General features: G+C 51.8%; 2 protein-coding genes across 4 annotated transcripts; one reads left to right on the top strand and one right to left on the bottom strand.

The window, feature by feature from the left end:
* Positions 1–613: 613 nt before the first annotated feature.
* On the bottom strand, positions 614–63,913 carry NDST1 (N-deacetylase and N-sulfotransferase 1). Of its 2 annotated transcripts, none has more exons than XM_036113565.2 (15): positions 63,728–63,913; positions 34,455–35,351; positions 23,900–24,394; positions 20,940–21,027; positions 19,613–19,767; positions 18,760–18,945; positions 16,898–17,026; positions 15,906–16,088; positions 14,870–14,966; positions 13,519–13,642; positions 11,246–11,420; positions 9,061–9,231; positions 8,289–8,398; positions 6,449–6,551; positions 614–5,685 (listed from the first exon to the last, which is right to left on the bottom strand). In XM_036113565.2, exons 2-15 carry the CDS (start codon positions 35,046–35,048, stop codon positions 5,566–5,568), a joined length of 2,730 nt encoding a protein of 909 aa, XP_035969458.1. In that variant the 5' UTR covers positions 35,049–35,351; positions 63,728–63,913; the 3' UTR covers positions 614–5,565. The 2 variants fall into 2 exon arrangements, with proteins under 2 accessions (XP_035969458.1, XP_035969459.1); XM_036113566.2 differs by lacking the exon at positions 63,728–63,913 and adding an exon at positions 63,268–63,385.
* A 24,281-nt stretch (positions 63,914–88,194) lies between these two features.
* Positions 88,195–94,263, top strand: RPS14 (ribosomal protein S14). 2 transcript variants are annotated; one of them, XM_036113573.2, is made up of 5 exons: positions 88,195–88,350; positions 90,659–90,809; positions 91,439–91,600; positions 93,105–93,181; positions 94,142–94,263. In XM_036113573.2, exons 2-5 carry the CDS (start codon positions 90,661–90,663, stop codon positions 94,207–94,209), a joined length of 456 nt encoding a protein of 151 aa, XP_035969466.1. In that variant the 5' UTR covers positions 88,195–88,350; positions 90,659–90,660; the 3' UTR covers positions 94,210–94,263. The 2 variants fall into 2 exon arrangements, with proteins under 2 accessions (XP_035969466.1, XP_035969467.1); XM_036113574.2 differs by lacking the exon at positions 88,195–88,350 and adding an exon at positions 88,411–88,554.
* The last annotated feature ends 15,043 nt before the right edge of the window (positions 94,264–109,306 follow it).

Here is a 109,306-nt window from a genome sequence, read left to right as displayed (position 1 = left end):
CACTTTGCCGGGTCCCACTCCCACAGGTTCTGAAAGAGTGCATTTCGGAGAGCCCAGGGATGCACATTGTTTTAAAGCTTTGCAGGGGGTCCCGAGGGCGCAGGTCCAAAGGCCTGTGTTGCAGACAGCGGACTGGGCCTCTCTGCTCTGCCCCTCCCAGGCAAATCTCAAGCTCAGCCCTCAATCAGGCTGGGAGGGCTAGAGAGACACGTGTTTTAACCCAAGTTTTGGTTCCTCGGATAGTGGGACTCTCTGAGTTAATGAGAATCCATAGGACTCCTCAATCAAAGCCCAGGTTTCCCAAAGTGCGGTGTCTCAGCGTGAAGAGGTTAAAATGCAGATGGCTGGGCCCTACCTCACACCTGCCAGAGATGACTCTCTGGACGTGCAGCCTGGGGATCTGCATTTTAAGCAAATTCTCCAGGAACGGCCACTGAGTCCAAATTCCTCCATACCCCTCAAAGACGAGGGAAACTGAGGATCCAAGAGTGAGATGACTTATCCCCACCATACACAGGGGTGGCCACACTGGCTGTGGTGAGAACCTCCCTATCCCCACCCTCCCCTGCAGGCCTTTCTTAAAGTTCAGAGACAGACAGACATGACCAGTGCGTACAAATAGAACCCCACTTTATTAGCAGTTAGTTCGAGATTGTACATTAATGGAGGAAGGTTCCCACTTTTAACACAACCCAAAACGGCTGGTTCGAGAGCCCTGATCAGGTGAGCTGGGTAGCACCCCCTCCCCCCCTCTCCCCACCCCCACAAGGGAAGGAAACCTGTCTGCTCCCCTAGCGTGCCCCCCACCCTCTCCAGTCAGCCCTCTCCTCTCCCCAGGAAATGACATGAATTTCATGCACAAATTACAAAAGGAGCCCTCTTGCTGATAATAAAAGCTAGCACAGTCATAGAAAACCCTCTCCTTCTTCATTCTCAAGAGCCAGAGAGAGGAAGGAAAGAGGGAGGGATGAACTTATTAGGATAAAACACAGCCAGAGTCTCCCCAGGCCCTTGACATTGACCCCTCACAAAGCCCATGCCGCCCCCCAAAATCTCTGGCTATCCAAGCTGGCAAGGGCGAGGCCTGGGGGGGGCAGTCGGCCCAGGGTTGCAAACCAGGCACCCAGCACTGCCCTGAGGGCAGGGGTCTGGGCCCTCCATCTGCTCACTTCAACTAGAGCAGACCCGCTTTCTTCTTTGACATTTGAAAACCCCTGCCATTGCCCCATCTGCTCATCCTATAAATGGGGAAGTTGAGGTCCTGGGGGAAAACCGTGGCGTTAGCTACTAAATGTACCCAGTTGGGACGAAATTTCACATCTCCTGCCTCCGGCCCTGGGCTCTTCTCCTCACACCACAGCTTGGGAGGGGGGGCAGTTCCCCAGTTAGGCCCTTCCCTGGTGCATCCCAGGGGCCCGGCTCTGTTCCAGTGCACACACGGGCCTCCAGGAAGTAAAAACCAGGAGGCCACAAAACAGAGAGAGAGAGGGAGGTGGGGGAGAGAGAGAGAGAGACAGAGATGTTATTCGGTGCCCTGTGGTCCATCGCCAGGATCAGAGGGGGCAGCACAGGCTCTTCTGAACCAGGGGCACCTCCTTCCCAGCAGGCCCAGCACTGCCAGGCCCAGCTGCAATGGCCGCCTTCCTTGCCCTTCCCTGAGCTCCTGGAGCGCCACCTAGCCCTTCTGCTGGTTTGGCACTTGGTACAGGGGACGGTAGGGGGGCATCTCAGGCTGGAGTGAAGTTGTCAAGTCAGCACAAAAGGCAGAAATCCATACAGCCTAAATCCCCCTTGACAAGACGGGGGCTAGAGGAACAGATTCCATGACACCATGAAGAAATGATCACACAGATCCAGAATGTGGGACTTCAACAGCACAGCAGGCCTGCTCTCCTCAGAAATAACATCATTTAAAAAACCAAAGCGAGCAGAGAGAGGACTTTTCAGCACTTAAGAGACTGAACAAAAACTGCAGTTACAAGATGTCATGTATGCACCCTGACTGGATCCTGATTCCAAAACCAGGTGTAAGAGTTATCTGGGGGAAAAGCCAACACAGATTGAATAGCAGATGTTTTTAGGAAATGATTGTTGTCTTGGGTGTGATAGAGGCCAATACGGAGATGTCCTAACTCTTAGGGGATGCAGGTGGAGGCATTTTGGTCAAGTCTCACGGTATTTGCAACTTACTTTTAAACTAATTTGGAAAAAATATATACATAAAGAGTGAGAAATCAAATGTGGCAAAATGTTCATTTTAACTCTAGATGGAGGGTAGTAGGTGTCCATCATAAAATAATTGGTACAACGTGTTTTCACTTGCTCTTTCACTAACAAACTGGTGGGGACCGCTCCCTACTGAGCCTGCCAGCGTCTGTGGGTCAGCCGAGTCGTCCTCCATTGGGAACAGATGGCTGCTCCCTCAGCTGGGCCCCAGAGGCGCTGCCTACTTCTCCTCACAGGCCCGCAAGAGGCCCATCTTTAAACTTCGAACTCATCCTCCAAGTGCCGGACGCCTGAGCTACAGGCAGCTCTAGAACCCCGACGGCTGGGCAGCTGCAGGTGACCATCCCGCCTGCGCCCGCCCCAGGCACAGGCTCATGGGAGGGATGAGAGAATGGATGGCGGCGTCCACTACATGATTTAAACTGTTTCTCTTTCTCTGTCTCTCTCTCTCTCTGGCCAAACACAGTGAATCAGTGAACACTTAAGATGCAGAGATGCTGTACCCACTGCCCTCTGGTTTGCTCTCTCATGAGGAGGATCTGTGTGCTCAGGAGCTGAGAGCCCCTAGACGGATTTGTCCAACCCCCTCCCCAATATCTACAGGTCCTGGCAGTGGGTCCACGAGCAAGATTCACCAGTGGGAAGGGAAGAAGTAGTAGTGGCCAGACAGACTCAGAACACGTGGCAGGTCAAGTCCCCAGCCTTCCAGAAGGGCCTGGACAACATTTCCCACTATTTCCTCTGCTCCCACAAGCTCCCATGGGGTCTCCAACCTGCCTGCTCCTTCCTCAGGCCAGAGGCAGAGAGAAATGGAGCTGCCCGCCCACCGGTCATTCTGAGCTCCCAGAGATGGGGGCAGGCGTCCAGACGCAGAGGGTAGATCTCAGCAGAGGGAGCTGTAAAGGGCTGCACACGCCACGGAGCCCGAGCCCCTCGCCACAAGATGGGAGACGAGGCCTGGGGTTTGCCCTATGGAAGTCCGCCCCCTTCTGCGAGTCTGGCCCCACGGCACTGGCAAGTCTTCACGAGCGTACAAGCAGGCACACCACCCGTCCCCACTCTGTTCCTCATCCCCTGCGGGCTTGACACTGGGTTCCCAGGCTCAAGGGCCCGGATGAGAAGCATGATGGGAAGGCTTCTGTCGGAAGCAGTGAACCCACATGCAGTTGTCCCGCTGAGTATCTGCCTTTCTTCTCCACTGCCGGTGAAGAACTTGAGAAAAGGGGTCAGGTTCAGAGGTCAGACAGACCCGCCCCCCCACCCCCACCCGCAGACGGCACGAGGACCTCTCAGGGAGAGCAAGGCAGGACTGCACGTGCAGACCAGGAACGGAGAAGGCTCAAAGGCACCCTGGCTGGGAAGGAGTGGTTTCCCCTATCCTGGAATGACCACGGGTGTGACTGAGGGAGGGACAGGAAGCTGGCACAGAGGAGGGTCCCCAGGATGGGCTCAGAGGCAGTGTGGCATTGGAAGAAGAGCACTGGACTCAGAATCAGGAGCCTCAGGTTTAATTCTCGGCCCTGCTTGCACCCAGTTCTGAGACATCAGCCAAGGAGGCCGCCTCGCCTTTCTGGACCTGTTTCCAAACCCATAGAAAGACCCTTCCAGCCCCAAGATGCTAGAGTCTTCTGAACGAGACAAGGCTCTCCAGAAAGGGTTTTCTGGATGTCGGTTGGAAGCTGAACTGGCAGTGGGAGGGGCTGGGGAGAGGCGCCCAGCCTTAGTCACTTCACATTGTTAAAGAAGGGGGTAGGAGCAGACCCTAACCAGAAAACAGCCCCAAGATCCCGTGGTCTACAGGGGGCCTGGAGACAGTTCTGTGGGTCCCGGCGGGCAGCCCAGCTCCCAGGGCAGCTCCCAACCTAGCACCATGTGAGGGGGGAGGGGACAGGCTGGCCTTCAGCCCCATGGCCTCCCACCCCAGCCTTGCTGTTTCCTTTGGCCAAAATTCCTCCAGGGTCACTGTGCTTCATGAAGCCAGGTGTCCTGGAGAGAGTAGGTCTTCCCTGTGCCTCTCACCACCTCTGTCCAGCTGCAGTAGCCCCAGGGCAGCCGCGACACTTGGGGAGGGAACAGAGACCTCTCCAAGGGGCACCTCCACACAGTCTCCCCGAGGCCCGGACACACGAAGACATGCCCTCCCCTCCCTTCCACCTCATTCTCTAGCACTGAGATAGGACACTAGGGCTTGCCACCATTTTGTACGACTGAATTAAAAACAAACCCAACCAAAAAAAATATAATATATATATATACACATTATATATATATATAACACAGTGCAACCCCAGCACCCAGGGTAAAACTCTGGCACCAAGAAAAAAAACAAAATATTAAAATACTTTAGTTTCTTAGTATTTGGGGGCGGGGGGCTAAGGGGGTCTCTAGGAGCCCTTGGCCACAGGTAGCTGGGGCAAAGCTGTGGATGGCAGTCTTACCCACGCTGCCCAGTGTCTGCCAGGGGCCAAGGTTGGGGCTGGGCGTGGGGACAACATATGTACATTGGGACATGTATACTGGCAGACTCCTGAACCGCCTCAGTCTTTTACCACAGGAAATACCACATGTCATATCCCAGGGTGAGGAGCAGGGGGAGGGAGGCCTGGGTCTCTGGGTCCAAATGGCATGACAGTGCCCCAGGGTCCTGAAGGAGGCCCTGAGTACTGGGTGGATATTGTAGGAATCAGCGATTCTTTCCCCAAAAGGGAAAGTGAGATGCGAAGGTATTAACCAGAATGTGTGTAGAGATTCAGAGTTCTCTTGAGGTGGCCACCCCCACATCCAGCCCAGTGACTCTGGGTACCCAGCTAACCCCTCCGAAGTGCCTGGCTCAAATCAGTGAGGGAAGCATCCAGTCTCTCTCCCCTGTTTGGCAAAAGGCCCTGCTGGGCTCTTCTCCCTATTGTCTGGAGGACAGGGAAAATATGGCAGCTAATACTGAGGGGAGACCCTGCCGTCGCAGGGAGTGACGGGATGAAGGGGAGGGCATGGTTGGTAGAACACAGTGAGGGACAGAAAAGGAAGTCTCACGGACTCCCTCTCACCAGGAAGTGGCCTTCCACCAACAGGGAGTGGCCTCCCCACGGAAGGCCGTGAACGGAATGGACCTCTGGTGGCTAGGGAGGTCCTGGAGGCCACAGACCCAGCACTGGACGCTCCGAGGCGCTTGCGGACCTGCCTGGGCTCTTCTCCCGGTCCTGCCTGGGCCTCAGCTGAGTATTGCTCAGAAGTGCCTGGCCAGCCCAGGCCCAGCTCCCCACTCTGCAGGTCAGTCTGGCTCAGCATGCGGCAGGCCGTCCAGGCCATCACATACGTTCAGTCTGGCTGTGGTGGCCGTGGCTACCTGGTGTTCTGGAGGTCCTCTCGGAGCCAGGTGGGCAGTGTCTGGCCCATCTTGTACAGCAGTTTGGAGAGCTCGATGTTGTGGTCCCGATAATAGTCCTTTAGGAAGGCGCGGGACTGGAACAGGAAGGAGAGTTCAGAGCTCAGGGATGTGCTGATTCCAGAGGGACCCCTCCCCTCTGTAAACCCACCACTCGGTCAGTGTCAACCCACACACCTATCATTTATTCACCATCTTCCTTGGTAGCCTCCAAAAGAAAGCTAGATGGCAGGACACCAAAACATAGTACACAAGGTCAAAATTCTTGTGATTGGGAGAAAAAAAGGAATTAATTAAAATCAGGACGACTGAAAGTCACGGCGTGTGACCTTTGCCCTTCGTCCTTTGGACATGCCATTCTCTGCCACAAGAACGCCTGTCCGTCCATGCCTCGGGCCAAATGCTGCCTGGTCCCCACAGGCCCAGCCCCAGAGGCCCTCCCCTCCGGGGTCCCTTTCAGTAGCATCTCTGGTTCCGAAATCCCCTAGCACTTGTGTGCAGCTCTCTTACTGCATGAAGCGCGTCCTGCCTCGTATTCTTACTGGTGTGTGTGTGACTTATTTCCCTCCCAGACTAGAAGTCCCTTGAAGGCAAAGAACACATCTCATCCATCCTCAAAGCCCACAGCGCTCAGCCCTAGGCAGAAGGTAATAAATTCTCGCTGGACTAAATCTATTCTAACCCACCATGTCCCAGCTTCGACTTCCTCCTTGTAAGAACACCACCCAAGAAAGGCCAAGGCCGTTAAGGTGCTGAGTGCAGGGTAAAGGGGAGAGGGGACCCCCGCCAGTCAGGGACCCCCGCAGTGATCCAGCCGCCACAGGCAGTGTGTCCACTTACATCCAGGTCCATCTCTGGGTATTTCCGGCCCTTGCTTTTGCCCAGACACTTGGTTTTTCCTCCTTCGAGCAGTTGGCACCAAAATCCTTTCTTTGGATCAAACCTGTGGAGGTGGGGAAAGCCTATGGATGGGAGCTGGCCCAGCCCATCCCCTTCCCACCTTAAGGCAATGGTCACAGACCCCAGGAGAGGCAGAGCCTAGGCCATGAAACCCACTCCCCTAAGCACGCTCTGGAACCCACAGATAGACAGATGTGTGGGGCTGGGGTTTGCTTCTGCCGGCCCTGGGCTACACTGAACACGCCTGCCCCCTTCTTCCCAGCAGAAAGCAGCTCACGTGCTCTGAGTCGCTCTTGTCCAGGCGGGGCGGCCCAAGTCCCTCCAGCAAGCAACCAGAGCAGGATCACGTGCCGTCCTTCAGGACGTGGGGAAACCTTTCCTAAGCACTCTCCTACTCAGGGCTGAGCAACTTTTTTTACCCAAGAACCCAACAGGGAAGAAAAAGTTTAGTGGGGGTTTTTGGGTGTGTGTCTTTATAAACTGTCTATTTTTCAAGAAATGCAGTATCCGCAGTTGTGCTTAAGCATGTCCATCACTGGAAAGTTTTGGCTTTTGGAGTAAACTTCAGGAATGACAGAGCACAACTGCCTTCAGGATTTGAAGTCATGCTGGGCCTTCAAAGCTTTTTGGTCGGGGAGGGGGACGAGATCTGAAGCTGCCAAGGGGAGGGGAGGCATACTGGCATCAGAACTCAACCCCAGATCTGGAACCACTAGGAGCTGCTTCGGCATGAGGACAGCCGGAAAACAGAATTCACATTTGGCAGGTGTGGGAGGCAGGGACTTCTGAAGGGTAGGCATAAGGGAAGAAGAAGAAGAAGATGATGATGATGAAGACGATCTTTGAGCATCAGTACGTGCCAGGTGCTGAGCTAAGAGCTCCACATGCATGCTTCATACAATACAGTGACCCTCGGGAGGTCTAGGAGTCAAAACCTTTATTCCCAATTTACAGATGAGGAAAGTGAGGTTTGAAGGCGCTAAGACTCTTGTCCAAGGTCACACAGCTAAAGAAGTAACGGGTCTCCTAACCCGGGCATCCCTGATGCCAACAGCCCAACCTCCTTAGGTGCTGCTCCTGTCTGCCTCAAGGTAAAGGACCGCTTCTCTTCTTCACATTCAACCTCCAAGACAGTGAGAAGGGAACATTCTTGCTGCCTGACTTTCCCAAGTAGGTAACCAGGGAAGGTGACTTTATTCCTCCCTCTCTTGAGACCCACCCCCACCCCATACAGGTGCGTGAGTCACTTGTCTGTAACATGGTTAACACGCAACCACTCCCCAGCCCTGAGCGCCGGCCACACAGGCCGGCCTCTACCCGTCTTGGGAGGCCATTCTCAGTGCACTTGTACCAGGCTCTGAGTGAGTGGGATTATAAGCCATCGGCAATATCTGAAGTTTCCTTTTCCTGAAATTATATTCAAATCGTGATCTAATGCTAAGAAACCTTTGTGGGAACTAGGGCTGCTTAATGTTGGTCTAACTTACTTTAATAAAAGGTTCCGAAAATGTTCAGCACAGACTGAAAAGAAAAGCCCAGGGCTGGGACTGACCACAGTAGGACATATTCACCACCTCCTTTTTTCTTGAGTTGATAACCTTTATTAATATGATTCCAATCATATTAATATCAGCTTTTCTGCTAAACGGCCATCAGGAATATGCACACTTTCTAACTCTAATGTATCTGTGTCTCTTCCATAATCATTCAAGCCTTTGGCTTTTTGGTCCAGGTGCCTGCTCAGAAAATCACCCTGCTGAAAAGCCAAGGCAACACTCACGCCAAGGTTTTGTGGTAGTCAATAGTGCTGGTCACCCCAAGGAACTTCTGCACCGTGTCCATCACTTTGGCAGGTTCTGTTCGCAGCAGTTTGCCATCCAAGACCAGAATCTGGAGGAAAGAGAAAAGGGAGAAGGATGATCTGAACCTGTGTTTCCTCCAGGGGCAAACAGGTTCCCAGTCTCCTGGTCACCAGCCATGGTTACAAACTGGGCACTCTTCACGGTATAGTCTCCACCTCCTCTTCCACTTCCGAGCGGCAGGTGTCCCTGTGCCTCAGGCTTCTGCAGTCCAACTCCCTGCCCTCTACCAGCTTCCCTCTCCTAGAGATGAAGCTATCGCTCCACTCCTGCCTGCCCCTCACAACCCTACCATATCCCTCTCTGCCTCCCTCTAAGCCTCTGGCCCAACATCACTCTCCTGCCTCAACCCTCCAAGGGTTTCCCTAAATGCCTCATGTGATCTGGCCCTGCTTACCTCTCTGACCAGGCTCTCCCTACATCACCACACCCCTCCCAGGAAGATAGCCTACCCCAGGGCTTTTGGGATCCCCTTAGGGACACAGAGCCTGATGACAGGACAAGGGCTTAGGGAATTTTCACACATCAGCCTTGGGATAAACAAGAATGAAACTTTCGAAGCCCCCAAAGGTCTGGCTCGCCAATGAGGACCTTTCGGGCCCCACGGCTGACGAAAGAGATTCAAGGCTCTCTGCTAGCTGCCCCAAGCCAGAACTGTGAGTGCCCTCCCAAGGGCCAGGGACCAGCAGCTACCTGGTTGGCGTGAAAGGCGCTGAGCCAGCGCTCAATGTGGGTGGCATACCAGCCGGGGACCAGGCAGCGGTTCTGAAGGGCCCGCAGCTTCAAGGACGCGTCGGGCCCAGCCGTGATCACCTCGTGGAAGGTGTACTTCAGGGCCACTGGGTCATCATGGGCTCGCTGGTGCTGCAGGCAAGGGGAGAGGGTCAGTGCGCCCCATGGGGGGCACAAAGGAAGAGGCTCTCTTCAGCAGCTGTGAAGTGGCCCGAAGACCCTGGCTGCGACCAGCAGCCCTGGGTTCAAGTCCTGGCTCTGCCTCCCACTGCTCTTTGACTTTGGGGAGTCATGGCCTCTCAGAGCCCCAGTTTTTCCATCTTTGCAAGACAGGAGTGAGACTAGATCAGAGTTTCCAAATGTTGGTCATCTGCCTGTCATCTCTCCGATGTCTCCCATATCCACAAGCCACCTGTATGTGCCGAGGTCCACACACTTTGATTTACACTGACTCGTCTTTCTTATTCACATAAAACTATTTCAAAATAAAACTCACTATTGCCTCTGTAAGCAGAAGACCCGAATCAGTTGTCACATACAGAAGGTAATCATTCATAAATGCAATAAAAATAAAGCAATGTTCTCAAATGCCAGCCAGATACAATGTCTGCTATAGGCCCTGAGCCCAAAGCTTGCACTCTCTTTGTTGAAAACAGAGCTTAGCAATGTTAGAAAGGACTTAAGAGCCATTTACACTAAACTGAGAATTTGTCCTTTATAGAAATCAGAAGGTGTTATGGACTGAGTGTTTGTGTCCCCTCCCCAAAATTCCTATGTTGAAGTCCTAACCCACAATATGATGGTATTTGGAGGTGGGGCCTTGGGGAGGTAATTGTGGGTAGATGAGGTCAGGAGGGTGGGGCCACCATGATGAGGTTAGTGCCCTTATAAGAAGTGACACCAGAGAGAGTGGGTGCTCCCGCTCTCGCTCGCTCTCTCTTCCTCTCTGCTTTGTGAGGACACAGTGAGTAGGTGACTGTTTAAAAGCCAGGAAGAGTGATCTCATCAGGAACCAAATCTGCTGGCATCTTGATCCTGTACTTCTAGCCTCCAGCACTATAAGAAATAAACTCCTGTTGTTTAAGCCCCAGTCCATGAATACTGTGTTACAGCTCCTCGAGCAGACTAAGACAGGATAGGAAAAGAATCAGAAAGGGGGAAATGCCATGCTTGAACCACCTACAATAATGCCATGGGCCATCAGCATCCAGAGACCAGGAGCCTGCCCACCAGGGGTCACACTCTCTTGAGCCTCCACATCCGCACTGAGGCTCACACGCAGCTCAGGGTGGGCAGGGAGGGAAGGGGCAGTCTGTGCGGACCAGAGAGCAAGTAGGGTCTGTACCCAGCAACCCCCCCGGCACTGCAGAGGCAGTGAGGCCCCAGAGAGGAAGTGACAGGCTCAGAGGGTGGCAGGGAGCTGCTGAAAGTGGCCAGACCCGAGAAGGTCTTCCTAGACCAGCTAGTGGACGAGCTACCCCCCACACCCTGGCACTGGATCAGAATCCCAGGAAGATTGGCAGGCAGGGGAGGAAACCTCCCAAAAGGCCTGAGTCTAGGCTGTTCTGTAAGCCTAGTGCTCAGAAGAAATTAAGTCAGGTCACTGAAGTTAAAGAAAGTTCTAGTTCTTACATAGTCGAGTGGGGATTAGGAGTCATACCTTCTCTACCATAGACAACAGTCAGGTAACTTCTTTACCTGATCAGGTGTTTGCATCCTCTACTATGAATGTGGAGTCTTATATCTTATCCTTCTCTGAATCCCCACCCCCACCCCACCCAGTGTCCAGTGAGGAGACCAGTTAGTATGATCACTGTTCACCAAATCTCCCTTTCATCCAGGTGGAACCACCTTCCACCTCTTGTTGGTGTCAGAATCAGAGGCGGGACCCCCAGTGAAGCTAGCAGGGTGGGCAGGTAATTGTTGGCTGGGATGCAATGTCGATTTCTGCCTGTCTCCTCCAATAAGCTAGAAGCCCTGTGGAGCTGAGACTCTATTCTTACCCACCACCGCATTCCAGAAGCCTAGCTTAGGGCCGGCACATAGTAGGTGCTTAGTAAATATCTGTCGAATGAACGTATGAGTAGCTGAGCGACAGACAGAGCCCCATGCCCCTACCCAGGGCTCCACTCCAGCCGCGGCTCACCTGGTACCAGGAATAGGCCCGGTCCGCTGGGTTGATGAGGATGGTCAGGACCTTGGCCTTGGGTAACAGAGCAGCTGCCCGCCGGGGCGCCACTTCCGAATCAAAGTAGTTGGCGCTTTTCTCAAAGTAAAAGTCGGAGGTGGTGTTGGAGGGGATAGGGAAGAACTCCATGTACCTGCAGGAAGCCCAGAGAGAAGAGCTCACAGGCAAGACTCATGAGAAGGGGTCCTGAGGAATGCAGCATGGGAGGGTGAGGGTCGCTGGGGGTAGAACTTCAGAAAGCAAGCAGGCACACTGATCCCAAGGACCTGCTTCTGGCAGGGATTCTAGATGGATGGATGGCCACCAGGCAGTCTCCCTTTGTTGAATCATTCCTTTTCAGGGGGGACCTTGGAGTCAGGAGGATAGGAAGACTTATGGAAGTGATATGGGTTATAAGGCATGGGATGGGGGTGTGTGTCTTTGAACCCTGAATAAGATGTTCCCAGTTAAAGTGACAGGGCCTTAACTCACTGCCTCTAGGAGGAGAACTGGGACACCTTCGACCCGGGAAGAAACAGCATGGACCCGAGGGACGCCCTCTGCTGCCTCCCGAGTACAGGGTTTCTTTCCTGGCCGAGGATGGCACTTTCTAGGATGTCACCACGGACCAGGAGACAGAGAGAGGGGGAGCCAGCCACACCCCTCCCAGGCTTCACGTGGGTCAGCTGATGGCTTTCCAGAGGAACCTCCCATGTCCCACCCAGAGGGACGTCCATGCCAGCCCTCTGGGACCAGCTCTGGATGGAGGACACCTCAGGAAGCTAAATGAACGCTCCAGAGCCTCCCACAGGCACCTACTCATACAAAATAGAGGTACAACCTCAGGGGCTCATGGGAATCAAAGCCCATAGGCCCACCTTAGGTGAGGGTGTAGGATCCCTACTATATCCTGGGAGACAGGGTTACTCCAGGGAGGTGGGGCTTCTGAGATTCCTCGCCCCACCCTACACCTACCTACAAAATCAAAATCTTGGGAATGGGGCTGAGGAATTGCTAGCTCTCTCCTATTTCTGAATTTTATTCACTTTTTTCTTATTTATTATATTTTAAATTCTAGTTAGTCAACATACAGTGTTGTATTAGTTTCAAGTGTATTTCTGAATTTTCTTTATGAACTGGCATCTGTACACCCACAGGCCACTGTTTGTAACACCTAAATGGAGAAAGCTCTGAAAATAGAAGCTTTTCCCCTCAAGTTTATAGCAAAGCCATTTGGCAGCAAAACCCGACTTATTAATCTTAGTGTAAATATTCACAGACTTTGCTATAGACATATTAACGCATGTATTTGCTACTGGGGTACTTGCTGATGGGGTGCTGCCCCAGACCCTGCTGGAAGTATTGTTAAATGTATGGTGTCGCACCATATTACCTCCCTAAAACCTGAGAGAAGGTGACTTCCGGTGACACATCTGGCTACAGTGGGTTTTAGACAAGAGATAGTACACATATTAGAGATAGAGACAGGTGGGCAGCGAGGGGTAGGCAGACAATAGACAGACAAAAGAGAAAGAAAAAAAAGTACGGAAAGAAAACAAATAAACAGAAGAATGGCCATAATCTCTCCACCCAGGTAAACCACTGACATGAAAATAATAAACAAGAGTAATACATGTATAGGGAAAGAAAAGGCAAATAGTAGAGAAAGATGCCAATTGACATAATTGGAGCATAAAACTATCCCCACGAAGGCCACCCCACCCCCCGCCGCCGCCTTAACGTCTGGTGACAGGTTCTGGAGGGAAGCTGCAATTTCCACCACCTGCCCAGGCAAGTCCCCAAAGGCCAGCAAGCCGCCTCTGAAGGGCTCGCAAGAACACCTCCTGCTCCGCAATCAGGCAAGCAAAGTTCAGCAGCTCTCGGGGTCAGAACACTTGGAGTTTAGCCACTGCTCTGTCCCCAATTCTTGGGACCTTGGGCAAGTCCCTGTGCTCCTCTGGGACTCAGGTGGTTTTCCTGCAAGCAAGGGAGGTGCTGGCTCCCACTTCTAGCAGTCTCTGACCGCAGGTGGTGACGAAAGGGGCAAAGGGCTTCCTCTTCAAGTGTCCTGCCTGTGATAAGGCTCCAACATCATGACGCAAGGGTCACTGAGCTTTGTCCCTGTTTACAGGAACTTCAGCTGTGTGTGAGCAAGGGCCAGCTGCTTCCTACTGTGAGCAGAGCAGACCTCCTCTGGGGCAGACTCCATGAGAGCAAGCTCCCATCCAGCTCGGACAGAAAGGGCCACTCACCAGTCGATGCCTTTGTGATAGTTGTGGCCATTAAAGAACTGGATCTCCTCAAAGGTCTCTGAGCTGGGGTAGTTGCTGCTGAGGTCCGGGTGCATGCCCAGGAACAGGTAGAGGGCCGTGGTGCCTGCAGGGATGGAAGGCAGCTGAGACCAGGGCCCGGCCCCGAACACAAACATGGAGTCTGGGATCCTGGCTTCTGACTCCAGCTCTCCATGACTCACTGGGAGATCCTGGGCAAGTCCCTTGCCTTCTCTGGGGCTTAGTTTCTGTATCTGTGCAATCCAAAGAATTTTATGAAAGCCAGGACAGCAAATACAGAGCATGCGTGTGGGCACCCCAACTCCCGCATCCACTGTAGACATCACTAACCTATCATGGCATCCTGAACACGAAACAAGAACTTGGCCTCGGAATCCTTCCCACCCATGTACTGTACTCTAGCAGCCATGCCCAGTTCACTGGTGTCTTCTCATAATCCCAGAACTAGATGGTTTCCAGGTCTGGGCCTCTGTCCTCTGACACGTGGGAGGAGCTCAAAGAAAAGGGAGCTCCAGACCCTGCAGTCTATTGATGTGAAATTCGTGAAGGGCTAAGAGATTTGGCTCAAATGCCTTCTCCTTCTGGGCACCCTTCCCCACTCACACTGTCCTACTTGACAGGACAGGACCCAGCCCCTCCTTTAGAGAGTTCATTCCTCTCCTGTGTGTGAGTCTATGGTTTGTATACTATAATGAGACGTCTTGGAAGAGAAGGAGACTATAGAGTTTAGTTTCCTGAAGAGTATAATATAAGCTTTGGGGGTCAGAGAGATAAGGGTTCAAGACCTAGACCTGTCATTTCCTAACTGAATGTGTCAGGGGAGGTCACTTCACTTCTCTGAGCCTCAAGTTTTTTATCTGTAAAATGGGCATAGCCATTCATGGTTCACAGTGTGTGTGGATGGCAAATACTTAGCAAGCATATCACCGCTCCTCCCTCTTGTACCCCTGGCAAACATGACTCATTGATTGCAGTCCCCTCTGCACTGAACCAGTTTTTCCTGGCACTGCTCAAATGTGCAGAATAGCTGATCTGGGCTTCTCTGCCTTAGACTCAGAGGCCCCCAGAAACAGAGCTCCCTGAGGTGTGGTTCAGGACAGATAGGAAAATTCTACACCCACCCTCCACCCCCTCCCCATTTCCATACTGATAGGCAGTTCATGTTCATCCCAACTTCACTCTCACTTCCTGGGAAAGAGGGGGGCAGATTACTGGGGAGTGGAGCCAGGGCAAGGTGGTCCCCAGAATTCCGTGGCTGAGACACCGAATTCCGTGGCAGTGGGGGACGCTGGTCAAGAGCGGAAAGACCTGCCTGTTTTCTGGGGGCCAATGATGAGGAGCTTTGGGAAGCGGTCACACGTCTTCTCCTTGGACCAGATGTCTTTGTGGCGTTTGTCCTCACACGGGTCCTAAAACAACAGTGGAAGGAATGTTAGGGGGTGGCCCAAAACCCAATGAACAGACTCTCATTGCACATGGATATGCAGCTCTTACAGCACTGCCAGGTACAGTAACTACGTGTGTCCTTGTCACATCCCCACCTCAGGACACTGAGCCGCTAGCAGGCAGCGACCAGTTCCAATCAGTCCTAGCAAAACGCTCAGCCCGGGGCTTGGCACTCAAGAGCAGCTCACGAGCACTTGCTGAATTAACTGGATGAGCTGTGTCGGAACCAGGGGTCAGCAAGCTTTCTCTGGAGAGGTTAGTAAATCTTTGGTAAGTGCTTAGTGACTATTTTAGGCTGGACTACTACCTGGTCTCTGCCACAACTACTCAACTCTGTTGTCGTAGCATGAAAGCAGCCCTAAACAGTACATACAAGAATGAGTGTGGATGCGTTTCAATAAAACTTTATTTACAAAAACAGACTGCAGGCCAGATTTGGCCCATGAGCTGGGGCTTGTGGACCCCTGGTCTGAACTATGAGACTGCTTCCATTCCAGCTTAGCTTCTGTTTCCAGATTTTGACAGCCCCCAGGGGAAGACTTCCCCAAGAACTGCCCCCCAAGACCTCCCATCAGTCCCCTCTCCGGTGGTACAGAGCCTTCTAGCGTGAGAAGGGGTATAAAGGACTAAGAGTCCAACCAGGCCAGGCAGTTGCATGGATCTGCACTTGATCTACACCCTGCTCACTTACAGTCTTGTAATGCTTTTTCGGAAGGTGTGTGTGAGTGTGCACGCGTGCACATCTGCGTGGGCAGTGTGTACATACATGCGCGTGTGACAACAAGCGAGTGTGCCCGTGCTGGTTTGCACTCAAGAGGGACTATGAGGGTGTGAGGGCCAAGCCCACATCCGCCGTGTGTCTGGGACATCCCATGTCTGCACCACGGCACCCACCCACCCACCTGCCAGAGCGGGTCCTTCTCCTCGGAGAAGATCTGGAAGTACTTCTGGGCCAGCTGCACGGGGGGCAGCGTCTGCAGCCGCAGGTTGGTCCAGGAACGCAGGAAGCGCACCAGGTGCTTGAAGGTGTACAGGCCCAGGCGGTCGTTCCCATAGTTGGACAGGTGCGTCATGAAGATGCTAATCTGCTCCAGGGGAGGGAGGCGGGGGGTGGGGCCGGTCAGCATCTGAGCCCTCACCCTCCACCCCACTTGGGACTCTTCTGGTCTTGCCGCAGCCTTGCAGAGTCACTCTATGACCAGTCCAAGGTTCACTGGGGCCGTCAGCAAACTTGCTGTGTGACTTGGCCTAGGCACAGTCAGGTGAAGCCACGTCTGACTGACCACCAACTATCACAACCCTGAAATGGGAGGCTGACCGACTGCGCAGTCGTTTGGGTGTTCTTCTGTATTTTCTTGGTGGGGTGTTCATGGAAGACAAGGAGGGCTCGGTTATCCCGTAAAGCTGAATACCACCACCACCGGATATCTACTTAATGGTATTAAAGCATGGGTGATAATTGCCATTTTACAGATAAGGAAAGAGAGGGCCAGAAAGCTCAGATGAATAGTTTAAAATATATGTATTTCAAAATATATGTATATATACATATATAGCTTATAGATTAATGATTTACTATGTATGTTAGTACATAACATCCATATATTTACACACACACACAAAGACTGGAAAGAGAACACAGACCAAAATGCTCACACCATTGCACTGAAGTACAAGATTCTGAAAGGAAAAAGGAAAGACAACTCGGATTCTCTTCCCAAGGTCACAGAGCAGAGCAGGGCCAGAGCCAGGGGGGCACAGTGGGTTGCCCCGCTCCCGGCCCTCATACCGGCGGCCGCCCCCTCCTCCCCAGGCCCAGGAAAGCCAGCCCTGGCCGCAGACAGGCTGTCCAGCAGCGGCCCCTCACCCCCAGCCCAGGGCTATGAGCACTCACAGGATTGAGGAGCACAGTGAGGAAGAGCTCGCCGCCATTGATGATCTTGTCCAGCTCGCTGGAGCCACCAGGGTACTCATTGTAGAAGATGGTGTGTGTGAAGAGGCCGCACGTCTGCCGCGGGAGGACCTGGGGATGGGGCAGGGGAGAGCTATGGCATCTCCAGGCATGGACGGCGGTAGAAGACCCTCCCTCAGGAGAACAGCCAGGGTGTCTCCTCAGAAGGGCAGCCTCTTGTGTGACTACACAGCCCCCACTCTTGGGGGTCTTCTCCCCTTGTGACCTTCTGCAGCCTGCGACATTCCCTCAAGTGAGCCCACGGGCCCTTGCCATTTCACAAACTTTGCTGCTATTCCCTGTAACGAAATGAGCAGGCCCCAAAGTAACAGAGATAGGCAAGTGAGAATGTTTGCCCAGCAAAGGTCCCTGACCTTCTGCAAAGCAGTCCTCCAAGTCACCCTCGCAACCCCCTCACAGCGTTAGAACCTGCCTGGGAGTTCTCCCAGTCACATGCTGGCTTAACTGTTGATTCTCTGTCTCCTTTCATAAAACTGCACTCCAAGAGAGCAGGGAACTTGCTTTTCTGGTTACCACCTCATCCCCAGAGAGAATATGAATGCCTGGTATAGAGGAGGCCAGTGGAGGGAGGGAGGGAAGGAGAAAGGAGGGAAGGATGGATGGATGGATGGATGGATGGATGGTTGGATGGACAGATGGATGGACAGATGAAAGCATAAATCTGGCCTTCCCACACATGCCCCATCTGGACTGTCAACAATTTATCCTTCCAGTGGCTCAGGCCAAAAACCCAGGAGTCATCCTGACTCATCTCTCTCCCCCACACCCTACCCTCCAATCACTAGTTGATCCTGTTGGCTTGACCTTCTAAGTCCAGAATCTGATCATATCCCAAAAATTGCACCCTGATGGAACCACCACTCTCTCATCTGGAATATTAAAGTGGCCTCCCAACTGGTCTCCCTGCCTCCCCCTTTGTTCCCTGCAGTCTCTGCAACTCACAGCAGCCAGAACAAGAGAAATCTTTTTAAAAATATGAGTCTGATCCTAATAGCACTCCATGCAAAAACTTCCCATTTCAGAGAAAAGCTAACATCCATCCAATGGCTTTCTGTGGCCCTACATGATCTGGCCCATCACCCCCTGACCTCATGTCCCCCTCACTTACTCCCCTCCAGCCAGACTGGCCTCCTAGTTGGTCCTCAAACACACCTAGCACAAAGTCTGCCTACCACAGGGCCTTTGCACTTGCTTTCTCTGCTGCTTTAAAGCTTTTCCTCATATAGCAGCATGGCTCATTCCTAGGAAGGCCCTTCTTAATCACCTTATTTAAAATAGCTTCTCCTCTCCTCTGGCACTCCCAATCTCCTTTCCCTGCTTGACTCTTCTCCATGGCCCCATCACCACACCATCTGGCCATATGTTACATATGTCACACATTTGTGAGCACACTGTCTCCTGCCACTAGAATGTCAGGTCTACAAGGGCAGGGACCCTCGTTGGTTCTGTATACTTCTGTCCCCAGTGCCTAGAACAGGGGCAGACACACTGTAGAAGCTCATTAAAAATGTTTCAATAAGCAAATGAATGAGACAGAGGCCTCACCCTCCCAGTCCTCACCAGAGGCCCCTTTAAAAAAATGTTCAGCCCCTGATCCCATCACGAACGCTAAAAAGGAGCTCAGGAAAGGGCCGGACCAGCAGCCTACCTTTCCTGGGATGGAAAGGCTGGATGCCAGAGGGGGGCAGCAGAGCCTGGCCTGCAGCCCCTAGCCCGAGCACGCAAGCCACGCTTCCCCAGACGGTGTGTGCACATCCACCTCACAGGCTGTGGGGCCCACTCACCATGATGCCGTTGTGGATAAAGCCGCGGCGGTAGCGGGCTGGCTTCAGGTGGGGGTACTCCTCCGTGCTGGTCACGCGGATGCTCCACACCTGCTTCCAGGCCTCGTACAGCTGCACATGCACGGGATACACACCCGAGTGGTGGGGGGCCACCGCATAGCCCATGTCTGTGGGGATGCCGTGCTCCTGGGGAGAAGAGGACCAGGCCTGGGTGAGCACGGGGTTCCTTCCCCACAGGGTCTCATTTCCCCTTCGTAGAACGGGAGAGAGGAATCAAGAGGCTAGAATGGCAGGGCAGTGGGTCCATGCCCTCATGGTACAAATGGGAAAGCTGAGGCCCAGGGAGGGAAAGGGATGGGCCCCAAGTCTCGAGACTGACCAAGCTGGGGGACTCCTAACTCTCAGCCCAGAGTTCATGCCCTCCTGCACCCTGGAGTGAGGAGCAAGGACAGGGGCTCTTCCTGCCTGTCTCGGCCTCTGATTGGCTGGTGGGCCCAGGCTGAGCCCATACCTGGGCCTCATCCCCTCTTCCCCAAGTACCAGCTCCAGCTTTCCTGAGCCTCCCACTCCGACCTGAAGATAGAGCTTGGGCTCAGGAAATAAACTGGTCTGGATTTAAGTCCTGGCTGGACCTCCTCCTAGCTGCTGTGGGCTCCCTGCGCTTCGGTGTCTTATCTAAAAGGGAGAGTATCAATAACCACCTCCTGGGGTCTTTGCGAGGCTTCAGAGAGACAGTGGCTGTAAAGATACTAATAAAATGCTGTCAGAACTACAAAACAGCAGTGAGAGGCCAGCAGGCCGGACCCCCCAGCCCCCGGCCCCCCAGCTCCGCCCTGTAGGGAATCTTACTCACGACAGCGAACTTCTTGTTCAGAGCCATCTGCTCGGCCAACACTGACTGGTTGTGGAAAAGGTGGGGCTGCATGTGGCTCCACATGTGGGGGAACCACCAGAACTCCTTCACGTACGACAGCAGCAGATCATCCCCAGCGTCCTCAGCATCAGTACCTGCAGCCAGAGTGCGGGCCCGCTCAGCCCGGCCACCATGAGGCTCTCCAACGGGGGCTGGTGGCCGGGGGTGGGAGCGCGCAGCCGCAGCCCACCCAGGAGCTGCTCGGAGAGTTCCAGAGCCACCGGGTGGGAGCAGACAGCGCCCCGGGCCAGCGCCCTGCCTTCCAGTCCAGAGTGGGGCCTTCACTCAAGCGGTGACTTTGGCCAAGTCCTTCTCCTCTCTGGGCCCTTGGGCCCCATGTGTGCAATCCGCGGTCCCAAGGGTTTCTCCCAGCTCTGACAGGCCTGCTCTGATCTGTTTCCTGTTTGCATATTGGACCATTTGTCATTTGTCTTTTACTTAATGATCTGAGAAGCTCTTGGTATATATACAGGATGTCTACTCCTGTCTCACGCTATGACTCAAACTACCCCTGAAATGCTGAGGGCCGAGAATATGAAAAATGCATTCAGACGGCCCAGTATTGCTCCTATTTGGCTTTGGGACCATGCTGCAGACTTTCCCCCCAGAATTGCAGAGTGTTAGGGTTTTTCCTAGAATTCAAGAGAGGCTCTCCACACTGTAGCCCAAGCAGAAGGCACCTACAGGGAACCTTGACTACGGATGATGGCTCAGGGGTCTTTCCCTCTTGCTTGGCCCAGAAGGACAGCATTTGAGGAACTTGGGAGAGCCCAAAAGAGGAGGGAAGGCATGAACCATGCAACCTACACCCTCAACCTCGACCCTTAAGACTTGAAAATGAAATGGCAATGGCCATCTCTGGGGCAGGAACAATTGGAGGGCATTCTCACTTTCTATGCTATATATTTCTATGATGTTCTTAAGATTCAACCAATTACTTTTTTAAGCAGACATAGGACAAATAATTTTAAAAGATAGAGGAGAGGGGGAGACAAGAGGGAGAAGATGTCCCCAAAGACAGCACAGCCTGAAGGACAGGGAGGGATGAGTGAGGGATGTTGTCGTCTTATTGCTGCCCCCAAATGCCCTCCGCCTGGGGCTGACTGCTCTGTGGGCTGCTGGATCAGCGGGGAGGCCACCAGGGTGAAATGTGGCCCTACTGTGGGCCCATCAGCCCACCTGCTGCCCCCGTGGCACAGCTCTCCACGGATCCAGATGCCGAGGGCCCCTGGAAGTTGCTCGTGGGGGCAGAGCCAGGCCCACTTACCTGTGTGGAAGAATTTCCCTGAGTAGCCCAGGTTGAAGGTGAAGTTTGGGATGTGTGTGCGTAGTTCATTTTGCGTATCAAACAGGGCCTAGGATAGGCAGAGGAGGAAGAAGTGGGTGAGGGGGAAGCTGGGAACTCCCTGTTCTTCCCACTGAGGGCCCAGAAAGATCATACTGTTGCAGGACCAGCTGCAAAGCTTGTAGGGCCCAGCAAAAAATGAAAATGTGGGACCCTTGCTCCAAAATTATTTAAAATATCAAGAAGGCCACGGCAGAGCACTAACCTTGTACAGGCCCCTTCTGAACACAGGGTCCCACACCCACGAAGCCAGCCCTGAGCTGCCACCTGCCCCGGGCCTCTGGCCAGAGAAGACCTGATGTCAGCCCGGCTCTGCTATGTGCCCTCGAGAAAGCTTTGTGACTGCCCTAGGCCTCAGGGTCCCCAAGTGTGAGATGGAGATAATAATTTCTCCTGGGATGACTGAATGAGACCCTGCATGTCAAAGTGCCCGACATTTTGGTAAGTAATGTAAAATGGTGGCAGGGCTGTGTCCGTGGTCACTGCCACTGTGAGCCTCGGATCTTCGTCTGTCAAATGTGGAGGGCCTCTCCCGCTGAGCGCAAGGCTGATGTCACAGGATCATGACTTTTCCAAAGACGTACTGCGTCCCCAGCCATGCGATGTCCCCGTGCACGGCACACCCCATGCTGGGCAAGCCAACAAAGGGAGGCTAACGCTTGCAGAACAAACACACGCTTGTGCTCTGGAGTCGGGATCCCAAAAGGTCCCCCTGCCCCACACCCCGCCCGCACTCAGCACACAGGGCTGCTAAGACACCTGCGGGAGCCTGCTGTCAGACCACTTTGCAAACAGACAGTCCTGGCCCTCCTGGGGCCACCCCCAGCATCTCACCAGGCCAGGCACTACCTGACAGACACGCTTGCTCTATAGCTGTGTGGCCTTGGGCAAGTCACGTCACCTCTCTGAGCCTCAGTGGCCTTCTCTGTGAAATGGGACTTACGATACAGCCGCCTCATGGGGCTGCTACGAGGATCCGCCGAGGCCATACACAGAAAGGGCTAAGCGCAGAGGCTGGATTTGCCATGCCCTGAATAAGCAGCTGCCGTCCGTGCGATTTAAGCTGTACAAGCTGGCACCGTCCGAGTGAACGAGGCGACATTCGTGTCTCAGAAAGGCTTAGCTGTAGCCTGTGCTTGGGATGAAGGGACGGGGAGGGAGAAAACCTCTGCCCCTTCAGACTCGCAAGGATGTTTAAGGCCAGTGGGACCCTGCCCGGCGAAGCACTGGGCAGTGTGCACGGAGCTGAGCGCGCGGAAGAGGGTGTCGCTATTACTATTCTTCGACAGAAACAGCCCCAAACTGCTCTCATCCCTCTCGCTGTAGAAGTGGGGAAAATAAGAAGCAAGCAGGGCAACCTCAGGGCTCATGAGGGGACACAGTGAGCCTGGTAGCCTGGTCTCCCTGTGGGATCAACCCTGAACCAGTCTCAGGGACTCACCTGGACAGGCAGCCAACACTAAGGTTAGAGCAGGAGAGAGCGGAGGAGCGCCCTCAGTAGAAAACAGAGCGATCTGCTTTGTCAGAAGTAGGTTATGGCCTCAGAGCTGGAAAGCCTCAACAGCAATCATCTTAACACTTGCTTTCAACAGGACAGCCCTTGAGGAGGTGAAATCTCAGGAGCAAACACAATGTGTAAAGCAGATCCAAGCAACACAGCCCTGCCCCACGAGATGGGAGCTGGGAGGGCTCAAAGCCTGGCCCATCTGCACAGGCCCCTCTGTAATCCACCCCCCGGGGGATGGGGGCACCTGTAAACTTCCCATCCGCCCCTCTTGTCGGTTCACCCCTGAGGCTCAGACGTGGGAAGGGACTTGCCCACGGGTTCCAGTCAATTTAGGGTCAAATGGGTCTTGACTCCCCACACGGTGCCTGCCCCCCAGCACCATCTGCTGTGCTCTTCTCCTCTGGCGGTGTAAGGAAGAGTAGAGTGTTCACTCCTGCCCCACGGCCTCCCTCCCAGGCCCCAGGGCCAACCCCAACAGTGACTTCAGGAGGACAGGGAACACAGCGCCCACAACTGGACTCACTTGGGAGGAAAGCACTCCTCTTAGAAGTCTCTTTTGCCATCTGAACATCAAAGCGAAGTCTGGATTTGGTGCTAATATGTTCTAACGCTTGCTAATCTCCTAAGGGAGAACGGGGTCATCAGGCAGCACGATCTCTGTAGAATTTAATCCCCTGGTTTTGTTTTCCTTGGATCCACTGTTGTGCCTGCCCTCTATTTATGGCAACCAGCACTGATTTCCCCACTTACACTAGTGATGTCGTTTGCTTTGCAAAGAACTTTGAGTAAAATAGAGACTAGATGAAAAGCGCATTTTAAAGCTTGCTTAATGGTCTTCTCTTTAGTAGTGATGCATGTGTGTAAAATTTCATGGTCTGCAAAATGCTTTTATATACAGTTGAGTTTGGTAAACACTTTTTGAAATAAACACATGCATTCCACTATTTATACAGACCTCAGTGAAAATATGCCTGTGTATGATTCAAGCTCTAATTCTTGCTTTAAAAGTTTTGCGGGAGCTCTAGTACTGACATAAACATTTCCGAGAGTGAAAAATCACGTCTGGATTAAAAGGCAGATATGTAACCCTGCAGAGCTCCCATCCCTGGGCTTCAGTGACGGAGTCTCTCCCTCCACAGATATATTTCTGAGTTCCACACGCCAAAATTCTTCTATATCCAATGCTTCAATATAATCTCCAGTGACACTTTTGTCTAGTAAAACAATCACTAAAGCCACCTGGCCGAGGTAGGGGGACATGCACAGCACCGGGGAGAGGCACGAAGAGAGAGCGAAGTCATGAAGGGGCACCCCAAAGTTCGAAGGTGGCGAGGCCTCGCCCAACCTGTCTGGCACCGCCCTCCCCCGGCCATACCTTCACGTCCTCCACCTTCATGCGTGTGCCCTCCTTGCCCACAAAGATGTCATCGATGTCCACCAGGATGTAGCGGTCCAGAGGCAGCGAGAGGCGCTTGCCCGTGAGGAAGGCCACGGCGTCGACGAAGACGAGCTTGTGCAGCCAGAAGTTGAGGTTGTTGCCAAACAGCACGCGCTGGATGCCGTCGTGAAGGCCCAGGTCCTGGACCACGGTGGCGTGCAGCGCAGCGTGCAGGCCGGCGTCCGCACCCAGGTGCGGGATGGACTCGGAGGAGCGCGTCTTGGCCAGCAGCACCGGCTCGTAGGTGGAGTGGTTTGACTGGAACACCGTCCAGTCCTCGCCGGGTAGCACGCCCTTCTCCACCTCGCTGGGCCGGGTCACGTAGAGCAGCGGGGACTTGGGGTTGATGCTGCAGTCCTTCAGGCCCAGGTTTGAGTGCAGGAACAGGGGGAAGCCTTTGAGCTGCGCACTCAGCAGGCTGTTCTCGTTGGCCTGTAGGCGGGGCGGGGAGAGGGCAGCAGAGCCGTCAGATCCAGAAGCCCCAAGGGAACGCTCAATCGCAGGCGGGGACTGATAACAGTAGTGTCAACAGTATTCTCTAACGTTCGCAGAGGCCTTATCACATCCCTGGCCCTGTGCTAACCTAGCTGCGCAGACCCGATCCGCCCGTCCCAACAATATACCAGCAAACGCGCACCATGCGCTTACCAAAGCCAGGAGCCCAGGTCACGCACTTGGCACGCAGGGATGCTGTTAATCCTCATAATGACCCCACGACGGAGGCATCACTATCATTCACATCTTACAGATGAGGAAACTAAGGCCCAGAGAGGTTATGTAACTTGTCCAAAATCACACAGAGAAAAGTCTAGCAGCTGCGAGCCCAGACTCTGTCATCAGACTGCCTGGCCTTGGGCAAGTTATGTAACCTCTCTGTGCCTCCATTTCCTCTCCTGTAAAATGTTCCTCACCGGGTGGTAGAGGATGATGAGTATTCATCCCGGTAAAGTGCTCGGGACGGGGCAGCGGCATCACAGTTGCTCATTCAGTCCCCATACCAGCGTCAGGACGGAGTTCCTGTGTTATCCCACTTCATGGGGTGGGGGGAAGCTGAGGCTGCCCTTGGCCACACAGGGTCAGGAGGAGCCACAGTGACCAGCCAGACCATCTGCCCCTGGGGCCCACACACCTGGCCACCAGGCTCCTCTGCCTGGCTTTCCCAACTGGCTCTTGCCACACCATCCTTTCCTTGGGAGAAATCTTAGGTGGATGCCAATGCAGAAGAGATCAGAGAGGGGGTGTCTGCTGGGCATCCCCAACCCCCCAAATGCACCTAGCACCCCGAGGCCACCCCCTCACAGGAGCCCAGCTCCCTGGGATCGGCAGACAGTACCCACAGCACCCCTTCTCCTCTTCCCTAGACGCATAGCCCCTGCTCCTTCGTACCATCCCTCCCCTTCCCAGCCACCTGATTCTGGATATGGTACAACTGGCCTTTGTCCTTGTGCCAGTTCCATTCTGTTTTCTTTGCCTGACAAACTCTTGTTCATCCTTCAAAACCCAATGCAAATACCCTCTTCTTTGCACTGGCCTCCCTGGAATCAGGTTAGAGGCTCATCTACGGCACTTTTCACCTTGGCCTCTGCATTATCAGCTCAGGGTCTCTCTCCCACCAGTCAGCCCTCTTGAAGGCAAGAGCTATATCATTTCCACCTTTGGGTCCCCAGTGCCCTAAACAGGCTTGATACCCAGGGAGAAAACACATGTTTGATGAGCTAACTGGATTTTTATTTATTTTTATTATTTTTTTAAATTTTATTATTTTAGTCACCTTACATCATTAGTTTTTGATATGGTGATCCATGATCCATTGTTTTCGTATAATACCCTGTGCTCCATGCAGTACGTGCCCTCCTTAATACCCATCACCGGGCTAACCAATCCCCCCTCCCCCCTCCCCTCTAAAACCCTGTTTGTGTCTCAGAGTCCATAGTCTCTCACGGTTCATCTCTCCCTCCAATTCCCCCTCCCCATTTTTCCCTTCCTTCTCCTAATGTCCTCCATGCTATTCCTTATGTTCCACAAATAAGTGAAACCATATGATAATTCACTTTCTCTACTTGACTTATTTCACTTAGCATAATCTCCTCCAGTCCCATCCATGTTGATGTAAAAGTTGGGTATTCATCCTTTCTGATGGCTGAGTAATATTCCATTGTATATATGGACCACATCTTCTTTATCCATTCATCTGTTGAAGGGCATCTCGGCTCTTTCCACAGTTTGGCTATTGCGGACATTGCTGCTATGAACATTGGGGTGCATATGGCCCTTCTTTTCACTACATCTGTGTCTTTGGGGTAAATACCCAGGAGTGCAATTGCTGGGTCATAGGGTAGCTCTATTTTTAAATTTTTGAGGAACCTCCACACTGTTTTCCAAAGTGGCTGCACTAACTTGCATTCCCACCAACAGTGCAAGAGGGTTCCCCTTTCTCCACAACCTCTCCAACATTTGTTGTTTCTTTCCCTGTCCATTTTTGCCATTCTAACTGGTGTAAGGTAGTATCTCAATGTGGTTTTGATTTGAATTTCCCTGATGGCTAATGATGATGAACATTTTTTCATGTGTCTGTTAGCCATTTGTATGTCTTCTTCAGAGAAGTGTCTTTTCATATCTTCTGCCCATTTTTTGACTTATTTGTTTTTTGGGTGTTGAGTTTGAGAAGTTCTTTATAGATCTTGGATACCAGCCTTTTATCTATAGTGTCATTTGCAAATATCTTCTCCCATTCTGTGGGTTGCCTCTTTGTTGACTGTTTCCTTTGCTGTGCAGAAGCTTTTTATCTTGATGAAGTCCCAAAAGTTCATTTTTGCTTTTGTTTCACTAGCTTTTGGAGATGTATCTTGAAATAAGTTGCTGTGGTCAATGTCAAAGAGGTTACTTCCTATGTTCTCCTCTAGGATTTTGATGGATTCCTGTCTCAATTGAGGTCTTTCATCCATTTTGAGTTTATCTTTGTGTATGGTGTTAGAGAATGGTCGAGCTTCATTCTTCTGCATGTGGCTGTCCAATTTTCCCAGCACCATTTATTGAAGAGACTGGCTTTGTTCCATTGCATGTTTTTTCCTGCTTTGTCGAAGATTATTTGACCAAAGAGTTGAGGGTCCATATCTGGGTTCTCTATTCTGTTCCATTGGTCTGTATGTCTGTTTTTGTGCCAGTACCATGATGTCTTGGTGATCACAGCTTTGTAATATAGCTTGAAATCGGGCAACGTGATGCCCCCAGCTTTCTCTTTTTCAACATTTCCTTGGTGATTCGGGGTCTTTTCTGATTCCATACAAATTTTAGGATTGTTTGTTCCAGCACTTTGAAAAATGTCATTGGAATTTTGATCGGGATGGCATTGAAGGTATAGATTGCTCTGGGTAACATAGACTATTTTAACATGTTTATTCTTCCGATCCATGAGCATGGAATATTTTTCCATCTTTTTGTGTCTTCTTCAATTTCTTTCATGAGTGTTCTGTAGTTCCTAGAGTATAGATCCTTTACCTCTTTGGTCAGGTTTATTCCGAGGTATCTTATGGTTTTTGGTGCTATTGTAAATGGAATCATTTCTCTAATTTCTCTTTCTACAGTTGTGTTGTTAGTGTATAAGAAAGCAACTGATTTCTGTGCATTGATTTTGTATCCTGCCACAATCCTGAATTGCTGTATGAGTTCTAGTAATTTGGGGGTGGAGTCTTTTGGGTTTTCCACATAAAGTATCATGTCATCTGCGAAAAGAGAGAGTCTGACTTCTTCTTTGCCAATTTGAATACCTTTTATTTCTTTTTGTTGTCTGACTGCTGTTGCTAGGACTTCTAGTACTATGTTGAACACTAGTGGCAAGAGTGGGCATCCTTGATGTGTTCCTGATCTTAAGGGAAAGGCTCTCAGCTTTTCCCCATTGAGGATGATATTCGCTGTGGGTTTTTCATAGATGGATTTTATGAACTTGAGGAATGTTCCCTCTATCCCTATACTCTGAAGAGTTTTAATCAGGAAAGGATGTTGTATTTTGTCAAATGCTTTTTCTGCATCAATTGAGAGGACCATATGGTTCTTCTCCCTCCTCTTATTAATGTGTTCTATCACACCGATTGATTTTTGAATGTTGAACCACCCTTGCATCCCAGGGATAAATCCCACTTGGTCGTGGTGGATGATCCTTTTAATGTATTATTGGATCCTATTAGCTAGGATTTTGTTGAGGATTTTGGAATCCATATTCATCAGGGATATCGGTCTGAAATTCTCCTTTTTGATGGGGTCTTTGCCTGGTTTGGGGATTAAGGTAATGCTGGCCTCATAGAATGAGTTGGAAGTTTTCCTTCTGTTTCTATTTTTTGAAACAGCTTCAGTAGAATATGTATTATTTCTTCTTTGAATGTTTGGTAGAATTCCCCAGGGAATCCATCAGGCCCTGGACTCTTGTTTTTTGGGAGGTTTTTGATCACTGCTTCAATCTCGTTACTGGTTATTGGCCTATTCGGGTTGTCAATTTCTTCCTGTTTCAGTCTTGGCAGCTGATAGGTTTCCAGGAAGGCCTCCATTTCATCCAGATTGCTCAGTTTATTGGCATATAGTTGTTGATAATAATTTCTAATAATTGTTTCTATTTCCTTGGTGTTAGTTGTGATCTCTCCCCTTTCATTCATAATTTTATTAATTTGGGTCCTTTCTCTTTTCTTTTGGATAAGTCTGGCCAGTGGTTTATCGATCTTATTAATTCTTTCAAAGAACCAACTTCTGGTTTCACTGATCTGATCTACTGTGTTTCTGGTTTATAATTCATTGATCTCTGCTCTAATCTTAATTATTTCTCTTCTAATGCGTGACTTAGGCATCGCTTGTTGCTTTTTCTCTAGTTCTTTATTTTTATTTTTTATTTTTAAAGATTTCTTTTATTTATTTATTTGACAGAGAGAGACACAGCGAGAGAGGGAACACAAGCAGGGGGAGTGGGAGAGGGAGAAGCAGGCTTCCCGCTGAGCAGGGAGTCTGATGCGGGGCTCAATCCCAGGACCCTGGGATCATGACCTGAGCTGAAGGCAGTCACCTAACGGCTGAGCCACCCAGGCGCCCCTCTCTAGTTCTTTAAAGTATAGAGTTAGTTGGTGAATTCGGGATTTTTCTATTTTTTTGAGTGAGGCTTGGATGGCTATGTATTTCCCCCTTAGGACCGCCTTTGCAGTATCCCATAGGTTTTGGACCGATGTGTTTTTGTTCTCATTGATTTCCATGAATTGTTTAAGTTCTTCTTTGATTTCCTGGTTGACCCAAACATTCCTGAACAGAGTGGTCTTTAGCTTCCAAGTGTTTGAATTTCTGCCAAATTTTTTCTTGTGATTGAGTTCCAGTTTTAAAGCATTGTGGTCTGAGAATATGCAGGGAATAATCTCAATCTTTTGGTATCAGTTGAGGCCTGATTTGTGACCCAGTATGTGGTCTATTCTGGAGAAAGTTCCATGTGCGCTTGAGAAGAATGAGTATTCTGTTGTTTTAGGGTGGAATGTTCTGTATATATCTATGAGGTCCATCTGGTCCATTGTATCATTCAAAGCTCTTGTTTGCTTGTTGATTTTCTGCTTAGATGATCTGTCTATTGCTGAGGGTAGAGTGTGGAGGTCTCCTACAATTAACATATTGTTATCAATATGACTCTTTATTTTGGTTAACAGTTGGCTTATGTAGATGGCTGCTCCCATGTTGGGGGCACAGATATTTACAATTGTTAGATCTGGATTTTTATTTTTATTTCTTTTTGAGAGGTGGCGGGAGAGGGGCAGAGGGAGAGGGAGAGAGGCGGGGCTCGATCTCATGACCCTGAGATCATGACCTGAGTGGAAATCAAGAGTCAGATGCCTAACGGACTGAGCCACGAGTTAACTGGATTTTTAAAAAGAATAAAAAGGAACAGACAGATCCCTAGTACCTGGTACCTGACAGGTACTCAATACGGGTTTCATTTGTTCATTCCACAACTATTCATTATGTTAAGTGCCAGGGATGCAGCGAGGAGAAACAGAGATGGCTCCTGCCTCCATGAACCTTAAAGTCAAGCAGGGAAGAGAGACAGCAATCAAAATTACAGAGATAAATATAAAACTTCAATGGGGTGCATGCCACACAGAGCAAGTTCATCGTTCTAGAAGAGTCAATAACCGGCCACAGACAGCTGGCTCAAGGAAGACGTCCCAGAGAAGGGACTTTTGAAGTAAGATTTAAAGAATGCCTAAGTATCAACTGGAGAAAAGTAGGGGCCACATTCAAAGAAAATAGCAAGTGCAAAAGCCCTAAGGAAGGAGAGGGCTCAAGGAATAGCAAGAGGCCAGCAGAGTGATCAAGAGGCAGAGGAGGAGATGAGGCATAAAGGTCAGCTGGGGCCAGACCTGGGACCCTGGAGGCTTGAAGTGGCAGGGGAAGCCATCAAAGACTCTATCAAAGGGTTTCAAACAGAGGGATGACAGGTTCCAATTTGCATTTTAAAAAAGATCCATCTGGCTGCCCAGTGGAGAATGAGTGGGGTGGGGCAAAGCAAAGGGCACCAAATGAGGGCACCCAATGAGTCTGGAGAGGAAGATAGGGGGTTACACAGGGCCACCCAGGAGAGCTGGCCAGGTGAGCACTGCACAAGGACACTCAGCTGAGGACGTCGAGCCATGTGCCCCAAGTGGAGCTGCCTCTGCCCAGAGGGTGTCTTTTGCTAATAGCCGCCAGGCAGGAATGCTTGTTGCTAATTCCCACAAAGGCTCTGCAGGGCTCTGGCCCAGTAAAATGCAATAAGGGACCTGCATTCACTTGTCCACACACCAGTACCTGCCAATGCCCCACCCTGTCCTGAGCCAGCCTCCAGTGTTGAGACCCAAGGCAGAGCCCCGGCCTGAGAGGCCACCCTGCCCAGCACTGGCCAAGATGGGAACTGCTTGGGCTACGTGGGGGCAAAGGCAATGGGGCCCGGTGACATTTCAGGCCCTGTCCATCACCTGCTGTGGCCTGGGAGGCCACACTGGACCGCAGGCACTGGGGGATCCCATTTCAAAGCCCTGTTCCTGAGCTGACTGCCAGGTGCTGGCAGCTCAGCCAGCTGCCCAGCTGGGGGACATGGAGGAAGAGGGAAAGCCAGTCGGCAATGAAAAGGAGCCAGCTGGGGAAGGGAATGGAGAGCAAGCCTCAGCATTGCACAGACTGACTCCTACTGTAGGCCTCAGCCCACCAGAGGGGAACCCCTCCTGTTCCTCAGCACTGAGGACCCACTTAGGAGACACCAAATGTCCCAACAGAGTCATGCAGGTAGAGGGAGGAAGGGCCCTGATCCGAGAATCAGGAGGCCTAACACAGACTCTGATAGTAACTAGCTGGATGACTTTGGGACCCCCAAGGTTCCCAAGGTATCCTTTCTGCGGGTCTCAGGCCCCCCATCTGTCCGTCTGTTTGTGCTGACATGCTCACGTGTGGCTGGGCTGGAAGGCACGAGGGTGGTTGTCCATCCTCGGCCCCAACTTACGGGCCATGTTACTCCAGACAGCCATTCCACTTTGGAGCCTCAGTTTCTTCCCTGAAAATAAAGTGCCCACTTCACAGGGTGGTTGTGAGAATTACACATGATAAGGCCTACAAAGTAATGAGTTCGGTGTCTGGCACATAGTGTGTAATAAAAGTAGTTGGGTAGCCCTTGTCAATCCCCCGCCAGGATGTGGTCAGCCCCAGAGCCCCTGGAGTCATGAGGCTGAGACACAACAACGGCAGGAACCAGGGCTACCGATGAAGATCCGCCCCCCTCATGGGGCGCATATTGGTCAGAGCCACAAGACAGACAAAGGTGACCACCAGCTGTGTTTGCTGAACCCGGAGATGACAAAGCAAGATAGCTGCCATTTGTTGGGTGGCTCAGGGTGCCACCCACTGTCATCTTCAACATGGTGCCAGATGGGTTGAAGATCCTGCCGAAGGTCACTCTGCTTATAAATAATGGAAAGATGTGAACCAGGGCCTGGATTTTTCAGCCCCTGCTCTTACACTGATCTGGGAATCCAGCACCCGTGGGAATTGGAAAGTGAGTGTCTCCAGACCTCTGGAGTCCATAAACCCTCTGGGTTTGAGAAACCCAATGCACAGCACTGACGCAGGCCTTGTGGAAAGAGCCAAAAGATGGAGTTTGACCACCAGAGGGCTCTGTTTGAGCAGAAAGTCACAGGGCCCTGCTCAAGACCAAGGAGGGTCTTATCTTAAGCAATATGGTAGGAAGAGCACGAAGACTAGAATTTCCACTGACCCCGCAGTGAGATGGTGAGCCTGTCCCTGCTCCCCGGGGCCTCATGTCCACCCTCTGTAGAGCCAAGAATTGCGGCCAGACAGGATCCAAGCTCTGGTGTGCCCACTGTGCCTGCTGCCTGGTCCGCACAGACTACGGGAGTTCTGTGCGCTGATGTAAATGCTACTACGTAAGCGGCAGCTGAGGCCCTGGACGCGCCACACAGTGCTTACGACTAAAGCCTCTGCAGCTACACTGCCTGGGTTCCAATCCTGCATCTGTGCTTATTAGAGAGATGAGTGGAGGCACATTTCTTCACGTTTCTTTGCCTCAGTTTCCTTTTCTCTTAAATCAGGATGATCTCCACCTGCCTTAGAGGATGGCTGGTGGGTGTTAGGTGAGTTCATTCTTCACACAAAGCACAGGGACAGTGCACAGTGCTGGGCGAGCACTCAGTAAATGTCAGCCATTGCGATGTTCTTCAGGACAGAGGCTCGGAATCAAACTTAATGTAGTTCATGGCAGGGAATGGAAGAGTCCAGAAGAAAAGAAAAAACAGACAACGGAGGCAGTCTGAAGTTATGCCACTGAAAAGCCATAAACCAGGCCAGCGTTTCCCAGAGGGTGCTCTGTGAAGTAAAGGGCTTTGTGATCAAGCCAGCTGGGGAACAAATCTCACCAGGTTGTTCTACTGCGGGACTTCTAAGGGCCTTCAATTTCTTGGCCCATAAAACCTTTTAGTGGCAGAGCATCCTGCTGCATTAATGCGTGAAAGCACACACACTGGGAACCCCTCATCTGGACCAGGCTCCTCCCTACACCGAGCACAGGGCCCAGGGCACCAGAGGGCCCACGAATGCCTGGGGACACATGGGCCCCCGCCAGCGGACATGGGCCCCTTCTGACCCACTCCTGCTCCTCTCCCAGCTCATGCCAAAAAAGAACCTGCTTTAGGATCTGTGCACTGTCACCTCTGCCTGGAAGGCCCTTTGCACGGAGAGCTATGTGTCTCCTTGTCTCCCTTCCTCCTAGTCACTCTGTCAAAGTGGCCATTGTATCAAAAACGGCGTCAACTGCCCAGACCCATCACTCCCCGTGCCCTTTCCCGGCTTCATTCCTTCTTGTACTTATCACCACTTGGCACATGGTGTGTCTACTTGCTCGTTGCCTGTCACCCACCCCACCCCACTGCACTGAAATGTCAGCTCCGTGACAGCAGTGACTGCACACTCCCATTACCACCGTGTCCCCAGTGCCTAGCAGAGGACCTGGAACACAGTCAGCACGCAGTAAATATCTGCTGAACGAAGAAGCAAATGGCCCCAAGCACCTACCTAGTCCCTACCGCCCATCTTGAAGCCAGAGCCTCTAGAGCCCCCCATCCAGCTGTTCCCCACAGACAGCTTCCCCACGACACTTTCAGCAAAGACTCTGACCCCAGCAGTAGTTCTGGGTGCCCCGTGGAGCCCAGAGCAGCTCACCTGCCCGTTGGGATTTCTTTCTCCTCTTTCCTCCAATGCACAATGGCTCTGCTCAGGAGGTGCATAAATGCCGCAGCCCACCAGAGCCAAGAGGAAAGAGCACAGGATCCAGAGCCCAGACTGCCTCAGTCTGAGTTCAAATCCCGGCTCTCCCACTTCCAGGCTACCTAGCCTCAGATACATAACCCTCCTAAGGCCTTGGTTTGCCCATCTGCAAAATGAGGGCACACCCCGTCCCTTAGGGAAGACTGCCACGACGTTCGAGGGGCCGAGCCTCTCCTACCTCACACCTGTCCCCGGGGCTTCCCTTAGGCAAGCGCCTGCAGTGTGCCAGGCAATGCCCCTGCCATGTGCTCCTAAGAACAACTAATAGTTATTTCTTTAAAGATTTTATTTATTTATTTGAGAGCGCGTGAGAGCACAAGTGGGGGGGAGGGGCAGAGGAAGAAGCAGGCTCCCCGCTGAGGGGCTCCATCTCAGGACTCCGGGATCATGACCTGAGCTGAAGGCAGACACTTAACCCACAGAGCCACCCGGGTGCCCCTCACAGCTAATACTTAAAAAGCACTTATTAGACACCAGGCGCTGTGTGCTCCAAGTGCTTTGCATATACTCGCTCACTTCTCCTTCACGACACTCCTAGGAGGTAGGTGCTACCACTCTACCCATTTTACAGATGAGGAAAGTCAGACACTCAGCTATGGAGTGTAGAAATGGGACTGAAACTCAGCCAGAGTATGCACTGCTTGGGGACCCCAGCTCCGCGTACCTTGAAGAAGCCGATGATGCCCACGCCGTAGGCCACACAGTACTTGTCCAACAGCTCCCGGTTCCAGGCGTCCAGGTTGACATACTTGAGGATGTTCTCATAAATGATGAGGGCGAAGCGGCCACGGCCCTTGTCGGTGAGCGTGGGCATGTCCCCCTTGCCCGGTGCGATCTCCGTGCGGTACTTGAAGCGGCTGGACTCCAGGATGGCCACGACCTCCTGGCCCAGTTGGGAGTAGAGGCTCTCCACAAACACCAGCACCAGTGGGTCCGTGCGGGAGGGCGCGGCCGCCTGCATGGGCTTGAGCGGCAGCAGGCGGCTGGGGGCCACGGGGGGCGGGTCCCCACAGTCAGGCTCAGGGGCGTCCGCCGAGGGCTCCAGGCCCCGCTTCCAGCCATACAGGTAGTAGGCCGAGACAAAAACGCTGAACAGGCAGAAGACGAACAGCAGGAAAAGGACCGCCTGCGGGGACACGTGCCGACACAGCCTCCGGAGGCGCGCCAGGGCGGGCATCCTGGCCCCCGAGACCTCGGCCGCCGGAGGCCCGTGTGCCCTGGCCGCCCCCAGGCCCCACGCAGGAGACACCAGAGTCATCCACTGACCAACAATTTCACAGACGCTTAGCAAGCGCGGCCCTCGGTGGGCAGCAGGAGTGGAGGATCCGGGCCCCCGGCCCTTCCTCCCAGCCAGGGGCACAGTCTGCAGGCCGGTCGCGCTCCTTCCTTCCTCTGCGCCCCTTTATGTCACCATGGCAAACCCCCACGTGGTCCTGTGCACAGCAGAAGTGCCCCCAGGGCGTCAGGGTCTCCTGGGGGGGCTGGGCAGCGGGCCGAAGGACACTGGGCAGGCCTGGGGGCGCCACATGCCGCTCGCTCGGTGGGGCCCCCGGGGCCAAGGCTGTGGAGAGAAGAGGAGAGCCAGAGGTGAAAAGCCAGAGCGTGCGCTTTCGGGGGGGTCCGCTGACTGTGGACACACAGGACCTGACCTCGGTGGGCCCAAGCTCAAGTACTGCTGCCCACCCTGGCTGCATGATTTCACACAAGCTTTGTAATCTCTCCGAGCCTCAGTTTCCCTATTTGTGAAACAGGGCTGACAAGAGTACCTGCCTCACAAGAGGCTCAGGGCGTAAGTCCCTAATCCTAATGTGTATAATGTGTATAACATGGTGTCTGCGACAGCGGTTGCTATTTTTTTTTTTTTTTTTTTTAATTTTATTTATTTATTTGAGACAGAGAGAATGAGAGAGAGAGAGCACATGAGAGGGGTGAGGGTCATAGGGAGAAGCAGGCTCCCTGCCGAGCAGGGAGCCCGATGCGGGACTCGATCCAGGGACTCCAGGATCATGACCTGAGCCGAAGGCAGTCGCTTAACCAACTGAGCCACCCAGGCGCCCCAGCGGTTGCTATTTTTTTATAATTATCAGAGTCCAAGACCAGACCAAGCGAACTCCAGGTGCAGGAAGGACAAAGTGAAAAAAATATTTGCAAGGCCTGGGAGCTAGACATGGAAATCTAAATCACAGCTGAACACCCCAACCTCACCGTCTCCTCCTCACCCACAGTGCCTCCCCCCACCATTTCTCTCTCTCTGAATGGGCTGAGCAGCCTCATCAGGCAGCCAGAACTTAGGGTTCCTGGGTCCCCTTCAGCCCCACCATCCCCGCCCAGAGCAGGTCACCTGTATTGGTCTCCCTGGAAAGTAAATGAAGACCACACACCCACCCCCACTGAACCAAGGCCCCAATTTCCTCACCCCAAATAGCAGCCCCCAGTCCCCCATACACATGAGTGGAAGCAGCCGCTGAAAGCTAGCAGGAGAGAGATGGGGATGGGGACAGGGACAGAAGGTGTGAGGGTCTGGGCGGGCACAGCCAGGGGGTGAATAGAAGCCTCAGACCCAGACTTGGGGGTGAAGATCTTGAAAATCCCTCCCAGGCCGCAGCGTACCAGAGACCCAACAACTGCAGTTCTAGGAACTTATTATCCTAGGGGTTGTAATTGTAGAAGTGTGTACTGATTTCCCCAAAAGAATCCTAATCCCAAGGCTGTTTGTAATAGCAAATGCCCAACAATAGGGGATTGTCCTTAGCAATTATGATGCAAGCATCAGAGAGAATGCCAGGCAGCCACTTACAACTTGTACAAGATGTGGAAGAAGGACATTTACTGACATAGAAATATAATTGCCACACATGTTGTTAGAGTGGAAAACATTTATAAAACAGTATGCATGGTCACATTTCTGTTAAAAATTGTTATGCGTAAACCAGAAACTGGTACTAAATCCAAACCAAAAAAACCCCAAAATGTTAACAATGATTATCTCCGAATGATTTTTATTTTCTTCTTTTTGTTTCCTAAATTTTCTACAACAATCATTTACTATGTTCGTGAAAATTAAAAAAAAGACACAAACAAATGTTTTTAAAAGATGTGCTCAGAAGCAAGAGACAGGAGTGTGAAATGAGGATATGTCTCAGACGCCACCACTGCTCCCAGTTTCTGCCAATGATATGCTATGTGACTCGGAGCACATAACCCCTCTCTGGGCTTCCTGCCTATTAGCGAGGAGCTTGGGCCAATCTCAGGGGGGCTCTTCCACCTCCCATATTCTGCAATTCAGTCCCTACTATGTGCCAGCACCCCGGGGAACCCAAGGCAGCCAAGAAAACAGGCAACTACAATGCTGGGGGGGCGAGTGTGATAGTGGGGGAAGGGTGTTTGAGAGAACTCGGGGGCACTGAACTCTCCTAGAGGGGGAGGATCAAGGAAGGCTTCCTGGAGGAAATGGTACCTGAACTGACCAGAAGAACATGTGTGGGTTGACCAGGGGTAGGAATGGGGAAGGGCACATGCCTCAGCTTGGAGATAAGGGACAGTGCAGAGCTTTCCAGGGACTCCTTGCAATTCTAGCTGAGAGCAGGGCAAGAGCAAACAGGTTTCCTGGGCGGAGGCTGAAGGGCTGGGGTGACAGTCCTGTTTATTCCCAGGCTACAATTGCGTCCCATTTCCCCCTGATGAGGGCAGCCCTCTGCCCTGCGGCCACAGTGAGCCCCACCTCTCGGCCTCGGGGCCAAGACCAGAGCACAGTGGGTGGAGAGGTGCAGCTGCCTGGAGGATGCCCCGCCAGTCTGCCACGCCTGGGGGCACCTGGCCACTCCGGCCACCCGACAGTGTTTCCCCTGCAGGCCTGGGTGCTGTGATCACCGGCCCTTGGTCAACTGCATTAACAGACTTTCAGTGTGCATGGTAATGTTGCACCCAGCAGTGTCAGGCACCTGGGGATCACAGACCCCTGGGGGAATCTAACAACACTTTCCCATAAAAAAATATGCACATATGCTGGAAAATCTTGTAACAATTTCAAGGAGTCCAGACCCCATGCCCTCAAACCCACCCGTGGACCTAAACTCTACGGTTAAGAAAGCCTTATGGTTACACGCAGACTGGAAGGAGGCAGCTTCATTCACACCCACATGCCACCTCCCAGCAGCCGTGTGACCTTGGGCAAGTTGTTTAACTTCTCAGTGCTCCCAGTTTCCTAATCTGTAAAACAGCAAAGTTTGACATGCTCCCATAGTTGTGAAAATTAAATGAGTTCCGGGGCGCCTGGGTGGCTCAGTCGTTAGGCGTCTGCCTTCGGCTCAGGTCATGATCCCGGGGTCCTGGGATCAAGCCCCGCATCAGGCTCCCTGCTCAGCGAGAAGCCTGCTTCTCCCTCTCCCACTCCCCCTGCTTGTGTTCCCTCTCTCACTGTCTCTGTCAAATAAATAAATAAAATATTTTTTAAAAAAAGAACACATAGTGTATCACAGATGTAAGAGCACTCTCTCTCTCACAAGGTCTGTGGGCTGCGAGTGGAGGGAAAAAGCCTGAAGTAGGGGCACCTGGGTGGCTCAGTCGTTAAGCGTCTGCCTTCAGCTCAGGTCATGATCCCAGGATCCTGGGATCGAGCCCTACATCGGGCTCCCTGCTCCTCGGGAAGCCTGCTTCTCCCTCTCCCACTCCCCCTGCTTGTGTTCCCTCTCTCGCTGTGTCTCTCTGTCAAATAAATAAAATCTTTAAAAAAAAGAAAGAAAAGAAAATTAAATGAGTTTGTATATATAAAGCACACAGCACCAAATATGGGCCAGCCACTCTCTCCGAGCACACCTGCTGCTTACTGAATCTAGGCACAGTGTGGACAAGAACTGAGCTCGCAAAGCTCCGTCAAGTAGCTCCATGCTTCCTCTCGAGTCTCTGATAACCAGTCCTCAGAAGCCCAAATCCCCATTTTCAGAGGCCATGGCCTTTCCCTGGAGCTGGACGGATGAGCAGGGGCCAGATGGTTAGAGGCCAGGAGACCAGGGAGAAAGCCATGGCAAAGCCCAGGCCCAGGAGAGGGTAAAGGCCTCCCCTGTCCCCAGAGAAGGCCAAATACTCTGGAGTGGGGGGTGGGGGAGGGCGAGATGCTGCTTCATGAACAAAGTGCCAGCCCCCAGCGTGCTGGCAAGAGGGGCCTTCAGCACTGACCCCTACCGCAACCCCCTCGAAGGCCTGGAGCCGGCCATTCAAGACCCTCCACACCCACCTGCATTCCAGAGCCCCTGTGGCTCAAGGATGGAGAACTGGGGGGCTTCTAATCCCCTTGCAGCCACCAAGTCCTCCAGGAGAGCTGGAGGCTGAGGCCTCGACGCCCCGCCCCCCCACCCCGCTGCCCTGGGCCTGCCTGGGTCTTGCCGACATTGCCAGAGGTTTTCCTAAACTCCAGCCTCGCCCAACCAGTCACCAATCTTGGTCATGCATCTAGGCCTTTGCTAATGAAATTCCCATTGCCGGAATGCCTCCCCCTCCCCCTTGGGACACTTACTCATCCTTCAAGACCCTAGTTCCAATGTCATCACCTCTCTGAAGTCATCCCAATGCACCACCCCCTTTCCTGCCCCCAAGTCCCATTCCTCAGGCTTCTGCCGGCCCCATCCCCACTCCATAGTGTGGAACCAGAAAGCCAGGACCCTCAGGCCAAAACAGGACTCAACTGTGCATTCTCTGGCTTGCACGGCATTTTTCTTAAATTTGAGATTCGCTATCAGTATTTCAAAATCAGGAGATTTCACATAAAAGTTAGAACTTCTAACATTTAAAAAGAGCATGTTCTGCTGATACTGGGCACTCATCCCCACAGGCCACCATCGGCCCCCACAGGCATGGACTCTCTGGTTAACACAGTCCCAAAGCCAACCTCCTTCCTTCATTTGGCTTCCTGCCCAGTCCCTGGGTGCACCGGAGTGTGAGGTCCATGTAGAGTGGACTCGAGGTGTTTCCATACACAACTCTGGAGCCTCCAGATTCCCGGGCGGGGCCAGGACTTACTGACCTCTGCCGGGGCAGGCCCTGCCTGGCACCCGGCAGCTGGCACATAGAGGCCCTCCACAAATACTAATTTCGTTCCTTCTCCTTCCCCACACACCTGGGTGCCCTGAAGGGCAGGGACAAGTCTGAATCATCGTGGAAGCCCCCACTGCTCTCCCCAGGCATAGGTCCTAATTGAGTACTCAGGATATGAATGAATCATAATGAGCTGTTATTACTCCCAATTTACAGATAAGGAGACTGAGGCTCCAGAGTGAAATGACTTGCCACAGTCACATAAGAAACCGCTAAGTCTTGACTCAAATAGGTTTCCTTCCTAACTGCAAATTTGGTCTTTCATTCCTCCATCGGGAGTCCCTCCAAGGCGTTTCTATAATAAAAATAATAACGACAGTGATACCATTATAATCATCATCATTGTTATTTTTACTGCTACATGTTTCAAGCACTTACCACGGGCCTGGCACTGTGTTTAGCACTTTCCCACACCTTACCTCATTTAAGCCTACTACTACTAACTACTACTAACTACTACTGTCATTATTCACATTTCCAGTTGAGGAAAATGAGGCTCAGAGAGGTTAAGTCACTTGCCCAAAATCACAGAGCTAGTCCATGCCAGAGCTGAAATTTGAACCCAGACCCCAGGAGACAGAAGCGGCTCCAGAGCCCAGCAGGGACACCTTGGCTGCGATGGGGGAGAGCAGGAGGGGACCTCAGCCACTGAGGCCTCGAGCCATCAGCCAGGCTCCCACTGCGCTCTCCCAGCCCTAGGCCCAGCTCTCCCTGCCAAGGTGCTGGGGATAATGAATGAGATGCTCTGGTCGTCATGGAGATGCCATGGCAACGCCGCACTTTCGGGAAATACCACGGTAACTGTGGCCACTGCTCTGGAGTTGAAAGTCACTCCTTACCCCTCACCCCACTCCACTCCAAAATGCTCTGCTTCCCCCACAATCCTCTCTAGGACCTGGAGAGAAATGAGGCAGAGGCGAAGGGTCTTCCAGAGATCAAGCTATCTAGAAATCAGGACTGGGGAGAGGGTCCAGCTCTGTCCTGGATGGACAGGTAGACTCCAGGAGTGACAGCAAGAGCTCTCTGAGGCTGAGCTTCCGTGCCTTTCCTGGGGCGGCACACCTAATAAGCAGCTCCCATGTACTCGGGGTCTACTCTGTGCACCCGACCTCCCGCGAAGGGCTGCACATGTCATTCTGTTGCATTCCATCTGAGAGGTGGCGGCGCGCTAGCTGCTGGCCTTACGGTGAAGGGCTCCGACTGCAGCCAGCCTGCCTGGGCTTGAACCTTGCCTCCATTATTGACCAGCCTTGGGATCTTAGAACAAATCCCTCAACCTCTCTGAGCCTCGGTTTCCCCAGGTGTAAAACAGGCTTCATACCACTTCCTATCTCACAGGGCTAAAACTAATAGAGATGATGTGTGTCAAGACAGCTCGGGGCCTGGCACACGGTGATATAGGCTAATACGATGATTAGCCATTTAACAGATTTGGAAACTTGAGGCTCAGGAAGCACCTGGCCCAAGGCCACAGATCAAATTCACAGCGGATCCAGAAGGAGAAGAACGGAGGTCGGGTTTGGGAGCACCCTGGAAGCTGGGTATAAGCAGAGGCCCATTCCCCATCCCCTCTTTCTGTACTTACTGGGCACCACGAGACACCGAGCACGGCGCTGGACACCGAAGATGGAGGCTTTTTGGGGGGCCCCGAGGTTTTGTGCCTCTGGTGTGTGACGCTGCTGCAGGGTAGATGCAGGAAGGTCCCTGCAGTCCCGCATGTTCACCGAGCCCAGATTTTATTTCCCGCCTGGGGCATTCCTGACACTGTCCCCATATCCCCATCCTCACACGCACACGAATGCACAAACTCAACATGGTGCCGATCTGTTCAAGTGGGGTCATCACAGCCGTCTGGGCCACAGGTGCAAGTGTGGGGTGGGAAGCAAACAGCTCCAAAAGTCTGTGAATGGGCACCCGGGCTTGGGGGAGGAGGGGTGGCTGCGGGTCCAGGCGCTGGTAGCCCCACAGGCAATCCCAGGGCCACTCCCCACAGCTGACCCGGCCCCTCCCCGCCTGTCACACCCCCAGCACAATCACACCACCACCCACCGCCCAGCCACACCCCACAGCCGCCCAGCTCCACCAGCCACCCAGCCTCAGGCTGCCCCACCCACCACGTACAGCGCAGCAGAGAAAATCCTCCACATTTGCTTCCCAGCTGTGCAGGAGTCTCTCCAGCCCAATTACCCCCCTGGGAGGCCGAACCAGAAGCAAATCCCTTCCTCTGCTGGAATTCACTGCACACCCCATCCCCCACAGGCCCGCAGTGCCGCCTGGCTGCAGGCCAAGCTGCTGCCCATCAGTCACCCCAGAGTCCAGGGCTGCCACCAAGAGACGGTCGGCAGTCTGGCTCAGAGTCTTGGGGTTGCAGAGGGTGCAGCCCCCCCTGCAGTGAGCACGTGGGGACACGGAGACCCCAAGAGAGGAAAGGACCCCCGCCCCCACTCCCACCTACCTGGACCCATTTTCTTGTCCATTAAAACACTGCCCAGCCTCCTCCAAGGCCAGCCTCAGCCCGGAGTTGGACTCTGCCGGCTGTGTTTCAAAGCCCGAGGTGAGCTTCCCCGCTCCGTGTCCCACCATGCAATGCTGTGCGCATATGCTCCCAGACGCCGGCTGCCCTCGCAACTACAGCGCCGGTCCCCCAACTTCACCAAAAGCTCTCCAAAGCAGAGGCAGTCTCCTACCCACGACAGGTGCTCAAGAGAGATGGGCCCCTGCCAATTACCTTCCCTTTTTGGATCTGCTATGAGAAATCTCCAAGCTAAATGCATTAATAATATGAACTTTCATTTATCAGACACAAATACGTCTGTACTCCGTGCTATTAACCCTTTCACAGCACCACGACCTACCTTCCCCTCACGTTACAGACGAGGACAGTAAGGCCTGGAGGGGCCCCCTCCCACAGAGCAAACGAGTGGGTGACTGGGATTCCGCACAGGCCAGCCGGCTCCAGAGCCTGGGCTCGTCAGCTTTCGGCCACGCGGGCCCCCCACGTTCACCTGGCACGGCTCTCACCACTGCTCCGCACATCCCACTCTCTGCTCCCTTTGAATGGTGCTCTTTCTGTTTTTGTTTTCATCCATTTTATGTGTGTTTTAACATCAAAAGCAGCCTCTCATGATCCGTCTTGGCAGAAGACTCACAAATCATCCATCAATCAACAAGCAAACAAAGCATAACGTGCTGGTTCACTCCCAGGTTACCAACCTGGGATTTGTTCTGGGTTCCCCAGCAGGGATTGCTCAACCAAAAAACCTCAGGAACTTAGACCCCACTTGTTGAGAATTTGTCTTTCCTCCAACAGAGCCCGAGTTGAGAGTTTACCTTTGCACCGGCTCTCAAGAAAGGGTTTACCGAGCAAACAAACAACCAGCTTGTGGGGAGGGGCAGAGTGAGGAATAAGACAGGTCAGGACCAGCTGCCCTCCAGTCCCACCGAAGCTCCTAACACAGATCAGGGTGAGCAGGCTCATCACAGGGCATGCTCCCCACTAGCCCATGAAGCTACCCCAAATAGGGCTCTCTCCCCTCAACGCCCAAATCCATCTATGACAGAGTCAAATACATTCCTATTTTTCTTAGGCTCAGGTCATAGGCATTCAAAAGGAATGGAATGATATTTCCTTGCAAATATCATAAACTCCCTCGCTGACAGCAGCCAGCACTGGCTGAGCTCCTGGTAACTCAGCAGCCCCACACTGGGACCGTGCTGAGAGCTTTCCCCGATCTGTCACACCCCATCCTCACACCCTGAGAGGTGGGGTCACTGATATATGCACTTTACAGATGGGGAAACTTAGGCTCAGAGAGGGTAAGCAACTGACTAAAGGTCACACACCTGGGCAGAGGCAGAGCTTAGGATGACCCCAAGCCAGCCCACCCTGGGGCCCCTGTTTGTAACCCCTATATAGTCCTCATGTCCAGCTTTCCACACCATTCTTAACCCAGGTCTGTGGCCTAGAGCACATCCAGAGAGAGGCTTCCCGAAGATCACCAGCCCCAGCTGCCTAAACACAGGCTGACCCAATTTCTCCAGGGATGTGAAAGCCTTCACTGGCAGAGAAGGACACCACAGATTCCCAGAAAGGCAAGATCTCAGCCAGAGGGTCTTCACATTCCCTTGCCCCGGGGGCCTCTGTCATCTCTGACAAGCAGGTGTCCACATGAGAAAGGGGGCTGCCCCCACACCCCAGGCAAAGGCCTCATGTGAAGGAAGAAGAGACAGAGACAGGAGTGAGGGTAAGAAGCAGGAAATCTCAACTTCGAGAGCGAACTCGGAGGATAACGGTGACCAGCATGCTTCATGGGTCTGGTGCACACCAGGTACTATCATGACCTCATTTATTCACCATTTCTTCCCAGTGAAGTAGAAACCAGTTTATCACGCCCTGAATACCTACCCTGCCCCGCCTGCCACCCCTGCAGGGCAGCCGGGCAATGCCGGGCAGCCCCGGCTTCTGTCCTTCCGCATGCCCACCCCAGGTCACCGGATGCCCCCTGAGAGATTCCAAAAAGCAGGTGTTCTTGGGGGGGGGGGGCTCCATCTCACAGATGCAAAAGCCAAAATCCACATGGGCCTGGAGTCCACATCAGCATCCCAGCCCCTCCACTCACCCTCTCTGCACCTCTGGATGAGACCCTTCCCTACTTCTAGCCTCTGTTTTCTCGGCTGGACAATGAGGGGTGTGGACTAGATCAGAAGTCTGTGACCTCCTGGAGTTACAGAACCCTCTAAGAATCTATAAAAACTCTCAGTGAGTTCCCCCAGACAGATACCACATTCCAAACAAATTCAGGGTAACTGTGACCGGCCCCCACCATACAACAAATTAAGAACATGGGAACTTTCTAGGGATCCTTCTGGCTTTGACATGCCGCAGCTTACACAGTGTAGACAGGATCGAAGTCATGAATGTGACTTCTGAGCACCCTGGGACCTCACCATTCCAGCTACCCACCATGGCCCTGCAGTAAATCTTTAACTCTCAGACCTGTTGGCTTCCAGTGGATTCATGGACTGCCCAGCTCAACAGAAGCTACAACAGAAACTAAGCCCTTCCTTCCCATCCCTCAGCCACCACCTCCTTCTACTCCATCAGAAATCTGCCCCGTCAGCCCTGAGCCATCTCTCTGGGGCGGCCCCAGGGGCTGTGACACTTGAGGAACCTGCTCCCGGTCCTAAATGCAGACAGGATCCAGTGCCAGGCTTGGGGGCCAGGCTACCCCCACCCCCAGCCCCCAGCCCCCTCCCACGTGGCTGTGAACATGCAGGCACACACACGTCCGTCCAGACAGACCTGGAGGACTGGACAGGAGGGAGGGGACTAGGGGCCATGGTCAGAGGGTATGGGAAGGCTGGGGACAGAATGACAAGACCCACCAGACCTCCAGGGAGCAGCGCTGGGCTCCGCTTCCCTTCAGTGCGTCCTCTTAATGGCTACACACCCCTCACTTAACACTGCCGCACCTAATCCCAGAGCTAGGACAAATGGCATTACTCTATGCCCAGCCGCCTCCCTGGGAGGGAGGGAGGGAGGGAGGGAGGGACAGAAGGAGGGGTGGCCCTAGGGCACCCTGAACCGAATCACCAACCGAGATCCCTGCCATCCCTGCCGGAAGCCTCCAGGCCCCTCACTAACATGTTCCTTGCTAGAGGCCACCAGCCCCTCCCTCCTGGACTCTTCGGGAAGAGGATGTCCTGCCCAATTCTGCCCCACACCCAGGGGCCCCACAGCAGACACAGGCCCCCGCCTGGAGGCACCTTCGGGGAGAAAGCATGTCCCTGGCCCTTATGCTGATGGGCCCTCCAGACACGGTCAAGAAAGGTAGCAGCCAGCACTGGAGGGAGCCCACATTGGCTGCAGCCCTGCCCGGCTTCCGCCGTGATCCAAATAAGGCCCTTCCCCCTTCAGACCTCAGTTTCCCCACATGTCCTGAGAAGAAGAGAAAGAAGTCCTGATATCCTCTATGGGGGCCGGCTGGTGGTCAACGCGTTTGTGACACTGGCTTCTGGGCCCTGCCCCCACTCCAACTCAGCTGGCGGGTCCTCCCCTTTGCCCCGTCCAGCAGAGGAAGAAAGAGGCTAACTGCCAGAGTGTGGAAGGCGTAGAATCCATGCCAGCGGGTTGAGGTGTTGGGTAAAAAGGGCCTGACGTAGCCCAGAGAGGAGAAGCAACTAGGCCATGGTCACACACGCAGCGGGAAAGGGGCCAGGCTAGCTTGGCTTCCCTCTGCAGCAGTATAATACATGGGAGACTGTCCACCCACGAGGGTATTTGCCTTTTCAGAGGACACCAAGAAAAGCACAGGGCTACTTGCTGATGGCAGGAGTTCAGGCCCCAAGAGTTGCAGGAGGGAAAAAGATGGAGTGTTGTATGTGTGGGCCTGGGGATGGAGACTGGGCTCACTGTCCAAGTCCCCTCATGTCACATCACAACGGTGGCCCAGGACCCTTCCAGCCCTGCGTAAATCCTGAGAACCCCTGCAGGGAGTAGAGGCCTTGGCTACCTCTTCACAGCAGCGTAAGGCCCAGCCAACAGGCCCAGCAGGGGTGATGGGGAAACTGCCCCAGATGGACACCCCAAGATTAGGCTGCCCACAAGATAGGAAACCAAAAGGCCTCTAGGCCCTGTGGCCAGAGCGGAGGGAAGCTGGATGTGTGGGGGCAACAAAGAGGAAGGGAAAGCTTTGAGTCACTTAGAGCTGCAGACGCTCCCTAATCTCCCGGAGGCCTGGTGGGTACAGCACGGGCCTGCTGAGACCAGGGAGACTTCACTCGGGGCATGCATGAAAGTGGCCTCATCCCTCTAGACTTGCTGCGGCTTACCACCACGACAGAAGCCCCCCACCCACATGCTTACATGGAGGCACAGCTGGTAGGGGAAGGGGCAGGAGGTGGGGGAGGCAGGTGGAAGGGCCTCACTTTCTCTGGAATCCAGAAACTAGAGAGCACAGACGGAGTGAAAAGCACCGGTGACCTACTTATTGCAGATTCCTTTTAAAGGGGCCCAAGAGGCCTCAGTGAGCTGCTTAGAAGGTGCGTCGCAGGTGTCCCTGCACTTCCAAGGCTTGGGGATCAGTTCCTGGGGTCAGGAGACTGGAGGTGCAGCTCTAGCCCCGGCTAGGGTGAGCCTGGCGAGGCAGCAGGCACAAACGGGCCAGAGGCACCCATTCTCAGGTGTTGCTGCGTACCTGCCCAGTGCTGAGAGTGAGCACCATCTCCCAGGGGCACCTGAGAGTGAGGGCTCCCTACCGTGTGCCTCGAGGTGCCTCGCTTGCCTCACCCTCCTCTAACCCGCCGGTGACCTCAGCCACGCACCTGCTCCTTTCCAGGACTTGCTTTATTCACCGGCAAAATGGACAGTGCCAGATGACTCCAAAGGCCCTCCTGGTTCCAAGCTAGGCGACTGACCTCTGCAGCTCATCCCCAGACATGGGCACAATGGCCCCCACTCCCTGCCATCCATAAACCCATCAGTCCCCAAGCTCCAGGCAGAAAACACATTATACAACCCCCCCACCCCGATATAACCATGTGCTGGGCCCTTTGCTAGATGCTTGGCCTCCACTTCATTAGGGCTTCATCTTACAAGTATGGAAACTGAGGCTCACGGAAGTTAAGCAACTTGCTAAGGCTCCCAGTGGGGAAGTGCTTCGCTGAGGTTCGAACCAGTGTCTGGCTGTAATCCTACATTCCACGGCATCAGCCACAGACAACCTAAACCCCACTAGGGCCCGGAGGATGCCAGCGGGACTTTGCACCTCCCACACCTCCGAGGGTGCAGTGGTGAGGCTAATGTGAAAGGCAGGCTGGCGGGGGCCGGGAGCAGGCGGGCAGGGATGGGAAGCCCGCGTGGGCGCTGAGCACCTGCAGACCGACCAGCCTCCGGCCAAGCTAGCTGTCCACCACCGTGGCTGCGGTGTCTTCCTTGCCAACAGCATACCGTGGCCGCCGTGCCATTTTTAGATCACTACACAGATGCAAAGCTTTCTCATAGCCATGGCTTTAGCGTCACATGACCACCTCATAAAAACACAGCGGTGATTTCTTCCGCTTTTCTCAAATGAGAAAAATGGGGTTCCCAGGGGCAGGGTGACATCCCCAAAGGCACACAGTGAGGCAGTATTCGAGAGTGAACTTGGAGCCCACCTCTTCTGCCGCCCGGTCCAGAGCTTTGTCGACTCCTCCATGTCCTTGACTTTTGGTTCAACCAGCACTTATAACAGTACGCTTTTGAGAGCTCACTCCGTGCAGGTTTATACCCAGCGCTTCATGTACTATCTCATTTAACCATCCTCATAAACGAAGTACTGCCGGCTTCATTTCACAGAGACACTGGGACTCTGAGACGTGGGTATCTTGGCCCAGGTCCCCTCGCTAGGAAGGGGCAGTGCTGGCTCTGGGGCCTAAGCTCAGAACCTCTGTGCTGCGCTGCTCTGTCTGGGACCCGAGGCGAAAGGAGACCAGACACACTCAAACAGCATGTGCGCCTGGCAGGTTATGGCAAGAGTATGATAATAGGAAGACAAGCAAAGCTCGCAGAGAGCCCACAAGACAGAGGCTGTTACAAACATCCAGGCAGGAGGCCAGGAGTCTAAGCAAAGGACATGGGAACAGAGGGAGGTGACAGATAGTAGGGAGGCGGCCTTGTGAGACCTTGGTCAAGTGCCTTGCTTTCTCTGGATCTCAATTTACCCGCTGTAAGAAAGTCCCTGGAATATCTCCAGAGCCCCCCTCCACCCCTAAAAACGCCTAGACCCTGGGAAAACAAGCAATGCCTGGTTTGACAGCCTGGCTGTGAGCCCTGGGGTCTCTGAAATGTCCTTGGCCAGTCTGGCATGGCTCAACTGCTGGGAAACAGGCTTGCAAAAGCCCAGGGCTCAGGCGGCATGCCCGGGCACCAGTGAAGTGTGGGTCTTGAAGGGGCCACATTCCTCCGCCCGTTGTCAACCTCTCCACGGCTCCACTGGAGCAAGCACCAACCAGCCTGGACCTAGACCAGGAACCGAGGGCACAGTCAAGTGCCCAGTGGAATGCCACTCCCGGCCTGCCTTGCCCCCATTGGCCCTGTCCAGAGCCCTCCGTGTAACTCAAGTCCCCTCGATGTCACCCGCCCCTCAAAGCCCCACATTTGCATTCCCTCAGGTCACCCACTGGCAAGTACAGACAAGGGGTCCTGTAGGAGAACTGAAGGGAAATAATCACTCCGTCCCCGAGGGACCTATGCAAGGTGAAGGCGGCTCATGCCGTCAGTGAAGACCCTCAGCGCAGGAAGGGCAAGCGAGTCCAGTAGGGCCAGCCCTCAGTTCTCACTCTGGCAGGTAGGAGGGGTCAGGGACTTACCAAGAGGACTCAGGCCAAGTCCCCACACTCATGGCTGCCCTCAAATCACTACCTGTAACATGCTCCTACTCTGTAACCTGCCATGGCTCCTACTGCCAACAGGCAAAACCCCTGAACCTGACCCACCACCCAGGTCACTGGTATTAAGAGCCCGTGTTAACAGAGTATGGGATGAGCCAGGGTCTTCGCTAAGTGTTTTGTGTGCATTTTCTCATTTAACTCTCACTGCAACGCTGACAAGGTACTATGGTTGGCCCATTTTCACAGATGAGAAAATTCAGGCTCAGAGAGATTATATCACTGGCCCAGAGTCTCACAGGCAAGCGGCAGCGCAAGGATTCACACCCATATCTGGACTCCAAGTCCGGGTTCTAAACCACTGTGCGATGCGGCATCCTCAAGTACACCTTGCCACCCTCAGAACCCTGGGGCCAGCTCAACCCTTCTATGTACAAGAGGGGAGGGGCACCTGGGTGGCTCAGTCGGTTAAGCCTCTGCCTTTGGCTCAGGTCCTGGGATGGAGCCCCACATCGGGCTCCCTGCTCAGTGTGGGGTCTGCTTCTCCCTCTCCCTCTGCCTGCCGCTCTCCCTGCTTGTGCTCTCTCTCTGTCAGATAAATAAATAAAATATTTTTTAAAAAGAGGGGAAACCAAGGCACAGAGTGAAAGCTCTCTCTATTGGTAGCAGAGCCAGGGCAAGGCCTGAAGTCTCCAGGGCTCCCCTACACCCCCACAAGAGGCACGCTGGGCAGAAAGGCTGGGACCACCATGACAATGAGTCCTCAGATCTGCCTTTTTCCGAGGAAAAGCAGGAGCACGCTTGTAAAGAGAGAAAAGAACATGAAGAGCCCAGGAAACATTCGTTCTTAGAGGACAGATTCTCAGAGTTCAGGAGGGTACCCCTCACACCCGTGCAGGAATTGCCCCTTCAACAACAGGAATATGCAGGCCCAGGACCAACTTCTACCCATGTGCCCCTCCACTCCAGCCAGTGCTCCAACTTAATGCATCTGACCTGAAATCTCCATTTCTCTCCCCAAACTTGTTTGTCCTGTAGCCTTCCCTGTCTTGGTAAATGACAACACTGTCCCTCCGGTCCTTTAGGTCAGAGTCCTTGCTGTGGACACCCTCTCACACCCCACACCTAATCCATCAGCTTATCCTGTAAAATCGATACAGAATCTGACCTCTGGTTGCCTCCCGCCTGGTGGTCACACTGAGCCCTTCTTCATTCGTGTGACTACAGAAGCCTCCTGGCCAGGCATCCTGCTTCTTCTCAGGCGGTGGCCCACTCGATCCTTCCCAGATGTGTGCTGAAGTGAGTGTGACCTCAGCCCCAGCCCCTCGGCAGCTTCCCCTTTACTCACACTAAACACCAAAGACCCCTCGGGGGGCCAGAGGGCCCTGCAGTCTGCCCCTCCATACTCCCTCTGGCCCCATCTCCTGCCAGGATGGCTCTTCCTTCCGTCCCAGCCACACCAGTCTCCTTCCTGCCCCTCAGACACACCCCACACCCTCCCGCCTCAAAGCCTTTACGTTGCTGTTCCCTCTGCCCGAAATGCTCTTCCCCAGATATGCCGTGGCTTCCCCCGCCCTCGTGGAGCCTGCTGTCCCTCTCACCAGAGACACAGCAGAGCCACTTGCTCAAATCACTCTTTTTACCGCCAACCAAGCTTTAGTTTTCCTCCAGGCCCCTCTCGCCACCTGACAAACAGCCAGTGTTGAACTAGTATCTGTTGCTTTGTTGATTCTACCCCATCACTAGAATGTCAGCCCCACGTCCAAAGCAGGGCTTGGTCTGTTTTGCTCATTGCCATGTCCCAGGACAAGAAAAAGTGTCTGAACAAAGTAAATGCTTGAAAAAAAGTTATTGAATGAGGGACCATTGCCTCCCTCGTCTGAACACATCTTTTGGTTTCTGCAGCCCCTGGAGACCAGTGTCACTTGGAGGCCGATCATCTGTGGCAGCTGAAACCCTGACGGTTGTCACATGAACAGTTCCTGGCCAGATCTCCATTCTGTCCCGGGACAACTAACTGCTTGGACCAGAGAAGGACTTTACCTTGGTCCCTGTCTGATACCTGTGCCCACCCTTTTGGCCACTGGGGGAGGCCTTGACAGCGGGGCCCACAGGGTGGATTCTGCCACCAGCAGGAGCAGGGTCTGGCCTACCCCCTCTCCCAGCCCCCCAGGGCTGCCGGGTCCGGGTCCGGCTTCTGACAAAGGTTGCCCCGTGCTCCCAGCAAGAGGAGGTGGGGGGCGCAGCCCAGTGCCACACCTGCCCCTTTCCTGTTGCAGGGGGAGGGCCATCAGAAGGAAGCTTTGTTTTCAGAATAAAGAGCATGAAGCCCAGTGCCAGGCGGAAATGGGCACCAAGGGGGCTGGCCCGTCAGAGACAGTTTACGGAAAAACAACAACAAAAATGGGATGGAGAATGTCTGAGGGATAATTTGCACACCCAACTGGTTTCATGCCTCCAGGGTGGCTGTGACGACGGTGGCTTCACTTTTCCAGTCCCTAGCCTGGAGGCTGACACAGACAATCAGACGATTGTCCCAGCTGGGTGATCTGGCATTGACCCTGCAGAGGGAGGTGGGGACAGAGGAGCGTAGCCTTGCCTGGGAGTCAGATGACCTGAATCTGAGCCTGACTTTCTACGCTCCTGTGTGTGACGCTGGGAGAGTGCCTTCTATGTACCTCAGTTTACCCATCTGTAAACGGCTTGTCCAGGCCTGCACTTGAAGCCTTGGGGCACCCCTCAGCCTGTGGCCAGGTCACTGGGCCACACAGGCTAGACCTCCAACTTCCCTGGGCTCAGGTCCTCCCTGTGGGGCCTGCCAGCCAGGGCATAGCCCCTGCCCACTCTGACCCAGGCTTTCTAGCCTCCCTCCTCCCATGATTACCTGAAATATGTGAAAGCTCTCTGGGCCTGGCCCAGTGACGGAGGGCCTCACCCCCACCCAGACACCGGCACCTATGCTGATCCCCTCTATCATCTTCTCCAAGGATGGCTCATAAGGCCCTTTCAGCGACAACTACTGAACAGAACCCAGCACGTTAGCACACAGAGGGCAAAGAGAAGCCCTGAGAGGGAAAGGGGCATGCTGACGTCACACAGCACAGCTACCAGCCAGGGGTCCCCCCGCCAGGCCTGGGCTTCATAAGTTAAGACGGGGTCCTCAAAACCTGGCTACAGAGCCACATGTCTGAACCTTGTGGGGAGAGGGAGGCTGTACCTTAGACTGAAGGAACCAAAGATGGGGGACAGAAATCTCCATGCAGTTTTTACAGCTTCCCAGCTTTTTCTTGTACCCAGAACAACTACAACCTCTCAGCCAAGACCTCTTCCAGGAGGAGCTAGCTTAGCTGGCCTTAGGGCTGGTCGGGATTTCAACCGAAAGAGTGAAATAAACCTTGGACAGACAGACAGCTGGACAAAGGAGTGGATGGATAAAGCATGTACTCTAGGAGCAGAATAAAGCAGAGACAGGCTCGAAAGAGGGCCCAGTCCAGTAAACACCTGAACTGATGCCTCCCTTCCCTCCGTCCCCCCAGGACGCAGAGGTCTGGACTTGGTGCCATCTGAGGGCTACGATCCCCGCCTCCCTCTCCCCCCAAATTCCTCCGAGCCCCCTGGGAGAGTGAAATGTGGGGTGGTTGCAAGTGAAATGTTCCACAGTATGGGACAACACTTTCAGCGACTGTTTATCCACAGCTTAAGAAGCTGCCTGGGTCAGTGGCTAAGCAGCCACAGCTTATCTGGGAGGAGGATTCAAGGGCCACAGGGCAGGCGGATCCAGAGGCCTCGATTAAATAGAACCTTCCCAGCTGGTGGGGAGCACGACTGCCACCCCTTCGTTCATAAAAGAAACACTTAATTTGCTCCTGCTGTGTACACGGCCCTGAGCCTGAGCACGATGCTTTGAGCAGAGATGAGCCAGCCCCCCGCCCCCCCCCCCCATCGTTAAAGAGCTCACAAAGCAGACAGACGAGGAACAACACTATATGACACAGGAGAGAAAGCAGCCCATGCCTGCAGGATAGGGTTACAAACTCAGATGTCTAGATGGCCAGAAAGACCAGGTGAGTGTGCGAAGAACTCAGGCTCGAGGTATTCTGATCTTCCAAATTTGTGAAGTAAAGCCAGAAATCAGGATTTTTAGGTAAAAATCTCCTCTTGGCAATCAGCTCAGTTTTTGGCATGGGCTAAGCAGAACCTGCCCGTGGGGCAGATGTGGCCTGCCAGTTTGTGTGGCCTCTGTTTTCTTGAAAGGGACATGCTGTGTCACAGAACATGCTGTGAAGCTCAGTGGAAGCCAACTTCCCTGCAGCTGAGGTCCCCGGGAAGGCTTCTGGGGAGAGAAAGATGGGTGCGGGCTGCAGGATAGGGAGAGTACGCCTGCGAGGGAATCCTGGGGAGGGGTAGGCATACCTGCTGGAAACACAGGGGCCATGGATCAAGGGGTCCCTAGCCTATGGCCTGCCTTTTCCACTAAAGAGGAGTTCCTGTGTCTGTCCCCAAAGCAGGCAAGAGGCATCAGCTCTGTCTGTCCCCAGGTGGCAGGAGGAGGGGCCCCCTGCCCAGCAAACCTCCAGATTAAATCAATGGGCGGCAGCATAGCACAGGTTCGATTTCATCCCTGGAGCTTGAGGAACAGGTCAGCTAATGCAGCAGCTCCATCAGAGGAAGAGACAGTGGAGGACAAAACGAGGTTAAGAATCGTCTCCTGCCTGGCCGGGCCTGCCTGGTTATATAAGCCTGCCTCAGGACAAAGCCATGTTCAAGGCACCAGGGAGGGCCTGGGCTAGAGAGTCCCAGAAATACAGAGAAGGTTCTCCCTCCCTCCCTGTCTACCCCTACTCTCCCACCTTGCCTTGCAGCTCCTGGAAAGCCCAATACAGAGTACACAGCCAAAGCTGGAGACTAAGACCCCAAGGTAAGGCACTTAACAGGATCGCAGAGCTGGGACTAATAATAATAGCACACTTTTACCAAGTGATTACTTTGTATCAGGCACTGGGATAAGTCCTTCTCATGGATTATCTTATTTTAAAAGCTGGTGGCACCATGAGATAACTATTATTATTCCTCCCGTGTTACAGAGAGGGAAACTGAGGCACGGACACAGCCACTTAGCCAAGGTCACACAGCTCCCAAGTGAAGGATTTAGAACCCTACACCGGCCTCCGCGACCACACTCTGAACCGTCGTGTTCTGCTGCCGCCGGCCTATGGTCTCCTAGAATATTACAGCCACGCCGCCTCGTCAGCAACCTGCTCGCTGCAGCGCAGGCCCATGGCCTCCTGCCCTCCTGTCAGCACCTGGGGGGACACTGAGTCCTCTGACAACCTGATGAAACCTACAGACTCTCTCTGCAGAAAAAGAATGCAGAGGAATGCCGCCAAAATGTCGTGCATGATCTCCGGGGCACACAGACTTCTGCATTGGTGAGACGGATGAGTCAAGATCACAGGATCCACAGGATCGAGAGATAGGTGGCAGAGGAACAGGACTCCCCCAAGCCCTTTGGGACGGCTCATATCTGTAAACATGAAGTCTAAACTCACAGCTGCTTAAGTTCATAGGCGTGGGCACGAATCAGGGCTCAGGGCCTAGTCATCCCTTCGGGGCTGAGAGAACAGAAGAAATCACAATACAATAGCCCTCGCCTCTGCACCCACTGGGTGTGACTCACAGCTGCCGGGCAGACAGTGCACAGCTGGGCCGTGGCATCTGGATGGGGGTGGCATCACTAAGCATACCATCCCAGCCTCTCGCCCACCCCACGAGTCAGCACCCAGTGAGCCCACCTCGCTAGAGACCAGTCCTGGCCTTGCCTAAGTCCACAGCTCTTAGTGTTTCCCAAGGGGACCCCTCCACAGCCCCTGCCCAGCTTCTGTGCCAGCCAGAGCCCAGGGAGTAGTGAGTCAAAAGACGACAGCCCCTTGCAAGGCACCAGAAGACCCCGGCTCCGGGGCCAAGTCTTCTGCTGTCTCACTGTGGGACCTCAAGTAGGCCCCTCCTGACTCTCAGAATCCACCAATTGTAAAGTGGGGAGACCACCCTATCAAGTCCTTCCCAGCTCAAAGCCCTGAAAATATAAACAGCAGCATGACAAACTTCACGAAGCCCTGGGATCCTACTTTCAGGAAGTTACATAAACATCCTTCAGAGAAACAAAAGTCAAACCTAAAGACCACTTTTTTTTTTTTTAAAGGATATCAAGAAGCCCTTTTTATAGTCCAACTTCCCCCATCCTACTTCCATTGTTCCAGATATCCTCTCAGGACCTAGAAAACACACTTGGTTTCCGTCTGGGGTTTGGGCTTCTTGGTGTTCTTCCCTTGGACACTGCCCCACCTCTCTTTGGCAGCTTTCTCCCCTAGGACACACCCGTCTCTGCCCCCAGCATCGCTCTGGGCCACTCCGAGGGCGACGGCTACCCAGACTGCCTGAGATGGGGTGGGGGGCAGGGACAGTGTTCGGGAAACAAACCCTTCCCTGGTCAGAACAGAGATAGCTCTGGCTTCTGGTCCCAATCATGACACTGTGTGTGGCCCTGTGTGGGCAAGTCCCTGCTCCTCGGTTCCCCGCTGAGAAATGGAGAGGCTCCCACAGTGTCAGGAAAGCCCTCCAGCTCCTGGGCTCCTTGGGGACACCGAGGCGGAAAAGAACAGCAGGCTAGACAGTGGGCTCTGATCTTGACCCCCATCCCCACCCCTCCTGCTAGAACCAGAGGAGACCCACTCTTCTCTCTCTGATTTTCTCTCTTGCCCTAGCTGTGGGATCCTGAACTCAGCACTGAGTGAGTGTCTGTGTGTCTCAAATGGCTATCCAGACGACAGGAGGAATGACAGGGTCTGCAGTGGAGGCCGCAATGTGGAGGCTTCAGCCCTACTCACCCCAACACAATCCCATCACCCCCGCCAAAACCTAATTCACTCATTTGATAGTATATACGTTTCTGCATCTTTAAAAAACCAGTCTATGTTGTGCCCGCTAAACAAACACTCCAAGACAATCCCCCACCTCCCTTCTTCCAAAGAAATTGTGCTTCTAAGCACCCCTACAGAATTCTGCAGAATTCCTAGATCTACCACCTTATGGCTATATGGCCTCAGTATTTTCATCTAAGAAATGGGGCCAATAATAGTGCCTGCTTTATAGGATTACGCCTAGTAAGCATTGATAAGCTCTCAAAAAATGTTGAGTGGCAATTTTATGATCATCATCATTAAAATGACTGAGATGCTTAAAGGCATGGGGCTGGTGACAGCTAAGGCCCCTTAGCCCTCTCAGACCACGTCTGACCACCGTCATCGCACACACATGCGTGCGGCCTCACCCCCAGTACACACGCTTCTCTGGAGCAGGACCCACGCTCTGCCTGATTCCAGCCCCAGCACACAGCTCGCTTGTTCCTGGCACCCACCTTTGCCACCCACAAAGCCCCCTACCCTTCAAGTCCCCTGATCCTGCCTTCCTTGAGTGGCCCCAGCACCGTCTCCTATAATTGTGTTGGGGTTTTACTGAGCCTCATCACTGTGTCACAAGCTTGCTTCCTGGAGATGGGAAGCTGTTACAAGATGGTGGCTCCCTGAAGACAGGGTAAAGAGAAACTGGGCTTTTCTCCGGGTCTTCAACGTATGCTGGGTGTCCGAGTATGCTGAGAGCCCAAGGAGAGAAGCATCTTTTTTTTTAATTATCTAACCAAGTGTTTCTTGAACTTTAGCATGCACCTGAATCCCTTGGAGGCTCCTTAAAACAGACTGCTGGGCCCCTCCTTCCCGCCTCATCCCCGTTTCTGATTCAGTAGGTCTGGGGTGGGGCCAGAGAATTTGCATCTCCAGCAAGGGCAGTTGGTGCAGATCCGGACTTTGAGGACCAATGACTTAGCCTGCAGGTGAACCGGGAAGAGCTCTCACGAGTACGTGACGCTGAGCCTCCTGTAAGAGCTTAAGCAGGAGCTGCCGTGATGTAAGGAGAGGAAGAAGGGAACCTGGGCAGACAGGGAGGCCTGAGTGAAGGCGCCGTGATGATGACATCCGTTTCTCCTCACCTGGCCTCCGCCTGGGCAGGCAGCGCAGACCAGAGGCGGCTCTCCCACGGCGCAGTTACAGCAGACCTCCGCCGCCCGACTGCCACTGCAGACCTGCCCAGACAGGTCGACCCCCGGCTGGCCGAGGGGTGAGGAGGATCCCCGCCCTGCCTCAGACAGCCAGACCTCAGCTGTGAAGGAGGCCAGAGTCTCCAAGTGCTGGGATTCGGCTCCACACCTCCAGACACGACCCCGCCCATCTTGGCTGACTCTGAGTGTTTCCTCCCTTCCGAGCCTAGCTCCCAGCGCTGTCTGTGTCCTACTCACCTGCCTCAAGGCCTACCCCAAGGTCACCTCTCCCTGCCATCATCCCGTCCCTGTTTCCAGGGCACAGGGAGGCCAGGAGGGAGGCCTCTGGAGGTTCCAGCCCACAGTGTGCACTGTCTGGGGTATGCGTCCCTCGTCTTGAGGACGGCCACAGGACCTGCCAGCCGGGCCAACTTATCTGACACCATTCCACGTGGCCACCAGAGAGGAAACTGGGCCCGCACAACTTGCGCACCTTAACCTTGATGAAGGGAGAGAAGAGGAAAAACAGGTGTAACAAAGAGAAGAAATCCTGTCAGGCTTCCTGGGTAAGAACGCCTGCACCCACACCCCATACAAATTGCCCTGACTCTCTGGGCCTCAGTTTCCTCTTCTGAACAAGCCTTCTCAGGCTATTAGAAAGTTCAGGAACTCAAACTCCAAGGATTCTTCCCTCCATCTCTGAAGGGACAGCCCACCCCCTAGGTATAAACAATAATAATACCCACTGTTCTCTTTGAAGAGCTCCTACTGACTGGGCTCTTCCTCTGTGTAAGGCATCGATCTGTTCAACTCTCCTAGCAAAGCAGGATGATTACTATCCTCATTTTGCAGTTGAGAAAACCAATGCCCAAAAGGGATTTAAGATTTAGGTAATTTGCACCAGATCCCACAGCTAATGGTGGCAGAGCTGGGGTTCGAACCCCCAACTTTGGACTCCACTCTGCAATGCCGCCCACCACCGCTGGTGTAGGAATGGCCCACATGCAGCGCCTGCCTCCAAAGCATGGAGCCTAGAAGAAATGAGACATGTCCTTAAGAAATCAGCATTCAAAGCCAGGTGTGTGAAGGGCCCGGTGACGGGGCCATGTAACAGGCTCTGGCCCATGCCAAAGCAGGGAGCAGGCAAGGCCAGCTCTGTGGCATTAGGGATGACTGTACGGAACAGGTAACACTGGAGTTGGGCCCTGGCTGGGGAGGACTGGGGGCGGGGGTGGGCGGGGCGGGGGGGGGGAAGTGACTGGCGCGCTGTATCCTCACCAGGAACAGAGATGCTCACGCAGGAAAGGACAAGAGGCAGGTTCTGCTTGAGGGTTGAGAGGAATGGGGGATGGGGCACAGGGTCACATAGTGGGCTACTCCCTAGACCTTGCCCTCAAATAAATAAATGCTCATTTGCAATCTATATTTTGATTAGATTAATCCAATCTGTATTAAGAAATAGAACAGGGAGAAATACAAAGGGCTAGGAGGCAACTTAATATAAACACTCCTCCATCTAGAAAAGAGCTTTGGTCCCCTCTGTGACTCCTTGTGGCAGACTGGCTCTGGCCCAGAGGCCACACAGTCCTAGACATCCATGTCCCTCCCTTCTACCAAGCTCCAAGCTTCCAAGCTGAAGCAAATGGGCAGAACTTTGTATCAGCCCCACGGGCAGGAGAAAACACCTCTGCTGGTGACAACCGCCCCCCCCCCCAGGACCAGGAGACCCTGCTTTAACCTTTACTGCAGGGAAGGAGGGGGACAGCCCTGCCCCCACCCCAGCCCTCCCACTCCTCACTTTCAAATTCACTGGCCCTTTCCTCCAACTCCTACTGATTCCGACTGATTCGTGATTCAGCCTTCTTTCCACACATTTGAGGAAAGAGAGACTAAACCCATTTCACAGACCGGAAAATGGAAGCAGAAGGTTCCAGTCCTCTGTGAAACCACAGTCCCCGGCAGCTCAGGCTCTGGCAGCTGATCCAGATGTCCCAAGGGGCTCCTGGAAGATCAGCTGTGCTGAGTGTATTGCACGGGGTAAGGACTCTCCCAGGCAGAGCACTGCAGGCCAGGCAAGCATAGGGAACTTCCCAAGAAGCACAGGAAGGGGCAGCTCTGGAGAGCTATGAGAAAAACAGGGGGTGGAAGTGGGCCGAGCACCACCCCAACTGCTGAGATTCTCGAGAGAAAAGGGAACTAAGAGAGGTCACCTAGGCCTGACCCTGCTGGTTTACAGGCCCTCTGCTCCCTCCCCCCTCTCCTGTCTCACTGCATACCTTTAGCAATGGAGATCTTGCCTCCTCCCCAGGCATCCTATTCCCCTGTTAGCCTCCTGTCCCCCTTGGTGCTGTCCCTGGCCTCAGAGGCACGGGGGCAAGGCTATGCCCTCTGCCCACAGAGAACCCTGCAGGGGTTCAAAAGCGGTGACACTGCCACTTAAGGGTCCTTCCCCAAACCTTAGGTCACCCGTAATGACCCCAATCCCCAAGGCAGCTACCAAGTCCTGCAGCCTCCTCCTCCTTTCCTCAGCCCTATGGCCTGTGTCGGACTTTGGTCAGCTCTCTGCTGGACCACAATTAGCATCATCCCTCAGTGGGTCTCAACGCCACCCAGTCTTGCCATCATCTTTGGCCAAATGACTTCTGAGAGGAACGGCACGCTAGGGCAGAAACAGTTCCGGCCTGCGTTCCAATACAGCTCTGTACGTGACTCAACCCCTCGGAGCCTCCATTTCCCCATCTGAAAATGGGGCAGGGGTGGGGGTTCCTAGCGGCAGCAGCTACTTTGCAGGGGTATTGTGAGATTTCAGTGGAGCGTCTGTAAGGAGCCTGGCACGAGACACAGTAATAGGCATCGACTCGAGGAGCTGCTTACAACCCTCTGTCCTCTCCACCGGCTACAGAATAAAACCCAAACTCCTGAGCAGGATGCTGCAAATACCCCACAACCCAATCTTGCTTCCCACTGCCCCCCCTTCCCCTAGCCTGCATCCTCACAAACACTTCCTCCCCCAGGAAGCCCTGCCGACATTAACAACCAAAAGAGCTTTTCCCCTCTACTGACCTTCCAAAGCCCATCTATCACTGACCACGTCCTGCCTCTTTACCATCACTGATCCTCGTCTTCCCTCCCCCATCAGACCAGCAGCCTCTCCACTGAGAAACAAGCGGCACCTCACCCCATTTCATTTCCCCATCACCCCACTCCGCAGACAGTTTCCATACATATTTAACAAATTACCCTAATGTTCCATTTCACATAAAGCACGTCCAAGTCCTCCAAACAGTCCAGATATTTCAAGCCATACCCAAAACCAAATTCCAAGCCAGCAGAAGTCTGCCCAATCTCTAGGGACTTGTAGGCCTGGCACTGGTCCCAAAGTATGGAAGACAGGTCGAGCAGTCCCAAAGCCCAGGGCAGAGAGAGCTCAGGGCTGCTGAGACTAGAGCCCGTTTCCACGTTTCTCAGATGCAGAGTCTCTCAGTTGGCCCCTGGGCCAACCCCCAGTCTATGATTCCATACTCGACCACATCCTCAACTTGTGATTTAAAATTGCTTCTTGCATGGCCCTTGTTGACAAGAGGCTCACTATCCATCTTTTCTTGCTTGCTGGCTCCAACCCTTCACCTGTTGATTCTCCCAGAGGCTTCTCTCCCTTCTCTGATCACAATGATAAGGATCGTGTGGCCACATGCCAAGGGTCATCCCCATCCCTCAGGACTCCTTTCAGCCATCCAGCCCCTCCACTCATTGCCCCACATTTCTGAGTCCCCTCAAAGTCCAGCTAGTAGTGGAATTTCCACTCTTGTTCCTATAGGCTAACAGTGATCTGTCGGCCCAGGAGGGCCCCCTATTCGTGGAGTCTAGCAAAGGCCTGCAGACCCTGCAAATCCCAGACAGTATGGGCACAGCCCCCAGAGCAGCTCGAACAGTAACGCCCAAACTTGCATCTCCCAAGAACTTTCATTACCTACCCCATTCCATTGTTTTAAGATGTCATTTATTAGCTAACAAGTTGTTTTCCATTTAAAAAAAAATTACTCAAGGCCCCCAATCAGAGGCTGATCAGCAGTCATGAGATGGTACCCCCACTAAAAGATTGGGCCAGCACAGGGCATTAAAGCCAGTGGAAGTCTGGGTCACCCCACACATTCACTCACGGGCCTACACTGCGTCCTAGGCTCAGAAATCCCATATACACATGCATTTTCCAATAGGATTCTGTAATCCTGACACTGGCTCAAAGTCACCCCCCATCACTGTCCTCAGGGACCTTTGGGGCTGGAGCACCTAGAACAGCCCATTAGTTCAGTAATAAGGACCCTGCTGATGATTCACAGAAAAGGACACCTGGGATATAAATCCCTTGGCCTTATGTCTCTCGTCGCCCCAAGGACTCCACTTCTTGGCCCTACCTCCGCCCCCTGCTGATCTGAAAGTGACCTGGTATGAATGGAGATGAAAGGCTCTGCCGTCCCCTGGGTGCTGGGGAGAGGCCTGTTGACAAAGCCACCAGCTGTCCCTAGCTGAAGCCAGGGACACCAGCTCCTCCCTGCACCCCCCGCACTGGGAGAGCATTCCTGCCACGGACCCAGCCAGCAACCGAAGTTGGACCATCACAGAGCTCCGGGCCCAGGCTCCAGTGGACTCCCCTTCTGCTCCAGCTGCCCACAATAACAAGAGCTGGGCACCAGATCTTACCCCGCACCAGTACCAGGCAGAAGGAGCATCAGCTGGGGGTAAGGGTAACGGGGAAAGGGGACAGGATCCTCGCAACTTGAACTGAAAATGACACTGTGAGCTCAAGTCACAGGAGGACCCTACAGAGCTCTGTAGCTGAGACTCAGGCTGGGGGAGGAGAGTCAAATCCAAGCTCCACCACTTCCCACCTGTGTGACCTTCACCATCCTGTGCCTCAGTTGCCCTCTTGGTGAAATGCGGTTAATAGTAAAGTGGGAGAATTGAATAAAATAAGGTATGTAAAGCAAGTAGCCCAGTGCCTGGCACATAGTAAACATGCAGTAAATACTTGTTGAATAGAAACATGCCACCCTTTACTGAGGTACCACTGGTTCTCATTTCAACTTTATTCTAGAAGATAACTATATTTTCGCCATTTTACAGGTAAGGAAACTGAGGTGAGGGGAAGGTAAGGAACCAGCCCAAGGTCACAGAGCTGGGAAGTGACAGACACCCAGGTCAGTCTGCACCTCAGACCAGGGGGCAGTACTGCCCGAGGCCATCCTGAATGATTGGGGGTTGGTGGGGAGGAGTACAGAGCTGGGGCTAGACGGGGTTGGGGGGTGGGGGGGTTCTGAATCCCCTGGGCCTGGCTTGGCTCCTGGCTGACCCGTGTGCTCGAATCCGGGAAAGCAGAGCCAGGAGCCCAGTTCCCAGATTCCCGGCCTGTCCCAGAGCCCACGCGTCCACCGGCGCCCCCTCCTCACCCCGTCCCAGGGTGTTCAGGAGCAGCGTTCAGAACGGAGGCTCCTGGCTCCGAGAACCTGAGGGAGGAAGGGAGTTAGAGACCAGGCCGCGCAGTCCCGAGAAAACCGGTCCGGCTGCCTTACCCTGCCCCGAGCGGGGACCCGGCCTCTAACCCCCTCCCTAGCCAGACAAAAGTTTCCCCTGTTCGGGAGGAGGGGAGGGGGAGGGGGCATTCCTCGTGAGTGACATTATCCGTGACCTACAGCTGCCGCGCTGCCCTCGCCCGCACCCTGGCCTGCCCCCGGCCCCCGCGCGGCCCCCCACCCCTTTGTCCTCCCACCCCGGTGCGCGGGGCCCCGGCAGACTCGGCTCGCCCGCCCGGCGCCCGCCCGCACTAAACTTGCGCCGGCGGCCGCTTGGGCCCCGCGCGGCCTGCACGCCCGGCTCGGGCCCCGCCGGCCCAGCGACAGGGGACTGGCTGGCCCCGGCCCTCCCAGCCTCTTACCTGCCCAGGCTGGGGCACCCCCCCCCCCCGGGGGAGGAGGAGCTCCCGGCCAGCCGCGGGACGCCTGGGTTCCCCCCCGGGCCGTGCGGGCGCCGCCGGGCTCTGGCCCCGGCCGGGGTTAACCCCTCGCCGGCCGCCTCCCGCCGCTCCCACCCCCGCTCCACGCCGGAGCCGCCGCCACCGCCCGCTCCGCCTCCCGCCTCCCGCCCGCTGTCCCCCTCCCCCTCCCGCCCGGTGCCCAGCCCCCAGTCCCGGCCCCCGGTACTGCGCTGGGGCAGCTCGCAGTCCCCCCCCTCACCGTCCGGCGGTCCCGCGGCGGGGAGGTGGGGGTCTCCCCGAAGACTGGAAGTTGGGGCGCGCTGCTGCGCGCCCCGCAGGCCGGTGGGGCACAGAGGGGCGAGCCCGCGCGCCCAGGGCCCCCGGCCCGTCTCCCCTTCCCTTCGCCCGCCGCGGCGCCTACCTCCCCGAATCGCGGCGGTGGGAGCCGGGTTCGATCCCGTGATGGAGCGTGGGTGCCGGCCAGAGATCGGCTCCGGAGGCCCGGGCGGCCAGCGGGCGTGTGGCGAGCGCCCCGGGGCGGGGGCCGGGGCGGGACCGGGCGCTGCTATCGGGGCTGGATTTCTCGGCTTCCACCCGGATTCTCCCTCGGCTCTCCCGGCCGATTCGGTGCTGCTCGGCGACCACGTGACGCGGGCTGCCTTTGACCCCTGTCTCCGAGCGAGTAGGGGGCGGGGGCCGGAGCGGGTGTCAGATGCGGGACCCACGAGGGCCCCGGGCGGCTGTCGGGCGTCCGGGAGGCGGTGACCCCCGGGGAAACAAAGCCCGGGGGAAGCCAACAAGTTATTCGAGGTCAAAGAGGGAACAGCGCTGGGGGTCCGAGAGGCTTCGGAGAAAATGAGGGAGACAAAGACCCGCGCCCGCCGCGCCTCCGGGGGCCCCGGGGAGCGCCCTGGCCGGGACCGAAGGGGGCCCCCGGGCTCTGCCGCCTCTGGGCTTATGACAACCCTCCAGGGCCTCCCCAGACGGCTCCCCCGACAACCAGGTCTCCGCCGGAGTGACCCCTCCTGAGCTCCTGGGCAGGCCTTTGCCACCCCACCCCACCCCACCCCACCTTTGCCCCGACTCTCGAAAACCCTTTTATTTCCTTTATCGTGATTATCTGGTTCATTTACTGGTCTCATTGTTTACTAGAATGTCATCTCCCCCAACAAGTTGTTCCCCGCTGAATCCCCAGAGCATGGCCCAGAACTGGCAGATGAAGGGGTGGATGACCTTTACAGATTTCTTCTCCCACTGAGCCTCAGTTTCCCATCGCCAGTGTCATTTCAACCATCTCAAGGGCCCTGCAAGTTAGACAAGACTATAGTGGCCATCCTCATTAAATGGATGGGGACAATGAGGCTCAGAGAGATGCAATGACTTCTGGGAGTCTCACTGAGAGCTAAGCGGAGTCTGTGCTCAGATCTGACTGCTTTAGGCAGAGGGGCTTTTTGCCCTCTATGAACCATCCTGAATAAGGAGAGATGGGCCAGGGGAGGGGGGGATTTGATTAGTGAGCCTTGAGGAACTTGCTAATGATGTGGATCACTAGGCCCCTCCCCTGGAGATCCTGACTCTGTGGGCCTGGCGTGAGGCTGGGGCAAATTTAGAAAACAGTAGATTGGTAGTTTCCTAAGGACCTTCTGAGGCTCAAGATTAACTGTAGGAACAAAGTTCAAAAAGCATATGAGCAACCAGAGCAGAGCCAAGAGAGGCAGAAAGGCCAAGCTGGACATATGACAGTAGGAGAGACTCATCCCGAGTCCCCTAAAGGGTAACTTTGTGCTGGGGGGAAAGGGGTTTTCAGCTAGCCCACTCATGTCTCAGAGGGGGGAAAGATGCTGAGGCCTGAAGAAGAAAGAGATGCTGGGGGATGGGACTGGGCTCCTGACTCCTAGATGTGCCCAAGTGACAGCTCCGGATGGAGTACCATCAGACAGGAATGAGCCTGGTAGTGGTGGTCCCAGGCCCAAACTACAGGCCATGTTCAAAGAGGGGCTTGTGACTTCTTAGTGCATACTCCAGCCCTGCCACCAGTTTGGCCAGGGAATCAACATCCACCAGCAAATTATCCTTTATAATCTATGTTCCTGTGGTCAATGATCTAAAAGTCCTTGAATATGCTCTGAGTCTTAAGCAGGTTAAACAAGCCCCCTAGAACCTTACTCATGCTAATCTCTGCTCTAGAAGACCATTTCCATCCACATGAAGTCCTGTGAGCTTCTTCTCTGTGCCAGGCACCAAGCTCCTGGTAAGGGAGAAGCAGGGTTGAAAGAGACATGGGTCTACACTCAAGAGGTGTACAGCCATGTTTGGAGATGATCCGCATGCCCCTCCCTGTGTCCAGGAGCTGGCTAAGCTGAGTGCCTGCTGCGGAGGCCTAGGGCAAGTGCTATGGCCTACAGTAAGAGGGGAGCAAAATGAGGGAGCTTTTGGGAGAGGCAGCCTCAGAGCAGGATCAGGGGGAATGGGTGGGACTGGGGTGGGGAAAAGGACATGCTCTGCACAAGGAACAGCCCATGCAAAGGCCACATGGGAAGTGCTCAGGAAAAGCTGAATGTTGCATGGGTGGGAGGCAGGGGCCAGGAGGAGAAGGGCAGAGATAGCAGGAAGGAAAGAATGAGCAAGAAAACTGGAGAAGTGGGTTAGGAGTAGATTATAGGTGACCTCTTGGGAGAAGCTCCACAGATTGGACATTATCTTAAGGGCCTGGTGAAGCAAGAAGGCCATAAGAAGGTGAAGGAGCTGTGGGAGGGTCGAGGGGAAGGGAGGCCAGTCAGGTCACAGAGCCATCATCCTCCTGCCCAGGCTGATTGGGATCTGGCATCTCATCAATGGAGTTGCAAATCCAAAGCATTTGGGGGGGCAGCAGTGAGCTGGGGTAACTCCCCATCCCTGATAGCTACCTCTTCCTACCCTGTTCACGTCTTTAGAGTTGCTGTTCACCAAGCTGGCCGCAAGGCCCTCCAGTTCAATGTCACCCAGAAAGCCTGTAAGGAGGTGAGGCCCAGGCCCCACCCAGGGAATTTGCCTCCATGGGACTAGGTGAAGCTGACCTGCATTTCTAACCACACCCCAGGAAGTTCTGAGGAAGACTATCAAGATGCCCTGTTTCTCCATCCCCTCAGGATCCACCCACACCTCTCAGAGCTTCAGGGATTTTCTTTGTGCTGACAACTCCCCTGCCCACACCCCTTCCTCAGCCCCAGGTGGCCTCTCCACTGCCCACTTAATATGTCCCTTGGCTGTCCCAAGACAGAGGCTTTATCCGACTCCACAAGTCAGAGGCTGAACTCATTTCTTCTACCCAGATCTCCTTCCCTCCCTCCTCCTGTGTCCCCAACTCACATGTCCAGTCCAGAAATCTGACACCAGCCCCTTGTACCCGCATCCCATCCGAGAGCCAGTCCCATTGGTTCTGCCTCCAGATGTTTTTTAAATCCAATGCAACCCCATTTCTTCTTCTTCTTCACCATTGCCAATACAAGCTGCCATCTTGTCTCCACCGTGGCCCATGTTCACAGTCTCTTAATTGCTCTCTCTACCTCCCTCCCACTTTGCTCCCTCTGATGCAACCTCATCTGCTCATTTCCTGCTTAAAACTACCAATGGCTTCCCATTGATCTTAGGATAAATTCCCTGTCCTGATGTTCAACCTCACCTCTTGTACTAAATGGTATGCCCCACCTTCCCCTTTACCTGACTAATTCTTTGATAAGAGTGTAGACTCAGCCAGTCTGCCGGCTTTGAATGCGGGCCTTTCCACTTACAAGCTGTGTGACCTTGGGCCTGTTTGTCAACGTTTCTGTGCTCAGCTTCCTTATCTCTAAAATAGGAACAATAATAGTATTGTAGTTCACAGGTTTTTCGTGAGAATTAAATGAGTTAAATATGCCAAGCCTGGGGTGCCTGGGTGGCTCAGTCGTTAAGCGTCTGCCTTCGGCTCAGGTCATGATCCCAGGGTCCTGGGATCGAGCCCCACATCGGGCTCCCTGCTCAGCGGGGAGCCTGCTTCTCCCTCTCCCGCTCCCCCTGATTGTGTTCCCTCTCTCACTGTGTCTCTCTCTGTCAAATAAATAAATAAAATCTTAAAAATTAAAAAAAAAAAATATGCCAAGCCTTCAGGGTGGTCTCCGTTACATGAGAAACACTATATATAAGTGTTAGTTGAGCATTAATTGTGATCCTTTAGATCTCAGGCTAAATTTCATTTCTTCCTGCGGCTTTTCCTACACCCCTAATCCAGACCAGGCTTCCTGGTCTACATGCCACATCCCCCTCCATCCCCCTTAGTTACTTGTCCACTGCCCATCTCTCCCCCTAGAGCATAAGCTCTGTGTGGGCAGGCCCTCTTTTGTCTCAGACACCGCTGAGCCCCACGGCCCTGCTCAGCACCAGGCAGAGGGTGGGCAACTCGCACACATTCGCTAACAAAACAGATGAAATGAAATTCAACAGATTCAGCACCAAATAGATACTGTCTACCTACAAAATGCTCGTCAATGGTACTTTATTCATTTATTTATTTGACTTTTTTTTTTTTTTTAATTTAGAGGGAGAGAGTGCTGTGCCCTGGGGGGTGGAGAGGGAGGTGTGTAGGGGAGGAGCAAAGGGAGAGGGAGAGAATCTTAAGCAGACTCCACACTGAGCATGGGAACCAGAGGCAGGGCTTGATCTCAACCCTGAGACCAAGACCTGAGCTGAAATCAAGAGTCAGACGCTTAACTGACTCAAGCCACCCGGGCGCCCCTATTTGACATTTTTTAGTACCTCTCCTATAGTCTTCCTCATGCCATTCTTATGGGGGAGGACAAGTAGAGGGACACAGAGATGAACAAGACAGAGGTGGCCCCTGCCTGGGAGGAATGCACAGTCCACTGCAGAAAGGACAAGTAAATGCAATAGTAGTGTGTTGTTACACTGGCCTGTAACAATTTTGTTCCCTCCCTCCAGAGGTCTCTAAAACAACAAAAAGTGAAAAGTAACTGAAAACACCCAGTTGCTGACTGTAGCCAGCATCCCCAGTTCCTAGTAGGTTTGTCTTTAGAGCAGGAAGGGTAGGCCCTGTCCTAAGGCCATTCAGGCCTCACCTCCTCTTCCTCTGTCTGAAGACCTCTTATTCAGCCTTCAAGGCTCCTCTTAAGCAGCACCTCCTCCAGAAAGTCCTCCTGCTCCTGCCAGGGCTCTTTATGGGCCCCAGTCATGGCTTTAGTGATTTTCTAGGACTATCCTGGGATTTGTCAAGAATGATCCAAATTTCATGTCATTTGCTTCTTTAAAAAAATAAAAGGTGATTCAATGAATGTGTAACTACATGTGATTTCATGTTTGGACTTCAGTGGAGGAAGAAAATAGCTTCTGTCAGACCACGTGACCTGATTTGTGGTTTGGAGAATACAGTCACCGTAATTACAGCATTGACCACATGGTGTAACAGTTTCCTCCCCCTCCCTCCTCTTTCTCTCTCTCTCTCTCTCTCTCTCTCACACACACACACACACACACACACACACACACACGCACGCACGCACAGTGAGTTCTTCCTGGCAGATCCTGATAATCTCTTAAACGAATAAAGGAGAAAATCTGTGAAATGGGCAGATGATCCATGCTTCAGATGGACAATGGGTATAAAATGTTCGGGAAACCAACCAAAGACTGTCTGAGGTGGGGGATAGGAGCAATTAACAGCAATTAATTACTTGCTCTGGTGCATGCCACCCACTTTCAGTTTGTTACTCAGCAACCCAGGCGGCGTGAAGCTCAGAAAGGTGAAGCAACTTCCCCAAGGTCACCCAGACAGGAGTGGCAGAGGAGATTTCCAATCTAGGTCCATCCAACTAAAAGACTGAGTTCTTGTCACTATTCACCCCACCTTGCAGGTGCCCAGGGGCCGTGAGCCCCCATGTTGTCCAAGACCACCTAGGTTCTGCGCCCCCATCCCTCACTTCCAGGGGTTCCCTTCCTGCCCTTCCCTGCTGTAAACCCACGTTCATCGCCGCTGCTGCAGCGGTTTGAAGAGTACTTGCAGCTTGTTTCCAAAGCAGTCCCACCTCCCGGGCCAGGTTTCCTGTTTCAGGCAGAACCTAAAGATAGGTGTCCTGCCTTCCCTAGACCATCCCTCGTTCTCCGGAGTTGCCACTGGCCAATGGCTCACTTAGCACAGTCCCTTTCCAGGGCAGCACTGTCTCATTCTGTAAACCAAGTTCTGGGGACCACACAGCAGTCCTAGGAGGTAGACACGGTGGAGATTTGTCGCCCCCATTTCACAGATGAGAAAATGGAGATTTGGCTAACCTGGAGGAGATGCGCACAGCTAGCAAAAATGCCGAGCTGCGGCTCCACAGGGTCTGCAGACCACCTGCCCGCATGCTTCCACGTCCCTGGAGGATTCGTCTTGACCATTGAACAGATAGAGCAACGAAGGGGGGGTGACCATCTTCACAATGCTCAAGCCAGGAGGTAATGGCTTCCGCAAACAAATGTAAATCGCTTCATTTCCCTTTTTACTGTGTTCATTGTGATGCACCAATTACAACCTGGTGAAAGAAAAACACACAAGGACATGTGGTCTCTAAATGATGTTACTGCAAGGGCTCAAAGTCCCCTGAGGGCAGGGCAGGGTCCAGGGCTGAGTTCACTCCTGGCAAACTGAGTGGAAGTCTCAGCCGCCATCAGGATGGCAGGTGCCAAGGGCCTGGAGGGACTCTTCTTTCCCAAACCTCTCTGCTGCCGGTCAGAGGTGCTCTGCCCGGCCTTGCCCTTACCCCCAGGCCCCATTTCTCATCCAGTCCTCCACTATCTGGCCTCCTCATTCTTCAGTTCTCTTCACTTGATCCCCTGGAGCCAAATACTTCTAACATCACTCAAATCAAAGGATTGCATTAATCAAAAGGGGGGGCATTTCTCCACAAGATTCCCATCAATCATCCTAGTTTATTCTCCCCACTCCCGTGGGGGAGGGTTAAGCATTATGATGTCCATTTTTTAGTTGAAGAATGGAGTTGAGGCTCAGGGTCCCAGTAGCCGCTCCCCCACCCCGCCGACCCCAGTGAAGCTGGGAGGGATGGTCTAGGTCACCAGGCCTGGAGGCTGCCATGCCGTTTTCCTTGGTCCCCACCACTCCATACACATGGCCAGCCCGCTTTGTTCATTAGCATTATGAGCCCCTTCGGCATCTTAGTTTATGATTCCTGAGCTGATCTGATCCGCCGCCTTGCAGAAGCAGAGAAACTGAGGCCCAGGGAGGAGCAGTGACGTGGCAGAGCTAGGACGACCTGGGGAGGCCCCTGCCCGGCGGCCTGCCCCATCTCCCTGTTGTATATAGGCAGCAGCTGTGGAGCAGGTGACACCAGCAAGGCAAGGACTCCCAGGACCAAGGGTAGCCACCATTCCTGGGCCCTGGCAAGTGTGCCAGCATGGGGAGGGGGGGCAGAGTTGACCCAGTGGGAAGTTGGCTCCGGTGACTGGCAGGGGGGGTCAGTGACTCTTGTCTGGGGCTGTCTGCTCCAACAAGCATAGAAGTTTTTTCATTCCCAGGCCCCTCTTCACACCCACCTGCCCAGGCTGGGTCTGTTCTGAGGTAGAACGGGACGAGGGAGGGAAGAGGGAGGGAAATGCAGGGATACCTCCCCCCACGTGCACACTGCACACCGTCCCACTCATTCACAATCATAAACCGCGCCCCCCCATGTACCCCCACCCACCTCCCTTCTCCCCAAACCACCCTCCATCCAGTGCTTAAGAGCCTGGGAGCCAGACAGTCCTGTGTTGGAATCCAAGGTCAACCTCCTCTTACTGTCATTTAACTAGCCTTCCATTGTTTATTTGTAGAATGGGGCTAGTTATATTTACCTCAAAGGGTAAATGAGATTTCAGGAAGCTGCTTAGCACCAGGCCAGAGTAGCTATAGTTGTTACTGTTACTTTCTTCAGTTCCCCCATAGCTCTTTGGAGTTCCTTTTCTTCTGTTGTACACACCCATCCCCAGAGGCTAACTCACAGGCTGCCCTCAGTCCGCTGACCCACCCTCACAGCCCTCCCACCTCTGACCCCTCTACTCCAGGCGGCCTGAGCCCCTCAAGGCCTGAGCACAAGCCATGTCTGCCCAGCATCCCTTCTGCCCAGAATGCCCTCACCTCCACCTCTTCACAACTCCAACTCCCACCCCTTCCTTCAAGTCCCACCTCCTCCAGGAAGCCTTCCCTGACTGATCTCTGTCTCCCTCTGAATTGCTGAGGCCCTCTGAGTCACTGCCACTTAGTCCTGCCTTGGAATTCCTGATTCTGCTGGGAAAAAAAGCCTCTTCCTTCTTCCTCTAAGAGTCTCTTAAGATTGAAAGCACTTTTCAAGCAGATTCTGGGCACTCTAAATCAACCCCCTGATTCCTGTGCCATCCCATGCCCCAGCACCTGTAGTCACCCATCCCCCATCTACCTGGAGCTGGAAATAAGGCAGAGTCAAGACAAAGGATGATAACTACTGGCCAGTTATCCAGATGGACAGACAGGATGATCTACAAATTGGGAGAGGCTGGGAGACTCCCCCCTCCTCTGTTATTGGGGTCCCAGGACCAGTTCTGCTGAGGGATGGGGAAGCAGAGAAGGTCATCTGGAGCTGAGGGTCCCTGCTTGGGAGTACTGAAGCCCACCTTTAGGAACAGTTGTCAAGGTAGGCCCTGCCTGTAGGACAACAGTCTGGAGGGGGAGGGACAGGACCCAGACTCCCTACCTTTCATGGGGACCTGACCAGGAGGCCCTGGAAGGTGCTCTGGGAACCGATCTCAAGGGTGGAGAAAGGGGCAGGGGGTAGATCCCACCCAACATGAAGAAACTGAGCATTCAAGAAGCCCAGCAGCCTTGGCTCCAGTGAACTTTCTGCCAGGAGACAGGAAGGGGTAGGCAGAAGCTTGTCAGCACCAGTCAGGGCGAGATAGAAGGATCCCTATATTAGGTGGGAGAAAGACCAGGATTCTTCTCAGATTCTTCTCGGCTCTGAGAGTTACAGTCTAAGATTCAAAGTCAGCAATGTAAAGATCTGGAAATCTGGTTCTAAAATTCTATCACTTCAAGGTTCTGAAATGTCACAATTTCATGATTCTGAGATTTTTTTAAAGATTTTATTTATTCATTTATTTAGCGCACATGCGAGTGCAGGGAGGGGCAGAGGGAGAGAGAGAATCTCAAGCAGACTCCTTGTTGAGCACAGAGCCCGATGTGGGGCTCGATCCCATGACCCTGAGATCATGACCTGAGCCGAAATCAAGAGTTGGATGCTTAACTGACTGAGCCACCCAGGCGCCCCTGATTCTGAGATTTTTAAATATGATTCTTAGGTTCTAGAACAGCTCTATTAGAAATATAATGCAAGTCACTCATTGAATTTTAAATTTCCTAGCAGCCACATTCTAAAAAATAGAAAGAAAAAGTGAAATTAATTTTAGCAACATATCATATTTAACTCAATATACCCAAACTATTAGCAATTTGACATGCAATTAATATAAACTATTGATGAGGTGTTTTAAATTCTTTCTTTTGTACAAAATCTTCAAAATCGCTGGTAGTTTGCATTTATAGCACCTCTCAGTTCAGACTGGATAGATTTCAAGTACTCACTAGCCGCACAGGACTAGTGGCTACAGTGTTGGACAGCAGTTTAGAAACCTAAAATCTATGCCTCCTCTTTCTAAAACTCTAGGATGCTGTGCCTCCAAGATTCTAGAATTCTGCAGCATACTACGGTTCTGTAATGTTACAATAGTGATTCCACCAGATTGAAATGTTTCCCCAAGTCTGCCCCAAGCCTGCTTGTGGATAAGGCTTCCCCCCACATGTCTTCTGTGTGGAAAGAAATCCAGGCCCCTGCAGAGTCCCTGGGGGGTGAGGGGCAAAGAGCCCTCCCCTCAGCTGCCCCCCTCCATCTGGCCTAGCTCGTGGAAGAGGGGATGGGCGTGCCCATGGGCCCAGGGAGCTGGCCCCTCTGTGCGGAGCTGCCTCACCAGCCATCTCTCCAGCTCATCATCTCTCCATCCATGCGCACAAGCCTGGAAGTGAACCTCCTGCCTTTGAATCTTCCCGGGGAAGGGGCATGCCCCTGCCTCCCTCCCTTCGTTTCCGTCCACTCTGGAGAGCATCTGGGGACTACTGTAGCAGATGGAGCTAGGGAGTGTGGTTAAAACCCCAGATGGAGGCCACTGAAGGTGGAACTGGTCTCCATTTGCTGGAGGCTGAAGCCGGGAGCCCCAAGGAGGGCGGAAGTCAGAAACCTACTGTCTAGGGCTGGGAGACCCATGAGGGCTCTCTGAGGTCATGTGATGTGTGCTTTGAGTTGTGCAGATGGGGAAACTGAAGCCAGAGAGCAGAAAGGGTTTCCCAATCTAGGCATGAGGCAAGTGTTGTGCTCTGCCAAGAGGAGGCCTTCTGGTTGGCCACGGGGTTCCTCTTCCTACTCCCAAACTCCCTCTCCTGTCTCCGCTTGCTGGGAAAGTCAAGGCGGGAACCTGGCATGGCAGGATGTCAGGGAAGCTGCGGGAAGGTCCCACAGGTGTTTCTTCCAGGTGAATGACTTCTTGGTTGGGGGATAGTCGTGCCAGGCAGGCCCAGAGACCCCCTGACTCCAGCCTTGCCCCCAGGCTCTCAGGTCCTTCAGAGGGTCTGGGGAAAGGGGGCTTGGGTACAGGCAGGAGGCTGGGTGAGGCAGAAGCTGGAGTTGGACAGTGAGGGGCTCAGTCGACAGTGATCTGCACCTGCTGTCGTCCAGCTCTGCATGCCACTTCAGAGTCCTTCGGCAGCCACAGTCCCATTTCATCCTCACAAGAGTGCAAGAGGAAAGGTGGACAGGACTTGCCACCCAGCACATAAATTCCCAGCCCAAATGCCATGCAGAGAGACGGCCTGGTGCTGGAGCTTGGTTATCATTCCATTTTCTTTTATTTATTTTTTTAAGATTTTATTTATTTGAGAGAGAGAGAGAGAGAGAGGCACAGAGACAGAGCATGCACAGGGGGTGGAGGCAGAGGGAGAGGGAGAAGCAGATTCCCCGCTGAGCAGGGAGTACAACTCGGGGCTCAATCCCAGGACCCTGGGATCATGACGTGAGCCGAAGGCAGACATTTAACCGACTGAGCCACCCAGGAGCCCCAGCTGTTCCATTTTCTATAGGTGGGGAAACTGAGGCCCACAGTGAAGCTATGATCTGTCTCAGGCAACAGAGCCAGAGAAGGGCTAGGTCTCGGCCGCTGGGGAATCTTTGGATCAGCAGCCATCCAGGCAGCCTCCCACCTTGCTCCGCCCCCAGGGCACCCAGCCGCTCTGCAGCTGAGACAAACATCAGGAGTCACCCACAGCCACATTTTCCATGGGCTGCTTCCAGGCTGGGTTTCCCCTCTGAGGAAAGCCCCAAGGTTGTTCTGCCTGGTCAGGAGAACCAGGGAGGAAATGACAAAGATCCTGCCGTAGAGGGTGACAGAAAACAGCCCAACCTTTGGCCCCTAGGGATGTGGCGGTGCCAAAGTGGGGGCAGGGGCCAGGTGTTGAGGGGAGAGGCAGCAGGAAGGTGACCTGGAAGCTATATTTGGAAAAGCACAAACTTTAGAGTGAGGTGAGCAGGGCTTTGAATCCCAGCGCTGCTGCTGAGTAGCTGTGTGATCGTGCGTCTGTGACCTCACCTGGACTCTGTCTGCTATCAACTGGCAAAGGCCCATCTCCAGGCTCGCGGGAGTCCAAGAGTGCACGGAAACTATGCCCATGGTTCGCGCTGAATAAATGTTAGTTCTTGCTCAAATGGCCTTCCAGGAACCGATCAGTCCCGGGCCAACCCCCCCCCCCCATCTGCCACCTTTTGCTGCCATAAATATGCTCCATAAATACTTACTGAATAAACAAATGAATGGAGGATTGTTGCCAGCCAAAAATACAGCAAAATATCGAGGGCTTTGAACTAGCCTATCAGGATATCTGACAGACTGTCACAACTCGCTGGGTGGCCTCATTTTTTAAAGAATATAATAATAGCCAATGTTGCTAAAGCACTGTGTGCCAGGTCTTGCTGAGAACCTTAGCGCACTTAGTTATCCTAGCAAGCCCTGAGAAGGTGTGATGTGTTCTAGATGGGGAAACTGAGGCACAGAGAGGCTAACTGGCCCCAAGGTCACCTTGCTGGTTGGTGGCCACCCCTAGACATGGACTCAGAGCTCACAGTCTTTACTCAGGGATGGCCAAGGGAGCTTTCTCTCTTCCAGATTCCCCAGACCAGGACTCCTCCAGGGAAGGGGCTCTCTTTCCCAGGCTGGTGCTGGTGCTGCTTAGGGCTCCCCATGAGTTTTGGAGGCACCTGCAAATCAGCTGCTTGGTGTGTATGTGGGAGATGAAGTGGGGGTCAGCCCACTCCAACACTGTCACCCGGACCCTTTGTCAGAAACTAATTCTCATAGCTTCCCAGCTGCTTGCTGCCCTGAGGGAGGCAGGAAGCAAGGCCCACAGGGATTTGGGCTCCAGCTCCTTTGCCCTGCCTCAGCTCATTCTCCGCCTTCCGCTGCTGCAGCTTCGGGACCTTCCTCTTCTTTGCCTAAATGCGGACCTTAAACTTGAGGTTCACTCTCATGCAGGCTTTCCAGCATGAGCATAATAACCCAGTGCTGGCAATCCAGGGACTGAGTTTTTTTTTTTTTTAAAAGATTTTATTTATTTGACAGAGAGAATACAAGCAGGGGGAGCAGAAGTGGGAGAAGGAGAAGCAGGCTCCCCACTGAGCGGGGAGCCCGATGCGGGGCTCCATCCCAGGACCCCGGGATCCTGACCTGAGCCAAAGGCAGACGCTTAACTGACTGAGCCACCCAGGCACCCCCAGGGACTGAGTTTTCCGTGCTGCCAAAAACCCAAGGGTGCTTTTCTCTCCAGGTGGGCAGATTTGTAGAAAACCTGCCCCCAAATGGACAGGAATGTGCCAACAAGGCACATGTGCACACATCAGTTTACAGCGAAGCTTCACAACGATCATGTGGTTCCGTCCTGACCACCGTGGTTAGAGATGGGTTAGACTGTTATCACTCCAACTTAAGAGAAGAGGAAACTGAGGCCCAGGAGGATTAAGTGCTTATTCATGATTATGCAGACATTTAGAGGCAGAAGCGAATGTTTACCCGAGGCTCCAGAGATTGTATGGTAATAATAATTACTATTGCCTGTATCTACCGAGCTGACTCGGACAAGAGCTCTTCTCTTATAATCCCCTCAACACTTTGAAGTAGTGACCCCCATTTTTCAGATGAAGAAACTGAGGATCAGGGAAGCAAATCACCTGCTCAAAGTTCAGTTATTTGCCAGCACTAGACAGAGTGTCAAAGTCACATTTGAACTCAAGTCTGTCTGGCTCCAAAGTCTCAAATCTTACAAGCAAGACAGGGCTGCCTGCACTGGAAGTGGAGGAGTCACCCTGTCTCCCAGAGTGGGGGCTGGGCAGAGCCCGGCCTCACCCCCTGTTCATGGTGCTGCTTCAGGCCGTACACACAGCTCCTGGGAGCCCCTTGGGCGACAGGCCCTGGGAAATGTAGCAGGTGCCTCAGGACCTTGGGACATGTTGGGGCCACATCTGTGTATGAGCCTTCCACACATAATGGCAACCCCTGGTCTTGGCTAATGTGGCCCTGGGACAGCCTCACAGACGAGCTCACGCATGTGAGCACACAGCTTCCTTCCTTCCTCCCTCCCTCCTTCCTTTCCTTCCCTCCTTCCTTCCTTCCTTCCTCCCTTCCTTCCTTCCTTCCTTTCTTCCTTCCTTCCCTCCTTCCTTCCATCTCTCCCTTCCTCCCTCCCTTCCCTCCTTCTTTCCTTCCTTCACCAAACACCAGCCAAGTCGCCCTCATACTTCTACATACAGACATTCACTTCTTTTGCCGACCTCCCCAACCAGGAATAACTACACAATTTATGGGGACCAGTGCAAAATGAAGATCCAGAACCCCTTGTTTAAAAATAAAGAATTTCAAGACAGTGACGGCAGAGCATTCAAGCAGGTGTGGGGCCTGGTGTGAGTGCATGGGGGGTGTGAGTGCACGGGGGGATGTGAGTGCACGGGGGGGGTGTGAGTGCATGGGGGGTGTGCGTGCACGGGGGGGGTGTGAGTGCACGGGGGGGTGTGAGTGCACGGGGGGTGTGCGTGCACGGGGGGGGTGTGAGTGCACGGGGGGGTGTGAGTGCACGGGGGTGTGTGCGTGCACGGGGGGATGTGAGTGCACGGGGGGGTGTGAGTGCACGGGGGGTGTGCGTGCACGGGGGGGGGTGTGAGTGCACGGGGGTGTATGAGTGCACGGGGGGGTGTGAGTGCACGGGGGGTGTGAGTGCACGGGGGGGTGTGAGTGCACGGGGGTGTGTGCGTGCACGGGGGATGTGAGTGCACGGGGGGTGTGAGTGCACGGGGGGTGTGTGAGTGCACGGGGGTGTGTGAGTGCACGGGGGTGTGTGCGTGCACGGGGGGTGTGCATGCACGGGGGGGTGTGAGTGCACGGGGGGTGTGAGTGCATGGGGGTGTGTGAGTGCACGGGGTGTGTGAGTGCACGGGGGGGTGTGAGTGCACGGGGCGTGTGAGTGCACGGGGGGTGTGAGTGCACAGAGGGCACACCCCTGTGCCGACCTTGCCCAGCTCAGCTCACCCCTTCTAAGTCTAGCTCCCTGCTCCTGACACAGGGCCATCTGCCCCTCCTATCTCACCCACAAACATTCCAAGCTCTTTCCCACCTCAGGACTTTCGTAAAGCCTGTTCTCCCTGCCACGGACCCTTTTCCCGATCTTGTCTCAAAACTGGGTCCTTCTCATCGTTCAGGTGTCAGCCCAAATGCCGCCTCCTCATGGAGACCTCCTTGGTCCCCCAGTCTGAAGTGGTCACCATCTTATCTGTTTATCCCTTCCCAGTGTGCGTCACAATCTGTGACCTCACGCGTACTTCTCAATTCACTGTTTATTGTCCCTCTTTCCCCCTCGGATGTTGGCTCCACAGGCAGGACCCAAGTCTGTCCTGTTCAGCATTGACTCCCTGGGGTCCAATCCAGTGCTTGGCACCTAGTAGGTGTTCAATAACTATTTGGAAAACAGTGAATGAATGGACGTAGACAGCCTAATACACACACACACACACACACACACACACCCTTTCTCCCAGCCTCCTTCTGCAACCCAGACAAGCACAGGGGTGCTCCCCAAATATCCTGGTGCCTTAGACATCCCAACACAAAGATCTGATGAGACCTAGAGGGACAGGATCCTGAGGCCTCAAAACAAGGTTGCATAGAATTGTCAAGGCCTGGATAAAAAGAGAAAGAGAAAGAGGGAGAAGGAGGAAAAGAGGAAAGAACAGAGACATAGAGCCGGAGGAAGGAGAGAAGAGGTAGACAAAGAGGGGAGAACAAGTCAGGCTTGGTGATAATCCTGTTTCTTCTCTTTATTAGTGAAACCAATAATTACTATTAATACCTGGCCCCTCCCTGGCCTTTTCATCCAGGCTGCTGGGGAAGTTTTGAAGATGAAAGTCTGGGGGTGGGGGTGGGGTGTTCTCATATGCAGTTTCCAGGGCCTCACAACCACTAATTAAACTTGGCAGCCCCCTCCAATTACCCTTCCCCACGCCCCCCATCCTGTGCCACCTGACCCAGTGCCTTTCCAGGTGGGAAGCTAGCTGAGGAGCTGTAGTTGGGGAGGAGAGACTGTCAGCAGAGCCGGTCATGGGGAGGCGCCAGAAAGAGGAACCTCACACCAGGTGCAACTGAAATTGAGAAACCCTGCCCCCAGCTGAAATTACAGCCCATCCCTGAGGCTGGCCTCCCCACCCCCACCCTAGGGTCTCAGCTCTGGGCCCTGCCAGATGGCAGTGGGGGAAGTGCCACTGAGGAGAATCTAACCAGACAAAGAGAGAGTCAGCATGTCCAGCTTCCTCCACACAGTCTCAGGGCCACCCGTCCCTGGTCTCCAGCATCCTCAGAGGCCGACTTATTCCAGCTCTCTCAAAGAGGCCTCCCCTTTCCCGCAGCTGGGACTGACCTCAGCCAGGCTCCCCTGCACATCTGCAGTGATGGGGCCCTTGCTACCTTCCATTGCAGAGCCACCTGGACTGTGGGCTGGGTGACCTCCCCCAATCCCTTGACATGAGAACAACCTAGAGGCTCCTAAAGTGACATCGGCAGCCCTGACCATTCCAGTGAGCCTCAGCTGCCTGCCCATCTTTCTATCAGGAGGTCCTACAGCTAGCTCCAAAAGTAACAGGGCCTGAGCTTCCCACCCTCCACTCAAATCATGACCTCTCCCAGGCTCCACCACCTTGATAAATGGTCCCACTGTCCACCCATTGCTCAAAATCCTACAGATGCTACTTCCAAAGTAGCTCTCAAATCTGGATTTGGTCCTCCCATCCCCACAGCTACTATCATGCTCTGAGCGCCATCTCTCACCTACACGACCATCTTTACCTGATTCTCCCAACAAAGCCGGAGTGAACTTTGAAATACACAAATCAGAGCATGCCATGCCCTGCTTCAAGCTCCTCACTGCCTTCCCATGGCACCCTCCCACCAAGGCCCACCAGGCTCCTGGCCTCCTGGATGATCTTACTTCTTTCTCCCTCTTTGCCTGCCCCCTCCTCCAGGCAGTCCCTTAGGCTCTTCTCTGCCTTGGCAGTCCTTGCGCTAGTTATATCCTCTGGCCGCGTGCCTTTTCTCCCTTCAGGTCTCAGAGTCTTGTCCCCGCCGCCCTCTAAGAGAATGAGCCCAACCCTGTGATCTTCTTGAGTCTAAGTCTGCCTGTTTCCTTCTTAGCACTTGGGCCAATTTATTCGTATATCATCTGGCTGTCTCCACTGCTAGATTCTGCCTTTGGGTCCGTGCTAACACATTGCCTTATCGCTCACCAATGCCTAGCAGAGATCCTGGCCCATGTCAGGCCCTCAACAAGCATGCTGAATGGGTCAATGCCCCAGAATCTGTATCGTGGTACCGTCACCCCATTGGGCCTTGCTTTTTCCTTCAGGGCGACCCGAGCAGGTCTGCAGCGTGGGGAAGTGCAGAGGCCTAGATTCAGATCTGGGAGGCCTGGTTTCCACCTCTAACCACTTACTCCACTCCGAGCCAGCCCAGGGACCTTGGGCACGTCCCCCACCTTCTCTAGCCTTGGCTTCCTCTCTGGAAAATGAGGATAAAAATCTGAGCTCCTGGGGGTGAGATGAGGCACAGAGAGAGAATGTATGCCAAGGCCACCTCACAGCCATGTCCCAGGTGGATGTCCCGACTGAAGTGCAGATTTACACACACAGACTCACACTCACACTCCCCAACCAACTTCTGGGCTCAGAAACGGCAGAGCAGGTCCCTAACACAGAGCAGGTCCCTAACACAGAGCAGGTCCCTAACACAGAGCATCCTCCCCACACCAGCCTCATCCAAGGCCTCTCCTTGCCCCCAGTGTGGGGATCCGCGCCATCTAGTGGGGAACCTAGGCAGGAGCAGGCATTCTCAGCCCCTCTGTTCCCACTGCCGCCTTGAACTCGCTCCGTGGGCAGAGCTGGGCCTAGGAGCAAACACAGGAGCTGCCCATCCAGGCACTTAGCCTCTCACCCCCGATCTGGGAGCCCACTTCCCACCATTCCCTCCCCTCTGGCCGCACAGAACTTCTCCACGAATGATCCTGAATGGTCCACGTTTTCTACAGACTCAAGACCTTCCCACAGGCTCTTTTCTCCCCCACCCTCTTCTCCCTGTCCTGGCTGACCCCTAGCCCCTGCTCACACTCGGGGCCTCTACTTAAATGTCACCTGCCCGGAGGCCCCTGACCCAGCTAGGCCTGCCCTCTGTTGCCCCCCAGGCATCCCTCCCGCCCTGTTGCTAAGCCTGCTCCACATACATACACCATGCTTCTTGCCCGGAACCCTCCTTCAACAGAGACCTTGACAGAGGCTCTGTCATGCTTTCCTCAGCAGGGTAAGTGCTCAGAGGGCCCGGGCCCCATACACTCAAACTGCGAGTAAGTCCCAGGAGCATCGGAAGCAAGCAGGTCACAGCCTGTGGAGGATGGACACTGGGGGTTTCCAGGAAGGACGCAGGGTGCTGCTTCAGGCAGGGTCCCACCTCCAAGCCCTAGTGCCCACTGGGCTACCGTTGGTCTCTGACTCCTGGCTGTGTGTCTGTGGTGAACTAACTCACCCTCTCTGGGCCACAGCTTCTTCTTCCCACGCTTCCCTTCCTCCCGTTCACAAAGCTTGCCTCCAAGCAGAGCAGAGGATGGAACCCATGAACAAATTAAAGTGTGACCTGTTGCTGAACATGGGAAGTTTGGGGCATTCCAGGCAGGGCCCAGCAAAGGGCTGGGTGTGGGTTTCTCAGGTTAATTCTCTACTCTTCATTTACCCAGCCAACAGATGTTTAGAAAATACCTAAAACTTCGGGGCTCTGGAGTCGGATTGCCTGGGCTCACATCCCTGCACCACCACCGATGGCTGTTGACTGCTTACTTGTCTGCTCAGTTGTAAATGAGGGGACAAAAACAGTCCTGCCTCCCAGGGGGGTGATGCATGCACCTGGCTTGGGACAGGCTCTGGCGTGCTGTAAGTGTTCCATTAACACAGGGGCTATTGTTGCTACCATTGTTCCCCGGGCGGCTGCAGGGTTCAGTCACTAAGCTCTGCCGCCTTGACCGCCTGCCCACACCCAGGGCCTCCCTTGTCTCTGGCACTCCATCCAGGTCCCAGTGCGGCCCTGGCAGCCCCTCCTCAGTCCCCCCCCCCCCACCTCCTTCAGTTCCTCAAAGCTTTCTGGAATTCTGCCCTGGGGAATTCCAGGCCATCAGCAATGGGATTTCCTCTCTCTCCATCTCTTCTCTGGACTTTCCCGTCCTGTCCTAGGAAATCTGGTCCTCCCCTCCATCTCCCCTCCATCTCCCTGCAGGCCTCCCCATGGCTTCCCCTTTTGCTTACACAGCCTATGGAAGGGGGATAGGAACCACAAGGTGTGAGCATGTTATCCTCCTGCTCCTCATTGTTATTTCCAGGCCATTCTCAGCCCCCCTCCCCCAACACACACACTAAAGGACACTAGTTTTGAATCTTGTCACCGCAGGCCTGTAGCTAGCACGCCTTACTCCACCTCAGCGAAGATATCTCCCAACCCCTGGGTCCCATCCTGCCTCCCATCCTTAAGGCCTTTCCCCTGGACTCTGTATCACTCTCCATCAGTCTATTCCTGTTTTACTTCTTGGCCCTCTCAGTATTCACACAGAAGATGCTGCCATCACCCTGGCCTCTGGTCCCTTGATCTGCTCTTCTCTATGAAGAGCCACTCACTCCCATGGTCATTACCAATGCCTGCAACTCCTCTTTCAACCAACATCTCAATCCCATGCCCCTCAGCCCCTGACCTCCAGCCCAAAGTATCAGCCAGTAACTGACTGCAGCTGTCCCCTTGCCCCATCGGGACCTCTGACCTGTTGCCCCCACAGTCTTTATGGTGTCCCTTAGCCCCCTGATGCTCTCACAAACCCAGTCATCCAGCTTCAATGTCATGCTCGGTCATGATCATTGTTCCTGTGCACTCACCCTCATTCTCTTGCCCCTCTCTCAAGTTCTCTTCTCTTGACAAAACCACAACTCTGGTTAAATCCAAAGCTCTGTTTATTCCATAGCTGCATCCATGCAGCTGAACGTGGCTGGAGAAAACACCAACCACCAACCTCAAGTGGGCCCTTCCTGCTGCCCCAGAATTATCCTCTAGTGCCCTAGATCTCAGTGACCCTTTCAAGCCTTCTCTCACCTTCAACCTTCCCTATCCCCCCACCCGTCCCCAGCCTCATGCCATTCCCCCTCCTGCCATTCCTCCAGGCCACTCTCGAGCTCCCTCCCTGACATGTGCTTACCCTGCACACCTTCCTTCTCCCCCATTTATACAGATGCACTGCCCACGCTCCTACCTCGAGTCCGTTCCTCCCTGTGGGCACTAAAGCCCATCAAATCTCGCCTGCTTAAGGACACAGCTCCTTCATCAAATTGTCACTGTACCAGACCATTCCCATCAGTGTACAAACATCTGTTATTGATACAACCTTTAAAAAGAATAAACCAAAAGAACCTCTTGGCCCCATTTCCTCATTTTCTCATCCTGTCCTTTGCACACGTTGCCTTCATTTCTGTCTTACATCTACTCCAACACACGCACGCTGAAACTGCTCTTGCTGGGGTTCCTGACGCCCATGTTGCTGCATCCGTGCACATTCTCAGCCTCCCCCTACATCTGCCTCTGGGTGCTTTGGCAAAGCTGCCCCCTCCCTTCTCCTTGGTTCCCTTTCTTCGCTTGGCTTCCTGGTCACACCCCTCTCGGTTTTCCTCCCAACTCACTGTTCCCAGCTTCTTTTCCCCTGGCTGTCTCTTTCTCTTACCCCCATGCTCCAATGCTCACTCCCTGGACCTCTTGTCCATCTGCACTCAGCCCCTCGGTGGTCACCAGCAGATTCATGATTTCAAATACCATCTAGACGCTGAAGACACCTCTCTTCAATTCCAGACTCATCTAGCCCCCAAACCTCCTTGGTATCTCCACTTGGATGTGCAATAAACACCTTAAACTCAGGCCTATGATTGAACCTCTGATCTTCCCCCCAAAACCTACTTTACTCTCGGCCTTCTCCATCCTGGCTGATGGCAATGCCATCTTTCCAGTTCCTCCAAACATAAATGCTGGAATCATCTTTGATAATTCTCTTTCTCATATGCCTCATGTCTAATCTATCAAGAAATCCTGTTGGATCTACTTCAGAAATATAATCAAATTTTGATCACTTCTTTCTGCCCCCACTGACGCCACCTGGGGCTCAGCTACCAGTATCTCTCCCCTTTAAACTGGAACCCCTCCTTTTATATTAGCCCCTCACTCCCACCCTTACCGAGAGTCTATTCTCCACAGAGCATCTTCAATGATCTTATTAAAACCTAAGTCAGATTCTGTCACTCCTTTGCTCAAAACCCTCTGATGCCTCCATTCAGAGTAAAAGCCAAAGTCCCTCCAATGATCTAAAAGCCTACATGATCTGCCCACACCACCCGTTACCTCCCATCACTGCATTTCCTCATCTCCCACCCATCTCCCCTCACTCACTCTAGTCCAGCCACACTGGTCTCCTTACCGTTCCTGGAATATACCAGTGGTGCTCCCACCGCTGTGGGCCTTTGCACATGCTGTTCCCTCTGCTTGTTATAATCTTCCCTTATATATTGGCAATACTTGCTCCTTTTTCTGCATCCCACCTCTGCTCAAACTCTCAACAAGACTACCTTGCGCTCTCAATTTAATTCTGCCACATGCCCCACCCCTTTCCTGAGAAGCCCCCACACCTGCAATATCCTTTACCCTACTGGACTTTTTCTTCTTTCCATAGTAACTGATCGATTACCTTCTAACATAATAGAAATTTTATTTAGATATTATGTCTGCCCCTGCTGCCAGAACATAAACTCCCAGAAAGGAAGGATCGTTATCTATTTTGATCACAAATGCACTCCAAGTATCTAGAACAGTGCGAGACACATACTAAGGGCTCAGTAAGTATTTATGGAATGAATGAATAAAGTATGAGAGGTGATGGCAAACATATTCCCTGTGTTTACAGTGTTGACGCTGCATGGGGTGGGGTGTGATGGGGAAAGCAGGCAAGGCAACAGAGAGGTAAGAAGACCCAGCAGGAAGTGGCTCTCACCATTCCTCCCATGATCTCCCACCCCCTTCCCTTGCACACAATACCCCAACCATACTGGCCATGTTTTTAATTCCTTGAGCTCTCCCAGTTCCTTCCCACCTCAGGACCTTTGCATAAACTCTTCTCCTTGTCCGGACCATTCTTTCCACCCTCATTTAGCTAATTCCTGCTCTGTTTTTAAGTCTTAGCTTAAATGCCAATATTATTATATCTCAGAGCTTGGCACAGAGCAAGTGCCCACCGAAGATATATGTTTCAGAGAGGTTACAGTTTTTGCCCAAGGACTCACAACTAATGACTATTTGTAGAAATAATAAATATGTTGATTAAATAATTGAATTGGAGTTTGAAAGCAGTGACTTTGCTGATTTCTGGTATGAAGGTAAGACTTCCCTGTTAAAAAAAAATGTTCTTTTTAAAATATTTGTCTTATTTTATTTTTTTAAGTAAGCTCTATGCCCAACGTGGGGCTAGAACTCATGACCCCGAGATCAAGAGTCACATGCTCTGCTGACTGAGCCAGCCAGGTGCCCCTAAAAAAATATGTTCTGCGGTGACTGTATGGACTATCTTCAGCTGTGAGATCAAGCCATGCTTCCTTCATGAAGTTTTCCCTCACTGAGATCTGTGTGTTTAATAAAATTCTTACCCAAAGCAAGAACTCACTCCACAATGCTCCAGTCTCTACTATCATATCTCTTCTTCTTTTTTTTTTTTTGAGGTAAAATATGCAAACATTTACTGAGATACATAACTACAAATATAGATGTTAAAATAATTTAATACAATACTGTAAAATATTCTATGCAAATAATTTTGAAATTCATAAAGAGAAAGAAAATGTCTTTTTTAAATTTAAATTCAGTTAATTAACATACAATGTATTATTGGCTTCAGAGGTAGAGGTCAGTGACTCATCAGTCTTATATAACACCCAGCGCTCATTACATCACATGCCTTCCTTAATGCCCATCACCTAGTTACCACATCCCCCCACACTCCTCCCCTCCAGCAACCTGAGGGTTGCTATCATACCTCTTCTATTGAGGAACTCACTACTAGAGAATAAAAAGCCCTCCCTTTTCAGGACTATAAACAGACAATTCACATAAATTATGCAAATGCTCAAAATAATCCATAAAGAGACATCTCACCTTACTACCCATGGAAGAAATACAATACAAGGAGACATATTTAATTTCTCAGTTAAGCAAAAGTGGAAACTGATAAGAACTTTCTGAGGGGCAATTTAGCAATATGTATCAAAATTTCAAATATATATTCTTTTTGACTTCTGGCAATCTATCCTGACGAAAAAATAGCACAAGTGTGTTCTTGACAGTTTTGTCTACATTTACAAATTCTGTTCCCAACAATAGAGAACTGGCTAAATAAATAATGGGTGAGCTATACAAAGGAATATCATACAGTAGTTAAAAATGACACAATACAGCTATTCCTGGTTGTTTGCAAGGAAGAGGATTGGGTTGCTGGAGTCAGAATTGAGAGGAGGACTTTTTTTTGTGCATACTTATTTATATCTGTTTGTAGTTTTTACTTTTGTGAATGCATTTGATATTCAAAATAGCAAATAAAATTTAAAGTATTTGTAAAGCGGGGCACCTAGGTGGCTCAGTCGGTTAAGTGTCTGCTTTCTGCTCAGGTCATGATCCCAGGGTCCTAGGATCCAGCCCTGCATCGGGCTCCCTGCTCAGCAGAGAGCCTGTTTCTCCCTCTCCCTCTGCTGCTCCCCCTGCTTGTGCTCTCTCTCCCTCTCTCTGTCAAATAAATAAAATCTTTTTAAAAAATAAAATAAAATATTGTAAAGAAATGTTGATCTCTACTAGTTGTTATGGGAAGATGTCCACAACGTTGAGTAAAAGAAAGTTACCAAATGACATACAGAATACAATTTCATTTACCTAAAACTGTGTATTATATAATAAAAATATTGGCATAGATAATAGAAAGTTATTTCTAGAATGATGCTCCACCTTGATAATGATAATTTGATAATGGCGGTATCATTAGACGAAAGTATGTAGAGACAATTTTTACTTTTTTGTCCATGCTTTTCTTTATTGTGAAGATTGTTTATATTGAGCACGGATTTTTTTTTTAAACCATCAAGGAAAGATACTGTAAGGTTATTCTCTTTTAAAAAAGAGGATGTGCCTCTTCTTTATGTATTTGCATAGATCATGTTTGGAAAGGACATACACCAAGGTGTTAATTGTGGGGGTAAGACTGTCATTTCTTTTTTCTCTTTTGTTCTCCTTTCTGTTTCTATTTTATGGGTTTTCTGTAATTAATTACTTTTGTAAGGGGAAAAAGAAGCACCACTTTTTAAAAAAGTTCTTCCCTAAATTGAGCTTAAAGCTATTCAGTGGCACCAATTCTAGAAAAGAAAGGGCTCTATGTTACTCTGTATAATCAATCATTTTGCTTAAAAACGTTCATATATATATGCAATATATAGTCCATTACATGGGCTTTATATATAAATGTATGTATGTATATATACACTTATACATATATATTTATTTATATATATATACACACACACACACACACACACTCACACACACACACAAACACACACGACCTACTTCTCGGCCCTTCCTCATATTTCTAGCTATACATTATCCCAACCCTTCAAGGTCCTTCAATATTGGAGGGATATATGGAAGTGGCTGTTAAACATATAGGCTTTGAAGTCAGAATTCCAAATCAGCCACAAATGAGTGATTCAGTTAACATGCTTTATCTGTAAAAAGGGAAATGAAAACAGTTATCTATTTGATAATTTTGTAAGGATAAAATGAAACAATCCATATAAATTGCTCGGCCCAAGCTAGTGTATAACAGATATTGAATAATTTGTTCTTATTTTGCCCAGTACATAGTAGACCAGTCTGTGATGATCGCGGCTGTTGTTGTTATTGCCCTCCGAGCCATGAGGAGCGCTGCCGCCTCCGGGCTGACCAGGCCCGGGGTCAGGATACAGGAAGTCCGTCTAGTCGCGGCGCCCCGCCATCTTTGCACACTGGCCCGCCTCACTCAGATGTAGCTGCTTCATGCAGTCTCAGAGGTAGACCCGCTCGCAGCGACACCCTGCCCCTTGCCTTCTTTGGTACTCTTTTAATCAAAGCGCCTTTACCGAGGGCGAGTCTTCAACTCCCTAGAAACGTTAAAGCCGGCATCTTCCGGGAGCCGGCCTCGTTTCGTGACCTCAGGCGTACACTTCCGGGGACGCGGACGTGACCCGTCGCCCCGCCCACTCCCACTCTCTCTTTCCGGTAGCGGAGTCTGGAGAAGACGCGCAGGTAGGAGGCCTGGGCGAGGACAATCGAGTGGCATCCTGGGACAGGGGGCACTCACCGGGGCCGGGGTCGCGGGCCTGGGGTGTTTCCGTGGAAGCTGAGCCAGGTGCGGGCGAGACGGGCGCGGCCGGCCGACTCCAGACTCAGGGTCGCGCCTTGTCTCGGAAGGTGGCGGTCTTCTCTCGAGGAGGAGCTTGTGAAGTGGGGGTGAGTGCGGCTACAGCCCTGAAGGCCCGGGCTCCGCGCTGCCGCCACCGCTACGTGTAAGGGGCCGCACAGCGTGGTTGAGAAGGAGCGGGGACCCTAGTCAGTAATGGCCTGTCACCTTTACTCCGCCAACCTCTTGGGCGGTCGCAGGCCCGGTCCCTAATCCCTAGTTCGTGTCCTTGTTTGGGAAATAGGATTAACGGTCGCCCCGACCCCATAGAGTTGTAGTGAGGATTCAAGGAGGGAATCAGGAGAAACGGCCCTGTGTTGGGTGCTCCCTAAGTCTGGGTGATTGCTAAGTCTGGCACGTTGCAAGTACTGGACGCTTAGGGCGCGCCGCACGAAGCCAGAAGTCGGGGCTAGGGAATGTGCATCAGTGTTTGCTGAGCACCTGCTGTGCGTTTGTAATTTATTCTCCAAGGACCATTGTCATCACCACTTAAGGGCGACACGGGGTGGGGAAACTGCACATGGGCATTTGTTGAGTGGCCACTGCAGGCATTCGTATTCATGCTTCCTTACTTCACATCTGGAGTCTTTCTGGGCTTCTCCAGGCAGAACTTAAAAGCTTCTCTTCCTGTGAGCTCCCTTGGCACCTTCCTTGCAATTCTTACTCTGTTGGATCTAATTAAAGCGTAGGAGCAGTTAACTTTGTACACCCAAGGCCTACACTTGTAGTGCTTACTGTGATCACTCACTAGACCTTATATAAGGAAGGCACTGGGGAGATCCAGGAACGCAGGAGACGCGAACTTCTCCAGGTCTGGAATTGTGGTTATTCGTGGAATAGAGGCATTTTGATACAGGGTAGAGAGTGCTGGACTGGGGGTTGGGACACTGGTTTGTAGGTTTGGTTTTGCCACTGTCTTTACAAACCTAGGCAAGGCTGTGTTTGTCTTCACCTGGAAGGGGACAGCCTAAGTCATCTGAGCCCTTCTTATTTCTAGTGTCTTCTGAAAGTATTAGGAAATTGTTCTGATTCTTGAGTCTCAGGAGGCCTGGGGCTTTGGTCACAAAGTAGGTCCTCTCTCAGCCTTCATATTACTGTCCTCACCTGCTTTCCTCCTGTTAGCGTCTCCCTCCCCTACGGTCTGTGACAGTTTAATTCCATTACATGCCATGTCAGATTAGAGTTACCTGGTTTCACTAACATTGAATTTTGGGGATGGGGCTTTTCTTTTAGCCTTCTAAGAAGATAAGTTTTACTGCCTTTAATGCTTGATTCTAGTAGAAGTTTAAGAATTTGGTTTTAATCAGTTATAGAAGGACAGCAAGAGATCAGTTGTCAGAGAATAAGAGAGAGCATTTAAACTGGCTTTTGGAGGGATCTGGTAGAGCACAGGATATAGTAGATGAAGCTAGAGGGTATGTGGCTTGAATTCTAAGCCAAGGAATTGGTGCAGAGTTCAGGCAGCAGGTGCCTTCCATAAAGGGTCTTCAGGTGTCACCAGTTCATGGGTAGGTTATTGGCCTTGGCTTTGTACTAACCTTTTTGGATGTGGTCTTAAAGTCTTCTTTGAGCCTAACCTGTACATGGTACTTGGGGGCCAGGAAACCAGAAACACTCCTGGCATTGGAAGTATTGTGATATGTAGACCAGGAATCTCTTAACCTGGTTTTCATTTCTGCTCAACTGACTTGCTATGTCACCCTAAACAAATCATCAGAAGTTTCTCAGGATATATATTGGAGGCAGTAAGGCTCAGGGATAATGGATTTGCCCGGGTTTGTAGAGCTGTCAGTTGAACTTGGAGGTCTCCAGAGACCTAAGCCAGTTTTTGAGGCCCACTTGGTAAAAAATTGAGGGATACTTATGATCTGCTTAGAACTCTAGGCTCCTTTCCTATAAGTGCTATGAGCTGTGCTTTTGGTAGATTCAGGAGAAAGGTTATCTCAAGGTACTTTGCTTTCTTTAGCCATAAGTTAAAAGCCCCTAAATGCAGGGAGAAATGAGTTTTAGGCAGAAATGAGGTTTCACAGACTAGGGTGGAGGGAAGCAGGACACAGAGGAGCAAAACTTGGGAGATTTCCTTCAATAGCCAGGAAGAAAGTGTTGTGGAAACCTGGTCCATTGCTAATGTTGGATTTTTTTTCCTTCTTTCAGAAATGGCACCTCGCAAGGGGAAGGAAAAGAAGGAAGAACAGGTCATCAGCCTTGGACCTCAGGTAGCTGAAGGAGAAAATGTGTTTGGTGTCTGCCATATCTTTGCATCCTTCAATGACACTTTTGTCCATGTCACCGATCTTTCTGGCAAGTGAGTACCTGGGTGAAGAGGCACAGACCAAACTGGCAAGGGTCTAGGGGAAGAAATGTCCCTGAAACTGGTTGGCAGCCTAAGGGGGTTCTCGTGAAAGAATTAAAAAGAATGTTCAGATAAGGAAATGCATTTGGCTGTTTGGCCACAAATACTGTGATTTCCCAGGCACTGGGGTTACGAGAAAGAGACACGTCCTCTGCCCTTAATGACCTTAAAGTGTAGTCCTTGAATCCTCAATCTCTTGGTACTTTGTAGGAGCAGGGGTGGACAGAAGTCCACTCTATGTACAGATTCTGGCTGCTATTAGCAAGTTTTTATGATGCGTGAAGTCACTCAAATACTAAGCTTTGGTTTTCTCATATAAGGTGAGAGCTCATGGAGCAATTGGGAGGATTAAATGCAAAAGTAAATTTATGTTGTTAATAACAGTGTTCATTTATTTTGGGTCTTTGAACCCCATCAGGGCAGAACCCATGGCCATAGTCTTGTTAGAAAGGAGGATGCATATTCAAGTTGACCTTCATCCTCTGCCATACCTGAACTGTGGCAGTCTTTACTCAGTAGGGTTGTGATAAGCACTCAGAATTCTTCATGGATGAGAGAAATGACTGAGCTTTTGTTCCCAGGGAAACCATCTGCCGCGTGACTGGTGGAATGAAGGTGAAGGCTGACCGAGATGAGTCCTCTCCCTATGCTGCCATGTTGGCTGCCCAGGATGTAGCCCAGAGGTGCAAGGAGCTGGGCATCACTGCCCTCCACATCAAACTACGAGCCACAGGAGGAAATAGGTACATAAGGCAGGGGCTGGGTGGTGAGATCTCTGGGCCTGGGTGCCAGAGCACCGGATTTGAGGCTTGGTTTTTCTCTTGTAACTTTGCACAAGACATCATAAATGTGTTCGTATTTAGTAGTTGGTTGCTGCACCACTGCTTCTACTCCTCCCACCCCCCAACTTACTGTTTATTGAGCACTCAACTGCATACCAGGTATTGTGTTCTAGGTACTAGAAAAGAATGATCGAAAAGGGTAGTTAAAGCCTCTACTCTTCCTGTGTAGGTAGAAGAGGCCAACTTTAAACAGCCTGACTAGGGGAACATGCGCCTTCCATTTGTGGCAAGTGCTGGGAAGTAAGAAGTACAGTGTGAGGGTTGGGAGTTAATGATAAAGTGTAATGTCAGCTAAGATCTAAATGTTGTGCCAGGAGTTGGTCCAGTGAAGGAAGGGCAGGGAGAGAATATTCCAGCCAGATACAACTGCAGGGAAAAGGTCTTGAGTGGGAATGAACTTGGTACATCTATGGGAAAGAGTTGCATGAGGTATGATCAGAGAGATAGGAGCAAGTTCCTGCTAGGTCTTAAAGGAAGCAGTCAGGATTTGGACTTTAGCCAAAGAGGGTGGGGGGGAGCATAAGAACTTTTTAATAGTAATGACCTGATGAGATTGGAGTCTTGCTTTTGTGAGAGAGAATATGTGTGGGCGGGGTGCGGTACAGAGGGAGAGAGAATCTTAAGCAGACTCCATTGCTCAGCGCGACCCTGAGATTGTGACTTGAGTCGACATTGAGTTGGACCCTTAAGTGCCCGAGCCACCCAGGTGCTCCAGAGATTGGGGATTTTTCTTTATTTTAAAAGTTTTATTTATTTATTTGACAGCGAGAGCAGGAGCACAAGCAGGGGGAGTGGGAGAGGGAGAAGCAGGCTTCCCACTGAGCAGGGAGCCCAGTGTGCGGCTTGATCCCAGGACCCTGGGACCATGACCTGAGCTGAAGGCAGATCCTTAATGACTGAGCTACCCAGGCACCCCTAGGGGGATTTTTTTTTTTTTAAAGATGACTTCTGCTTCAGGGTACCTGGCTGGCTCAGTTGATAGAGCATGAAACTCTTGACCTCTGGGTCATGAGTTCAGGCCTACTGTGGGCATAGAGCTTACATTAAAAAAAAAAAACTGCTGTGTGGGCAGCAGACCAGAGAAAGTAGTCCTCTGGAGAGATGCTAGTGTCTTGGTTTTGGGTGGGGGAAGCAGCTGGAAATGGATTGCCAAAAAAAAAAAATTACAGCCTTTGGCAAGAAGGACAGTTCCTTAAATGGGCTGCAGGCAGAGCAGAGCACAAACTGACGCATGGGCCAGAAAGTATGCAACAAAAACCATACGTGGCCCACTAAGCCTTAAATATTTATTGTTTGGCCCTTTACGAAAAGTTGCAGATTCCTGAACTAGAGGGTTGTGGGATCTAGAAGGGACCCCTAATGAGTTGGACAAAGCTTTTCTTCATGTAGATCCTCATTTCCTTAGAACCAAGACCCCTGGACCTGGGGCCCAGTCAGCCCTCAGAGCCCTTGCCCGCTCAGGAATGAAGATCGGGCGGATTGGTAAGTGCCTCCCTCTAGCTAGCACTTGGATTTGCTTTGAAGCATTGACCCCAGAAAGTTTGTGTTGTACCCAGTGGGATGCAGTGCCTGGTTTGGGGACTATTGGCAGTTAGGGTGCCACAGTTAGTGGAGTTGCAAGAGGCCCACCATATGACAGAGTTTCCTCCCTGAGCACCCCTATCACCTTGATGTGAATGTTGACAGCACAGTTTGATTCCTGAACCTCTGTGCCCCACACTGCCTGGTGTGCAGGGCTTGAGACTGGCTGGTGGAACTGATGGGAGATGAAATGTCTCTTTCAGTGTTTCTTACGGGAGTTGGCATTTTATGTGGTCTGTCCCCTGAATTGTTAAGACCATCCATATCCTTGGTTCTTTCCTATAAAGTATTAGAGCATGCCAATCATTGTAACAGTGGAAAATGAGTGCAGGGAGCAGCACCTCCCATGGTTGAGAATCACAGCGAGTCGCCTACATCTGTGTGGTGCCTGCCCCCTCACGCCTGTGATCTCCTGGCCTCTTAGAGCTCTTAAGAAGGTGTTAGCCCTTCCCTGTTTTCTGTACACATGGTAGCATCATATACTGATCGGTCTAGTTAGTGGTTCAGCCTATTACCTTTTGGAAAGGAGGTAGTTTTTAGTTGCCCCTATTTAGAAGAATCTTTCCACTAGAGAGTCCCTGAGTTGGGTGTCAGAAACCTGATTATTTCACCTCCTCCTGACATTGTAAGTTGAGTGCCTTTTCTGACCCTCAGTTTCCCCTTCAGAAAAGTGAGTTGAGACTACATCAGAAATTTTGAGGAAGTAGCAGATGGGGCAGTCTGTGTCCATGTGTTATATACTGAGGATTCACGTGGGGAGCAGCGGGATTCACTGCTGGTCTGTTAGACCACTGGTCCAGGGAGGCCTGGACTCTTTCCCATCCATCTCTAGGCAATGATGTTTTCTCTTCCTCCCCACAGAGGATGTCACCCCCATCCCCTCCGATAGCACCCGCAGGAAGGGGGGTCGCCGTGGTCGCCGTCTGTGAACAGGATTCCTCAAATTACTGTTTTCTGTTAATAAATTGCCTTTGTGTGAGCTATTTCGACTCTAGTCTTCTCTCCTTCAGGGGTATTTGATTGTTTCCTCCTAGAAATTTGACCAGGGCATGAGACTGACTCGCAGTCACAGGTGCAGGACAAAGCAGGAGGCATTTAGTAGATCTTTTACTTCAGAGGACGTAGGTAACTTGGCAAGCAGGAACACAGGAGGGATTGGTTGGGCCCCTGACATGCGATGGGGTGAGCCTGTGTTCTGTGAAATGACTTCCTGGGAGGAGTAGCCTAAGGAGAGGTGAGGTGCCTGTGCTGCGGTTGGGGCTTTTCCACACTGCTTGTTGTGGCCATCAGCTAAAGCCCACCAAGGCCTCAGAGACCTTGTTTTGAAAGCGGAGATGTTCGTTCCAAAAACGGACTAAATCTTAAAAGAGCCGGAGCAGAGTGGAAGCTGTTGAGCCAAGTGTAGTCTGAGCAGAAGAGGAGCCTTTCAGACTTGAGCCATATATAAACACATGTGGGTGTATACTCGCCCCCCACACCTTCTGTGCAAAATTGGGAGCACACTCTACTGCATCTTGCTTGTTCTCACTTGGCAGATCTTGGAGATTGTTCCACATCAGTACATAAAGTACATAGAGATTCGGTCACCCCACAAATACACACCAAGCCCTATTTTCATCAGTGATAAAAAAAAAGTTTTTGTTCTCCGGAAGCTTGTCTCCACCTCCAAGGACCCAGTGGCACCAGATGGTAGAGAGTGTTCTGCAAGAAAGTAGCATAGGCCCAGGGATGGTGGCTGCTACAGTGTTGGGTGGTTAATAAAGTAAGCTAGAGAGAAGAAGATGGTATTAATGTTCTAAGGAAGAGAAAAAACATTTACAGTATTCTGCTATATTTATCGAAAAAATCCACATGGATTGAATTACCCACACAGTTCAAATCTATGTTGTTAAAGGGGCAGCTATAGTTATTCAAGGCGACGGGAACACTTCAACTCTGATACACTTTAAAAGCCCATAACACAGAGGACATTCTGCAAAATACCGGTGCTTAAGTTATCAAAAGTGATGAAAAATGGACAGAAGACCAGAGGAGATTATGGAGACAGAACTTAGATACAGCGTTGGATCCTGACCCAGAAGGAGGGTGTTAGTTTGAAAACTGGTAAAATCCGAGAAAGGCCTGAAGTTCAATTAGTAATGTACCAACAGTAGTTTCTTAATTTTGACTAATGTTTTCGTGGTTGTAGAAGATGTTAACATTAGGGAAAGCTGGATGAGTGGTATACAGAAAAGCCACATTATTTTCACAACTTTTTGGTGAATCTAAAATTAACGCAAAGTAAAAATGTGAAGGGGCAAAAAAATATATATATATACTTATGGTCAGCCTGGTTTCTGAGGCAGGATGTGTACAGACCCTCAGGTAAACAGGCCTGGATGAAAATACCTAGTTCCCCAGCTTCAGACTACCTTTAAGCAAATAAGCACTCAGCCATTGAGTGAAAATTCCTGTGATAATGGCTGCTTCATAGGGTGTCATAAGAAATGAGATTAAAGTGTTCAGCACTGCCTGGCTCTGAAGAAGCTATTGCTATTCTTAATGCCTGTTGAGTTCTTATGCCAAGGAATGAATGACAGCTGGCTGGAATCCTGGTGGAAAAATGCTGGCAGTTGCTAGAGCATTCTTTATTTCCTGTGATGGGACTTTGCAACTTGTCCTGCTGTTTCCTGGTAACCAGGGATGCAATCAGCCAGGTCTTTGAAAGCAGTTCCTTTCAGAGGTTTGTTTGCAAGGAGAGCCAACTTGCACAGCTTGCGTTGGAACGGAGCGGTCTGTTGGCCACAGGCATGCAGGGCAGGACTGGATGAGCTGTTGCCCACCTGCGACACGGACCATGGGAGCCCAGCCTTGGCAGGTGAGCCTGATGCCATGGGCTACAGCTGCAACCCCAGCCAGGCCCCTAGAAATGGTCCCTACTGCCCTCCTTCCTCCTTTCTCTGACCTGAGCCACGCAAGTCTCCCAAACAAGCCTCCCTGTCTCCCCTCTGGCCCCTGCCTAGCCCTAGACCACATGTTTTGTTACCTGGTCCTGCCACACGCTTCACCCTCTCCTGCCCAAGCCAAACCTACTTCCTTTCACTTTTCAATTCTCTGGGCCTTCGGTCTTCTGCTCATGTCCCCTCCCAGCCTGGCTCCGTCAGCATCTTCTCTCCCCCATTTCACCTATCTTCTGCTCATCTGTTAGAATCAATTCTTTTTTTTTTTTTTTTTTTTAAGATTTTATTTATTTATTTGAGAGAGAGAATGAGATAGAGAGAGCATGAGGGGGGAGGGTCAGAGGGAGAAGCAGACTCCCCGCCGACAGCAGGGAGCCCGATGCGGGACTCGATCCCGGGACTCCAGGATCATGACCTGAGCCGAAGGCAGTCGCTTAACCAACTGAGCCACCCAGGCGCCCTGTTAGAATCAATTCTTCATCCCTCTCAAAGTCACCCTCCTGGGTGCCCCTCAGAGTGCTTCACTGAATTCCTGCGTCACCCCTACTTCCCATGTGCCACCACTGCCCCCTGTATTCTAATAACCTATTTTCCCTATTAATCTGTGAGCTCTGAGAGGGCAAAGTGGGTCTTGTTCAGTGTTTCCCACCCCAGCCTTCAGTCCAGTCTCCAAAGTATGGGCTCAATAATGATTTGTTTAATGAATCACTGAAAGAATAGATGAGTGGGCTTCCCCCTTCTGTAAACTAAATAGGTTCTATAAACTAGATGGTTTATTATTTTTTCTAATAAATTTTTTGAAGATTTATTTTAGGGAGAGTGCATGGGCGAGCAGTGGGGGAGCGGCAGAGAGATTCTCAAGCCGACTTTGCACTGAGCATGGAGCCTGATGCAGGGCTCAATTCCACGATCCTTAGATGACCTGAGCCGAAACCAAGAGGCAGACTCTTAACTGACTGAGCCACCCAGGTGCCCCTAAACTAGATAGTTTAAAGAGCCTTGGTAGATCCTCGATAAATTAAAACAAACACGCGTTCCTGTGCTTCAAAGAAATTAAGGAAATCCCCAAGGGCATTCAAGAAATGAGGGAGGGAAAATTCATCAAGATGAAATGGATTAGGGAACACAGCTGTAGGCAGAGAAAGTTGGGGTAGACCTCCTGGCAAATACCAAGTCAGTGCCAGGAAGTTAAGTTTAGGCTCTGCCTTTACCTCTATCAGTCCCAAGGTGAGGGAGCTGAGCTTGACCTTTACAATAATTAGCCAGAAGTCTTCAGATTTCTGGGCAATATGGTCCTAAGTAGGACTGTTCCCGGGCTCTTGGCAAAAGCAAAAGCAAATCCTCTGGAAAGAACCACAATTGAGGCCCTCTGGTTTCCCACAGATGAGGTTCAAACAAGTAGGAACCCCCCCCCAAAATACCAACACATGAAAGTAGGCACCAAATGAGAGTCAACAGAAACAGTTTTTTATCTACCTCAAAGACTCAATATTAGAATTAAAATATAACCTCAAATGAAATGTTTAAAGAAACAATGGAACAAAAAAGTAGGCAAAATATGCATAATCAGATGGCTTTGACGAGGAAGCAAAGAAAACAATACAATAGTTATTGAAATTAAATACTCAGTGGATGGGTTCAATGGCAGATGAGAGCCAACAGAAGAAAGAATTGCTGAACTACAAAGTCTGAAGAAATTACAAAACAGAGAAGTCCAATGGGATTGGAACTGAATATTGCATTGCTCCCTTCCCATTCTGCCTGAGCGAGAGCATTAGCCTTCCAGTTAGCCTTCATTGACCTGAGTGATGATGTGGCTCCCTGTCATCTAGGAGCTTACTTTCAAGGTCATTTTCAATCTCTTAATGCAGAATCAGGAAAACCTTTCCCAAGACATGGCTTCAGGGAAGCCATTGACCTTTAGTGGTCCAAAGAGAAGATGGATAATGGACTTACAATTGGTCAGTTCTGTCTTGGGGAGGAAGGGGCAAGCAGTCTTGTTGCATGTAGTCCTAAGGTGGTAGGATTTGGCCGTTGGATAGGAGTTGTGGAGAGGTAGACTTGAGTTATCAAAGTTTTCTTTTTTTTTTTAAAGATTTTATTTATTTATTTGAGAGAGAGAGAATGAGAGAGAGCACATGAGAGGGGGGAGGGTCAGAGGGAGAAGCAGGCTCCCTGCCGAGCACGGAGCCCGATGCGGGACTCGATCCAGGGACTCCAGGATCATGACCTGAGCCGAAGGCAGTCGCTTAACCAACTGAGCCACCCAGGCGCCCTATCAAAGAGTTTTCTAAAAGAGCTGCTCAAAGAGGGAATACAGCTGCTTAATGAAATAGGGATCTCCCCATCATTGGAGGCATACAAGCATAAACCAGACCCTCAAAGGCTAGTTACATCAGAATCTCTTAGTGTGGCAGAGACCATTGTTTCCCAATACGCTTTTTCTTCATTTTCTATTGTAAAAAGGAGTCTCAATTTTTAGCTGGATGTATGACTGATCAGAATAAAGACTCAGTGGCGGCTGGGTGGCTCAGTTGGTTAAACATCTGACTCTTGATCTTGGGGTTGTGAGTTCAAACTCCACACTGGACTCCATGCTGGGCATGGAATCTACTTTAAAAAAAAAAATAGACTCCTCAGGCAGTTAAGTGTGGTCCATATGACTAAGTTGTGGGCGATGAGATGTAAGCAGAATTTGTGTATGCAATTTGCAGGAAGTATCTTTTGGAATTATTAACTATAGTCCCCTATATTATACCCTCAAGACTTACTATAAATATAGGAAGTGTCTTGAATAGGAAAAGGCATACCCTTTTAACCTTTCCTTTAGATAATTGCTTTCTGATCTCTGCTGGAACCTGTCACCTTATCCAGACAGGCTCTCCCTGACCATCATAGATGAATTAATGTTCCCCACCTGCCCCCCCACCCAGCCATTATTCTCAAGATATTTAACCATTTATTTGCCATATTCATAGCACTTAACTCTACCTGATGTATACATCTATATGTCTAAGTCTAGTGGTCTTCAACCTTGAGCGTGCATCAGATTCAGTAGATCTGGGATGGAGTCCTAAAGTTTTGCATTTCTAACAAGATGTTAGGTGCTGTTGCTGTCAGTGGTCCAAAGACCACACTTTGAGAACCACTGGACTTGCCTTTTTAGGTTCACTGCTATATCCCAGTACCAGGAACAGTGCATAAGTGGTGATGGTTTGTAGGTATTTGTTGACTCAGATTATTGGCACTACCTCATTTAATCACTTTGAGGTAAGTACTATTATTATCCACATTTTACATATAGGGAAACCAAGGGTCAGAGATCAGTGACTTGTGTAGGGACACAGCTAGAAGGGGCAGAGCTGGGATTTAATCCTGTACTTGTCTGTAACCACAGATAGTGCCCTTAATCACTGCACTGTCATATCCCTGGCAGGCTGGGGCTCCGCACAGTCCGACTGGCTAGGAGGTGGAGGAGGAGGATCCTCCTGTCCTCCCTTCAGCAGAGGACTGGGAAGTAGATGGCAGCAGAGTCCTGCTCCTAAGGGAGCCTAGCTGCTGCCCTTACTTTGGGCACTCATTTATGGGTGACCACTAGGTGGCAGCATCATTCTGATAGGAAGCTGCCTGCTGGGATGGGTACGGTGTCTGGGTTCTGATCTGAATTCTGTCACCGTTAGTTCTCTGGCCCTAGACATATCCCATGGGTCTGTGGGTAGGCCTCAGTTTCCCCATCTTTACAGAGAGGAGATTAGATCTCCTTAATCTCCAAAGCGCCCTTGCTGCTCAAATACCATCTCTAAGAGACAAGTACAGCCACTAAAATTCAAATACCCCAAAACCATTTGTACTATTTTTTTCTCCCCCACTGGAAAAAAAACAAGCACTACCACCATCACTCCCCAAAAACTACAAAAGCCCTGCTATAACAGTACTGTCCAAAAGAAATATAATACAAGCCACAAAACTGAGTCACATGTAATTTCAAATTTTCTAGTAGATGAATTAATAAAGTAGAAAATAATATTAATTATAATAATATATTTTATTTAATGCAATATATCCAAAATGTTTCCATTTTCAACATAATATGAAAATTATCAAGGTATTTTACATTTTTTTTTAAGATTTATTTGACAGCACAAGCAGAGGGAGAGGGAGAACCAGGCCCCCAGCTGAGCCTGGAGCCCAATGCGGGGCTTGATCCCAGGACTCTGGGATCTTGACCCAAGCCGAAGGCAGCCGCTTAACCGACTGAGCCACCCAGGTGCCCCATTTACATTCTTTTCTTATATTAAGTCTTTGAAACCCTGCGCATCTCAATTTAGACTAACCATGTTTAAGGCTTCAACTGCCACATGTGGCTAGTGACTGCCTTATTAGACAGCAGAGCCCTAGAGTATTCATGGCAAATGTTTGTTGAGGTAGGAACTGTGCTGAGTGTTTTATATGCATTATCTTAATCCTCATAGCACCTGATGAAGTAAGGTTTGTCTTTTCTGATGAAGAAACTGAGGCTCAGAGACACTGAGTGTCTTGGCCAAGATCACACATTGCAAGTAAGCAGAAGAGTCTGGATTTGAGCTTGGCTCTGTCTGTTTCCAGAATCTGGGCTCTTCATCATGACATAATCTTCCCCTGATGGTAGATATGCAGTCATGGGGGGCCCACTGACAGGGTTCCAAATCCAGGGAGTGCAAAAGCCTGGGAGCCAACAAGAGGGCCTGTAAGGGTAGAAGGCGAGGCCTTAAGCTGTCATTCTCCCACCCTAGTTATGTATTTGGCAACGTTGAGCTTGCCTGGCAAACCACCAGTGACTCTGTGAAGGAGAAATCATGATCTTAGGAAAATCATATTTGCATGGTAACTAATTGAGCTTACAAAAAAAACAAAACAAAACCCAAAAGACAAAAAAACCTTGCATCAGAAGAAAATGAAAATTGAGACCTGCAGAACAATAGGATTAAACTGCAGGTGAGTACAGAAGAGGGTAGAATTCCAAGGGCCCAATGGGTCGAGGTTGTAGTAAGGTAAGTGGTGGCTTTCCCTCAGGAAAAATAATGATGATATTAATAGCTAAAATTTATTATGTACTTACCAAGCAACTTAAATGTAGCATCTTATTAATCCTCATAGTCACACTAGGAAGTAGGTACGACTATTATTACCATGTTGCAGATGAGAAACTGAGGCACGGGACACCAGTAGGTAGCAGAGTTGAGATTTAGCCACAACAACTTGGTCTGGAGTCCGTGTTTTGGATTGCTATGCTATCCTACTGCCTAGAACAGGCTGCTCATGGAGGTAGTGAGCTCTCTGTCTCTGGAGGCATGCAAAAAGATCATCAGGGATGTGAGGAAATACTCAAAAAGGGTCATTCCTGGGTAGGACAGAAGCCTGGTGAACTGATACTAAGCTTGTCTGGAGAGTAATCGTGGAAATTGCCCACATGAAACCAAGATGGGGAAAGAATCACATCTGCCTTTCAAATCTATCCTGTGGGAATTAGGGGTACAGGAGGCATGGCCTTCACTACGACTGGCCAAAGTGAGTAAGGGGTCTGTGGAGGCAGCATGGCATGGTAGTTAAGAGAATGGAATCTGCAGGCAGCTCAGACCTGTGTTCAGGTCCCGGCTCTGCCACTTACTAGCACCCTTAGCTCATACTTGTACGTCTCATTAATCTCCCTGAGGCTCCTAGGGCTGTTGTGACAATGAAATGAGAAACCATGTTGTGGGAATCCGTTATTCTCAGCCACAGAGGTGAGACACCAAGAGGGAACGAAAGCCAAGAACGAAGGCCTTGGTGTACTTCAGGAAGTTCCACTTTTTCCTCAAATCCAGTAGACAGTGCTGTTGGCAGCATTTGGGAAACGAGCTGGCCGAGCTGCCATGCTGAGGCGGGAGGGCTGAGTCCCGAGGAACAGAAGAACGGGGGTGTCGGGGAGCTGGTTTGGCTGCCATGGAGGGGAGGCACTGGGGAGGAGGCTGGGTGACAGAGTGGCCTTGCTTGGAGGGGTAGCTTCTGCAGAAGCACCTCACTCTGCAGGAGCTGGGCAGGACCCTTCCTCAGCCCCATCTGCCCCTGTCCCATTCCCTCCTGAGTCATTCCCATCCACAAACATGCCCAAAAGCCATGACCTGAGTCCTCTTCCAGCTGCTGCCCCCCACCTCTGTGCTCTCCCTCGCATACTGGCACCATTTCTCCCAGTCACCTCCCGACCCAATTCACTGATCTCCTGTCTCCATCTCCCATGGCCTCTACATGGCCACGCCTTCCCCTCCACCTTGTCCTCTCAGCAGTATCTGCCGCAGTTGACACTCCCCCTCCACTCCCTTATTGGGATCTGTGAGCACACCCTCTCCTGGCTTTCCTTCTTCCTGACGGCTGCTCTGCACAGGTCAGGGCTGCTCCTCCATGCAGTCTCTAAGTGTTGAGAGTCCCTAGAGCTCAGCCCTAGTCCCGTGGTTGTGAATACCATCTACAAGTTGATCATTTACAAATGTCTTTGTTCACTCTTTTTTTAAGTTTCAGTCTGGTACCATCAGCCATCTACTTGATGTCTACATGTGGGTGTCACACAGAATACAGCCAAAACCAAACTCTGGAGTCTGCCTATTCCAGAATGTGCTCTCCCATCTTTCCCATCTTGATGAATGCCACCATCTATTGTGCCCCAAACCCCGGCACCATCTTTGATCTCATCCCCAAAGCAGGTGCTGACATCTCTCCTTTCAAAACAGCTGTGGAATCCATTCACTTCTCCCCGTCTCTACCACCACCAGAAATCACCACCATCTTTCACCTAAGCTACTTCACTCCTAACTGGTCTCCAGGCTCCCACTCCTGCTCACCTTAAATCTATATGCCACACATCATTTTATTTTATTTTTTTAAAGATTTTATTTATTTATTTATTTGACAGAGAGAGACACAGCAAAAGAGGGAACACAGGCAGGGGGAGTGGGAGAGGGAGAAGCAGGCTTCCCGCTGAGTGGGGACCCCGATGCGGGGCTCGATCCCAGGACCCTGGGATCATGACCTGAGCTGAAGGCAGACGCTCAACGACTGAGCCACCCAGGTGCCCCGCCACACATCATTTTAAAACATTAACCAAACCCAGCCCTTCAGGACTCACACCCTCTGCTAGCTTCCCATTGTTTTTGAAATAATACCCACTAACACCCAAGCCTGCATGATCTGGCCCCTGCCTGTCCCATCAACAACATTTGAAACCACTCTCCCCCTTGCTCAAAATGCTCAGACGTATGGCATTTCTTTCTATTCCTCAAATGTGCCAAGGACTTCCTGTTTCTGTGAATGACATCATCTTCTCTGTCACTCAAGTAGGAATGCTCAGCAGCATCTTGGTCCCATCCCTTTCTCTAGAAAGGCCCAAGTTCAGTCTGGCCCAAGTCCTGTGGACTTTCCTTCTGACCTTTGTAGTCTTCATCCCCTTTCCTCCACGCTCCCAGCCACAGGCTCCATCAGGCCTTGCCTCTCCAGCTTCACTTTTCACCACAGCCTCCTAACTGGTCTCTCTGCCTCCAGCCACAGACCGACCCCTGACCCCTAAGCTTAACCCCAGCCACTGGTAGCCTGGTCTCTGATATGTGACCCCTGCTCCACCCTCTGGAGACTGGGGCTCAGCCCTGGCCAGCTGTCTTCAAATGCCCCTGTATCCTAATGCCTGGCCTAGAACTGGTGCTTGGTACATATTTGTTGGATGAATGAATCATAGGGGAGGACTACTCAGTCCGTCCTGCTCAGAGGCGCTAGCTGAAATCACAAGTCCAACGGCTATTTACCTACCTGCCAGATGGCACCTGGGAGAAGACTCTGGGAGTTCCAGATTCTAAATTGGTTGTAGAACATCTGACCTTGGGCAAATCAGATCCTTTCCTTGCTCAATTGTCCCTTCAATAAGATGGGAAGAAACAGAATAGCTAGTCTCTTTTTCCCAGAGGCATTGTACTGTATTCAGGGCCTTTTGTTACGAAGTGCTTTCCATCCAGGCTCTCCTTAGACCTTCAAAGCAGTCCCACGAGGCAGTGGGGATTATCTGTCCCTATAGTACAGATTCTCAAGGAAGCAGCCCGAGCCACTGTTAAAACAATCAGATAACAGCACTCCTGCTCAAAGGCTTCCCATGGCTCCTGATTTCACTCAGAGTAAAAGCCAAAGTCATGAACATAGCCACACAGTCTGGCTGCATACATCACTGACCTCACGTCCATGCACTCTCTAGCTCAGTGGCTCCACTCCAGCCATACTAGCCTCCTTCCCCTTCCTCAACCATGCCAAGGACATCCCCACCAAGGGACCTTTGCTCTGCCTGTTTCTTCTGCCGAGAACACTTCCTCAGACATGGGCTTGGTAAACCACCTCACCTCCTTCAAGCCTATCCTCAAATCTGGCTTTCTTTTTTTCTTTCCCAACACCCTATAAAGTGCTGCAACCTGTCCCCATCCACCTGCCCCAGCAATACCTTCCCTTTTTCCCAGCTTGCTCGTCTCTCTCAAACAGTATAGTTTACTTGTTTGTCTCCCTCTAGAATGTCAGTTCCATAAAGGCAGAGATAGTTCTCTGCTTTGTTCATTGATGTAGCCCAAGTACCCAGGAGAGTGCCTGGCACAAAGTAGATGTGCAATAAATAAATGTTGAATGAATGAATGAATGAAAGAACTGAAATAAGTAACTTGCCTGGGGCGGGTATAGCAGATATGAGGCTGGAGCCCAGACCTGCTCTTCCCCACAAAGAGCCCCTTTTCTGGCTCTGTGTTCATGGCCCAAGTGTACTAGGATCCACCTCAGGCCATGTGCAGTGTGGACAGGGCTGGACATGAACAGCCTGCCTGCCACCTGGGGCGGCTCTTCCTCTCAGGGACTTAGGGACTAAGGAGGAGAACAGGATGGGCCTGAGGTCCTGGAAGACTCCACCTCCTGGCTCACCCAAGTGAACTGGCAGGAACTCATGCCCCTGGAGCCTGGAGTATCCAGACCAGGGGAGGGCAGGCCTTTCAACTGACCAGCTCGAAGGGTACAGTATGAGACTCCCAGGAAGGTCCTGGGTGGGAGGATACACATGCTCGAACAAACAGGCTTGCTGCTCCCTTTTGTTGAGCAGCTCCAAAATCTTTGTACACAGGCAGGGTCCCTGATTCAGATTTAGCAAGTTTGCAGGAAAAATATTGAGCTACCAAAATTTTATTGCACACTTAGTCTCTATGTCAGGCATGTGTGTATTAACTCATTCAGTTCTCCCAGCAACCCAATAAGGTAGGTTCTATTGTATGCCTATTTGGTTCTATAGTATGTATGCATATTTTACAGATGAGGAAATGGAGGCAAAAGGAGGTTAAGTAATCTGTTTAAAATCACACATCTAGTAAGTGGTAGAGCCAGAATTTTTTCCTATCAAAAAAACCACAAAAAACAAAAAACAAACCAAACACCAACTTCTGGTAGTTACTGAGAAAGTCCAGCAAAGATTACAACACACATTATGTGCCTATGGTGTGAAAGGGCCCACTGTCCCACAAGTGTCAATGTAACAGTGATGGGAATGGAATGTCTTCTTAGCAGCCAGCGCAGTTCGTGTGTTGGATTTGTATACAATTGCCTTTTTTCCCCAACCATTTATTATGACAAATTGCAAACATATAGAAAAGTGATCATTCCTAGACCCACATCTATAATCAACTATTGTTAATTTTATCTATTATCTATCTGTATCTTTTTTCTGAACATTTGAAAATAAGTTGCAAACATCATGTCATGTCACCTCCAAGTATTTCATTCAGCCTTCAGCCCCTAAAAAGAAATATTCACTTAATGGCCGAAAATTCCATTATCACACCTAAAAAAACAATAATTCCCAAATATCCTCTAATAATCTATCCAGATTCACATTTCCTCAGTTTCTCAAAAATACCATTTGTAGCTTTTTTTTTTCCAAACCAGAATCTTGTCAAGATTCACAAATTGCAGGGACGCCTGTGTGGCTCGGTCAGTGAAGTGTCTGCCTTTGGCTCAGGTCATGATCCCAGAGTCCTGGGATCGAGTCCCTCATTGGACTCCTTGCTCAGTGGGGAGTCTGCTTCTTCCTCTGCCTCCCGCTCCCCCTGCTTGTGCCCCCTCTCTCTCATTCTCTCTCTCTGATAAATAAAATCTTTTTAAAAAAGATTCACAAATTGGGGCACCTGGGTGGCTCAGTTGGTTAAGCGACTGCCTTCGCCTCAGGTCATGATCCTGGAGTCCCTGGATCGAGTCCCGCATCGGGCTCCCTGCTCGGCAGGCAGTCTGCTTCTCCCTCTGACCCTCCCCCCTCTCATGTGCTTTCTCTCTCTCTCATTCTCTCTCTCTCAAATAAATAAATAAAATATTAAAAAAAAAAGATTCACAAATTGTATCTGGTTATTACATTTCCTTAATCTTTTTTTAAAGATTTTTTTTTTTTTTTGTAATCTCTACACCCAACATGGGGCTTAAACTCACAACCCTGAGATCAAGAGTCCTACGCTCCACTGACTGAGCCAGCTGGTTCCCCTGCATGTCTATCTTTCTTTTAAGATTATTTAGGGCGCCTGGGTGGCTCAGTTGTTAAGCATCTGCCTTCAGCTCGGGTCATGGTCCCAGGGTCCTGGGATCGAGCCCTGCATCAGGCTCCCTGCTCAGCGGGAAGCCTGCTTCTTCCTCTCCCACTCCCCATGCTTATGTTCCCTCTCTCGCCGTGTCTCTCTCTGTCAAATAAATAAAATCTTAAAAAAAAAAAAAAAAAGATTATTTATTTATTTATTTGCGAGAGAGAGCAGAGCGAGCAAGAACATGAGTATGGGGGGAGAGAGAGGGAGCACAATTCCAGGACGCTGAGATCATGACCTGAGCGAAGGCAGACGCTTAACCGACTGAGCCACCTAGGCACCCCACCCCTGCATTTCTTTAATCTTTTAAAATATAAAACCCTCTCACACACATATCTTTTTCATGGCATTGACCCTTTGATGGTAACAGTCACTGTCTTGCAGACTGTCCCTGGAATTTTTTATTTCCTCATGGTGTCGTTTAACTTGTTCTTCTACCCCTCTAATTACTGTAAACTGGAACTTAGGTCTAAAGGTAGATTCAGATTAATGATTTTTTAGAAAAGATATTTCCTGGATGATGCTGAGTATTACACCCCATTAGGAAACATAATGTCAGGTTGTCCCACTGTTGGTGTTACTAAAAGTTTGGTCACTTGGTAGTGACAGCAGTAAAGTGCCATTCCCTCTTTGCCACCAGCAGGGACCTTTGGGATGATACTGCTGTGTGTGGATATCCTGTCGCCCTGCAACATTTCATCTCATGGTTTTGGCATCCATTGGTGGCCCTTGCCTGAACCAGCTATTACACTGAGGTTATAAAAAGGTGATTTTCTAATTCTATATTTTCTTTTATGTTAGTTTTCTTGCATTCTTATGTAAAGAAGAATTTTTTCTTTATCAACTGGGATTGAACTATAGTTTCTTCCAAAGAGGCAAGGTAAATTATTCTAATTGATTCTGGAATTGTCCCATATTTGGCTGGCAGGTGCCCATTCAAGTTGGATCCTGGATCCTTCTTCTTTTTTATTTTTTATTTTTTTTAAAGATTTTATTTATTTACTTGAGAGAGTGAGAGAGAATGAGAGAGAGCACATGAGAGGGGGGAGGGCCAGAGGGAGAAGCAGACCCCCCGCCGAGCAGGGAGCCCGATGCGGGACTCGATCCCGGGCCTCCAGGATCATGACCTGAGCCGAAGGCAGCCGCCCAACCGACTGAGCCACCCGGGCGCCCCTCCTTCTTCTTTTTTAAAGGAGTTCCATTTTAAAGATTTTATTTATTTAGAGAGAGAGCATGAGCATCAGGGAGGGGCAGAGGGGGAGGGAGAGAGAGAATCTCAAGCAGATTCTGCATTGAGTGTGGAGCCTGACTCAGGGCTCTATCTTATGACCCTGAGATCATGACCTGAGCTGAAATCAAGAGTCAGACTGTCAACTGACTGAGCCACCCAGTTGCCCCAGATCCTGGATCCTTCTGACAAATCCCAGTAGTCTGAGCATTTCCTTGTTTTCTGGGAAAAAAGATGTCTCCAACACACCTACCTGTACTTTCTTTTCCTCTACCCTGTGATCCAGCTATTGGAACTTGGGTGTGAATACAGGAAGTCTGCCCCAGAGTTCTTTTGTTTAACTGCAGGGGCTAGTCTCAGCTCTGTGTGACCTTGCTGTGTGACCTTGGGTCAGTTCCTTTCCCCTTCTGAGCCAGACTTTCTCCATCTGAAAAATGGGAGAGCTGAATCCTGCCTTAACCCGGTATCCCCCTAAGGATGGGTCACATACCAAGCCTTCCTACTTTCCATCACTTTGTCTCCTTCCCCATGCAAGGAGAGGGGTGGCACAGGACTCCTACACTGGGCAGTGGGGCCTATATGACAACTGACATACTACCCTACAATTAGAAAAGATGGAGGGAGCCCTCTCCCGCCAATCCCGGGGAAACTCAGTCTTGGGGTATACCCTCCTGGCTGGAATTAGTCTATAGCCTCCTCTGGGCAAGGCCAGGTTGATCTTTGGGGACAGCCTCAGCCTTGACCTAAAGTTGCTTCACAAGGGAAAGGGTTTGGGGGCGCCTGGGTGGCTCAGTCGGTTAAGCGTCTGCCTTCAGCTCAGGTCGTGATCCCAGGGTCCTGGGATCAAGCCCGGTGATGGGCTCCCTGCTCAGTGGGGAGTCTGCTTCTCCCTCTGCCTGCCACTCCCCCTGCTTGTGCTCTCTCTCTCTGTGTCAAATAAATAAATAAAACCTTTAAAAAAACAAGGGAGAGGGTTTGGGCTGCCATTTTTATTTTCACAATCAGCCTAGAATCAACTGTTGCATTTTTTCTTTATTTTTAAATTTAGTTTTACTTTGTATCCAAGTTACAAATTTACATATTTAAAGAAATACTCTATAAGGCTTGCTGTGAAAAATAGCATTTCCTCACCTTCCTCTTTATACTACTTTAAACTTTTTTAGCCGATTCTTTTGGTATTTATCTCTGTACCTCTGAATAGCTTCTGGTATTACTT

The sequence above is a fragment of the Halichoerus grypus genome, chromosome 2, assembly GCF_964656455.1.
Source record: "Halichoerus grypus chromosome 2, mHalGry1.hap1.1, whole genome shotgun sequence".
In the NCBI taxonomy this organism is placed as follows: domain Eukaryota; kingdom Metazoa; phylum Chordata; class Mammalia; order Carnivora; family Phocidae; genus Halichoerus; species Halichoerus grypus.
The sequence above is the reverse complement of the archived record's forward strand: the minus strand, read 5'-3'. Positions and strand labels throughout refer to the sequence as shown.

Excerpts from the sequence above, each read along its gene's own strand:
- NDST1 (XM_036113565.2), bottom strand. The coding sequence starts at position 35,048 with ATGACTCTGGTGTCTCCTGCGTGGGGCCTGGGGGCGGCCAGGGCACAC. Across the intron at positions 17,027-18,759 it reads TTATCCACAACGGCATCATG|GTCCTCCCGCGGCAGACGTG; the intron begins GTGAGTGGGCCC and ends CCCCATCCCCAG. Across the intron at positions 11,421-13,518 it reads TATCACAAAGGCATCGACTG|GTACATGGAGTTCTTCCCTA; the intron begins GTGAGTGGCCCT and ends GGCTTCCTGCAG.
- RPS14 (XM_036113573.2), top strand. The coding sequence starts at position 90,661 with ATGGCACCTCGCAAGGGGAAGGAAAAGAAGGAAGAACAGGTCATCAGC. Across the intron at positions 90,810-91,438 it reads GTCACCGATCTTTCTGGCAA|GGAAACCATCTGCCGCGTGA; the intron begins GTGAGTACCTGG and ends TTTTGTTCCCAG. Across the intron at positions 91,601-93,104 it reads CGAGCCACAGGAGGAAATAG|AACCAAGACCCCTGGACCTG; the intron begins GTACATAAGGCA and ends TCATTTCCTTAG.